The sequence below is a fragment of the Ruditapes philippinarum genome, unplaced genomic scaffold (genome assembly GCF_026571515.1).
Source record: "Ruditapes philippinarum isolate M1 unplaced genomic scaffold, ASM2657151v2 ctg3026_1_1_1_1, whole genome shotgun sequence".
Lineage (NCBI taxonomy): Eukaryota > Metazoa > Mollusca > Bivalvia > Venerida > Veneridae > Ruditapes > Ruditapes philippinarum.
This window is the reverse complement of record NW_026861249.1, coordinates 1-133376: the sequence shown is the minus strand read 5'-3', so window position 1 is coordinate 133376 and position 133376 is coordinate 1. Positions and strand designations below refer to the sequence as shown.

At 32.7% G+C, this 133376-nt stretch overlaps 2 protein-coding genes and 1 long non-coding RNA gene across 3 annotated transcripts; 1 reads left to right on the top strand and 2 right to left on the bottom strand.

Annotated features, from left to right (window-relative positions):
* The first annotated feature begins 49567 nt into the window (after positions 1 to 49567).
* On the top strand, positions 49568 to 87879 carry LOC132715032 (hemicentin-1-like). The gene is made up of 13 exons (XM_060698004.1): positions 49568 to 50496; positions 53981 to 54247; positions 56012 to 56299; positions 56895 to 57170; positions 67997 to 68302; positions 77548 to 77871; positions 80510 to 80821; positions 81016 to 81141; positions 81464 to 81491; positions 81735 to 81784; positions 83217 to 83235; positions 83989 to 84068; positions 84973 to 87879. The coding sequence occupies exons 1-13, from the start codon at positions 50409 to 50411 to the stop codon at positions 85041 to 85043; spliced, it is 2235 nt and encodes a 744-aa protein (XP_060553987.1). The 5' UTR covers positions 49568 to 50408; the 3' UTR covers positions 85044 to 87879.
* Positions 87880 to 100018: 12139 nt separating this feature from the next.
* Positions 100019 to 125346, bottom strand: LOC132715034 (carcinoembryonic antigen-related cell adhesion molecule 5-like). Its single transcript, XM_060698005.1, has 7 exons — positions 125205 to 125346; positions 122226 to 122552; positions 113379 to 113690; positions 109628 to 109894; positions 102996 to 103283; positions 100362 to 100634; positions 100019 to 100152 (listed from the first exon to the last, which is right to left on the bottom strand). Exons 1-7 carry the CDS (start codon positions 125278 to 125280, stop codon positions 100067 to 100069), a joined length of 1629 nt encoding a protein of 542 aa, XP_060553988.1. The 5' UTR covers positions 125281 to 125346; the 3' UTR covers positions 100019 to 100066.
* On the bottom strand, positions 119646 to 122033 carry LOC132715033 (uncharacterized). The gene is made up of 3 exons (XR_009623638.1): positions 120939 to 122033; positions 120293 to 120436; positions 119646 to 119894 (listed from the first exon to the last, which is right to left on the bottom strand). It is a non-coding gene; the product is annotated as an uncharacterized LOC132715033 (long non-coding RNA).
* Positions 125347 to 133376: the final 8030 nt, after the last annotated feature.

Sequence of the window (133376 nt, the reverse complement as noted above, 5' to 3'; positions counted from 1 at the left end):
CCACAAAAACACATTTGAAAAATGGCATTTAAAAAGTGGATTCATTATTATTTAACGCATAAATGTTATAATAAACATCTTTTATAGTAAATATATTTTGATAACAGATATATCAATATGTTTAATCAAGATACTAGTGATGATGTGTAGCTTAAAATTAGACACGATTAATGATTAATTGATATGATTGATTAATATTACATGTTATTTGGGTTTTGGAGTGATATATATGGATATATAAACTACCGAGATTTTACATCACCGGAGCCGTTAGACGAGGGTGATATCTTATATTGGCAGTTAATATATCCACATATATATCACTCCAAAAACCCTTCCCCTGCCGAGTGAGACGGTTTTAAAATGAATCATTGATGTTTCAAATTAAACGTCGAAATATGTTTACCGCATAATGACGACACCGTATTTAATCTAACGAATTAAAAGAATACAGATGAGAATATTCATCATTACTCTATTTTGGCAAATATTTCTACCTACCGGCTTTTTGTTAAAAGCAGTCTTGTAAATCACTTACCGACCGCAAAACAGGTCTACAAATATATACCGACCGGTTTTTGTTCTATTGTTCTCTATACAATAAAAAATATGTGAAGTCGAGAAACTCGTGCATTACAAAATATTCACCGTAAACGCAGAAATTTGGAAAAATAACACTGAATTGTGCAAATTGATATGGAGGTGGGGGTGTGGGGTTGGTGGGGGTTAATGGGACCACTTTTGAATAGGAAAAAGAATGGATATAGATTTTTAAAGTTACACCGAGTTCAATTGTTGCACTATGTTTCCCAGGCGGAGAACACATGAAGAGATCAGTTTTACAGGTGGAAACCCGATACTCTGGTAAGAAAGTTTTCTTCAAATTTCCTTTTGAAAAATGCATATTTCACAAAAACTTTATACCCTATTCTGATCTCGTATGATTACCAGTTTATCCGACAGGCATCTCAAAACTCGCCAAAATCTTTGTTAACTTATTAAATCATTATCGAACAACTGCACAAGAAAAGTCACAAAATTGGTAAAATCGCTCTTTGATAGCCAATAACTTGACATCCAAGCAAACTTCTAAACATTTGTATCGCTCTAAAGGTTCTTTATTAACATATCATCATCCACCAAACGCCTGTTCTATTTCTATTCCGTATTTTTGGAGTATAATATCGTTTAAGCGAATTTTCAAAATGAACGCATGTGCCGAACTTTTCATGTGGTTCTATCGCTACGCTCTCTCGGTCTTCAAATCGCCACCCGGGTCTGTAATTACTATGCAGACCTATTCCTCGTACGGTAACTTTTACTTATTTGACAGTTAAAAAGTGCATGTATATTTGAAATTACACTGCGAACCGTACAAACATCGTCACAGCGCATGTTGTTTACAAGGTGGGGTACCCAAAAGGGAAATGTAAAGTGTATTGTCCAACAGTATTGACCTTGCACTTTATTATCTTTCGAAAAGGTCATTTGAATAAACAACGACCAGTATCTATCGAAAATATCGATATATTTGCTAATAATACTCGTCTGTGAGGTGTGATGTATTGGTATAGATGTCGGACTACCGATCTAAAAGACTCTAGTTCGAATTCTTACCAATACGTTATGCTTGTTTTATTACCTTGCAAGAATTAATTTAAAATCGTTTTACTACACCGTGTTTTAGAATACCTTCGTGGTGTGTTTATATACAATTTATTTTTTCAACGATTCTCTTTGTGACATTATGATATCGTAAAATGCTTTAAAGCATACACGCTTTATTAAAATACTACACATACACGGAACAAAAATAGTTTTACGAAAATGGTAATTTATAAAATAAAATTAAAATCTCTGAAATAAGATTCGGACCTACCAGTTTATGTCTACAGTCTTCAATTGAAACACATTCACCAATTACGATACGAAGGATTTTTTTATTTCACGGCATTTTCACAATTGGATATTTACACTCATATCGATTTACAAGTTGATTGTAACGTTTGACTACTGGGTCAAATGCATGTTTGCCAGGTCAATGTTGTTTGAATACCTGTCTGGATCGGTTATATCAATTTCTTTCGGCGGATCAAGTTTCAATTAAAAAGGGGAAACAATCTGAAAGGGTAATAAGCAAAAATATATGTTTCCTTTTTATTCATTTGAATGGAAAAGATTAAAAATCATTTAATTTCATGAATGCTGGTAAAACCATATACATGGTATTCGTGTCTCGTTACTTTGGGTAAAACTTATAAAATGACAGACTGTTATTACTCAGTGAATTTTTATCTTTATTAAGATACTAATTTATTAATGAACGACATTTTAAAAGATGTGTAAAACATTATTAAATGTTTAATTGGAACAAGCAGGAACGATTCACAGATCTCAAAAATCTGAGAAATTAAACTGGAATCTTTGTGTCCAAAACGCCTTTAAATTGACCTAAAATTTATTGCGTTAATGCGTTTCAGAATGATCGTTTATATCATTTCACTAATTTAAGTTTTAAATTCAAAATGACCAATGGAAATTCTGCTTCTATTAATTTTAACATAAAAAAACAAAAACAACAAAAGCAAGGACATTTCACCATAATTTACCATATACACGTTAAGGCCATTTATGAGAGACGGTCAACGTAAGTCTGGTTAATTTGACGGCCTTGCCCATAGGTTTGTTGCGTCAAAGTATGAGGACAATCAAATGAGAAGAAAATAAAGTACCGACGTTAAAGTCGCCGGACGGCAACTGAATTGACAGAAAGACGGGTTCAATAACATGACAACAGTCCCCGCAAAGATGAGGCAATGCTGGACTTTTTCTTGTTTCTGAAGTTACACACATCAGGGTTAGAATATTTAAGTAAAAGGTGCTTTTTCGAACAATAATTTTCTTTAAAAAATAGTATTAAAATGTCATTTTCTGCCTTGACGTTCTACGCCGATTAAAGGCCCGATATCACTCATAAATTATATCAGTTTTATTTTCTCAAGAAAGTTTTATTGTTGATATTCTTTTACAGTTATCTAGAAAATAATCATTTGCCACAAAGATTAACAATTTCTTCTTATTTCGACTTCCCGCTTGCAATGGGTGTCATCTTAGTGGGTATTTTGTATGGAAGTCCACACACTTCTATATTTACATTTTGCTACATTTATGACACATTTTTGACACATTTATGCACATATCATTCAACGCAACTTTCTGCAGCTTTTAAACATCTAATACGCTCTAAACCCATTATATATAACGACAATATTAATCACATGAAAAACTTTTTTTTTAAGAATTAAAGATTATGGATTTCTGAGGCACGATGTGCCTTTAATCAGCTTGTCACTTTTTGTCAAAGAATGAATAAAATCCATTCATAAAAAAACGTAACACAATTTAAGCATAATTTGTCCTTAAGGTCATAAATGTCGGTTTTGTCATACGTGTTCTTTTGTTCGAATATGAATAAAATCTGTAAATATATATGTATAGACCCTTTCAATTAAGACAGGATTCAAGTTGTCGCCCTTGGATGATGTCATTTGGGGATAGGCGGACATGGGCGATACGATTAAGTACATTAATATGGGGATTTAAAAATCTCAATCATTACTATTGAAGGATCAGTAGATTGAAGTTGCTAAGATCTTGTGTTATGAATGAGATATATCATAAAAAGGATGAAAATATAACATAAAAGGATGGTCAAATGAATAAAAATGTTTACCATAATAAGGTTAACGATTTCTTTCAATACTAGACTGTATGGCTGGGTTACTGATCATGGTAACCATTTTCGTTTGATTCTTAATTAGATGTAGATTACTTTTTTTCTCTGCTGTTACACAGTACCAAAGAGATATTTTAAGTTTAAAAACTGTGAGTATTCTGTAGTTTCGAAAAACGCCTGCATAATAATTAATTGCAAGATACTGGCTGAATAAATATTATTTTGATTTTAAGCATTACTGACACAAAGAAAAACATTGTAACAGTTATAATATGAAGTGCAATTAATTGGCGTGATGTACGATTTTTGGAGAGTGCTTTGTTTTGCCAACACAAATGCATATTATTCATAAAATAAATTTATGTAGTTTTTAAAAAAAATAAGCATAAAATAAACACTTCTTATGAACGTACATGACTGCATACTTCTATATAAAAGCTGGTAAAGTCATATTTACAACTTGATATTCTTATTCAATTTATATTCTGATTATCAAATAATGACAAACATCAAAAAAAGTAAAGTTGTTAAACATGTACATAGTAATTAGTTATTAACTGAATTATGATTTTACGTATTTGTGACTGTACGAGTTGGTAGTCATTCTGGAAGCTCAAATCAGTAAGGCGTGAACAATAAAGTTATTATGATGATCGTTAACCAAAAAAATTCGGATCAAAAATATTTTGACGTAATCTTATGCTATGATATTACTCTAAAGTATGCACTCTGGTGATTAATGATTTCCCTTGCATTAGAGAATAATAATACCTGTCATATTTTGCGGTTCGGATAGGAATATCCGTCCCGAGGTGACCCGCCCATTCGGCGGTAACGAGGCTTGCCGAGTTACCGCCCATGGGCGGTTGACCGAGGGACGGATATTCCGATCCGAACCGCAAACATATATCAGATGTTTTTTTCTTGCATATTCTACCATATTTGATTTATCTTTATTTTCAATGAAAATTTATATTATTACAACCGTAACTACTTTCTTACAACAGCGTATGAATTACAACTTCATTCATAACGCTAAAATGACGTCATCCTAAGCGTGCCATTGTACAGCACGCGACTCATCTGGAACCCCCCATGCCAGATGAAATTTCCGGCATGGGTAAAACTCACGGAAACGCCAGTCTGATATGCAAGAAAATCAAATCCAATAGATTAATTCCCTTTGTAATTCCGCTGTTTTAACCGGTACCAAGTATTAATCTTAGTCGCTGTTTTTGTATTATTTATTTCATTTTCTTGATATTAATTTTTTTATGTACATAAGGCAAATTGTTCATTTTAAAATCGTAATTGAACGATCAGTATTTACGAATTTAACTTTCAATAAGCTAACATTCTATGCGGTTTGTATAGAACAATCCCCCATTTACGTCACATCCGGTAAGGGACGTAACTCTTCCTTGACGCTTATCGCTTGAATGAAAGGGTATATACTAGTAATTATTAAGAATAGGTCTTTATAATAATGGTTTTATTTGTACATATCTCAGACGTCAAAAATGATTTTACTTTAAATGTGTGACAAAATTTTCCCTTAAAGCTAGAGAAATATCTCTTTATATTCTAGCCTTAATTTGCATAAAAATCATTTAAAAATGACTAATGTTAATCAAATTAATTATGCTTCAATCCAATAGCCTAATTTGTCTAGTTTAAATTGCACGATTTAAGTTCTAATATTTGTCTTTATATACTTATTTCTCTCTACGTATTTATAAAGTAATGACATTGTGACTGGATATTTAGTATTTTGATTATCGAATTGTTATTAATATGTAACAAAATTGTCCGTGTTATAATTTGCTCTTTCTTGTAAAGATTTGAACTTCATCTGTTGATAGTCTTAGTAGAGGTCTTTTTATGGTATATCTGTATCTATATCTATAATACTTACAAATTACATTCAAAGTAAGATCTTTGCTTTGTGGTGCACCACCAATCCTTGTTGCTGTACATCTGTATGTTCCAGCATCTGAACTCTGAAGCCTCCCAAGGTTTAATAAAGCTGAGCTACTAACAATTCTTCCTATTTCTGTCTTAGTCCACGTAAAACTGCATGTAGGATAACAGGTTGCTGTACAAGTTACTTGATTAAGACTTTCATTTTCATCTTTCTCATAGCTTGTATCACTTGGACTAAACGCAACATTGTCTGGACCATCTGAAACATATATTTTGTACCAATCACTTCTTCTGAATTGTGCCTAGATGATCTTATATATTTCAATGTTGGTCACTCAAATATTCTAAACGTTTTACCATATCTGACAGATAAGAACTATGTCTTTTTCTATGAAACGTCATGGATACTAATGCTATCATAAGACCAAAAAAAAATATGTCTGGTTCAGGAAACATTGGCCAAAAAACTTAGGAGGGTAGGGATTATTTTTTTTTTTTTGGTTGGTTGAGAGAATGTCTTATTTTCCATATTTAGATGTGTTGCTTGCTTAACATACTTAAACAAAGGTTGTAATCAATCAATTCAAACACCATTTTGTTATAAAATATCATCATGTGATATTGTGTTGTTTACTTTTTGTATGTAGTCATTTAACCATGTAGATCCTGTATTCATACTATTTTGCTTATTATGTACTTTTTCCCTTTGAATCACCCGCTGATCTATGCTTACCTGCATCTGACAGGTGTGACAATTAAAAATCAAGGGTCACCTCTGTGCATAACAAGTTATCAATAATGCTGTATTATACGCTTAAAGCATCTGACATGCACTAATACGGGGACCAAATTAACATAGTTATATATAATTTTAATATTAAACATTTTCAAATGGTCTTCAGGGGGCACAAGTCTATAAATATATGTGCAACTGGTACCAACATCGAATTTTCAAACAGCTAGTTTTTCACTTCAGTCTCAATATGAATTGTATTGGTAAAAATTTAAATAAAAATAATCAATGTCAACAAGTCAAGAAAAAATCTGGATGACACTAGACTATTTATAATAATAAATTAAAAATGATAAAATAATAATAAGTCAATTTTTTTTCAGGCCACAAAGACCGAGTTCCTTAGTTTTATTTCCGGCTTGGGTGATATTTTTCTGGCCCAGACATTTCAAGCATTATTTTATAATAACTCGGTTGAATGTAAAAATGATTGTCTTTCTTTAAATTAGTGTGACTATCATTAGTGTGACCATGATATAGTAACAAAAGAAGATGATGACCAATTGAAAAAACTTAAGCAGGGTAATCTCACAAAGTAGGAGTCCTTGGTCTTCCAAGCACAAAAAGTAGGAGTTCCTAATCACGTTGAATATGTGAAGCCATCTTTGCTGCACTTATGCAGTTGACAAATATGATGTATTAGTATATTAGCAGAGTAAGGGGTTGGGGAGTCGGAGTTTGAACAGAGAAAAAGCTTATTCAGGAAAATGGTTATATGTCCCAAATAGAAAACACTGTACCATAAAGTGATTGAACAGATTTTAAATATAATTTCAAAAACATACATCATCAGACCATTATGCCGTTTTCTTCCAGATTCACTTCACACACCCCCTCCCATAAAATATTCATTGTATGTTACAAAAACATACAGTAGAGCTCTACTGGTAAATACCTCCTACCTCCATCTCAACTAATGTAAACAATATCTTTAGTAAATTTAATTCCTAATCTATATTTTAAGTGTTATTACACACATTTTAACAAAACATATCTTCCTTTTGGTTACGATTTTTTTCAATCATAAAAAGCGCCATCGCGAAAATATGTGACAATTGAAAATGTGTCTGTTTCCTGCAGAATCATTTACAATTATACTTGTTGTTGGTTTTGATCATATAAGATTAAATATTTTTTATTATTTTAAGATTGTTACCCATTGGCTATTTCAAGAGGCATCGTTTTTTCAAATTTGTAATTTACGGCAAAATTTACCGCTGTTGATGAAACTCTTTGAAGACAGAGTTGACTGGTAGACCTATTTAGTTGACATGTACAAAATAGAGTTAAGGTTGGTCAATATCTTTAATAAATTCTTTGCATCACCGGGAACTTATAATCAATCAGGTCATTGATATTTTTAACTTTTTAAAATTATATTCGGCCCAAAAATGTTCGTACCGAAAATCGAAAAAACAGTTTAGGGTCGGCGGTAAAAAAAAGGGTCGGTCGGGTTCCCTGAACCAGACATAATTTTTTTTGGCCTAATCGATAAAGTGGATATAGAGAAAAATGTTAACTTAAAAATATTAAGCACACTAAATGTAAAATGTGACTTATACACAGGTCTAATACAAAAATATATTTGAACGGGTTTCGCAGCTTATGCAATATGGTTTCTCCAGCTGTGTTCTCGTCCAAATTTTATTTCTGAGTTAAACAGTTTAATGTTGAATAAGTTTTTAATATATATCAAACATTTATTTTCATCCAATCACTGCTTTAGAATTTAATAACTATTACTCAACAGGCTAGGCAATCTAGCAGAACATTCCTGCAAAAAGTGTAAAATGCTCTGCTGGAATGCTCAGCTGGCTTGGCAATCTATTAGGGCATTCCTAAATAAAGTATAAAATGCTCTGCTGGAATGCCCAGCTGGCTTGGCAATCTACAGGTATCAGGGTATTCCTAAATATAGTATGAAACGCTCTGCTGGAATGTTCTGTTGGCTTCGCAATCTGGCAGGACATTTTTAAATATGGTATAAAATTGCTCTGCTGGAATGCTCAGCTGGCTTGGCAATCTAGCAGACCATTCCTACATAAAGTGTTAAATACTCTGCTGGAATGTTCAGCTGGCTTATCAAGGTATTCCTAAATATAGATTGATAATGCTCTCCTGGAATGCTCTGCTCGCTTGACAATCTAGCAGGGCATTTTTATTCTATTGTGTGAAACTTCTCTGCTTGAATGATCAGCTGGCTTGGCAATCTAGCAGGGCATTTCTAAATATAGTGTAAAAATGCTCTACTGTTATACTCAGCTGGCTAGGCAATCCAGAAGGGCATTCCTTAATGTAGTGTTGAAATGCCCTGCTGGTATGCTAAGTTGGCTAGGCAATCTAACAGTACATTCCTCAATCATGTGTAAAAATGCTCTATCTAATACTCAGCTGTCTTGACAATCTAGCGGGGCATTCTTAAATACAATATAAAATGGTCTACTGGAGTGCTCAGATGGCTACGCAATCTATCAGGGCATTCCTAAATGGAGTGTAAAAATTATCTGATTGAATACTCAGCTGTCTTGGCTTTCTAGCAGGTAATACCTAAATATAGTGTAAAAATGCTCTGCCTAAGGGATGCTTAGATGGCTTAGGCAATCATCAAGGCATACCTGAAATGCTCTGCTTCTTAGGCACTAGCAGATTTTCAGGAATTTTTGGTGTCAATAGAAATAATGATTTTTTGACTTACATGGACCTTTCAATTTCATTGGCCTTCGATTTAATGTTGAAAACTTGCAGTCTTTCAGGAATTTTGGTGCCAATACAAACAATGACCATTTCATTGGTCTGTGACTAATTCATGGAATTGCAGACTGTCAAGAATGGAAATAAGATTACACTTTAAACATGTATATAGACAAACAAACATCATAAATATTGACATTATAATTACTTGAATTCCTTTTTAATTCATTATGGATTAATTCATGTAATCAGAAACTTATAAATGTTGTTTTATTTCCCATCCAATTAAATTGTATAACATAATCTTTGTGTAGATTATACTTAATTGTTTCTAAATAGAATAAATGATACGGTTTAAATTTATATATATTTGTCAGGGTTTAAATAACATGTGTTAGTTTTTCTGCTGGTCAACTTCTATCCTTCGCCTTAAATCGGGGGAGGAGTTTACTTTCAGTTGGATGCTTAGACTCACTGGCGTAAAATGTGGTATTCAACATCCAGTGAAGTTGGCAGTAGGATGTTCTGATACTGTTTTGTTATTTAAAGAATTATAGATCGCAAATAGTTATAAGTGTAAACTTATTATCATCCACTATGAATGACAGAATGTATTTTATTGTACCTGACACACTCAAACATACTTTATGATATGTGTGGTGTAAATCATGACAATTTTAATATGTTGACTTTTGTTTATAATTTTATCTATACGTGGGTTTAATGAACTTGTAAATTTAATTTATTTGGGTAACCATAATGTCTTACCCTGCAAGTACATATTGTTAAAATCATCGTTTGTAATAAATCAAAGCATATTGTGCTGAAAATAAAGATAAATACCTGAGGACAACCATGTTCTTGAAAAAAGAAAATTAATACAATTGATACTGTGACAATGTTATAAATACATTGCTCTATTGGTATACTTAAGACTGCAGTTATTTTAAGTATATTTATTAATATAACATTAATTTGTTAATCTAGCAGTATGATTTCAATCCATATTTGTATTTATTTTGAAGTTTTGTTAAATTATAATTTGATGTGTATATTGTTTAAGTTTACTTTATTATAAAATGTTCAAACTGTGTTGTTTATTCTTGGCAAACCACACGCTGTTTACGCATACTTATTTAAGTTATCACACTTAACTTAGTTTTGATATCTTTGGATACTCATTTCTAAATGTATAGGGGCAGTATTAAGTAGTTATGGGGAACAAAATATCTGTATACAATGTATTTAGGATTTGTCTTTTGAGTGCTCTGTCATTCCCAATAATAATTCAGACTGTTTGAAAATGTCAATATCGAAGATTTTTACAATTTAGTAATTGATGATAGCAACTTTTTTAGAAACAGAGGAAGGTCTGTTAATTGTGATGAAATATGCAAGGGCAAAACCGATCTGCTCTTTATCTAATGTTACGGAGGGGACATAACCAAAAAAAGAATTCTGGTAAAGGAAAACAGTATCCTACTTTTCGACAAATTCAAGACATAGAGACAAATATATGAGATGAGAAGAAAATAAAATTTATCTAAGATTTACATTCGCACAAAACTGAAAAGTATAAGAAATGCAATAAGGGGTTGCATCACTAACATAGCTACAGAAATACATATGTAGCACAATTCGGATAGATGAGGGGGAAAAACAAGTAATCTTTTTTTTTGTATTTCAGAAAAACTATAATTATGTCCCATCTCTCTAGATTAAATAATTCATACCTACAAAATAATAGATTGGGGTCTTTTATCTATGACCAAAAATCAATGATATGGACCTGAAAATTTACAGAAAATTTATATAGTAATGCTGATGTTATTGGGGAACATATTAATGATTTTTCTGACAATACAAATATATAACAATTATCAGAGAACAATTCAAATAGTCCTAGAAGGACTCCTATCTTCTCGTGAGACATGTCCAAATGCACTTTTAAAAGACGTATATGAATAAATGTACTCAAAAGTCCAGGCTTCAGTCATCGGCGCTTTTTGAGAGAGTATATGATTTTTTATAAAAGTTTTCTTGGTCATACAAATAAATTGGTCCATGTTTGTTTGAGAAGCAATTAATTATGGATTCCTCAGGAACACTGAATAGAATTCATGTCAGGAGAACCGACTGTTCAGAAGCAACAAGTAATTATCTTGCATTCGGGCAAAAGATGAACAAGGTGCCAGATACAATTTGCTTTCTAATATAAAACACTGGCGAGCAAAACTTACCTTCAATGTTCGCTTTATAAAATTAGGCACACAGGATCAAAATTATGCCAATTAGGTTAAAAACAGTTTTAGACTCCATTAATATCTTCTGATTCAAACTGGTTTTATAAAAGGTAGATTTAATTCGCGCTCGCACGCATCAAAATACGTTTATTTGAGAATGACATGTATGAAATCTACAATTAGAAAACACAATAAGATTACTTGTTGAAATGCTATTCGATCGAACCATAGCATTTGTAAAAAGCATATTGAAATCACACACCATTGTCTTTTAAATTTCATAAAAAACACACTCTCTTCTTCAATGTTTGGTCAATGTTTAAACATGGATATCCTCTATTTTATGAAATAATGTAGCACAGCTGACAGTTTAAAATGGATTATCTCATGAATCTTCTTCGAAATAGAGGAATGGGAGGTGTAACACTCGCTCGTATCGAGAAGAGCAACCCCATAACATAGTTCCGTATTTCAAAGGGGTCTCTTTATTTTGTGTGCTGAAGATCACTGCAATTAAGAAACTATAAAAGATATTTAACATGGAATTCAATATTATAATCATGGTGGTACTATCAGAAAGTCTATTGCGAGTTCTAGCTTTGGATGACTACTTATCTCTATGTTTATATTAGATGCGTTCAGATGCTTACTTTGAATAACACGCTTAGAATACACATAACCACCCAAAAGCCTACCAAGGAAACTTGCTATCAGTAGCAATTAGTGGCTACAATCTTTTACGTGGCTTAAGGTAAACCTTAGATAAAATAAGCGGAGTGATTACATGAGTCATAGATGTCAAATATTTGAGCTAAATAAATGGCTATTCTACAAGAGTATATATAGTACTAATAGATCTAGTTGAAAACAGTGGAGAACTAGGAACTGGGGTGGCAAGAGCTTTTTACAATTGCTCGGTATAAATTTTTTAACAGTAAAATTTTCTGTAGATTTAGAAAAATGGTAGATATTACATTTCATCTAGATATAAATTTAGAAATAGAAAATTGGCATAAAGTATTAAACAGGAATAGGAGCGAGTTACTCGCTATTGGTGAGATCTATTACAGTCTAGTATAGATTATAGTCAATTATAAGTACCCACTACTTCTAACACAGTTGTCACTGTCTTCTCAAACCCAAGTACACAAACACATTACTCAAAAGATTATTAATTAAAAATGTTTTATGAATTTGTTTGGGGTGGCCATCAATATACTAAATATTCTAAGTGTTTTAATAAAAAACTACAGGGAAGGTGCGTTTTAAAGTCAAGAGTGATTGATGTATTTGCATTATATGAAAGAAGTTTTGAATTACACTATTGAACGTGGAAATATACGAAAGAGCTTTTGGTTACTGGAAGTGGGTTATAAATGTTTCTCATTTATAAGTAACATTTTTAAATCATAAAGACAAAGTTATCCTAACTGTGGCACACAGTGGTAATGTCAGAGAAACTTGTCTGTACTAAATCCAAAGTTGTACACATTCTTATATTTGATAGAATATGTTCTGAGTCATAGCTTTTATTGCGACTATATAGATATGTGTGAAAATAAAGCAGACTAATAAAGACAAGTTTGTTAACTCGTCCATAGTGGTGTGTACCAATAATAATTAATAAAATTTGTTGACTAGAACTCATGATTCTAAAAGCCTGTTATGTCTAAAGATTCAAACTGTGAATGGAAAGTGAAGTGAAGTTTTGTTGTATCACATAATAGGATTATATTATGGCAAAAATTGGAAATTTCTCGATATGAGTAAAACAGAAATTTTACATGATAGACAAATGGGGTACCAAATATGAAAGTTTTTCTCAGATTCTATTATAGAAGGGTTTGAAAGTGCTAATAGAATGAGTAGCATAAAGTCTCTAAAAATAGAATATTCGTGAATACCAATGTTAATTATTGCCTTCTATTCCCTTTTATATAAAACATAATATTTTTTATGTAGAGTGGAACCTCTACATTTATATTGTACTGTTATGTGATAATTGTCAAATACCTATCATGTATAATCAAAAAACTCGGAATAGCTTATTTTAACTATTGAGACAGTATACTTAGCGAAGTGGAAATACCAGTGTTTGAAATGTGTGCTAATACCTTGATACGATAGTCGAATAGAGTATCTTACCAGACAAATATTCACAATAGTGTCTTTCAAACTGAGAGATCACACAGCAGACATTGAGATACCTTCCTAAGGAACAAACTATTTAATGTCTAAAATTGAAATTAGACACACCCAATACTATTAAATGCTACTTTCTGGCAATAAAAAAATGAGAAACTTTTATTTCATTTATTCTGTGAAGTTTGCTCTCATGCGGTTATAAAAACTTTTTATCTCAGATGTTGTCTATAAAATCATTGCTTAAGATTATATTTCATAGATGTTGAATTGGAGAGGTGTTGGATTTTGTAAAACATTTATTCCTAAGGGTTATAGACCAGGTCGCACTCCAGTGTCATTTAAGTATTTTTGTCTATAAATAATAAATGAAATTATTCTCGAGCTATCATCGATATAGCTTTGAATAGTGTTTAGTATGGTTTTGTACTTTAAGTTTAAATAGGAGTGATACCTTAAATTATTTCTTTTTAACAGGGCGAGGCGTGTATTTCGGGGTTTGTGGGGTATATATAGTATATTTGTCATGATTTTACGGAGCGGGTTTTCTTTCACTCGACGCTTGCATTTGGTGGTACTTCTCCAATATAATAACTTGTGTTCTTAAAATACGCCTGGTTTCCTCAGCACACCCAATCACGCGTACAAGCATTTGGGGCGAGCACCATATCGACAATTGTTACAACACACTACTGCGTATTGTTGTAGTAATGAAAAGTTATTTTAATACACATTCTCGACGTGAAGATATAAGGCTTAATTTGTTTCATTATCTGTTTTCCACAAGTGAACTATGCTTATTCTCCGTCTATGCCTCGACACTCAAAAAATCTCTTTCTTGAATATAACTATTAAAAATTGCATAAATATACATCGGACATTTGAGAGAGAGAGGTTTAATAAATTGTATATCAGATCTACACAATATATTACTGTTTGTAAAGTTTTGGTAACCGTACGTATTCAGATCTGTTTGAGATTTCCGTTTATTAGAGTTTCGGATAACAGTAAGCAACGGCTAAATAGCATATACCCATCTGATGAATCCTAAGATACATAGACCATAACATGATATACAGATGAATATACCACCGATTGATTGTATCTGATGTATAATGTACTAACCAATATTAAGCGTTATTCTATGTATTTGTTGTTGTTTCTTGCTAATAGTAGATAAGAGAATAAATTGATTTAACTCTCGACACTAAGAGAGAGTAAAGATATATATTATTGTGAGAGGGATGGAGATAATACCATGCTTCTCACCAAGAAGTCCATATCGTGTCATTTATTATGTGTCACGCTCTTGTAAAGCTAGCATCTTCAAATAGGTTAGTTATACAAAAGTATAAAGAAAATCTATGTACTCATTAGTTGATATGATAGCAAATAAGATAGAAACTTTTTTTTAATTAATACTTATATATTATCAGTCGTGTATATTATAGGTAATCCAATTTTAGTGGAAATGAAATACTCTGAATCCCCAAGAAGAAGCATTTATCTTTCTTGTGTATTGTATGTATACATAAATAATGTATTGATATAAATGTCGTAATAATGTTTTTTTTGGTAACATTATATATAAATTGCTAAGGTAAAATAGTGGATAGATCCCCGACCCTATTTTACCTATTATGGGGACAATAAACGGAGTTACCTCTTGGGCTTCAAAAAAAAAACAAAAAAAAACAAAAAAACAAAGACTGGAAATAATGATTTTTTTACTTCAAGGGACCTAAGAGAGTCTATTTATATTGGCGTGCGACTTATTGTGAGACACTCGTAGACTTTCAGAAAATTATGCGTTGCCAGGAGAATAAAGGCTATTTTGAGTCCCGATTTCTAGAGAGCTGGAGAGGCACTATAAGGAGTTCATTTCTTTGGCTTGTTGCTCGCACGTAGTAGAGGAAGATCTAGGATCTCTATCGTCACCAGATTTTCTCAGAGATTTTGGTGACCTAATTAGGAAAATAATGATAGTTTTTTTACTATCTCACAAGGTTACGTTAGTGTAGCCCACCCTGAGGGTCCTCACCTAATCTGCTGGTCTGCACGACTGATTCTTTGAGACTCGCAGGCTTTCAGAAATTTATTGGTGCCATTGCAGATAATAAAACGCTTTTTTAATTTTAAAGAACCTTCTTTCAAGTCAATTTTTCAATTCGCAACCCTAGAGAAATTTAAAGTCTCGCTTCATAATATTGTCATCCTCATACTGAGCCATATTCAACCAAGTAAAAATTTCCTGAAAGTACAAATATAATGCAGTCGCAGAAAACACAAAAACTGAAATGGACATCTAGGTGGTAACACAAGTGAATCAAAATGTTCATTATCATCACACAATTGGCACAACAGTTCTGAAAGTCTGCGAGTGTCCCAAAGAGTAAGTCGAAGAACCAAAGAAATGGCGGTATCCTAGAACACTGAAAAATTGTCCATTAATTTGCCCCGGAATTGACTTCTCAATATCAATTTACCTGACAGAGGATCCTTGTCAGGACTGTTCAAAATCTATGTCGCAGGAGCAAACAAAGATCCGACTCAAGAAGGAGTCCTAGAAGTTAGAAATGTCATTATACTGCATTTACAAATCAAATACAAAAAACCTATAAATTCTTGTGGAGAGTTACCTTCTGACAGAGAGCCAGTCGACAGAGACCAACGAAAATGGACTAGAGAGGTTTCACTGAAGTGCAAAAAATGGTTATTATTTTCCATTGACTACGGCTCCAATAAAATGCCTCAGTGGGTGAGTTTCGGAGAGGAACGTAGAAGCAGACGCAATATAAAAATGGACTTCGTGGATGGTGCCCAAAAATTCAGAGAAACACTCAGTCAGTTTATGCTTCTAACGATTATACTCAAGTGCAAAATATTCTGTAACAGTAGCAGTGCGAGAGTTTGGCTCAGAACTTAGATCGTAGACAAAGGAAATTGACACTTGAGGAGCCCCGTTAGAAGTGAAAAAAGAGAATCATATAACGTGATGATCATTGCGCCACTAAACATATTTTCGTTTCGCAAATAGTCTACTCAGATGTGTCAATCAATAATAATCAGATTGCAGACCCACGAAATCAACTACTGATTGGTTTACAATAACCAAAATAGTTATCGAAAGGAATCCATTTGTACGCAAAAATCCTGGAGTACTTCGAGCGCACGATCAGTTCATCATGTCGAGCAAGACCACGAAGAGATGAGTGCATTTAAGATCTTCAACGAGAAAGAGATATTCATAGAGAGCAATTGAAGTATTAACGAGGAGTGATGCATAAGGAGTGAGAAGGTATGATATGATTATATTACTTTCTATTCTTAGTTAATTTCATGAATTGACCTGAGCAGTATTGGCTAGCTAAGAATCAACTATTCCACGCCAGAGCAATTTTTATCCCGGGAATTGGTGCTCAATTATTTCAAACTGCAGCTGCAAGAGGTTGACAAGCCAGCAGAGCAATTTTCAAACTAATAACAATTAGGATTGCCCCTGCTAGACTGGCTAGCTAGCTGAGCGCACACTTTCTAGCGAATTATTATTATACACAATATATTATTTTCTAAAGCACATGCTCTGATCTAGAATTGCCTAGGTTTAGGGGAGTTTTCTTAGAAGAGCATGGTTTCCTATGCAGAAAAGCGGGAATAATTCCAACACCGCACACGATAACTTGCTATCTAAAGAATGCCTATGTTTGGAATTGCGGCGTTGCACCGCCAGCCGGCGGGTCGAGAGCGGGCGCGGGATGTAGATCTGTACACCTTCAAGTCTTCGTTGGTTTCTCGCGTCTCTGTCCGTCAATAACTCGTCAGTTCTTCTTGCTTTGAGAGCCCGTATCTCTCGAGATCACCTCTAACTTCTCGTCTCGTTGTAGGTAACCCCGTCCTTGTATATCAAGACGGGTCACCTGCTTGCCGGTATTTCCGGAGTTCTGTGTCGCTAACCGCGTAACTCAAAAAGTATTTGTGACGCTCACTAAGCAGTGCGTAACTACTTGTATATCACAAAGTGTTGATACAGCGCATGTCGTAAGGTTACTAAATATGTAGCATAACAGCTGGGTAATTAATATTCCTAGAGAATATTTTTTCAGTTATTTAAATAACTTGAGTTCGAGATGTTAGTGCTTATTGCACTCCGAAACTTAGTTAATAATTGGATTTAGCAATGCTTTTACAACTATTGTCTAAGAGCACGAATAAGAGCATCGAATATAGGAGATTAGCTTATCCCTGACGGCTACGAGTCAGTGGGTATCAACTGTGTACATCAAGTGTCACTGTTAAGGAATGATATATGATAGAAAAAGCTCAGTGTTGTAGTTGTGCACCTTTGTGTAAATATCGCTGGGCATTAATAGTTTTTTAGTATGCTTCAGATGTTATTGCTCGGGCCTTAATGAGAACACCAAAACTTAGTTTGTATTGCATCAGATCTTTTATTATCAAAGGCAGCCTGGATTGCTACCTTCAAACTCTCGAGTGTGCGCTACTTGTAACTCAGGTCAGGTCACTGTTCTATAAAGTATATTGACCAGTAAAAGTCAAGATTTTCGTGCAATCACTTTATAACAGTGAGTATAATGGTTCTGATCTCTAGGGCACTATTGTGAGACGACCTTGTGAAACACTTCTGAAAGTTATTTGTGTTTTAGTGGCTGGTAATTATTTTCTAGTATAAGAGTGTTTCCAGAGAGGTTATTCGGCATTGGCTTACCTCTGAGTAAGAGTGATTCTTGTTGGACTAATCATATTAGACGCTTTAGTTAGTTCTGTCACATGTTAAGCTCATAAGAATGTATTTTCATGTTATTGACATATTGAGAGTCACGACTATAGGAGACTACTTTTGAACAGGAATCCGAAATGACTCTTGCTGAAGTGCTGCAGCTCATGTGTTATGTTTTGATGGTCCATCATGGAAACATATCTGTGAGCGAGAGTTTTCGATCGCATGAGGGTTTTTATTTTATCTATTTACAAGAGTTTATTGCAGCATGAACTTTTTAGTCACAAGTTCTCTCGCTATACTATCTTTCCATACACCTTTGTGCATTCGCACGGAACCTCTCAATTGAATCTCTGGTTGAGAACTGGTTCTGATTTGAGTCGCTGAATAACCTGTTTCGTCGCAATTGCGGCCTTCTTTGAGTTTTATCAGGTGCATCAATTGAATTCCTGAAATGGGATTATGCTGAAAGTGTGTTACAGGCTTATACAAAAAAGCTCACTATTCTCTGAAACCTGTTACATAAATGCTCGCATAGAAGGTTTATTAACAGTTATCGAAAAACTTGTTATTTTTTGTTTGCAATAACTTCTTTCAGGAGTGTATGATTGCCAGTCTCTGAAGTTAGGAGAAGGTTCAGTAACATTCAACAGAAAGGTATCACCTTTATTTTCGTTAAACATCCAGACGGAGATTTTAAAGCTCGTTAAACACATGCGACAGGATCTCACATCAAGCATTGTTCAGAGACTGAAGACACTTTGTTCTTCCATACCACATTAACCTATTGTTATGCCAGAAAATATAGAAATATGCGAAAACTCCTAAACAGGAGTTTTGATGTTGGACTCTTTATTGATTTTGAGAGTATTAGGTTTCATGCAAATGCAAATTAATAAAAAGAAGTCTGGGAGGTGATAAATCTGGTAGAATAATTGAATGAATACAAAACTAATTTGTCACTTAGTTATATATGAAAAACCTCTTACATAAACACCCACGTTAGTTTACTACTCCAAAACCGCGACCTGTTCAGAAACAATTATATTTCTTACTACGATATAGCCTTTTCTTAATTTAGTTTCTGGGTAACAATATTCTCTTCTATGGATATTGGGTTGGTTTCCATTCGGAGTTTTCAGGACAATGTATTATTTAAAACACGTCATAATGTAGACTCAAAAAGTCAGACTCATTCATTTCAATTGATGTCACCAATCCATGGCTGATCATCCATATGAGATCCCCTGTATATGCCACGGTCTTGTGTGCAGCATATCCAGATCTCACTAATGTACTTGGCGCATAGCTCAATCACTGGAGACAGCTAGAGATTCCTCCGCTTTCGAGTTAATTCATGATCGCGGCATAAAAAGAGCTTATTAATTTATACTTATGGAGGGCGGGAAGACATGTCGGAAGAGAGCAGATTGTTACGATTGTATGAAACTATATACACACCTATAAGGGTCATGTAGCATGATGTTGACCTTTTTGTAAATATTACAAACTATATGTTTTAGCAATTAGATCACTCACTCTTACTTAACTCATTAAGATATTAATGCTCGTTTTATCATAGAACTTATATTTTAGGGCTTTGGGCAGAAATTATATTATTTGATGCATGCTAGTTAATTGAAAACATTAAAAGTTCGGATTGACTATGCCCTCTGAATCAAGTTCAGCCACTCTTCGTTTAGAGGTCATGATTCCTGGAGGGTTCTAACCAGTACGGTTCTTGTGTTAAGTAAAATCTTGTCCGATCATGACCGTAGATGTAAGGCTACGAACTTCAAAGAACACTAGTTTGAGACCGATTGGTAAGAAACTCGGAAGTTTACGTTACTTCTTCACCATTTAACCATATGATATGGAGTTGCGTACATTCCATTTTTAAGTTAATATATATTCTTAGTTTTTTTATTATTTAAGGTTGGGCTAAAATACTGTTAATGTTTTAGTCAATTCTGAGATTGTCAGCCTGTTGACATAATTGACTAATGGAATAGTGATTACTATTTGGAACAGTTTCACAATATTTTAAAAGTTTGTTTATTTATATCCGCATTAGATTCTTAATAAAATGTTTGCACCTTACTTATTTAATTGTACCTTTACTAAATACCTCAAATTCTAAATAACTCAGTAAGTTATGGAATTAGTCATTGTACCACTCGAGAAGGTTGTTTTACCTTCTGTGAGTTAAGTATTTATAATTAAACCATCTTTAGATAATGGTAACTGTCAACTATTACACACTATAGACAGTAAAGAACCAGCGATAGGTTTAGCCTCAGCTTTATGCGTGTTTCACCTGTTATTTTTTCAGGATACCGTCTTAACTTAACCTGAGTTAGGACTAAGGCATTTGACAATAGAAGTGAAACAATAGTTACCAGTGACTGGAAGCTGATGCATTGTAAAGAATATAGTTACATATCTACAAATTATATATCTTCTATCATTATTATGATTTGTTTTACTTTTAATGGTAGTTACAAATTACTTAGACACATTAAAATTGTCCACCATTTTACTACTTATCACCATACTAAAGCAGTATTATTTTTGTATTCACCTGATATGTTTGACTATAGAGGCATGCGAATTTCCTATGCTATCAAGGTTGGTGAATTTATCCAATGGTTCCATCTCCTTGATAGTACTATGATTCCAAATGGTAAGTAACTGTGCTTACCGTGCATTGATTTGGTCCTTTTTATATCTATATATAATACATATCCATAATTTATTGGTTGATTCTGTTAGGTTGCATCAGTTATCACACCAACAAAAGGTTGAGTGTAACTGTATATCTCAGGGAGAACTTTTGTATATCCTATGTTTACATTGTACACATAGTGTTGAAGGTTAGTCATAACTGTCGTAGTGTGATGTAACCGCAGATTAGTTCGACCTTGGAGCAAGCGCCTTCAATCTGATTATACATTATTCCCTAACCTTTCATTGATCAGCTCATACAATGACAAACTTAGATGGAATCACCATAAGGCTGACGAATCACGCGCGCACGACATCGATTGGTACTCACAACATCGTTCAAAGGTTCTATCTTCAGAGTCCGCTGTATATCCATACATACATTGTGTTCATAGCGGAGTCGAGAAGATTCTTTTACCCCATAAACTCTTTACAGGGTAACTAGTTTTACTCTCTAAAGCTGAGACACGCATTAATTCTATTTGTATATATATTTCATTTGAAATAAAATCTATTGAAAAATGCGTAGATATGGTAATAAGATAAATAATTAAATCATTTTGCAACAAGAACTGATTTAGAGCACACACGATATAATTTATTTTATATATATACTAATTCCATAAAGGGCAGTCTACAGGTTTACATGTATAAATTTTACGCAGATAAGAGTGAGTCAAATACACTCGAATAAAAAATAGACCCTTACTAACTGCACACAAGTAGGATGAGGTAGTTGTGAAATAAAGTGTATAGTATATTGATGGAATGTTGATTCTTTAAGTTTACAATCAAATTATTTCACAGTATGTGCTCATCAATATATCAAATCATGAAACACTCTCCTCATTAAGATTGGTTGATGGAGGTAATTATATTTTGTGGAAACAGAACAAGCTTATTTACTTCATCAAAAGAAAAAAAAGCATTGGAAGTGTGAGCATATCAAGTATTTCTCTAAACAAGTGAATTTCTGTTTTTAACTATAATGGGATCAACTAGGTATTGCTCAGCATATCATTATATCTTTTATAAAACAAAGCATTAGAACGGGTGAGTCACGTTCTCATTTGAGGTTCTTATGGTAAGTTTAACCGGTTGGAATGTCACTTTTATTATTTTTGCTTGAACAATCAAAAGAAGAGAGGTTGGATACATTCTTCTTATATCCATTGGAACTGTTTAATAGTTTAAGTATATTGCCTTATGACGAATGTTTATAATACTATTACAACTCAACACGGCATGTTGTGACGGACTCACATTGGGTGTTATAATCTCGTAATGTTATTCTTAGGTCTGGGCTTATATACGTCAATAAACAAAGAAAGAAATGATTATGACACGATACCCCCTTTGGGATCAGTGTTGTGACTTATAGATTTACTCGGAAGTCAATTTGTAGCTGACACGGCTGGTAACATAACACAAAAGGGATCACTTCCCTTTGGATGTCTATGTGGTAATTCAATATGAATCTTCAAAATGTGTGCGCGGCTTGAAACGTGGTAATTTACAATTATATTGTATGCTAAATAGTATCTCTAAAAGATGAAATGCCTTATCGATTTTTAATATGACGATATTCTGCTTTATTTGTGGAGTTCGTGGAGGAAGGTCTTCGGTACCCCTACTTGAAATTATCTTAGGTACTAGCGCGCATTTAGTATATAATATTTTCTTGGAACTGAGCGTGGCGTTCAAATAGAGGGAAACTCACAGAAGATCCCTGGATTGTGAACTCAGGATTAACGCAATGGCTCAAAAGTCAAACACATTAAAACAGCCTACAGTCGACCATTATTTATCTCTTTTTTTATGTTGCAGGTATGGATAAAGTTTCTTATGTATGGTCTAATATGTGATTAACGCATAATGGTTTGCACCTAAAACGTGTCATTCATACGATTTTTACGAACATAAGAAGTTTCCTGGTAGAAAAGTTACATTCTTTACAAGGATGGTGATTTTATATTCTATGATATTTTTATGGTCAGATTTTAACATTAATTCTAAAATCGTCCATGTTTGGAAAACTCTGCTCCATCCTGCAGTAATCGGGTTTTATAAAACGCTCAATGTAAGCTGTTAATTATAACAGACAAATATCTTCGATATATATATCTACACTAACTGCCATTATGCTCTGTGTAATCCATTCTGTTAAGCTCGACAATGTATAGTTCCGTAGTGCTATGAGCGCAATACTAAATGTCTTATATATATTTATGCTTTTTGGGCTTTGGGAACGAGAATATGCTTATTCCCTTTCCTTTATATTTAATTGGTGTACCTTATAAGTAAGTCCTCATTGTTAGATGCTACGATCTCATAGTATTGTCTAGCATATAGCAATATGTATTTTCATTATTGATATTGTTCTGCTAAAGAAAGAAAACTTAGTGAAGCATATACAACCTGCACTCACAATGTAAAAGTAACGTAGTAACAAAGTAATTGTTATCAGTGTTTTCATCCATACTCGTTTAAAAAAAAATCGTCACACTTTTAATATATTAATTTCAACACCCAAAACTATGAACTATTTTATCCTGCCTCACTCACCAAGTTTTGGCCATTATTATCATTACTATTATATTGATTTATATTATTTTTTATTATTTTTATTATTATTATATATTATTATATTATTATTATATTTGGGATTGTATCTTTTTACACACTAGCCGAGTGTTAATAAAAACGGCACGTAATATGGGAGCGGGCGATTGGGGGTTCGTGACGTCATCCAGTTTTTGGGTTTTGCGGAAAACCCACAACGACTTTTTTGGCCAATAATGAAAACATATAATAGCCTCATAGGAGGGGGAGGATTTTCTCATGGACAATAACTTTCATAGACCTGATGACCATTAAGCAAGAAGCCCATGATATACGAATTAACTAATCTCTACTCAAAGATAGGGTCACGAAGAAAAATTTTACATGTAATAGAGATATTTCAAAATAACTTGGCACAAATATTAACCATTGTAAGTCGGAGTGTCAAGCACTCAATGCAGGTCCCTGAAGCCAAGGTTAAGCTTGCACAAAAAGGTTAAACTTCAGATAAAATATGAAGATGTGTATAAGGACCATTAAATCATCATTTCATGAGGGATGATTGTAACACAAATGGTTATTATCATGACTATTGCAGTAACACATGTATAGCAAAAGTTCAAGCAATGCATAATTAGATTATCTAGATTTGTCTGATCACATTGCCTTATATAGCATGTGGAATACAATTATATTAATAAATATAGATTATTCAAAACGCACCATGAGGGGTTATTTGGCTCTAACCTATGCATGATCAGGTCTCTAGCGCAAAAGCCACGGTCACACATAGGGATTTCAATTTATGTTAGCACAATATTTACCATTTTGAAGTGGAGTGCCAAACGCATAATTCATATATTCAAGATCCCTCACATAAAGGTCAATTTCAGCAATAGAGAAAGATGAACATGTGTATTTGTGAGATTCCTTAGTCTTATATAATATTTGTAAGCATGGCTGCAAGCAAAATGAATCTGAGGTATCAGATATTACACTATAACAAACCCAATGACTACGGGCGTGAAAATATGTATTTAACTTGATATATATTTGCAAGTTCAATGTCACAAAAGACAACCGGAAATGCCTCAGTTTCATTAACTCGAACAAAGATCTTTCTCACCTTGAATGGATAAAGGGTGATTAATAGAATAGTTTATTTTGTATGTATTTCACCCTAGCCACATAAGACGGCCATTTGCTTCTAGAGAATAATTTAAGCGCACGATAAAGAAGACGAGTCAACGATTAAGTAACACTTCAGAGCAGTTGAATAAACGAATTGTCTCGGAGATAAGCGTTCAATGCAAGAGAGAATATTAAATATAACGGCGGCATCAAAACTTTCACACGATGTAAAAGCTAGTAGGATGTCGCACACACATTAATAGGGTACAGCTGCCCAAGGGCAAAGACACACATTGGGATTCAATTCGGAGAAAAAATATGGATATTCTTAATACGGAACCATTCACTCAATCAATTTTACTTGAATTTGGTAAAGCCAATATATTTAATGTACTATGGCTGTTACTAGCCCAGGCTATGGAATTATGAACACGGCAACTCAAACAAAGGTCACGACTGACAAAAAGGCTAAATAACTAGAAGCTTTTCGTAGAGACAAAAGGTGCCAATACAATTAATTAAACTTGGCAATTCTGTTGAGATATAATAACAAAAGTATTGGCTGACACGATCTTAATAACTTATCACTTCTACTAGGAAAATTGTTCTATGGCGGTTTTATTTTTTTTAAAAACTCTATTTGATTTTGTTCATTTATGACTGCGATTACAACACGCATAACATGAATTCCACTATTTATTTAAATAAAAATATAGTATAGTAAATGTTTATTATCAGGTTAGAATAAAGGAATTATAATATGTTTAAATAAACATGAGCACAGGTTAAATAAGGAGGACAAAGAGCATATTTTTCCCCGTATGTGAGAAGTTAGCAGGGATACAAAAAAGCAATTAACTCAAATTTATATTATCTCGGGATAAAGAGAATCCTCCTTAAATGCTCATGGCTAAGCAACAGCGGGGATTTCCTAAAATATAGAGTAAAAGGCTTGTTGGAACGCAACAATCTGGCTAAGCAAATCCTACAGGGCATTCCAAAATATAGATGAAAATGCTCTGTGGCTAACCAATTAGCGGGGGCATTCAAACAAATAAATGAAAAATTGCTATGTTGGGAAGCTTCAGCTGGGTAAGAATCTATACGTGTATTTTCCTCAATATTTGTTGCTCAGTTGCTCTGTTACAGTGCCAACTGAGAGTTCCAGTAGACAGTACTACCGTGGCTTGTTTAAATTCTTATGTTTAAAGTATATAAATTAAAATGTTCAGGCTCTGCTGTAATGTCGAGCAGGCAGAGCAATCTTGCAGGGCATTATTATATATAGTGTTATAAATTTTCTGCTGGATTTCCGAGCTGCCTGGCTATCAAACGGGCTCCTGTTTTTTGTTTGTTTGTTTCATTTACGCCTTTTTTTCCAACAGTATTTTCAGTCATATAGGGGGTGTTTTTCCTACCATCGTTCCTGGAGAGTTACACCAGTACTAGCTATACCTTCCTCCGATAGATTGCTTAACTACCAAAAGCATACTCCCGCGGCTAACTCAAGGGGATCGAAACGGAACCCATGCCAGAGGGTAACGGGATTAAATCATTTACGACATGACGCCTAACCCCTCGACCCTACGGAGGTCGGTTCGGGACCTTCACTAAATAGTATTTAAAATGCTTATGACTGGAATGCTCAGCCAGCAGAGCAATCCAACATATCATTATAAAATACAGATTAAAAATGTTTTTCTAGAATGCTTAGCTGGTAGAGCAATATAGCAAGGCATTATTTAAAATAGTGTGAAATGCTCTGCTGGAATGCTGAGCTAGTAGACCAAGATAGCGGGACATTCTTAAATATCGTATAAAATTGTTCTGCTGCAATGCTGAGCTGGTTAGGCAATCGAGCAGGGAATTCCTAAATATCGTGTAAAAATGCTCTTCAGTCATGCTTAGCTCTCTAAGCAATCTAGCTGAACATTCTAAAGTACTGTACAAAAAGTGCTCTACTGGAATGCTCAGTTGGCAGAGCAATACATCAGATCAGTTTTAAATATAGACTTAAAATGCTCACCTAGAATGCTCAGTTGGCAGAGAAATATAACGGGACTTTACTTCATTACATATTAAAATGCGCTGCTGGAATGCTAACCTGGCTAGGCAATTACACAGGGCATTCCTAATTGTAGTGCAAGAAATGCTTTGCTATATTCTCAACTGGCTAGGTAATCTATCAGGACTTTAAAAATATAGTGTAAAAATATCTGTTTGAATACTCATCTGGCTAGGCAATCTAGTAGGGCATACCTTAATAATGAAATATACAAATACTGTGCTGGAATGCCGAGCCTGCATATCAATCCAGCGGGGCATTAGTGTAAAAATGCTTAGTTGGCTAGGCAGTCTAGCAGAGCATTCTGGAAAGAGTGTATTAATGCTCTGCTGAAATGCTAAGCTAGTAGAGCAATCTAGCAGAGCATTTTGAAATAAAATTTAAAAATGTTCAGAAAAATCGCATGACATACCAAAAATGCTCAGCTGGCTGGTCATTGTTTCAGGACATTTCAAAAAAATATTGTAACTAAATGTGTCCATAGGACCACGGGTTTGCCCCACCGCGCCACTGTTCTGGTCAATCTTTTTAGCTAAGTCAAGGGAAATAACTCTACAATACTGGATAAATCCCAAGCAAAACCCAGGTGCAAATCTAAAATATGGCTGGAGCAACCTGCCATAAGGTTTAATGACTATGTCAAATCCTTTTGAGAAACTTGCAACACAAGTTGAAAATTGCAAAAAATTTTCTAAGTGAAGGGCAATAACTCTAAAAATATTAAAAAAATCCAGACTAAAATACCTGGTGCCACAACTGCACATGCTGATCAATATTCTGTAAAGTCCTACATGACTCTAGGTCAAATACTTTTGATTACGTGCGACACAAGTTGAAAATTGCCAACAAATTTTACTAACTCAGGGCAATAACTCTTGAAAATACTAAAAAAATCCACTCGAAAATACCCAGGTGCACAAAACTACACATGCTGATCAACATTCCTGTAAAAGTTTCATGACTCTAGGTCAAATATTTCTTTTTGAGTTACGTGCGACACAAGTTGAAAATTGCAAAATTTTACTAAACTCAAGGGCAATAACTCTGAAAAAAAATAAAAAATCCACTCGAAAATACACAGGTGCACAACTACACATGCTGATCAACATTCCTGAAATCAAGTTTCATGACTCTAGGTCAAAACTTTTTGAGTTACGTGCACACAAGTTGAAAATTGCAAAATTTTACTAAGTCAAGGGCAATAACTCTTGAAAATAATAAAAAAAAAACACTCGAAAAAATACCCAGGTGCACACACTACACATGCTGATCAACATTCCTGTAAAGTTTCATGACTCTAGGTTCAAATACTTTTTTTTGAGTTACATGAGACACCCCCAACAGTTAAAAATTTGCAAAATTTTTACTAAGTCAAGGGCAATAACTCTGAAAAATACTAAAAATATCCAGACGAAAATACCTAGGTGCACAACTACACATGCTGATCAACATTCCTGTAAAGTTTCATGACTCTAGGTCAAATACTTTTGGAGTTACGTGCGACACAAGTTGAAAATTGCAAAATTTTTTACTAACTCAAGGGCAATAACTCTGAAAATACTAAAAAATCCAGACGAAAATACCCAGTGCCACAACTACACATGCTGATCAACATTTCCTGTAAAGTTTCATGACTCTAGGTCAAATACTTTTTGAGTTACGTGCGACACAAGAGTGGAAAATTGCAAAATTTAACTAAGTCAAGGGCAATAACTCTGAAAATACTAAAAATATCTAGACGAAAATACCCAGGTGCACAACTACACATGCTGATCAACATTCCTGTAAAGTTTCATGACTATAGGTCAAATACTTTTTGAGTTACGTGCGACACAAAAGAGACGGAAACGGACGGACGGACGGACGGACGGACGGAAGGACGGACGGAAGGACGGACGGACGGACAGACGGACGGACAAGGGTAAATCTAAATGCCCGCCACTAACGTGGGGGCACAAAAATAAAACATAGGCATTCTTTAGATGAGTGTGAAATGCCCTACTGGAATGCTCAGCTGGCCTAGCAATCTAGCAGAGCATTCTAAAATATAATGTAAAAAATATCTGCTAGATTGCTCAACTAGCTAGGCCATCTAGCAGGGCAAACCTAAATTATAGTTTGAAAATTGCTCTGCTGGCTTGGCAACCTTGCAGGGCAGTCTGAAATATAGGGTAAAAATGCTCTGCTGGAATGTTGACTAGCAGGCCCTGCGGATCATTAATAAGATAAATTTATTTCTCTTTTACTCCCTTTTGCATCCCCCTGTAAACTAATGCCTCTGAAAATTTTTTTCGTTGGAAAATCTATTCACTATCTGGTCTGCCGCTGTGACTGACATCCTCGAAGACCCTCCAGGATTTTGGTATGGTACAAATGGATTCATTAAACTATTTTGGGTTTTGTAACCATCAGAAGTCTATTTCGTTGGTCTGCAACTGATTATTGGCACTTGTAGACTTTTCAAAAAACATATTTAGTGCCAATGCAGATTAATTGATTTTTTTCACTTCTACGGGACCCTCAAGTGTCAATTTCCTTGGTCTACGACTATTCTGGACAATCGCCATTACTTTCAGAATTTTTTGTGTTAATGTAGAAAATGACGTTTTTTTTTTGAAAAAAATTATAGGGGGGGGGGGGAACCATCCAAGGGCAGGTGGGAAAGGGTGGGGCCATTTTTATATATCTTTGGTCATGCTTCTAAGTCTGGAACCACTCGCCAGGAATTTTACGTTGTCAATGGAAATAATAACATTTTTGACTTCATGAAACCTTCCTGAGTCCATTTCGTTGGTCTGCGAACTGATTCTTTGAGGTACTCGCAGACTTTAAGGTTTTTTAGTGTAAATGCAGATAATGACATTTCTAACTTCTAGGGACCCTTCTGAGTCGATTTTGTTGGTCTGCGACTGATTTTGAGGCACTGACAGACTTTCAGGATTGTTTGGTGTCAAGGCAAATAATGGCAATTTTGATTTCTAGGGATCCGCCATTTCTTTGGTCTTCGACTTACTCTTGGACACTCGCAGACTTTCAGAACTTGTTGGTGCCAATTGAGATAATAACATTTTTGACATCTTGTGACCACCTAGAGTCCATTTCGTTGGTCTGCGACTGATTATTTGACTTTCAGGAATTTTTGGTGGTATTGCAGATAATGACATTTAAGACTTAAATTTCTCTGGTGGAATGAAAATTGACTTGAAAGAAGGTTCTTTAAAATTAAAAAAGCGTTTTATTATCTGCAATGGCACCAATAAATTTCTGAAAGCCTGCGAGTCTCAAAGAATCAGTCGCAAACCAGAGAAATTGACTCGAATGGGTCCCTTGAAGTAAAAAATATCATTATTTCCATTGGCACCTAAATTCCTGAAAATCCTAGAATCAGTCGCAAACCAAAGAAATAGACTCTGGTCGGTCCCTAGAAATCACAAATGCCTTTATCTCCATTGGCACCATAATTTTCTGAAAGTCTACGAGTGTCTCACAATAAGTCGCACGCCAATATAAATAGACTCTCTTAGGTCCATTGAAGTAAAAAAATGTTTTTTTTTGTTTTTTTTTTGAAGCCCAAAGAGGTAACTCCGTTTATTGTCCCCATAATAGGTAAAATAGGGTCGGGGATCTATCCACTATTTTACTTACAATTGTATTAGCATAATGTTTACAAAAAACATATTACGAGCATTTTTATATCATACATTATTTTATTATACATACAATACACAGAAGATAAATGTTCTCTTGGATAGGAGTATTTCATTTCCATAATTGGATATAATATACACAGACTGTAATATATAAGTAGTTAATTAAAAAAAAAGGTTCATCTATTTGCTATCATATCAACTAATGAGTACATAGATTTTAACTTTTGTATAACTAACTATTGAAAGATGCTAGCTTTAAACTTGCAGACAAGGCCTTGTAAAGATGTAATTATCTCCCTCCTCTTGCCACCAATAATATATATCTTACTCTCCTCTTATGTCGAGAGTAAAATCAATTATTCTCTTATCTACTATAGCAAGAAACAACAAACAAATACATAGGAATAACGCTTAATTATTTGGTAGTAACATATTACAAATCAATAGAATCAATCGGTATTATCTGTATCTGTTATGGTCTTGTATTTAGGATTCATCAGATTATAGCTTTGTTACTGTATCCGAAACTCTGAAACGAAACTAAAACAGATCTGAATACGTGTACAAAATATTACAACAGAATAATATTGTGTAATCTGTAAAATATTAAATAACAAGTTATGTTCATTAAAACAAAGAAAATTCATTAAATTATGCAACTTTAATAAGTTATATTTCAAGAAAAGATTTTTTGTGTGTCATGTGAAAAATAATGAAAAAAGCCTAAATATTCAGCAAGAATGTGTATTAAATACTTCATTACAAAAACGTTTTGTTGTAAGAAGGGATGGGGTCGGGTGGGCGTATTTAAACAGGTTATTTAAGTTACCACCAAATGCAAGCGTCGAGTGAAGAAAACCCGCGAAAACACTATATATATACCCCCACTAACCCACGAAATACACGTGCACCGTTAAAAGAAATATTTAAGGTATCACTCCATATTTAACTTAAAGTACAGAAACCATACATAAACACTCATTCAAGCTATATCCGATACGAGAATAATTTCATTTTTTAATTCTAGACAAAAAATATTAAATTGACACTGGTCACCTTTTTGATACCCTAAAATAAATGTTTTACAACCAACCTTCCAATCAACATTATGACATTTTAACAATTGTTGCACATCTGAGATAAAAGTTTTTATAACCGAACAATTCCAGAATAAATGAGATAATGTCTCTTTTTTTATTTGCAGAAAGTGCATTTATGATTGTGTCAATTTCATTTTAGACATTAAATAGTTTGTTCCTAGAATTCTAAGGGTGATTCTAGTTTGAAACCATTGAAGGTAACTATCATTAGTTTCAGTGTGAACCCATTCAAACAGGTATTTCCACTCAGTATCATCAATGTTAAAATAAGCATTCCATTTTGATATACATGTAGGTATTTGACAATTATCAATAAATACAATATAAATGGTAGAGGTTCCACTTCTACATAAAAATATTATTTTTATATAAAAGGAATAGAAGGCAATAATACATTGGTATTAGAATATTCTATTTTAGAGACTTTATGTACATTCTATTAGCACTTTTCAAACCCTCATAAACTAAAAAAATTCATATTTGTACCAATTTTTGTTTCTAAATTTTCTTTACTCACAAAATTTCATTTTTTGCATAATATCTTTGATAAAAAACACTCCATTTTCATACATTGATTTTAACATACACAGCTTTCTATCTATCAAAATATTATTATTGAAAAACAATGGACAGTTAACAAACTGGTCTATATCTGTTATTTTCACAATATCTATATAGTCGATAAAAGCTAACAAAACATATTCTCAAAAGTAAATGTACATTGATTTAGATTCAATTTCTACATAACACTTTCCACAGTTAAAAACTTTGTCATAATTAAAAATGTTACTTATAAATGAGAAACATTTTTACCACTTCCAGTGAGAAGTCTTCTAAACCATGTTAATTTCAAACTTTTCATATATGCAAATACATCAATCATTTTTAAACCACCTTCCCTGTAGTTTTTTATTAAAACACTAGATTTAATTTTTGATGGGCCACCCCAAACAAATTCATAAAACATTTTATTAATATCTTTGAGTATTTGTGTACTTGGGTTTTGGAAGAGACATAAACAACTGTGTTAGAAGTGGTAATATAATTGACTTAACAACTGTAATTCTACCAATAGGAGTTAACTCCCTCCTATTCCAATACTTTATGCAATTTTCTATTTTCTTAAATTTTTCTGTGAAATTAATATCTACCATTTTTTCTAAATCTACATGAAAATTTATACCGAGCAATTTAAAAGCTCTGCCACCCCAGTTTAGTTTCCACTTTGTTTTAATAGATCTAGTACTATATTTGTGTAAGCCTATCCATATAACATGTGTTTTTTCAAAATTTACCTTAAGTCCAGAATATTTAGAAAATGTATGGAGGGTATCTAAGGTGTTATTCAAAGAAGCATCTGAACCATCTAATAAAAGAGAAGTGTCATCAGCGAACTGAGATACTTTATAGTCCACATCATTAATATTGATTCCGTTAATATCTTTAGAGTTTCTTAATTGCTAGTATTTCAGCACACAAAATAAAGATATACGGACTTATGGGGTCTCCTTGACGACAGCCTCTCTCTATTTCGAAGAAGTCAGAGAGAAATCCATTTAACTGTACAGCTGTTTGTACATTTTTCATAAATAGAGATATCCATTGTTTAAACATTGGACCAAAATTGAAGAAAGAGAGTGTGTTTTTTATGAAATTAAAAGACAAGGTATCAAAAGCTTTTTCAAAATCTATCATCAATAGCATTCCAGGAATCTTATGTTTTTCTATGTAGTTCATGACATCATATAATAAACGTATTTTCTCACCAATAAATCTACCTTTTATAAAACCAGTTTGATCAGAAGATATTAATGAGTCTAAAACTGTTTTAACCTATTGGCTATTGATCCTGACGCTAATTTATAAACAACATTTAAAAGGGTAATTGGTCGCCAGTTTTTTAAAAATTGTCTAGGCTTGTTATCTTTTGGAATGCAAGTAATAATTCCTTGCTTCTGAGTCACTGACAATTCTTCATTTCTAAATCCATAATTAATTGCTCTCAAAACAAAATGACCAATTTTTGACCAGAAAACTTTATAAAAATCAGCTGTAAAACCGTCTGAGCCTGGACTTTTGTCATTTTTCATACTTTTTAAAGTGTTTGACAGTTCAGAGAAAGATAGGAGTCCTTCTAGACTATTTGATTGTTCTCTTGATAATTTGTATATATAATTTGTATTGTCAAGAAAATCATTAATATTTTCCCCCAATAACATCAGCATTACTATATAAATTTCTGTAAAATTTTTCAGTCTCATTTAATATTGATTTTTGGTCATAGATAAAAGACCCATCTATATTTTGTAGGTATGGAATTATTTTACTAGCATAATTATATTTTTCTAAATTACAAAAAAAAATTACTTGGTTTTTCCCCCTCATCTATCCATTGTGCTCTTGATCTTATCATATGACCCCTTATTTTCTCAGTTCTTATACTTTTCAGTTTTGAATGTAAATCAGATAAATTATTTTCTTCATCTATATTTGTCTCTATGTCTTGAATTTTCGAGAGGATACTGTTTTCTTCAGAATTTCTTTTTTTTGGTTTTGTAACTAGAAAAAGAGACGGTTTTGCCTCTTATTTCCATTAACAGGGTTTCTAAAAAAGTTGATCATCAATACTAAATTGTAAATCTTCATAATTGACATTTTTCAAACAGTCAATATTATATACAGGCAACAAATATAATCATATGAGATATTTTTCCATAACTACTTTATAACATTTAGAATATCCAGATATCAAAAACAGTTTAAGTGTGATAACGAAATAAGTATGCGTAAACAGTGTGTTGCCAAGAATAAACAACACAGTGAAATTTATAATAAATAAACTAAACAAATACCATCAAATATAATTAAACAAAACTTCAAATAAATACAATATGGATTGAAATCATTACTGCTAAGTACAAATTAATTTGGTATATTAATAATATACTTAAAATAACTGCATGCTTAATATACCAATATGTAGCAATGTATTATAACATTGTCACAGAAATCAATGTATTAATTTTCTTTTTTCCAAGAACATGGTGTCCTCAGGTATTTATCTTTATTTCATCACAATATGCTTTGATTTTTTACAAACGATTGATTTTAACATATGTACTTGCAGGGTAAGACATATGGTACCCAAAAATTAAATACAAGTTCATTAAACCCACGTATAGATAAAATTAAAACAAAAAGTCAACATATAAAATTGTCATGATTTACACACACATATCATAAGATGTTGATGTGTCAGGTACAATAAAATACATTTTAATTCATAGTGGATGATAAATAAGTTTACACTATATAATATTTGGACTATAATCTTAAAATAACAAAACAGTATCAGAAATCCTACTGGCAACTTCACTGGATGTTGAATACCACATTTTACCCAGTGAGTCTAACCATCCAACTGAAAGTAAAACTCCTCCCCGATTAAGGCGAAGGATAGAAGTTGACCAGCAGAAAAACTAAACACATGTTTATATTAAACCCTGACAAATATATATAAATTTAAACCGTATCATTTATTCTTTTAAGAAACAATTAAGTATATCTACACAAAGATATGTTATAACAATTAATTGGATGGGAAATAAAACAACATTTATAAGTTTCTGATTACATGAATTAATCCATAATGAATTAAAAAGGAATTCAAGTAATTATAATGTCAATATTTATGATGTTTGTTTGTCTATATACATGTTTAAAGTGTAATCTTATTTCCATTCTTGACAGTCTGCAATTCCAAGAATTAGTCACAGACCAATGAAATGGTCATTATTTGTATTGGCACCAAAATTCCTGAAAGTCTGCAAGTGTTCAATAATAAATAGAAGGCCAATGAAATTGAAAGGCCCATGTAAGTCAAAAAATCATTATTTCTATTGACACCAAAAATTCCTGAAAATCTGCTAGTGCCTAAGAAGTTTCTAGAAGTCGAAAATGCCAATAAAATTGGCAACAATAAATCCAAAAACTCTGCAAGTGTTCCAGAATCAATCTGCCAGCTGAGCATTCCTGTAGAGCATATTTATATTTAGGTATGCCTTGATGGATTGCCTAGCCATCTAAGCATCCCTAAAGAGCATTTTTACACTATATTTAGGTATTACCTGCTAGAAGGCCAAGACAGCTGAGTATTCCATCAGACAATTTTTACACTCCATTTAGGAATGCCCTGATAGATTGCTTAGCCATCTGAACATTCCAGTAGACCATTTTATATTATATTTAAGAATGCCCCGCTAGATTGTCAAGACAGCTGAGTATTAAATAGAGCATTTTTACACATGATTGAGGAATGCACTGTTAGATTGCCTAGCCAACTTAGCATACCAGCAGGGCATTTCAACACTACATTAAGAGTGCCCTTCTGGATTGCCTAGCCAGCTGAGTATAATAGTAGAGCTTTTTTACACTATATTTAGAAATGCCCTGCTAGATTGCCAAGCCAGCTGAACATTCAAGCAGAGAAGTTTCACACAATAGAATAAAAATGCCCTGCTAGATTGTCAAGCGAGCAGAGCTTTCCAGGAGATCATTATTAATCTATATTTAGGAATACCCTTATAGATTGCTAAGCCAGCTGAACATTCCAGCAGAGTATTTTACACTTTATGTAGGAATGGTCTGCTAGATTTCCAAGCCAGCTGAGCATTCCAGCAGAGCAATTTTACACTATATTCAAAAATTCTAAAGCAGTGATTGGATGAAAATAAATGTTTGATATATATTAACAACTTATTCAATATTAAACTGTTCAACTCAGAAATAATATTTGGACGAGAACACAGCTGGAGAAACCATATTGCATAAGCTGCGAAACCCGTTCGAATATATTTTTGTATTAGACCTGTTTAAGTCACATTGTACATTTAGTTTGCTAAATATTTTTAAATAAACATTTTTCTCTATATCCAATTTATCGATTAGGCCAAAAAAATGTCTGGTTCAGGGAACCCGACCGACCCTATTTTTTACCGCCGACCCTAAACTTTTTTTTCGATTTTCGGTACAACAATTTTTGGGTCCGAATATAATTTCAAAAAGTTAAAAATATCAATGACCTGATTGATAATAAGTTCCCGGTGATGCAAAGAATTTATTAAAGATCTTGACCAACCTTAACTCTATTTTGTACATGTCAAATAAATAGGCCTTCCAGTCAACTCTGTCTTCAAACAGTTTCATCAACAGCGGTAAATTTTGCCGTAAATTACAAATTTGAAAAAAACGATGCCTCTTGAAATAGCCAATGAGTAACAATCTTAAAATAATAAAAAAATATTCTATCTTACATGATCAAAACCAACAACAAGTATAATTGTTAATGTTTCTGCAGGAAACAGACAAATTTTCAATTGTCACATATTTTTGCGATGGCGCTTTTTATAATTAAAAAAATCGTAACCAAAAGGAAGATATGTTTTGTTAAAATAATGTGTAATAACACTTAAAATATAGTTTAGGAATTAAATTTACTAAAGATATTGTTTACATTAGTTGAGATGAAGGTAGGAGGTATTTACCAGTAGAGCTCTACTGTATGTTTTTGTAACATACAATGAATATTTTATGGGAGGGGGTGTGTGGAGTGAATCTAGAAGAAAACAGCATAATGGTCTGGTGATGTATGTTTTTGAAATTATATTTAAAATCTTTTCAATCACTTTATGGTACAGTGTTTTCCATTTGGGACATATAACCATTTTCCTGCATAAGCGTTTTCTCTGTTCAAACTCCGACTCCGAAACCCCTTACTCTGCTAATATACTAGTACATCATATTTGTCAACTGCATAAGTGCAGCAAAGATGGCTTCACATATTCAACGTGATTAGGAACTCCTACTTTTTTGTGCTTGGAAGTCCCAGGACTCCTACTTTGTGAGATTACCCTGCTTAAGTTTTTTCAATTGGTCATCATCTTCTTTTGTTTCTATATGATGGTCACACTAATGATAGTCACACTAATTTAAAGAAAGACAATCATTTTTACATTCAACTGAGTTATTATAAAATAATGCTTGAAATGTCTGGGCCGGAAAATATCACCCAAGCCGGAAATAAAACTAAGGGTCTCGGTCTTTGTGGCTTGAAAAAAAAAATGACTTATTATCATTTTATCATTTTTAATTTATTATTATAAATAGTCTAGTGTCATCCAGATTTTTTCTTGACTTGTTGACATTGATTATTTTTATTTATTTTTTCACCAATACAATTCATATTGAGACTGAAGTGAAAAACTAGCTGTTTGAAATTTCGATGTTGGTACCAGTTGCACATATATTTATAGACTTGTGCCCCCTGAAGACCATTTGAATATGTTTAATATTAAAATTATATATAGCTATGTAAATTTGGTCCCCGGAATAGTGCATGTCAGATGCTTTAAGCGTATAATACAGCATTATTGATAACTTGTTATGTACAGAGGTGACCCTTGATTTTTAATTGTCACACCTGTCAGATGCAGGTAAGCATAGAACAGCGGGTGTTTAAATGACTACATACAAGAAGTAAACAACACAATATCACATGCTAATAGTTTATAACAAAATGGTGTTTGAATTGATTGATTACAATCTTTGTTTAAATTCTGGAAAAAAAGTATGTTAAGCAAGCAACACATCTATATATGGAAAATAAGACATTCTCTCAACCAACCAAAAAAAAAAATAAAATAAAATAAAAATAATCCCTACCCTCCTAAGTTTTTAGGCCAATGTTTCCTGAACCAGACATTTTTTTTGGTCTTATGATAGCATAAGTATCCATGACGTTTCATAGAAAAAGACATAGTTCTTATCTGTCAGATATGGTAAAACGTTTAGAATATTTGAGTGACCAACATTGAAATATATAAGATCATCTAGGCACAATTCAGAAGAAGTGATTTGTACAAAATATATGTTTCAGATGGTCCAGATAATGTTGTGTTTAGTCCAAGTGATACAAGCTATGAGAAAGATGAAAATGAAAGTCTTAATCAAGTAACTTGTGCAGCAACCTGTCATCCTACATGTAGTTTTACGTGGACTAAGACAGAAACAGGAACACTTGTTAGTAGCTCAGCGTTATTAAACCTTGGGAGACTTCAGAGTTCAGATGCTGGAACATACAGATGTACAGCAACAAGACCTGGCGGTGAACCACAAGGCAGAGATTTAACTGTGAATGTAATTTGTAAGTATTATAGATATAGATACAGATATATCATAAAAAAACCTCTACTAAGACTATTAACAGATCAAGTTCAAATCTTTACAAGAAAGAGCAAATTATAACATGGACAATTTTGTAACATATTTATAACAATTCGATAATCAAAATACTAGATATCCAGTCACAATGTCATTACTTTATAAATACATAGAGAGAAATAAGTATATAAAGACAAATATTAGAACTTAAATCGTGCAATTTAAACTAAACAAATTAGGCTGTTGGATTGAACCATAATTAATTTGATTAACATTAGTGAATTAATTGAATGCACTTGATATTATATTAATGTTTTTCTTTGTCTCAGTAATGCTTAAAATCAAAATGATATTTATTCAGTCAGTATCTTGCAATTAATTATTACGCAACCGTTTTTCTAAACTACAGAATACTCACATTTTTGAAACTTAAAATATCTCTTTGGTATTGTGTAATAACAGAGACAAAAAGGTAATCTACATCTAATGCGATAATTTAATTTTCTTTATTAATAATCAAACGAAAATGGTTACCATGATCAGTAACCCAGCCACACGGTCTAGTATTGAAAGAAAAATCGTTAACCTTATTATGGTAATCATTTTTATTCATTTGACCATCCTTTTATGTTATATTTTCATCCTTTTTTATGTAATATCTCATTCATAACACGAGATCTTAGCACATTCGATCTGCTGATCCTTCAAGAGCAATGATTAAGATTTTTATATCCGCCTATCTATGTAATTAATCGTATCGCCAATGTTCACCTATCCCCAAATGACATCATCCAAGGGCGACAATTTGAATCCTGTCTTAATTGAAAGGGTCTATACATGTGTATATTTACAGATTTGATTCATATTCGAACAAAAGAGCACGTATGACAAAACAGACCTTAATGACCTTTACTTTTAAGGACAAATTATGCATAAATTGTGTTACGTTTTTTATGAATGGATTTTATTCGTTCTGGCAAAAAAAGCACTATTTACCAAAGTCACAAGGTGATTAAAGGCACATTGTGCCTCAGAAATCCATAATCTTTAATTCTTAAAAAACGTCTTTCATATGATTTATATTGTCGTTATATATAATGGGTTTAGAGCATATTAGATGTTTAACAACTGCAGAAAGTTGCGTTGAACGATATGTGCATGAATGTGTCATAAATGTAGCAAAATGTAAATATAGAAGTGTGTTGATTTCCATACAAAATACCCACTAAGATGACACCCATTGCAAGCGGGAAGTTGAAATAAGAAGAAATTGTTAATCTTTTTGGCAAATGATTATTTTCTAGATAACTGTAAAAGAATATCAACAATAAAACTTTTTTGAGAAAATAAAACTGATATAATTTATGAGTCATATCGGGCCTTTAATTGGCGTAGAACATCAAGGCCAAAAATGACATTTTAATACTATTTTTTTAAAGAAAATTATTGTTTGCAAAAGCACCGTTTACTAAAATATTCTAACCCTGATGTTCTTAACTTCAGAAACAAGAAAAATTCCAGCATTGCCTCAGCTTTGCGGGGACTCTTGTCATTATTGATCCCGTCTTTCTGTCACTGCAGTTGCCGTCCGGCAACTTTAACGTCGGTACTTTATTTTCTTCTCATTTGATTGTATTCATACTTTGACACAACAAACCTATGGGCAAGGCCGTCAAATTAACCAGACCTACCTTGACCGTCTCTCATAAATGGCCTTGACGTTTATATGGTCAAATATTGTGAAATGTCCTTGCTTTTGTTGTTGTTTTTATTTTTTTTATTTATTTTTTTTTTGTTAAAATGAATAGAAGCAGAATTTCCATTGGTTATTTTGAATTTAAAACTTAAATTAGTGAAATGATATAAACGATCATTCTTAAACGTATTAACGCAATAAATTTTAGGGCAATTTAAAGGCGTTTTGGACACAAAAATTCCAGTTTAATTTCTCAGATTTTTGAGACCTGTGAATCGTTCCTGCTTGTTCCAATTAAACATTATACAATGTTTTACACAGCTTTTGAAATGTCGTTCATTATTAAATAAGTATCTTAATCAAGATAAAAATTCACTGAGTAATAACTGTCATTTTATAAGTTTTATCCAAAATAACGTGACACGAATACCATGTGTATGGTTTTACAAGCATTCATGAAATTAAATGATTATTAATATTTTCCATTCAAATAAATAAAAAAGGAAACATATATTTTTGCTAATTACCCTTTCAGATTGTTTCCCCTTTTTAATTGAAACTTGATCCGCCGAAAGAAATTGATATAACCGATCAAGACAGATATTCAAACAATATTGACCTGGCAAACTTGCATTTGACCGAGTAGTCAAACGTTACGATCAATTTGTAAATCGATATGAGTGTAAATATCCAATTGTTAAAATGCTGTGAAATAAAAAATTCCTTCGTATCGTAATTGGTGAATGTTATTCAATTGAAGACTGTAGACATAAACTGGTGGATCCGAATCCTATTTCAGAGATTTTAATTTTATTTTATAAATTACCATTTTCGTAAAACTATTTTTGTTCTGTGTATTGCACATAAATAAAGCGTGTATGCTCTAAAGCATTTACGATATCACAATGTTACAAAGAGAACCGTTGAAAAAATAAATTGTATATAAACACACCACTTAAAAGGTATTCTAAAACACGGTGTTGTAAAACGAATTTGAATTAATTCTTGCAAGTAAATAAAAAAGCATAACGTATTGATAAGGATTCGAACCAGAGACCTTCAGATCGGTAGTCCGACATCTATACCAATACCCCACACCTCACTGACGAGTGAAATTAGCAAATATATCGATATTTTCGATAGACACTGGTCGTTGTTTATTCAAATGACCTTTACGCAAGATAATAAAGTGCCGGGTCAATATTGTTGGACAATACACTTTACATTTCCCTTTTGGCTATCCCACCTTGTAAACAACATGCGCTGTGACGATGTTTGTACGGTTCGCAGTGTAATTTCCAATATACATGCACTTTTTAACTGTCAAATAAGAAATAGTTACCGTACGAGGAATAGGTCTGCATAGTATTTACAGACCCGGGTGGCGATTTGAAGACCGAGAGAGCGTAGTGATCGAGGTTTTTAAAAGGCCACCGGGTCTGTAATTACTATGCAGACCTATTCCGAGTGCGATAAATTACCTACATGCTCTTTTGTTTTTCAATCTATACATCAGTTTTTTTACTCAGTATTTTTTAATATTACTCACAAGAAACATATTATTTATGTACTTTATCATGTTTAAGAAAGCATTCCAAAGCCGTGCAAAGATAACATCCGCTACGCTCTTGTAATTCATTCATTCACAAATCAGGTATTATTTGAATATTCTCGTGTTTTTCGTGGGGTTTCATTTTGTAATAAGGTCAGGTAATGTACTGATTGAGTTGAGTCACAGAAAATGAAAACAGAACTTGTCGATTAGGCAAAGGTAGGATCATTATTTTGATATATGAATGCATAACATATTAATAATATATACCTTTATTGAGGAAGATTAAAAAGTTTTCTAATCATAAAAACGGAACACTTTATCTCTGCATATAATAAATTTCATGGTAAATAGATGATCAGGCTATTTTTTTTCAAAGGAAAGTAAATGACAGGGTTCTTTGAATAAATATGTAATTGTGGATATAAATACCGAAAACTAGTATCTTATGATGCTATATAGTTCGGCAAATGTGTTAGGTATACCGAAAAGCAAAGGAAAGGCTTAATGTGCGTTGTTATACTCATTCATATCGGCGAAACACAAAACTTCAACGCCAGAACAGAAGCCAGTTCGTTTTTCTCACACATAATCTGGAATACAAGTTATGAGGGTCCTTACAGCCGTATGCGCTAATTTATTTCGATTAATCTTTAAAATATACGACCCTTTTTCCTATTCAAAGTTCTTTTACGGTGAATATAGTGTACTTTAATGCACGAGTTTCTCGACTTCACATATTTTCTATTGTATAGAGAACAATAGAACAATAACCGTCGGTATCTATTTGCAGACCTGTTAACCGATCGGTAAGTGATTTACTAGACTGCTTTTAACAAAGGAGCCGGTAGGTAAGTGCCTTTACATTCGTTAGGTTTGGTGTCGTCATTATGCGGTGAACATATTTCGACGTTTAATTTGAAACAGCAATGGTTCATTTTAAAATCGTCTTACTCGGCAGGGGAAGGGTTTTTGGAGTGACATATATGTGGATATTTTAACTGCCGATATAAGATATCACCCTCGTCTAACGGCTCCAGTGATGTAAAATCTTGGTATTTTATATATCCTTATATATCACTCCGAAACCCAAATAAACATGTAATATCATTCAATCATATCAATTAATCATGAAACGTGTGTAATTTTAAGCTACCAATCATCACTAGTATCTTAATTAAACATATTGATATATCTGTTATCAAAATATATTTAATATAAAAGATGTATATTATAACATTTATTTGTTAAATAATAATGAATCCACTCTTTAATGCTATTTGCAATGCGTTTTTTGTGCCGGAGGCCTTATAATGCCATTAAACGTCGCTGTTGTTGTTTTTGAATTCAAATAACATTGGTCATTCATAAGGTTGCGTTTTGAAATTAATTTTATAAAGTAGAGATTTATTCAAAAATATTATAGGGCATGGTTGCTCAAAACACATATCACAAAGACTTTGAAGATGGAGTTTCATGCTTCATGCATTTGTTGATTTTCAGACAAATTTAAGTATGTCTGACGTCTTTGAATTTTAAGACCAGTTGTGTAGTCTGATGGACGATCTGGGACATTAGTTGTGTAGTTTAATACTTATACTGGGAAATTGGTAAGAAGAGTGTACACTCTTCAGTGTCCAAATCATATATGGAACCGTGTTTCAGGTTCAAAACCTTCTTTGTTGATGAACAATAACATTTAATTTTATGTTTCATGCAATTAACACCTAAAAAGGTTCGATTTATTATTCAAAACTTTAGATTAGTCACATGAAAAATTGCTACTATGACAGACGTTCATTTGACAGGAGCATGATGACTAACATGTTAATAATTGTGTTAATACTGGGAATGCGATGCGTAATAAAATTAAATAATATTACATAATTTTTGAGTTACTTGAGGTATCGTTATTATCTCTTTAAAGATATCATGGACCATATTCTTAATTTGAGTCCAGGTAATGCCTTCTACATAGAATGTCTTAGATTTTACTTTAAAGCTGCATGCCTCCAGATGAGCCAAAATGTTTCAAGAAAATAAAACTTGAGAAAAATATATGAGGTTTTATGAAAAGTAAAAAGACTAAAGATAAAAATAATAATTTCCATGTTATTTGCGATTGATTGCCAATTTTTCAGTAATTTTCTAATTTCTAACGCAGTAAGGGTTAATTTTGCATATTTTGACCTCTTTTTTGTAATTTACATTGGTTGTAAGTGCCGTTTGAAATGTTCATATTATTTTCTCTGTCAGCTTAACAATATTTTACTTTTGAATACATATTTCAAAATTTTCATGAACATTAGCAGAAATATGGAGGCGTAAAGCTTTAATGTCTATATAACAGTATGATTTACAACTGATAATAGAGGCATGCAATAAAGACGAGATAAGAAAACACACTCATAAATCACTGTATTGCTGGGCGTCCGTTATTAATATCATCTTGAGGAGTATTGTACGCAAGAAGAGTGTTAAAGTTAAGCTTGTTAGACAGTTTTGTAAACATATAGTCAGTATATTTGTAAGAAATTGGAGTTTTTTTTATAAATTTTGAGAAATTTCTCTGGAACTGATGATTGTGCTTAATCTTCATCTCCCTAATATTTTCCAATGAATTTATAACTTGATTAAATGATTTACGCTTTTTAACTGTGGACAATATTAAATATGCTACCAATATATCCATGTTACAACATTAGAAAAATTAACTTTCCTTTCCGCCATTAAATAATCACAATTTGATTTACAATAATATTTAATATCATTGTGTTTCCTTTTAAGATCTGTATGTCCACCAATGTTATGCCACAAAAATGTATGTTCAGGCGAGCTATACATAAACATACTTACAACTTGTTTTGATATTTAATTTTTATAAAACTTTTTATTTACAATTAAAAGAAGCAAAGTACACTTGTCTTTCCACGCATGAAAAATATGTTTTGTCCAAAGACTTGTAAGCTAAAGAGGACAAAACTATGAATCATTTACATTTTCTAGTATTAACCATTATTAAAAATATCTGCAGGTTACGAGGAAAGCAATTTATACACTGCCGAAAAAAGAGATCAACCTACTTCAGAGGCTGGGAAATATTTCAAACCTTGAAGTGGTGATAAAAGAAGAATTATGATTAAAGTTCTGTATAAAGTATTAATATAAATATTTTCTGGAACATAAAGATACATTCACGAAAAAAGCAAAGTAAACTATCAAAAGGTAACTTATAATGCTTCATATCATATTATTGAAACTTAAAGCCGTCAGTGATGTCCTTACAATTCTGTAAAGCATATTACATTTTACTTTAATTTTAAAACTTCTAAACACCTGGCAAATAAAAGCAATACTTCATTGAAGATATCAGGATGATTCTGTTCTGATGATTAGCACATGGGTTTCATTTGGGGTACTTCTTAAGAGAATTAGAAAAATAACAATTTAAAAAGTTCAATTTTAATTATGTTTGCTAAGAAAACAAAAACAGACCAGATAATAAAAAATAAAAAAAATATATTGAAATTAAACATAAAAACAAAATTAACAAAACAATATATTGTTACGATAATATGAGCTATCACAAAGGATTATTTTTATGCCCCCGATCATATAGTAATTGAACCGTCCGTCCGTCTGTCCGTCTGTCCATACGAGGTTAACCTAGAACAGCAATTTAGATTTTTCTTAAGTTGTACCTGTAGCAATGGCTTTTTAGTTTACACACTTACTAATCAATACAAAGTATATGATCTGGTCAAGTTACATAACTATGGCTTCTACCAAGTTATTGCCCTTTTCAGCACTTAGAAAATGAATAATGATTAACCTAAAACGGCAAGTTGGAAATATCTTAAGTTCTATCTATACTAATGGCTTCATAATTTCCACACTTACTTATCAATACAAAGTACATGATTTTGCCAAGTTATGTAACTGTGTCATCCATATTTCTTAGTGATTTCCCCTTTTTTACTTTGAAAAAAGGGCCTTGTCTGGTTAACCTATTCCGGCTTAATTTATTTAATGATATCTTGTATATTTGGTAGGTGGATACCTTTAATGGTCCTCTAATTTTTTGTGGAATAAGTGATCTGTAGGGTCAAGGTCACTTGTTTAGAAAATGAATTTAAACATTTTTGCTCATACAACCTTTATTTTTGGTTGATGTCTTTCATGTTTAATACAAACATGCCAAGGGAGGTCCTCCTTCTTTGGGTATAGTAAAGGGTCATTTTGGTCAAGATCAATGTCACCAATGTCAAAGTCACCAATGTTAAAAATAGATTTTTACATTTTTACAGGTGTATTAACCATATTCTATTGACAGATGTCATTTATAATTGATAGGAACATAAATTTTAATGGAGTTAGTGGTCAGTTGGGTCAAGGTCACCAGTGCTAAAATAGATTTTTAACACTTTTGCTCATACAGCCTTTATTTATTGACAGATATATCTCATAATTGGTAGAAAGATAACTTGCATGTTATTCTTACTTTGGATGGAGTTACGGGTCAGTTTGATCAAGGTCACAGGTGCTAAAAATAGATTTTTACACTTTTGCCCACACAGCCTGTATTTATTGACAGATTTATTTCATATTTGGTTGAAGATAAGTTGCATGGTATTCTTCCTTTGGACGGAGTTAGGGGTCAGTTTGATCAAGGTCATCAATGCTCAAAATAGATTTTAACATTTTTGCCCCAATAGCCTTTTTATGACAGTTGCATTTCATATTTGGTAGGAAGATAACTTGCATGATATTCTATAGGAATCAGTGGGTCAAGATCAAGGGTGTCAAGTATAGATTTCGTACATTTTTATATATTTGATAAAATTGAATATTTATCACTTCACAAGTCATAGCAATGGCTTTGCAACTTATATATTTCACAATTACAAAATGCCATGACTCTGTCAAGCTATATAACTTGTGTTTACAATTTTTTGGCAATGTTTCTGTCCATAACTGAATGAATGGGTAAACAATTTTTGAAATATTGCTACTGACAAGAATCGGAGCCGGGAGCATTTGTGTTTAACAAGCACGTTCTTGTTCAGTAAATTAAGATGTTTTGCAAACTTGGTCTATTCGTCATTTACAAAAGTAAATTCAATAAAGAGTGTAAAAAATAGAAGTTCCTAAAAGTAAAATAAACTGAACACCAGAACTTAAAACTTTTTATTTATTTTCCTTCTATCAATGAAATATTGAATAGATTTGAATACAGCCAGATTTTTCTTTCGTTTCTACTTTCAGAAGTCGAATTAAGGTCCTCCTTAAGAACTAATATTTTTGTCTCCCCCCTCCCCCCTCATCTTCCATTCGAAGTTGAATTTCCCCATGCGGGCGTGTAAGTTTTCTTTATTGTATATTTTCTTAATTGTATGTGGAGTCAAAATTGGAGTATTAACAATAACCCTGTTCTTCCACAGAAATATTCCTGTCAAATTTAGCATCCTCTGTACCACGATAGCCATAGCTTTAGCAGAAGCGGTAGATTCGTCGCAGCGGCGGTGGAGTATTCGTCGCTGAAGCGGTGGATATACCAATGAAAAAAAAATGGAACATATGAGGGCTCCGGTATCTCTAGGTGTTCCCCGTAATATGAAAACGTAAAACAAAATTCAGTCATAAACATACGGACAACAGCAAACGTCCATATTTTATCTACCGTTCTGCGACGAATACTTTACCGCCTTTACAATGGTTCCACCACTTTTGGCGAAAGTTATAGCCAGTGTGGTACTAGAATAAAGTTGGTTATAAAATTAACCTTCAAAATATATATCTTTTCAGTGTATAATCACAGGAACTTGTAATTCTATCAATGTTAATGATAATATCCAAAATATACCCCCTATACAGTATAAATAAACACAAGGAATGAAACGCCTTTTCCCCACCCCAACATAATTTACGCCGAACAAATCAACAAAACAACGGATCAAAATAATCTATCGGGCCATTTCGATAAACAATACATAAATGCATCAAATATCACCGATAACTTTTTTTATCGCGTAGCTATGTAGGAATAATTCAACATTTTCTGATTATTTCCCGCGATCTGAGTTAGGAGAAGAACCTAGCTGAACTGTGTCAAATTTGCTGGGCTCCTGGTTAAAAATTATGAAATCTGTACGGAAAAATGTTCAAAAAGTGTCCGGTTGATGGTCCCCGACCAGGAGGTATTTTAACATAACGATTTAATAGATTTATTTTAACATTGAATTATTTGAATAATTTTAAGTAAGATAATCTTATAGAAATACTTTGAACAAAAGTTGCTTACTTCGGAACTTACGCATTTCTGTAGCAAACGCTCAGAATTTGTTGAATAATTTGTTTGTAGAAACGTTGATGATTTAGTTTGGTTAACATAATAACTTACGCCAATATTAATTTAGATCGCTTCAAAATATTTCATCAGTAAATTGTTGTGTTATTCTCCTTTAAACACTGTTTTGCCAGCGACACCTCATATTTGTTCGAGAATTTTCATGATGAATACCTTTAATCTTACACAAGAAGAGAATGTTGATTACCTGTTAATTATTACAATATTTATATGCTAATGATAAAATGTGCATAATTGAATACCTCCAATAAAATTCGTTAAAGTGTTAATCTTAGTTTATTATTGATCAGATTCTAGTTTAAAAGGCTTATAACTCCCTCATAATTATAAGTCCACTTGTCTTTGCTGCGGGGTCAAACTATATAAGTTATTGTTCGCCACAAGTCCGGATGAAAGCATAAGTCCCTGATCAAGAGTAAGCCTGATTTCCGTGTCCTAGAAGGCCAGCACGTAACATTTGTCTACTGGAATTGAATTATATTGTCAAAAGAAAGTTTAATATACTATGAAATCCTATAAAATAAAACATGTGTTTTTTTCATAATGGTCAGATGTCAACCTAGGGAGAGTGGGTTTCCTCATTTGAAACAAGTAAGGTGCCACAATAATGCGTCAGATAAGCCACACGTTTCTTTCCACACTCAAGCTTTAATAAATACATGTAGTTAATAGCTCAATTTTAATGCTTGACTATTCAATAAATATTTTATTAAACTTTAAGAGATTCATGTAAGATATTAACATTTCTCACGTATTATATACGATCGTTTTGGACGAGGAGCACACATTTGTTGTATATATTTTTTAGTTTTTTTTTTAATCTTGAATGAGTCCTATATTTGACGATTTATCAATCGCCCGTGAACTGAGGCATTTCATAACATAACCAAAGCTGTGCGCAAGGATGGCGCATACGATTACACATTTATAAAGCTTACTCATGAAATAATCATTTTTTACTTAAATTACCATTGTTTCCCGTAACTTCAGCAGATTTTCTGCAAAATGGCGGGCGGGCCTGTGTGTACGTTCGAAATACTTAATGATTTATACTGACATTAACTATATCTGTCAATAAGCAGTTGAGTAGGCATGAGCAGTAGACAGTTAACATGTAGTTGATCAAAAGGCAGTGAGCAATAGGCAGTGAAACAGGCAGTGAACAGTAATAGTAACAGTAGAGAGTGAAAACAGGCAGTGAACACTAGGAGGTGATTAATAGGCAGTGAACAGACAGTGAACACTAGGTTGTTTACAGTAGGCAGTGAACAGGCAGTAAACAGTAGGAAGTGCGCAGTAGGCAGTGAACAGTAGGTATTGAGCAGTAGGCAGTGAAAAGTGGATAGTGAACAGTAGGAAGTGAACAGTTGGTAGTAAAATGTGGGTAGTGAAAAGTAGAAAATGAACAGTTGGCAGTGAAATGTGGGTAGTGAACAGTAGGTATTGAGCAGTAGGCAGTGAGCTGTAGACTGTCGTTTATCTCGTGTATTGTGCACAGTGTAATACTGATTTAAACATAAAATAGTATGACAAAACAAATAACAAAAAGTAGTTTTACCTCATTCGAGATACTTCTTGTTCTATAAGTGACAGCAACTTTGTTATATATTAATGTTTTGTCTTCATACTTGGACACAGCTTTCCTTTGAACAAGACTTTCAAGCGTGACTTTAACTCAGTGACATTGAAGGTCAAATAATTGAATTTGTTATAACTTGCTATGACTTTGGTATTTATGAAAGGCTTAGCTTCATACTTAAGCAGATCTTCCTTGAGAGCAATGCATTAAAGAATATTAAACTCAATTTGACCTTAATCCATAGATTATCGTTGGAATGTCAAGTTATTGCAACCTGCAAAAATTCCACAAATTAATATAATTGCATGTATATTTACAGATGGACCGAGGAATATTTTTTTTAATCCAAATGATGTGTCATATCGACATGATGAAAACTTTAACCTCGCACCAATCACATGTGGAGCTGATTGCTGGGAATGTAACTACAGTTGGTCTGGACCAAATTCATTTAGTGTTCCTGGAGTAGTGCTTGATCTGGATCCATTAACAAAGTCAATGGCTGGAACATATACATGTACTGCTAGAAACGTTAAACTGTCTCAACAAACACTGCAAACAAAACAGTTGCTACTTGAAGTTAGATGTAAGTTGATATTTTTATTTATTGAACACAAAAAATTCTGATGTAAAAACAACAACTAAACAACAACAACATAAAATGTGTGACAGTATGGGATGAATATCCGTGTTCTTTCCGTAAAGTATTGGAGGGTTTTGATTAAAATTTTGCACATCATAGGTTTCTAGTAAAAATGTAGTGCCTTGTCAATTTACCATAATATAATTCTATCTTGCTTAATTTGATAAGTATCTCCCATAATAATACGTGAACATGTTGACTAATCTTTGTCCGTAATATACCTTCATATCTATGATATCAAACTGAATGATATCTTACTGAAATGCCACTTAGTAGTAAGAAAAATGTCGAAAAATCATTAACTTACATTACTTAGATATTTCAATCATCTAATAAAGTAGATAATAGTATGTTGTGAAAATACAGTGTACAGTAGTTATATGTGATACTCTATAACAGTTAGGATAATTTTAATAGGGGCGTCAGTTGCCGAGTAATAAAACAATTTACTTCAAATCACTTTCCCTTCACCACTGTAGGTTCGAATCCCGCCTTGTTTTTTTAAGGAATCTTTCTAGTTAGCTTACGGATCGTCTAAGTTCAAACTAGGTGTTCGCTCGTGCCTGAAATAATGCACTGAGCGAACCTAAGATTGTCAAACAAAAGTTAAGCTGAAAATTCGCAATATGTTGGTGTCCAACATAAAACATAAATAGATAAATAGATAAAATAAATATTGCTCTTGGTCTGATGCAAAGAAGGTCACAGACGCAAAGAATATTTATTAAATCCTGAATTTTATTTATTCCAATGCACTTTAGCTTCTCAAAGTGAATTTATATTTTATATAACTTTATTTAATCATGCATATGATAAACATCATTTCTTTTTAATATTGGCAGAAAGTATGTCAGTAATTATAAAGCTCACTAATGAATGGTCATGTTGTGGTCCTCTACGGATGGTAAATAGTTCCAGTCTGATGCATAAGTAGATCATAGACGTTTTTGTTTTAGAAACATTGTCCAGAAAGTGCAATGCTCAGAGTTTAGATGATTCCGCATTTAACTTCCTTTGTGATCACCTAAAAACGTTACAAATATCATGCCCACTGGGTCAAAATTGGCACTGCTAAGGAGTATCTAGTTTATTTAGAATTATTTTAGAAATACATATAAATCTTCTTAATTTTGTAAAACCCAGAGCTTAATTTTTTTTTCAAATATTTAAAAACGTTATACAACTTGGATAGAATGACAAAGCTAGTGAGTCTTGACACGCCGCAGGCCTAAGATTTGGTTAGTATGTTGAACCTGTCTAAGATATGTATATCAATTAATTTTAAATGAAAATTACACACATGCATTTGACTTATGACCCCTTATGAAAACCAGTAAAATGGGCAATCATCTGTGGACTATGCATAATCATTTGCATAACTTTTGCTACCCCTCCAATAAAAATCCCGCATGTAATTTAGGAAAGTTCTACTTTATGTACAAATGACATCGAGCTTTACAAAAAGGACTTAATGCTCCCTATTTATATATTGTTGCATTTATTTCATCATACGTGGTTCCCTTTATGAACTTAAAAATACATGTAGTTATTTTTAACCTATTTGTCAAGTTGGTATCTAAAGTTCTAATAAGCTTCATACTGTGTATTGGCAATTTGATTATTCTTATATTTCTTTTATTCGCATTTCAAACAATTTCCCTATTCGGCAGGTTAAATTATCTTCCACAATACATATATTTGTATTATTGTTATTTGTAACAGTGATTTTATACTTGTCTACGTTATTACATTGCACATGCCGCATACATGTGGAATTCATTTCCGTCCAGTTATCCTTCTTTTATGCATATGAAAGTAGGTAAAATGTGTATTTTATTGTTTTCAGGATGTTTGCTATTATTATCTTTTACTTTTATCTTGCTTAAGTAGTTTGTAAGCACTCATTGAAAAGTACTAACATTCTGAATTTGCCCAGCTATAAATTGTATCATGTTCCTTTTTACGTAATATGCCCTTCTTGAGTGTACTGAGTGAATCTGTTAATAATATTGTTTGGGTTAATACATTTTTCAGCCCTTGGAAATAGCAGAAACAAATAAAGTCATGACTGTGTAATTGGCATAAAATGTGAACAACAGTTTCGGAGTTTTCTCCAATTTCTTTATAAAGAGACTATGTTTTCTTTGTATTTCATCTTATTATTTTTTCCTGGTATTTATATGTGACATTTTATGAATTAGATAATCAGAACAATAGGTCCTGAATAGGTACTTAAACTTTTATAAATATATTCAAAGGTTATGAAATCAGTAAATGATCATACAGTACTAGTATCTGGATGACAATGACGACCAGTGTTGTGTTTCTATGGGCTTCTACATTTGTGTTCCCTTATTTTATACATGTATAGTGAGACTTTTGGAGAAATTAAAAACATTATTAATTATACTGGTTTATTTTGCAATCTTTTATTGTATTGCTACGCTCATCGTGTAAAGAGATGTTTTTGTAACAATGATTAAATTAATATTTAATGTGAACTTTTGACTTTAACCCTTTAAAAATTGCATTTTATCCAGTTATTTATATACATGTATAATATAGGGTTAACGCACGTTTTTTTCCGTGTTATAACGCGTTGACGTTATTATAGCATACACATTTAAAAAGATTCATGGTGTATTTTTAAATACAAAACACATACATTAAATATTTGTGCTTGGACGGTATTTGTCAAATTCTACATGTTTTTCGTATGCGTTTTATTTTTTCCAGGGCCAAAAACTTGGAAAATACAAATGCTTAGAACCGAACGAAATTTTGAATTTTAATTGATTCAAGAAAGCTTACCATTTGAGATTTGAGATTTATTAACAAAAAGAAAATAAAAACATAAATTACTCTACGTAAGACAAAACATGACCCTCAGAATCGTTCTTTTTTCAAGCACACAATTTAATAAAAAATCAGACACGAAACATTATTCTCTCAAAGAAATATAAAAAAAAACATTTATCAATATCAACATTAAAACAACATTTTCTCATATTCAGTTTGTGCTATCTTGTTTTTTAAGTCAATCGGAGGGTTAAATTGAATGACATATATTTGCTTACATTGACACTGTTCGTTTCTTAGAAAGATCGACAATCAAGATTAGCGGTGATGTCTATACGCCGTATTTCCGACATAGAAACTTGAAGGCTGCTCGCTGTTATGCGATTGAGGCCCTCGAATCAATAATTTCAATATAACAAGAGCGCATGACTCTTTGGCAAACAGGCTAAATCGTCATTTTTTTGTTTGCTTACTGGGCCCTGTATGTATTGTGCATAGGTAAAACCGGGCTACAACAAGAGCGCGTGAAATTGTTAACAAATTGTTAATTGTCCGTTATAACATGGGCAAAAGAGGGAAAAATAGCCGAATTTATGCTATACACTTGTAATTAATTTATATTTTACAGTTGGTCCTGATTCTATAAAAGTAACAAATGAGACATCTGTATATACATTAGATGAGGGAACAAGATTTAACGATATAAAATGCGAGGCTGACTGTTTTCCAGCATGCACATATAAATGGACCAAATATGGTCAAAATATTGGCAATACACATACTCTGTCTTTGGGACAATTAAATAAATCATCTGCTGGAAATTATACATGCAGGGCTACTAATGGAGACATACAGACTAGATGGAAGGAAAAGAAGGTTACTATTTACGTTAGATGTAAGTACTGATCATATTTATTTGAGAATCAATAATTTTGATAATACATGTTTATCTGTATTTTGATACTTGTTATATCACAGCATTGAATACATTTATGTTTATGATAAATTGATTTAAAATAATCCCATTTGTATCCAAATTCCATTCATTTATAATATTTTTGTCAAGTTTTAGTGCATGAATTAACAACATTAGCATTTTGATTAAATCCTAATTTTATTTTTAAATGTTCCGGTGTATTTTTTTAAAATTTAATTAGTTTGCTTAGTCCTATTGACACCAATCATGGTGTATTGGTAGTTTATATCAAGATGCAACTTGGGATTGCTACCTAGGTGCCTGTGATTAAGGTCAAGGTCACTGTTTCTAAAATAAGAAATTCAGTTCTCGCTCAATAACTTGAGTTTGCTAAGGCTTATTTACAACAAACTTGGTGTAGGAGTAAGTTAACTTATATCAAGAGGCAGCTTGGGGTTTCTTTTCAGATGTGTTTCAGATGTTGATTAAATTATAAATCAGGTTTCCGCTCAATTACTTCAGTTTGCTTTGACTTATTGACACAAAACTTAGTATGTGGGTAGCTTATATCAAGACACTACTTGGGCGGGCGGCGTCAACTGTAAATAACTAACCTAAAATCTAAAAATAGCAATTAAGTCTCTGCACAATAACTTGAGTTTGCTTAGACCTATTGAAACTATATGAAGTATTTGGGTAGCTTATATCAAGAGACAGCTTGGGATTGCTACCCAGGTGTTTGGACAAGGTCAAGGTCACTGTTCCTTAAAAATGAAATTAAGTTTCCAGGTAATAACTTTAGTTTGCTGTAGACTTGCTGTGTGGGCAGCTTTCATTAAGATGCAGCTAAGGGTTGCTACTTAGATATATGGGAGAATGGTAAAGGTCAATAGTTTACAGTAGAATTTTCAGCTTCTACTCAATAACTTCAGTACACTTTGACCTTTGATACTTAAATTGTTATTTGTGAAACTAACATTAAAATACAGCCTGACATTGATACTCAGGTATCTGGTTTATTTTATTTTCAACTAAGGAAACCAATTTTCTGTGTAAGTAAAAAAAAACAAACAACATCATTTTCTCTTCTCTGCAATAAGTTATTCCTAATTCCTGTCTCATCAATATTTTTCGTCGCATTGCGGCGCTTCCTGTTTTAGTTTATTTTCATATCTTATCAACAACAACTACATTTTACTTCACACGTGTCTATAAAATCATAATAGGATATCACTGTCAAAGCTCTATAACTCCCATAAACCTTGACTAAACAAGATATGTTTGTATGCCCCCTATCGGCAGCCAATTAGTCATGAGATCAGGTTATTAGGCATGACTTATGACCTAGTGAACAAATAATCAATAAAGGTTATCTTCTGGTCATGACTAGTCAGAAGGTAATAATTATTGTGACTGCATAGGTTGTGTGCAGCAATTTCAGTTATTACAAATCTTACCAAATAATATATGTCTTATTGTCAAGTCAAAGATTGAGGGCCAGCAGCTATAGGATTGTCAAGTTAATGATCGTCAACCGTTTTTACCAACAAGATAAATATGACCTTGACTTTTGACCCTTTGACCCCAAAATCAATAGGGGTCATCTACTGACCATGAGAAATAATCATACCAAGATTGAAGTTCCTAGGCCAAACAGTTATAAGTTATTGATAGGAAACTGTTTTTATGTACAATGTCATCTTGTTATTGTGAGTAATGGAGAGCTTAACTTATTTATTTAAGATGGACCGTACCAGTCATCAACTAAAATATCACCATCAACACAAAATTACACCAAAAATGAGGGACAGAGTTTAAATGATATCACGTGTTCTGCTGATTGCTATCCTGATTGCACATACACCTGGAGAAAGACAAGACATGGGCAGACAACTACAGTCAGTAGTATAAGTGTTTTATCTGTAGGGGAACTACACCGTGAAAATGCTGCATTGTACACTTGTATAGCAAAAAATCCTGAAAAGATTTCATCTTCAACAACAACAAAACAAACCCTTGTCAATGTTAGATGTAAGTAGTTTTATGTCTTATTTTTTTCTTGTCACAATTAGGCTTTGATGTTATGTCTCCAAAGCAACATTATTATGCCGTCCCTTTACAAATATTATAAAGAGTGTAGACAGAGGAAATTAGCTTTTTTGTTTGCCTGGATTATTTGTCAGGGACATGCATAGAACACAAGAAGGCATAATTACATCATAACCTTATAGAATACCAACACTAGTCTAAAATCACGAACATTGGTTTAAAATTGTCTTTGTGTTATTGTGTCAGATTGTTTTGAACGACACTACTAGCATTTCATTTTTTAATGATGGCAGGTGGGTGTGCATGCTAAATTCAATCTGTTAGCAGATACTTAAATCGTATTTGTTAAATAACTTTTGTCATCAAGTTGACTGATGTGTGATGTTGGGGTTTTGTAATCTGTTTATTTTTGAATGAAAACTATAGACACGATTAAGGAATATCAGCCAAATCTCGTATTTTATTTTTTGATATAGAAGTTATTATTTATATATTTAATTAATTTCTATATTCAACATTTTTCAAAATTATTTTTTCTCTATATTTCAATATATGATGATTAACATTTTCTTTGCAGATGGACCCGATTCAGCAGTTCTCAGCAAAACATCACCTCGCACTATAACAGAAGGGGATAAAGATGAAAAAATTGAATGTACTTCAGATTGCTATCCAGGTTGTTCTTATAAATGGACAAAAAATACAAGTTCGTCTGCTATTACGTCTTCACGTGTACTTCAACTTAACACTGTGTTAAGAGAGAATGCTGGAGATTACAAATGCATTAGTACCAATACAGCAACATCACAGTTCTCAAAATCTGCAGAGTCAACTATAAAAATCATTGTTCAATGTAAGTTGTTTAGCACACCTAAACTGGACCAGGCTGATCTTTCAGGATCGTTAAATGGCCATCCTCAATTTTTTGTCGTCCGTCGGCCGTCCTCATTAAGTTTGTTAGTACTCCAGTGGTTACATGGTTAGGCTGTTTTTCCCAGAAACTGTTTGGACAAGTTTAAACATGGGTCATCTGGGATATAAAGCTAGGCCCCAGAAACCGAACATAAAGACTATTGTTAACAGTTGTTAACACTAATATTTCAGTCCAAGTATCCTGGTAATTTGTCAGAAAGGTCGTTATATAATATAAATATAATAAACAAGATCAATAAGGAAATATAGGTTATCTTGGATCACATAGCCAAAATATGGAGGGAGAAACTTGTAAACACTCTAGAGACTACTATCTCTTTTCCAAATATCCTTGAAATTAACCATGAACGGTACTGGAAAGTGCAAGTCCTGGTACCGGCTTAGGCAGTATTAAACATTTAATATGAACTGGTTAAATTTTGAATTTTCAAACATTCCATTACCGTCCATGAACACAAGATCAATCAAACAGAGCCTGCAACATTTTCAATTTTGTCGTTTTGTACTTTCTTTAGGGATTTTTTATTTTTCTCTATTTTATAATATTTTTATTAATTATTAAAGGTAACACATAACATTAAATCCAGGTATATAATAATGTCACAATTTAGTCTGTCCCCACTCGAAATGAAAATGCGCTTTTGTCTGCTATGAAATAATAAAAAACGAGGTTGAATTATTAATATACCATTTCTTGTAAACAAAAGCATAAAAAACAGTCACACTCAAGTTTTCTTAGGATTCTGGGTGCCTTCTGGGTGCCCTGCTTTGGTGAATCGGAGGCTGCGTCCTGTGAACGTTGCCTTTACCTTGTTGATCTTAATCCTTGTTTTATTTAGATCAATTCTCTACCTCTCTTGTAAAAGGAAAATGTTGATTATTCCTTTACGAAGCGTAACAAATTGATCAATTTTAGGTAAAAGAGCTGTCATTTTAGTAATTTCAAATAATAATAAACAAGATATGTAAACTCGAAGTCTTCGCAAGTGAGTAACATCAAAGAATTGGCCGCTAGGTTTTATAAGAATGACCCGAAATGAATGAATAATTGATTTTTATTGCGCTTTTAAAGCTGATAAAATTAAATACTTATTTGTAATCTCAAACTATAACGAACCCTTATATATTATATATATATATATATATATATATATATATATATATATATATATATATATATATATATATATATATATATTATATATAGCACACGGGTGCTGTCATTTGCGAGGGAACTAGTAAAAATAGACCCCGTGAATACAGGCACACCAATGACGCAGAAGTGGGATCTGTTTGCTATGTTCATCTTCCTTGCTAGATTTGCACGATTATTTATTTATCATGTATTTATTTTTGTTTGATTTATAACGTCAGATGAGGTGTTGTAAAAGTTGAAACGCAGCAATTGTTTTACTGGATGAACATTGCGTCCGATTTAGGAAGGGTAGGGTACTTTATTGTATCCTATTGGCAAAAGAGATGATACGATGCGACGCATTCTCAAAATTCTGATACCGCGAACACTTTATTAACCGGTACTTGGAAGAAAAAATGGTCATGTATAAAAACCTATTTCTTTTGCAAAGAAGATGTCCTTACTTCAAGTTTAAATTATCCAAATACCTTGACACAACTCTTCCTTTTCTCGACAGTATTTTGCGTTAAATGCGATTTTGGATTCTAGAAACTGCGTACACCTGGCGTTTAAATGTTACGATAAATAAGAAAATGTCGATTAAACTGATAGTTTTCAACCATCTGGAAGTTAATAAATTTTCAATAATGTATTTTCAATCTTTGTTCTTTATCGTTTGTACGAAGTATTTACAGAAAATATAAATTATGATACTGCGTACACACTTAAAAAATCTAGATTCTGCGTACACTTTCTCCGAGACAGTCTGTGCTTCTTAATTGGATAAACTGGTCGCATACTCGAACTTAAAAAAGATACAACTTTTTTTTAATACAAATTGATTATACATTTTTGAAAGATTCGAGGTGATTTACTTTTTTTCATAGATGCAAATTTATTTATGAAACTCGAACATGAACGTACGCCGATTTGGCGTTGAATTCTTCATCCAAACAATAATTATGATGGACGACATCGGCATGATGACCCTTAACGACATATGTAGTAAATTGGCTTTTTTTCTGAGTATCATCACAAACACATTAATTTTAAGCCACACTATTCTGAACGAAAAATATGAATGCTGTAGTGGATAATCGTTTAAAATTTCACATGATTTGAAACACAACGTACACAAAGAAAGTGCTAAACGTATTTCATTCAGGTATTAAAGTGACTGTTACAGAAACAAATCATTTAAAATAATTATCATGTTGATATATGGTTAAAGTTGCACGCCAGATAAGAAAACATATTTTGATAAAATCAAACCTGGGAAAAATGTACTAAGATTTTAGGAAAGGTATAAAGATTCAAAATTTTTAGTAAAAATTCCATGTTATGTGGGATTAATGACTGACTAACGCAGCAATGGCTATTTTTGCATATTGTGACCTCTTTATAGTAATTTATCTAGGTTGTAAGTGCCATTGATAATGTGTAAAATTGCATTCTTTTGGTAACTTTACAATTATATACTGTTACATACATTTTCAAAATTTCAAGAAAATTAACATGAATCTGGAGGTGTGCTGCTTTAAAGGTATAGAATTGAAAACAAATAAATAACATGGAAACATCTCATCATAATCGTATTTCCGTTCCTATACCATTGACAAATGCATTAAATCTAAATTTCTACATTTGGCTCTTTTGTAATACATACAAACTTGTCAACGAAGACATTCATACTTGCGTGCAGAGGTATGACGCTTGTACAAGTATATGAAAAGAGCCACATGCCTACAGAGGTCACATTTGTAAAGGTAATCTTGACGATTTCGTCCTTCATGTTGTCTGAGAGAGTTTTCACTCAAAAATCGGCATACATTTAATTTCTTAAATGAGATATCAATTTTACCATATGAATATATACCGGTAAACAGTAATTGGGCCGTCCGTCCGTACAAGGTTAACCTTAAACGACAAGTTGGGAGTTTTCTTAAGTTCTATCTGCAAAAATGGCTTCGTAATTTACACCTTAATTTCTCAATACAAAGTATATGGTCTTGGCAAGTAAGATTACTATTGCTTTCCTGTTTTTTAAGTTATTGACATTTTCAGCACTTTGAAAATAGATATGGTTAACCTTAATCGACAAGTTGGGTATATCTTAAGTTCTGTTTATAGTATTGCCTTCATAATTTCCACACTTATTTATCTTTACAAAGTTCAGGATATTGCCTAGTTATATACTTGCGCCATCTATTTTTTCCATTAATTTGCCTTTTGATCACTTTTAAAATAGGGCATCGTATTGTTAACCTATTTGGTAAGTTGGATTAATCTTTAATGTTTCCTAGTAACTGCGTTTATTTAATGATATTTTCTATATTTGGTAGATGGATACCTTCAATGGTCCTCTAGCTTTTGTGGATTAAGGGGTCACTATGGTCAAGGTCAATGCCATTGTAGTAAACAAATAATGTTAATAAACATAAAGCTCATACAGCCTTTTTATGCTCCCCAAAGAGTGAGCATATAGTCGCCTCTTTGTCCGTCCGTCCGCTGTTCTTATCCAGGACATAACTTTGAAACAATAAGCGATATCAACATGGAACTTTGAAGATAGACCTCATTGTGTAAAAGTGCATTGCTAAAGAACTATAACTCTGTCTTGCCTAATTTTTGAGTTATTGCCCTTTGTTTATTTTTACAGTTTGAACTTTGTCCGGGACATAACTCTTAAATTATAAGAGTTAGCAACATGATACTTTGTAGGTAGATAGGTCTCATTGGGTGTTAGTTATGTGCAAAAGAACCATAACTCTATCTAATCTAATTTTGGAGTTATTGTCCTTTGTTTATTATTAAACTTTGAACTTTGTCCGGGACATTACTCTAAATTTATAAGATATATCAACATGAAACTGTGTAGGTAGATAGATCTTATTGGGTAGTTGTGAAGTGCAAAAGAACCTCAATCTTGGCTTGCCTAATTCTGGAGTCATTGTCCTTTGTGCATTTGTACACTTTGAACATTGTCCCGGACATAACTTTAAACTATAAGAGATATCAACATGAAACGTTGTAGGTAGACTGATTATTTTGGGAAGAAGTGCAGGGCAAAACATTCATAACTCCATCTTGCCTCATTTTGGAGTTATTGCGCTTTATTTATTTTTACACTTTGAACTATAAGAGATATCAAAATGAAACTTTATAGGTAGATAGAACTAATTGAATAGAAGTGCAGTGCAAAAAGAGCCATAAGTCTACCTTGCCTAATTTTGGATTTATTGCCCTTTGGTAATTTTTTGACTTAGAATTTTTGTCCGAGACCTAGGTCTGAAACCACAAGAGGTTTGAAGGTAGATTGATCTCATTGAATAGAAGTACATCGCAAAGGAATCTTAACTCTGCCTTGCTCAATTTGGAGTTATGCCCTTTGTTCATTTTTACACTTTGAACAGGAAATAACTCTGAAACAAAGAGCTATACTTTTTGGTGTCCAAAACCTACTCGGGGAACATCATTCGGTTCAGCCGGTTGTTGTTTGATTTATGTTTTTCCCAGAAACTGTTTGGACAAGTTTAAACATGGGTCATCTGGGATATAAAGCTAGGCCCAAGAAACCGAACATAAAGACTATTGTTAACAGTTGTTAACACTAATATTTCAGTCCAAGTATCCTGGTAATTTGTCAGAAAGGTCGTTATATAATATAAATATAATAAACAAGATCAATAAGGAAATATAGGTTATCTTGGATCAAACGCTAGGTCACACAGCCAAAATATGGAGGGAGAAACTTGTAAACACTCTAGAGACTACTATCTCTTTCCAAATATCCTTGAAATTAATCATGAACGGTACTGGAAAGTGCAAGTCCTGGTACCGGCTTAGGCAGTATTAAACATTTAATATGAACTGGTTAAATTTTGAATTTTCAAACATTCCATTACCGTCCATGAACAAGATCAATCAAACAGAGCCTGCAACATTTTCAATTTTGTCGTTTTGTACTTTCTTTAGGGATTTTTTATTTTTCTCTATTTTATAATATTTTTATTAATTATTAAAGGTAACACATAACATTAAATCCAGGTATATAATAATGTCACAATTTAGTCTGTCCCACTCGAAATGAAAATGCGCTTTTGTCTGCTATGAAATAATAAAACGAGGTTGAATTATTAATATACCATTTCTTGTAAACAAAAGCATAAAAAATAGTCACACTCAAGTTTTCTTAGGATTCTGGGTGCCTTCTGGGTGCCCTGCTTTGGTGAATCGGAGGCTGCGTCCTGTGAACGTTGCCTTTACCTTGTTGATCTTAATCCTTGTTTTATTTAGATCAATTCTCTACCTCTCTTGTAAAAGGAAAATGTTGATTATTCCTTTACGAAGCGTAACAAATTGATCAATTTTAGGTAAAAGAGCTGTCATTTTAGTAATTTCAAATAATAATAAACAAGATATGTAAACTCGAAGTCTTCGCAAGTGAGTAACATCAAAGAATTGGCCGCTAGGTTTTATAAGAATGACCCGAAATGAATGAATAATTGATTTTTATTGCGCTTTTAAAGCTGATAAAATTAAATACTTATTTGTAATCTCAAACTATAACGAACCCTTATATATATATATATATATATATATATATATATATATATATATATATATATATATATATATATATATATATATATATATATATATATATATATATATATATAGCACACGGGTGCTGTCATTTGCGAGGGAATTAGTAAACATAGACCCCGTGAATACAGGCACACGAATGACGCAGAAGTGGATCTGTTTGCTATGTTCATCTTCCTTGCTAGATTTGCACGATTATTTATTTATCATGTATTTATTTTTGTTCGATTTATAACGTCAGATGAGGTGTTGTAAAAGTTGAAACGCACAATTGTTTTACTGGATGAACATTGCGTCCGATTTAGGAAGGGTAGGGTACTTTATTGTATCCTATTGGCAAAAGAGATGATACGATGCGACGCATTCTCAAAATTCTGATACCGCGAACACTTTATTAACCGGTACTTGGAAGAAAAAATGGTCATGTATAAAACCTATTTCTTTTGCAAAGAAGATGTCCTTACTTCAAGTTTAAATTATCCAAATACCTTGACACAACTCTTCCTTTTCTCGACAGTATTTTGCGTTAAATGCGATTTTGGATTCTAGAAACTGCGTACACCTGGCGTTTAAATGTTACGATAAATAAGAAAATGTCGATTAAACTGATAGTTTCAACCATCTGGAAGTTAATAAATTTCAATAATGTATTTTCAATCTTTGTTCTTTATCGTTTGTACGAAGTATTTACAGAAAATATAAATTATGATACTGCGTACACACTTAAAAAATCTAGATTCTGCGTACACTTTCTCCGAGACAGTCTGTGCTTCTTAATTGGATAAACTGGTCGCATACTCGAACTTAAAAAAGATACAACTTTTTTTAATACAAATTGATTATACATTTTTGAAAGATTCGAGGTGATTTACTTTTTTTCATAGATGCAAATTTATTTATGAAACTCGAACATGAACGTACGCCGATTTGGCGTTGAATTCTTCATCCAAACAATAATTATGATGGACGACATCGGCATGATGACCCTTAACGACATATGTAGTAAATTGGCTTTTTTTCTGAGTATCATCACAAACACATTAATTTAAGCCACACTATTCTGAACGAAAATATGAATGCTGTAGTGGATAATCGTTTAAAATTTCACATGATTTGAAACACAACGTACACAAAGAAAGTGCTAAACGTATTTCATTCAGGTATTAAAGTGACTGTTACAGAAACAAATCATTTAAAATAATTATCATGTTGATATATGGTTAAAGTTGCACGCCAGATAAGAAAACATATTTTGATAAAATCAAACCTGGGAAAAATGTACTAAGATTTTAGGAAAGGTATAAAGATTCAAAATTTTAGTAAAAATTTCATGTTATGTGGGATTAATGACTGACTAACGCAGCAATGGCTATTTTTGCATATTGTGACCTCTTTATAGTAATTTATCTAGGTTGTAAGTGCCATTGATAATGTGTAAATTGCATTCTTTTGGTAACTTTACAATTATATACTGTTACATACATTTTCAAAATTTCAAGAAAATTAACATGAATCTGGAGGTGTGCTGCTTTAAAGGTATAGGATTGAAAACAAATAAATAACATGGAAACATCTCATCATAATCGTATTTCCGTTCCTATACCATTGACAAATGCATTAAATATAAATTTCTACATTTGGCTCTTTTGTAATACATACAAACTTGTCAACGAAGACATTCATACTTGCGTGCAGAGGTATGACGCTTGTACAAGTATATGAAAAGAGCCACATGCCTACAGAGGTCACATTTGTAAAGGTAATCTTGACGATTTCGTCCTTCATGTTGTCTGAGAGAGTTTTCACTCAAAAATCGGCATACATTTAATTTCTTAAATGAGATATCAATTTTACCATATGAATATATACCGGTAAACAGTAATTGGGCCGTCCGTCCGTACAAGGTTAACCTAAAACGACAAGTTGGGAGTTTTCTTAAGTTCTATCTGCAAAAATGGCTTCGTAATTTACACCTTAATTTCTCAATACAAAGTATATGGTCTTGGCAAGTAAGATTACTATTGCTTTCCTGTTTTTTAAGTTATTGACATTTTCAGCACTTTGAAAATAGATATGGTTAACCTTAATCGACAAGTTGGGTATATCTTAAGTTCTGTTTATAGTATTGCCTTCATAATTTCCACACTTATTTATCTTTACAAAGTTCAGGATATTGCCTAGTTATATACTTGCGCCATCTATTTTTTCCATTAATTTGCCTTTTGATCACTTTTAAAATAGGGCATTGTATTGTTAACCTATTTGGTAAGTTGGATTAATCTTTAATGTTTCCTAGTAACTGCGTTTATTTAATGATATTTTCTATATTTGGTAGATGGATACCTTCAATGGTCCTCTAGCTTTTGTGGATTAAGGGGTCACTAGGGTCAAGGTCAATGCCATTGTAGTAAACAAATAATGTTAATAAACATAAAGCTCATACAGCCTTTTTATGCTCCCCAAAGAGTGAGCATATAGTCGCCTCTTTGTCCGTCCGTCCGCTGTTCTTATCCAGGACATAACTTTGAAACAATAAGCGATATCAACATGGAACTTTGAAGATAGACCTCATTGTGTAAAAGTGCATTGCTAAAGAACTATAACTCTGTCTTGCCTAATTTTTGAGTTATTGCCCTTTGTTTATTTTTACAGTTTGAACTTTGTCCGGGACATAACTCTTAAATTATAAGAGTTATCAACATGATACTTTGTAGGTAGATAGGTCTCATTGGGTGTTAGTTATGTGCAAAAGAACCATAACTCTATCTAATCTAATTTTGGAGTTATTGTCCTTTGTTTATTATTAAACTTTGAACTTTGTCCGGGACATTACTCTAAATTTATAAGATATATCAACATGAAACTGTGTAGGTAGATAGATCTTATTGGGTAGTTGTGAAGTGCAAAAGAACCTCAATCTTGGCTTGCCTAATTCTGGAGTCATTGTCCTTTGTGCATTTGTACACTTTGAACATTGTCCCGGACATAACTTTAAACTATAAGAGATATCAACATGAAACGTTGTAGGTAGACTGATTATTTTGGGAAGAAGTGCAGGGCAAAACATTCATAACTCCATCTTGCCTCATTTTGGAGTTATTGCGCTTTATTTATTTTACACTTTGAACTATAAGAGATATCAAAATGAAACTTTATAGGTAGATAGAACTAATTGAATAGACGTGCAGTGCAAAAGAGCCATAAGTCTACCTTGCCTAATTTTGGAGTTATTGCCCTTTGGTAATTTTTTGACTTAGAATTTTTGTCCGAGACCTAGGTCTGAAACCACAAGAGGTTTGAAGGTAGATTGATCTCATTGAATAGAAGTACATCGCAAAGGAATCTTAACTCTGCCTTGCTCAATTTGGAGTTATGCCCTTTGTTCATTTTTACACTTTGAACAGGACATAACTCTGAAACAAAGAGCTATACTTTTTGGTGTCCAAAACCTACTCGGGGAACATCATTCGGTTCAGCCGGTTGTTGTTTGATTTATGTCTTTCATGTCTAATACGGACAGTTGGCTAATCTTTCATTTGATTTAGTTAGGGGTCATTTAGGTCAATGTTAAGGTAAATAATGTTAAAATGTATTTTTAAATTTTTCCATGTGCTACCTTGATCTATTAAATAATATCTTAAATTTAGTAGGAACATAAAAAGAAAAATTACCTTTCTTTAGTTGGATAGAGTTTGGTTCAGCTGGATTAGGGTCATCAGTACTAAAAATAGATTTCTACACTGTAGGGGTCGTGGACGGTAGTTTGCACTTACCAGTACCGTCCATGAATAGGCTCAATCAAACCGAGCCTGCAACATTTTCAATTCTGCTGTGTTTGGCTTTCTTTTGGGATCCTTATTTCTCACTTTCTATGTTACTACTTATTCGGGAATACATATATAATACCGGAACCAATATATTTTACTGTTGATAAAGTTTATAAAAATAGTTCATAAGATATAGATTTATACCCTTAAATGTAACGGTTAAAGTGAGTAAATTACGAGTATGACAGGACAATGCGCCTAAAATGAAGCTTTCTATTTATTATAGCTATACATGCTAAATAACGAAATGATTGTTGGGCCTTAAAGTGTTCGACGATAAACAATGTGATACTCACCCCTTTCTCCGACTTGACGTAATTCCTATCTATCATGTGAGGATGTAACCAAACTAGCTTGCATACGACTAGTGCCTTTACTCAAGTGCCGACATGTGGTAAGAAAAGCACTAAATAACCTCTAAAACTTTTTAAGTCGTTTTATGACCGTTACATACACTGTCAATGTGTCATAAGTGGAGAGATGAGACAAGTCATAAAATAAAATATATATGGTTAAGTGTTTGTCAATTAAGTGCATTTATAGATGAAAACGTAGGAACACCTTTCTTATTTGAGCACTAAACTTTGTTAATAACAGTCTCCAATAAGAATAATAGTTTTGGTTTTACAATATTAGCTCTGCGAAATAATTGAAACGCGTGTCTAAAATATATGTGGCAGTAGGACAATTTGTAGGTGAAGGTGTCATAATTCATTGTAGATTCGATATGTCGAGGATTAAAATATTTAAATATGTCGAATAGAATGAAAATGCAAAGAACTTCAAAAATGAATGAAAAACATAAAAAAATATTCCATTCACAGAAATCTATCTAATTAGTTGTTTTGTATTTAAACGTTAAATACATATAAGCCAATGAAAACTTGTTTTGTTTGGAGTCCTCCTGGGCTCCTTGCCGCTGGCTCTAGTTGCTGGATCGTGTTTGGGTTGCGTTCATTGAACGCCGCCTTTCCTTGTTGATCTTGTTTATCATATTTTGTTATTTGTCCTTTCACACAAAGGTTTGCCTTCATTTATTTCATCTATCATGAAATCTACTAATTAAAAAGTATAATGATACTTACTCTAAAAAAGGATGATGATACTAATTCGACTGATATAGACTGATAGGCGTAAAGGTACTAAATTTCACACTGTCACCGAGTGTCTTTCTTTCAGATGCCCCTGATGTAAATATAAGTCTGTCAACGACAAGTGTAAAAGAACGAGAAAGTCTTACATTATTATGTAATGGACATGGTGTACCATCTAGTTACATCTACACAAGCTTAATTCAAAGCTCGAACAATGTTGTTATACCAAATAACAATACAGCAGTAGAAAATACAAAGAAGAATAGCTCTCTTTATTTTAAATCACTCCGACTTGACGATACAGGGACATACACATGTACATTAAACAATGGAATATATAACCTATCAGGAATACTTGACCAAAGTGGCAGGAGAGCAATCATTGTTCAAGGTAAATTCAAGATATTTTAACGTCAATAAATTAAAAACTCCTTTAATTTATTCAGTAAACATACTAACTCCCCATATCATAGTGTGTGTATGTGTGCACGTGCATGCACGCATGTTTGTACACGGACGAGTGTGTAGGGCAGTAGGAGGGTGAACAGGTGTCACGCTATCCCTCCTTATCAAAGTCTGTTTATACATGTACTGTGTTTATTGCACATTTGTGTTTCGGAAATGTTTGCCATGGAAAGACGCTGGTTGCTTTTGAGAGTCCCTGGTTGCTAAAGAGGTCTATATTTGCCATGTAAAGTCAATAGTTCCTATGTAAGTCACTAATCGAGGTTAGATAATCTTGGACAGTTGATTTGTTCTTTCTGTATATAAAATGTAAGAATTTTCGTAAAAAAACAACAAAAAACAAAAACCAGAATATTTACGAGACAACCGTGGCGAAACCATTTGCATGATGTACGAGTTTGGAGGGTCTTCTTTTCAGTAATATAATGCTTTAAGGCATAACCAATGGAAAACGTCCAGGAGATTTCTGAGTAACATTGTCGTTTTCTTGTTCTTTCTGTTAATAAACTGTAACAATTACAAGTTAGTTTAGGTTAGTTGATATCAAATTCATAGCTGTTCATAAACTGAAGAAAAAAGTACGTCACTCAGTCAAAATCTATGTCAGCTAATATCAAAGTTCAATTTGACATCTAAAACTGTAAACATCGTCCACATTTCATAGGTTTACATTAAACGACAAGAAATAAGGTCACTAAGTGAAAATCTATGTTGGCTTAAATCAAAGTTTAATTAACATCTTAATCTAAAATACATAGTTCAAAGGACAAGAATGTAGGTCACATCATCGAAATAAAAGTCATCTGGTATCAAAGTTCATTTTAACATCTTTATTCCATGTATTCCAGTGTTTTACTGTTATATAATGATATTCTGATAAACCACTAGTCAAAATTATAAAATATAATTTTTACTGTAGCTTGACTATATCTGAATGCGGATAAAAGAATATCGTAACAAAATAGCATAACAGGCAAAAATGCCATCATACGTAATTTTGAATTGTTACAAATAAGATAAATTTAACATAAGTATATTTCAAAATTGATGATGTGACGTCATGATGTGACGACGTCATAAAAGAGAGTGTGCGATGTTGACTTAATCACTAAAAAATACAAAAAAAATCACTTCAAAAATGAAATAGAAAGAAACTTCATTTTTTTCTCTTGAATACAAGCTTTTGTATTTTAAAATATTGCATATCTCAGTGAAATATGTTTTAATCTTACATGTAAAACAAATAAATATCCTCTATTAAACTGTGCAAATAGTCTTATTTTTTATGCTCCCCAAAAAATTTCGGGGGAACATATAGTCGCTGCAGTCCGTCAGTCCGTCCGTACTTACGTACGTACGTTCCAAATTCATGTCGGCCCATTATATCGTTTCCTGAAGTCGGATTTTACAAAAATTGCGCAGAAATCATCACCATAATAAGACGACATGAAGCGCGCAACATTTTGGTCGCTACCTTGAAGGTCAAGGTCACAGCATGACCTTGCAGCAAAATCGTATCCAGCCCATAATTTCGTTATTTGTAGTCGGATTTTGCAACTATTTCTCAGAAATGAACAACCTATTGAAACGACGTGTCACGCGCAAATTTGGGGCGCTTCCTTGAAGGTCAAGGTAACAGCATGACCTTTAAGTAAATTCCTGTCCGGCCCATAACTTCGTTATTTAAAGTCGGATTTTTTTAACTATGTCACATAAATGACCACCATATTAAGACGACATGTCGCGCGCATCATTTGGGTCGCTACCTTGAAGGTCAAGGTCACAGCCTGACTTTGCAGCAAAATCGTGTCCGGCCCATAACATCGTTATATGAAGTCGGATTTTACAACAATTTCACTGAAATGATCACCATATTGACTAACACGCGCAACATTTGGTTCGCTACTTTGAAGGTCAAGGTCACACCATGACCTTGCAGCAAAATCGTGTCCAGCCCATAACTTTGTTATTTGAAGTCGGATTTTACAACTATTTCACAAAATTGATCACCATATTGAGATGACGTGTCGCGCGCAACATTTTGGTTGATTTTTCACTTTGAACTTGTCTGTGACACTACAAGAGGTATACCTCCATGTGTCAAAAACCTATTCGGGGAACATCAACCGGTTGAACCGGCTCTTGTTTTGATTTATATCTAAAACTATGCACATGCTCTAAATTTCATGGCTATTTATCGAAGGACAAGAAGTAGGTCACACCTTTGGTAAAGGACCTGTAGATGATATTATATACTAAAAAGCAAATCGCGTGCCCCTTCAGACAAGAAAATTATAAAAGTTTTTACTATATGTCTATAATGAATATTAATGACTCATCCCTTTTATGCGGGCAAGGAGACATTTTGAACCTAGTGCTATAATTTTAACAACTTTGAGAGATGTCTACAACACAATGTTTTATTCTAATTATCTAACTTCTAGTCTTTGTCAATTTAGAGTAGAAGATTTTTTTAAAGTTTAAACTGTATACATACCAGTAAAAATATAAACACCAGGGTTAAGCCAATTTTATAGGGTATATTTTGTCTCCGGTCCATAACTTTTTCATAGATAAAATGATTTTGAAAATATTTGGCACAAAAAGTCACTATTATAATACAATGTGTCATGCACAACACCTGCATCCCTACCCAAATGCAAAGGTCACACTTAGAGGTCAAAAATTAACATAGTCTGTAATAGGATATATTTTGTGTCTGAACAGTGATTCATAATTTTTTCATAGATCAAAGGATTTTGAAATACTTGGCACAAATAGTCACTATATTAAGACGATGTATCATCCACAAAACCTGCACCCCTACCTCCACGCTTAGAGTTAAAAAATTAACATAGTTTGTTATAGGGTATATTTTGTGTCAGATCTGGAACTTCTTCATAGTTCAAGGGATTCTAAAATGACTTGGCACAAATAGTCACAGTAATATGACAATATGTCAAATACAACATCTGCGCCCCTTTCTCTAAGGTCAAGGTCATACTCGGAGGTCAAAGTTTGATATGATAGATTTTTAAATTTCGTCAAATGTTAACAGAGTCTGTTATATTGTATATCTTTGTCCCGTCCATGACTTCTTCATAGATCAAGGGATTTTGAAGATACTTGGCACATATAGTAACCATGATAAGATAATATGTCATGCGTAACACCTGTCTCCCTACCCACAATGTCAAAGTCACACTTAAAGATTTACATAGTCTGTAATATGATATATTTTGTGTCCACTCCATAACTTTTTCAAATATCAAGTGATTTTAAAAATACTTTGCACAAATAATCACAATAATAAGACGATATGTCAAGCACAAGGTCACACTTACAGGTCAAAGATTAACATAGGCTCTTATAGAGTATATTTTGTGTCCAAACTATAACTAATTTTAGTTAAAGGGATTTTGAAAATACTTGGCACAAATAGTAACAATAATAAGACGATGTGCCATGCATAACACCTGCACCCCTACCTCAAAGGTCAAGGTCATACTCGGAGGTCTAAGTTTAATGTGATAGATTTTTAAATTTCGTGTATCATTTTATTTCTATAATAAATTTATTCTTGTATGTGAAGATCTAGCATTGATCATAATTTTGGACTGAAAGTCCTGAGATCCCTACCTCAATCTTTTTAAATAGCAAAATTCTATGCTTCATATAAAGCTTCCCTGAGGAGGAGACGTTGGTTATTCTGTGACAAATTCTTCTTATGCCATTTCTTGGTTTACTTTACCTTTAAGTGACCGTATGTCCATCTTTGTGTAATAGTGATATCATAGGTTTTTAAAAAAAAATTACATTTCCCCTTTGTTGTTTTAATTTAATTTTATTTATTTTTTTATATTGTATTTTTACTTTGCAAAATAATATTTTACCCTCGTAACGCATGAAGCATTCTATGTTCAATTGAATAAAAGTTCAAAGTTCAAATCTTTTTTTGCAAATCGGCAAATCCTTGCCTTTGGCAATACATACAAAACATATACATACATAGATCTTGAAATATAGCACACATAACTACAAGATACATTTATAAACATTTCAAATATCAGTATTTGTTTTTAAATTAACAAATAACAAAGTAGTTTTAATAATATGTCATTAATTTCGTCTATTTATCATTTGTTCCATGGCATTAGATCGTAAATCAAAAGCTTTGTCCAAGAACTTACTTATCAGTAATAATCTATGTTAATTATTAGATGACATTATATAATAAAATTTATTCAGTGTAGGAAAAGATGCATTACGAATAAAAAGTTTTCTTAGTTCTGAATAAAATGGACAACAAAGCAGGAAGTGATATTCTGATTCTATCATGTTTTGAGTACAAAGTTTACATATTCTCTCATTTCTGTTTAAACCTATATATCTGCCAGTTTCAATTTCTTAAGAATGGGAACCAAGTCTGAAACATGTCAAATGTTTTCTTAACTTGTCATTTTGGATTACATTTAGATATTCCTCAAATCAAAAATTTGACTTGAAATTCCTAAAATAAAAGAGTTTTGGCATGTTATTTATTTGCTCGTGCCAATTATGTATAAATTGATCTCTAAGGCGTTGTTTAAAAATTAAGCTAAAATCAGAAATAACATCATAGTTATCTAACAAATATGAAAATCCTAATTCATTGATAATAGTATGAGCTTGCCTAGCAGCATTTATTATTTCCATTAACACATTGATCTTAATACATGCTATACATACGCGAATGCTGATTATTAACAATTTTATTCCAAAACTTTAAAGATCTTTCATTACATAAAATTGACAAAGGAAATTTACCAAGTTCTCCGTAGACAGCACAATTAGGAGTTTGTTTTTTCACACCAAGTACATATTTATAAAATTTTATTTGCAGTTTATCAATATCTTTATATTTGTAAATTCCCCATACATCTGAACCATATAACAGAATTGGAGTTATCAGACTATCAAAAAGGTGCAGTTTAGTTTTAACATATAGCTTTATCCTGTCAAAAATACCCAATAGACTGTTATAAGCTCTAAGGCCTTGCTATGCAAGAGTCTTAGTTGCTTCAGAAAAGCTACCCGTATAAGAAAATTTTACACCTAAATATGAAAAATTTTCAACAATATCTACAAACTGACCCTCAATGTTTATACTAAAATTATGTACAGATTTCCTTCTTTCAAAAACACAAGCTTTAGTTTTATTTACATTAATTTTAAGCCCCCATTTAGACGAATAACTATATACATTATCAACTTGAGCTTGCAAGCTCTCTGGACTTGTAGTGAAAAGCACAATATCGTCTGCAAAAAGTAGCAGATATTTAGACAAGAGTTCTAGGTCGCTATTCGAAATTTTGTTAATATCTATATATTTTTCAATATCATTTAAAAAAGAATAAATAGCAGGGGAGATTATGGCTCTCCTTGCTTTAATCCAAGAGTTACGTCGAAAAATTCGGACATATTCATAAAAGCATTAATTTTTACACATGCCACTACAGACGAATAAATTGCCTTTAGCATATTTATCATTTTACAACTAATGCCAGTATCTAACAACTTAATCCATAACGCATCTCTTATAACTGTGTCAAAAGCTTTTTCATAATCAATGAAAATACAGTAGAGTTTAGAATATTTTGCTAAAACTTTCTGAATTATGGAATGAAGAATAAAAATAGCATCAGAGGTTGATCTCGAATCTCTAAAACCAAACTGAATATCGCTGAAAATTCTTTCTGATTCACACCATTTATTAATTCTATTGCGCAATATTAACGAGAAAATTTTTGCCATACAATTTACCAAAGTGATGCCCCTGTAGTTCGAGGGATTATCATGATCACCTTTTTTATGTATCAATTATCCCCTTACACCATGAATCAGGATAAACACCTGTTTCGAATATTTTATTAAAGATAACACAAAGATATTTATTTATAAACTAATTAGCATCAATGAAAAAATCCGCCACTATATTTTGATAATCCGCACTTTTATTTCTATTCAACGATGAAATTGTTTTAGATATAATACCACTTACTATAAATGAACATATACGTTGCGTACATCTATTGTTAAATTTGCCTCATTAAATATATATGTACATATGTCATATTCATAAATAAAGTTAACTTGTTTGTTTTAAAGATCAATTGGGTTAATTTGGTTAATTTTGTTTATGACATGTTTTTCTAGTAGACAATGACATTATATTTTGATTTTATAATTGAATAATAATAATGTTCATAGTAGCCGGACTACTTTTTTTGGGGCGTCCGTGGCCGAGTGGTTAAGGTCGTTGACTTCAAACCACTTACCCCTCACCGCTGTGGGTTCAAATCCCGACAGGGACTTTGGATTCTTTCATGTGAGGAAGCTATCCAGCTAGCTTACGCAACGTCGGTGGTTCTACTCGGGTGCCCGTTCGTGCCTGAAATAATGCACGGAAGGGCACCTGAGGTCTTCCTCCACCAGTAAAGCTGGAACGTCGCGATATGACCTATACTGTGTCGATGTGACGTTAAACTCAAAACAAACGGACTACTTTTAAATGCAGATGAAAAGATAGCATTATGAAATATGGTCAGAAATACATTCTGTCATAAAATCAAATGTGTTTGATTACAAGAAGCACATGGAAACCAGCACACATCATTTTATAAGTGTTATAGAATTCGTGAAGTTTAAAAGAATTATTTTTCAACAAGAGCAACGTGACGTCATTATTTCATGACATCATATATAAGTGCGCATGTCGTTATGCCTAAACATATGTAAAAATCGCGGAAAACCACCAAAAACCACGGAATAGATATAAAAAATATGTCCCTTTGGAAAATGAAACTGTTCCATTTGATAATCACTCAGTGAAAGATATTTCGGTCTTACTTAATAAACATATACGTATCCTCTATGTAATTGATTTCTACACGGAGAAGCGATACAACTTAATATTATATAGCGCAGAGCCTGTATGTTGACTTTTAAAGCAAAAATAAAAAAGGATTTTATTCATATTTTCAATTCTTATAATGTTTTATTTTTATGCAATACCGAAATAATATCTCACATACAGTAACGCCACAGATTTGATCATTATCATTTATAAATATTTTGACAAAACGGCGCCAATCCGTTATAAGCGTAATGACGTCATCCTAAGTATACAACTCATTCATAAACGCTAACGTCATTTTAAACAAATTGCGCACTTATATATAAACACAATACAATCCATTCTTAGACGTTAGTTTTTATTGATAAGATAACCTTTTTTCTTATTTTTTTCTTTTGTTTAAGAATTTATATATCTTAGCAACAATGGGTGCCAAATCAAACAGCGTTATACGAAAGTCGGCAACGTAAGATATTTCCGCTTGAAAAAAAATAACACAAGTTATTGTCTTTATTTTATCCTGTTAGAATCGAAATAATGTCGGTCTGAGCGGTGTTTACCGTCTATTTAATACCGGGTTCGTCGTTTTGATGCGAAAAAATAACCAGTCAGGCCTACGACCTTCGTGGTCAATTCCTACGCATCAAAACTCCAACTGGTGTTAAATAAGTCGATAAACACCCCTAAGACCGATATTATTTTTTAAATAAATCACAACTACAATTATCATAATAAGGAAGTAGAATTCCGCTGAGCGACCTTTGATTATCAACACCCGCTAGTCATATAGCAATTGCTTTGCTTGGTACATTTGCACAGTCCGAGTTTGTGATGTGTTTAAAATTTGATTTAACAATTAAAAAACGTTTTGTACTTGAATATGTCTTGTGTAGGTCATGAACCTGACGTCCAAGAAATCGTCTATGAATGCAAATTCCATAAAAAAAAACTACATTTGCGATAATTTAATAAAATTAACGTTTAATATGCCCTACCTTTTCTTTACAAGTTTATATGTTATTATCATGTGTTCTTACTCATCAATGATTTTTTCTTGATGTCCTTCTGCATATTTTTTCGTTACTGGAAGTACTTGCAAATAATGCGTCTTATAATTATTGTATTTATGGATGATTTTGATGCAATACTTTCTTAGTACTATTTCTTTAAATTACAACATTATTTAACATTATAGACAGTTAAAATATAAAACATGCAAAGAAAATATATACAAATCACCAAGTCCGGACTATAGAACATGAATTAAATAATAAAGACTAGATTTAGTACATCATTATCATTTATAATCTTTACCCAGCAGTAATAATATACGGAAGCGTCCTGTTGCCATTTCATATTAATCTAGGACTTTTAAACCCCTACATAGGTGATTAAAAAAACATAACTCCTACGCAAGACTTCAAAACTCCAACGTAGGATTTTGAAAAATCCTGCGTAGGAGATGAAAAATCCTAATTAGGAATTTTAAATTCCTACGAAGGACTAAATAACTCCTACGTGGAACTTTGAAACTGCTGCTTCATTATATAAGGGGCACTACTCGGTGCGATGACCGATGTTTCTACGTTCGAGTTGTAAATTCCTAATTAAGTTTTAAATCTCCTACGTAGAAGTTTTCAAAGTCCTACGTAGCAATTTCAAACTCCTAATTAATTAGGACTTCTTATCTTCTACGTTGGAGTTTAAAGTCCTGCGTAGATGGTTGTGGTGTTGGTATTGGTAGTTTTCACTCCGGATGACGGCAGTTAGCTTCTTGAATTAACCAGAGCACAGTTCAGACACCGCACATTTCCTGGATAAGCTGTCAATCTGTTTGCAAGTATGTTTGGCTTCAATTTTGCAAGGAACTGAAACGTCTCATGCAAGGCCAGAGGTCCAATCGAATGACCGTAGACAAGATTTCATGATCAATCACAACGAAAGTGACCTGCACCGTCCGGGAATCGAACTCCGGTCGCCCGATTCAAAAACCAGCGCTCTACCTATTGAGCTAACACGTAGAAGTTTAAAACTCTCTAATTTGGCTTTTTATCTCCTACCTAGGAATGACAAAATTCTGTGTAGGAGTTTTAAAATCCTAATTAGGCTTTTGCATGTCCATCATAGGAGTTATAAACTCCTGATTTTGATTTATTTTTAAAGAACATTATGAATTGGCACTTGGGCGCTTCCGTAATAATATGCATTGACGGGAATGTAAATTAAAATACCAATTTTAACAGTAAATTTGTTTATCATTATAATTTGACTTACAGTTTCCCCGAAGATACTTAGAGATGATCTTCGATTTACTGGTTCAACGGGAGACGCAATAAATATTGAAATCCCAATTTACAGTAATCCTGTATTTGACACTATAGAAATAATAAGATATGATGGTCAGTCTATTTCTAGTGATATGTATACTGTCATGGATGAGTCTGTAGGGACACAATTTTATGGAAAAGATGTAACACTGCAAGGGAATGTAATTTATCTCACGTTGAATGATGCAAGGGAAGAAGATTTCGGAAATTATTCATTCAAAATCACAAATGTTATTGATACAACACAGACGTTTGTTAATGTGATAGCAGAAGGTAAGCAGAAATGATTCATTTACAAACATTATCACTCACCTTTATGGCCTGATTAATTATTGTATATATTGCATGTATTACATTGTATTTCTAAACCACCTTTATATTCCAATCAATAAGATTATAATACTGTATTCCTAGAAAAGATTTCGCGCATTTTAAGTTAGCGCTTTTCGCGGTAGGCATAATTACGCGAATCTTTATAGCCGCGAGTATGTCACTTATAACAAATCCGCGAACATTTCTAGCTTCAACGAAATAAAAACAAAAATGTTCTTATATTTATTTAATTATAATCTACTTACACAATAACATATAAACACAGGTGCTATAGAAATTAATATGTAAAGTTCATCACCTTACTAAACCACCACATGTTTTAGCTTGTAATCCATATTTACATTTCAATATAGCTATAATGCACATAACAAAACAAAAAAAAAACATGTCAATTATCAGTAATTATCACGCTTATTCACATTATTTGCTAGGCACAGTGTATACAAAGCATTTACAGTTTGCGTACATTAAATGACTTGGATCTTATTTGCTTGGAGAAGTTGTAATCCTTTGTTTAAAGTACAATAGCTACATTGATAAACAGATGTTATGTTGTTACAATGAAAGCGATGTACAGTCCAATACTGTTAAAGTAGCACAACATAACCGTTATATAAATCCAGACGTCTGGACTTGGGGAAAAAACAAAAAAACAAAACCGGGAAATTTCCTGCTACCTTTGAGTAATACACTTGTTCTAGTTTATAGACTTTAAGGTCAATCATGAATTGCTGAATTATTTATGTGACATTCATAAATGGAAAATCAAATACATGTAGGTTTATACTGTAGCCTAAAAAAGCTGTAATTTAGGCCGTAGCGACTTAATATTCGCTGAATTCGCGGTTACTACAAATTCGCGAAAGTTTGTCTCCGCGAAAATGCCGACGTTGTGAAAAACGCGAAAGATTGTATCCGCGAACATTTCTAGGAATACAGTATTATTGATTGTTGTTGGTATGCAAACTTTGTTGTAATTAATGCTTAGGGGTACCAAACAGGGGCGTAACTGGGCGTTCTCCTGTACGCCCGTGCGTACAAATCAATCCTGTATTCCGAAAAATCACATGCGCTAAAAGTTCTAAAAAAGTGATAAAAACAGAGGGGGTAGAGTGGTCTGGGCAGCATATATTCATATAGGCCTACTAATTTTTCTATCATTATATAAAAAAATCATATTAACATTTTAGTGGTCATGTCTTTTCGGAAACAACTGAACTAAAACGTCAGAAGTACGTACTATAGACACTGAGCGTATGTCTTGCCTAGGTCTCATAAATGTTTAAAAAGGGCGAGTAGACAACTTTGCATACCAACAAAACAGACGTCTAGTGTTTGTTTTTGTTTGTTTGTTTATTGTTTTAGTTTAAAATTTATTGAATACGGGAGATTTGTTCCTATAACATCAGTTTGAAGGTTGCAAAATAACAAATTTGTGCTGCAAAAATATCAATTATAATATAAGAAAAGTTTTATGGTATAAATACGTACTTGTTCATTTTACATATTTTAAAATAAATAAAAAGAGTTTGAAATCATCACCAATATGTTGTCAATATAGCCTCTAGATAGTCATGAAATGCCAGGATATCGCTTCTCTTTTCAAAAATTTTCTCGGGCAGCATGCCCCCGAACCCCCCCCCCCCCCTAGTTAAGGAGAACATTTCAAAATAGCTCAGTTACGCCCCTGCCAAAATATCCAAATTTTGTATACTTACAATACTTTATGTAAATGTCTGTGTGTGTCCGACTAAAATATATGAAAAAGACAAGATTCTGCAATGATGGCACATGTTAATTGATACATCGACAAGCCTCTTTACCGCAAAACGGTTCCCCTGTGGAATGTCGGGGCGGCTATTCCGAGCTGAAATGCAACACATGACTGATGTTATTATTTACATGACTGGATTACAATAAATAAGCATATCCATTTTTTGAAGTTTTCCTGTTTTCGAAATCGTGAATTAATTTCAGTGTATTGAACGTGTGAAACATATTTAACGCTTCTATCACGAGACATTGTAAAAGCAGGTACTTCTTTAAATTTACAAATTTACACATGAACAAGATTTTCAATTACGAGAAATGAGATTTGTTTACCAATGTAGGAGTTGAAAAGCATCATTAGTCAGTTTTATTATAAATGTTGAACTTATCTCTATTTGCATCAGGATTTTCATTTAGAAGAAATTAAAGATATCCTATGTAGGAGATTTCAACTCCTTATAAGGCTTTTGTATCTCCTACGTAGGAATAATAAACTCCTAATCAGGTTTTTTTGTAGAGCATTATGTATTGGAACAAGGATGCTTCTATACAGTAACAATAGCAACTCTGTCGCTAAATGCAGCTGTTTGTCACCTTTTGCTTAAATACGCAACACTTCTTCCTTCGCTTTAATTATTTACCTGACATTTTCAAAAAACGTCTTATCGAATCAAAACAAAAAGGATTGTATCATAGGTATGCATCAGTTTGAAAGATTTACAATTACACGAATTCTCGGCTTTGCTTACATTTATATTATGAAAGTGTGATAGTTATAATGCCAATTGATATTTTTTCAAATTTCCAGGTCCACCTTTGCCACCTAAATTCTTACAGTTACTGTCAGAAAAAAACGTACTAAAATTTGTGTGGCAAAAAGACTTTAATGGAGGACTTCAACAATATTTTATCATACAAACCTCGATTGTGGGTACAGAAACATGGACAAATCTGTTAAATGTTAGCGAGGTGGACAGTAAATATAAACTAAACAGTACTTTCTATACCGCAAATATAACGGGTCTTTCACCAGAAAAATATAATGCTCGAATTGTTTCTATCAATGCGATAGGGAGTTTAGGATACACAGAGTTAGCAACAACATTTGTTATAGAAAGAGGTAAGTTTTTTTCAAAGCTTCGGTACAGTTTAATGGAAGCCAGTAAGAACTGGTTGGCCTGGTAACTATGGGGTATAAATGATTATTTAGATACAGTATTAAATTGTTATAAAACATTTTTTATTAATAACATATACAGAAAGTATGAATTCAATATGCCACTGCAAAAATGTCAGTAAAACATGGTGTTCTAGAGTTTCAGGCTACAAATCGCTTTCACAGAACTGGAACTTTTGTCGCTGTCATTATAACTGTAGTACTTATTGCTGCCGCTATTTGCATCGGGCTTTTCATATGGAAGAAAAGAAAATCGGCGAAAGGTATGCTTAACTTGTATGGTTATTTATATGTACAAGTGAATTCGATCTGGTAAATTTGTGACATATTTCAATGCAAGTTTTTTCCCGTTGTAAGAAAAAGAATTTTGTGGTGATTTAATCGTTAAGAATATTAATGCCTATTTATTAAACTTTAACATAATGCATTTGTGACTAAAAATGAAACATTTTGTTATGGTGTAAACATTCTTTTAACCATGTTTTGTAGATCGGTATATAAGCACCTAAATAAATTGAGCAAAAAAAAATAAATACGGTAGATGTTATAAAAGCATTTATATGTTTTATATATTTTTCCAAATAGAGCAAGCTAATGGAAATATATATGAATCGTAAGTATTTTTATTTCACAAATTAAAAACGTTTTAATATGTATTTTCACTATCATAGTGTAGAAGACGAAAAGTGAATGTGAACACTTACTTTTGGCTATAAATGGGGAGTCTTGTGTTTAATTTTAAGAACGTTTATCTTACCCTTTACGATACTATTTGCTTTCTTATTCAATTGACCAAATCATACTAGTATAGAAGTAAATAATTTAGTAACTGTTGTAATTCAATTATATTTTGTAGAACATCACGGTCTGATACAACATCCCAAGAACCGTATGAAGTCTTACACGGTAAGAATCAGACATGAATAAATAATCATTTTCTTTTAGTTTCCTGACTCTTCAAAACCTTTAAATAATTATGTTAACTTAAGCAGCATAGTACCATCTACGTTATTGGACTTACTTTAATTTAATAAATTGCTAAGTCTTGCAATACAAAATACTCAATGGGCTTCAAAATATTTTACTAGTAATTAGTACACCATTGTTGAGCAAACATGCAAAAAACAGCAATATATCATATAATTTGATTTTACCGAACAAATGATAAGATTACATGATATCGCAATGCGGCCGGCACTTCTTTATGTGATATTATGTTAATGTGTTTCCTTTTCAATTTATCACCTGTGTGAAGGATATTCTTTTAATGTCAAGCCACCTACTTATAAGAAACATACATATATTGTCTTTTGAAATTCTAAGCACACTCAATTTTCAACTGTGTAAATTTCTGAGATACTGAGAACGTTTTGATGTCTGTCTTCATTAACGATGTTTCCAATTCCACCCACTGTTCATGATCCTTTGACTTTTGGAATCGCATTTTTGCTATTTTTTCTCAATACAATCATGTAACATATCTCCTATGACACTTGTATAACAACAACAGAATATTTTGGTACTTTTCCCCAGTGTCAAACTTTATTATCTGGATTAATACTGTCATGCAGCATTAAAATGCAGATATTAATACCCATCTACGGGTCGTGTCAACGTCAAACCTTGCATTTTTTGTTATGTTTATATTACACCGTGTATACCAAGTAACGCCTGAACGTGAAAATAACGCACGATTCGTGCAAAACGTAACGCAGAATTATGCAATAAATGGTGGATACCTGACAGCCAATATATGTTTTATTTTACCGGACTAAAAAAAGAATACCCGCTTCGGCTGCGAAGACATTACTCTTTATCCCTCATCAAGATTAATTCCATCGTTATAACATTACATGTGTTACAGCACAAGGTCTAAAATGATCAAAATCTGCATAAGTAGGGTAGTATAGTTGATACGTTACAAGTATTTATATTTCTTTCCGGCACGTTAAGCTTGATTTTATTTTGATAATTAACACTCCTAGAATTATATTTTCTCCTGAATAATCAAAAAGAATAACTATCCATTGTAATAATAAAAACAAAATCTACTTAACACAAAAGTAAAAACCTCAAAATGTGAACGCCTTGAACAACCTATAATAACCAGGGTTCTTAGGATCGTGATATGATCAACATAGCTGGACGCTTTACTGTTTTAAAGTTGGTTGAACACGGAAATAACCTCAGTTTAAATCTTGAAATGAAGCAAAACACCAGTAGTTAATATTGAACAAATCTATCAAATACTGAAAAGCAACAACATTAAATAAAATAGTTTTAAACATATCATTTACATTGCTGTAGAAATCTTTCAATTATTTTTTTCATTACACAGGTTTCAGAGATTCCAACACGTAAGCTATACTTTTTTATTATATATGTTATTAATATTATATATGTTATTAATATAATAATTTCTTTAAGGATTATGCAAATTTTACCTCAGCATCGGCCTTACTTAACAAGATTTTATAAAATTGTAGACAAATTAATCTTTTCTTTAGTCGTTTTAAAAGTATAAATATTAAATTTCGTATGAATGCAAACGCCTGTACTGTAATGCTGAAAAGAAATATACATAATACTTGCCATGTAATACACGTATGTATCCAAGTTATATTTGTTTATTGATTCATACTAAAATTAGAATATCTATATAGATATATAAAACCCCGGAAAAGATAAGAAAGGGCCAAGTCATGTACATGGTGTAGATTTCCATGGAAAATATCAATATTTTAGTTTAACATTATCGCAAACAAGAACATCACAAATATATTGCTGGATGTTCATTAATATAAAGTTTATTCACATTTCAATTCGTAGTATGATTACAACAAGCAGTATTAATTTTTTCAATAGTTTGTCTTAGTATGTAAAAATAACGCAGTAATCGTTATTAACTCATTGCGACCTGAAGATAATGATTAATTTTAGAATGCAGACTCCGGGTAAGATCAAATGGGCGTGAAACTTAATTACAGACTAATAATATAATATTTAAATCCAAGATTTTAATAACAAAATGTATACCATTTAGTATTAAATAAATAAGGTATAGTTACGTCATGTTTTAACGAGAAGTATATCATACAAATATTTCACAGGTCAGACACCTATGACAGTCTAAATACCAAACAAAAAGATGCTCGAATTAATCCGTTTCCAAATGGAAGAGATGATATAGGTAAGTACGATTTGTTTCAAATTCAAACAAATACAATGGACATTTACCTAGTATATTTTACTCAAAATACGGTTCCGATATGTTGAGCACATGGAAACAGCTCCCAGTATTATTGTATTATGCAATACATGTATAGAAAGATAATGCGTTATACAGAAATAAGAGATTAATACAAAGTCATAATAAGCCTGTAAAATGAATACCGAGGGTTTCAGCCCGAGGGCATTATTCATTTCAGAGCTGATTATCACCTTCTGGCCAATCTATGACGTGTATTAATGTCATCAATATACTTGATAGATCTAAAATTTACTTTGAAATTTCGTTAATTTAAATTGCGATGCTGTAGTTTTCAACTGTACTTTCTGCTGTAATTTCTCCAGAGTTGCTTTCCTTATGTGAATGTAACCGAATCAAGAAGCTCTAATTATGTTCACGGAATGAAATTGTATCTAGTATTTTTTTTTTAAAATTCATTAAAGCTGTGTTTGTAGAAAAAACGCTATGTTCTCATTATAAAATAAAGCTATTCGTGCTTCAATCCTATTTTCACATTTACAGGTAGCTTTTTTGATGACAAAAAATATGACGTTATTGTTTCAGTTTGTGCACGTATTCATGTTCAGTTGGCCGATTATGATTATCAGTTATCGGCCCCGGGTCACTGACTGAAAATCGGTCTGTTTGCACTCATAATCTGTTGAAATCATAGGCATAGTAGCAAGTGTATTTAACATAGTTATACACATTTTTTTGTTATTGTCTAAACACTTTGCAACGATATGAGTTTTAGTTTTGACAAGATGCGCATTGAGGCAAAATTGTCATAACAAAATCTGATAATTGTTTAACTTTTGTAAACGTTTCACCTTATATACAAATAAATCTACTATTTTTTTTCCAGCTCTTCAAACCCACGATACCACTGACAATGTAAATATGTACGAAAACCTAAAATGTGGAGGCTTCAAATAAAGAACCATTGGCGGAGAAATATTCATTAGGAAAAGATTTCAACGTGAAAAGTGACAATGTCTCTAGATTGTTTATATCATGGAATTTTCTTCACAAAAATGTGTTGATACGAAATATTACTTTGTTATTAGTTTTAGCAGATTTTAATTAAGATCGGTACAAAATAAAGAATGTTCTCTATTTATGTTATTTAGAGTATAATACAATGACAGTGAAAAAAATGAACTAGAGTCTATATGATAGACGAACAATGACATTGCTTAATTATTCTTTTTTTACATGTTCGTTAATATTAATTCTTTATTCATTTCTAACTTTTTTTGTAACAAAGATTCAAAAGTTTTTTTTTTAATTTCACCTTATATTATTTACTTTCACACTAACTTGCAAACAGCGAAAACAGTAGAAGCAAATATTTAGACTGCAAATGATAGCTAGTTATTTAGAAAGCAGTTATCAAAAAAAACCTAATTTATCTATCTAGATTCTTTCTGTTACTAGCGTATACATTCTTACCATATGATTTGAAAAAATACTTGTTATTGCTTTACACAATATGTTTCTTTCAACGAAGACACAACATTTTTTTTAAGTTTCATTATTTTGAGTTAAACATAGAAGCTGTATCAGGTATACATCAGAAGAAGATTATCTTTCTCTTGCAACGTTTCAATGAAAATTATATTTTCCTTTTAACTACCTAAATAACAACAAAAACTCAGATATATGATCAACTGGACACATTTAAGAAAAGAACGCTGATAAATGTCAGAAAATAAAATAAGATCTTGCTAATACGTTTATTTGATCCATTTATATATGTTGGTCAAAGAAAAAAAGAGGGATATAGAAATTGGCTCCGTCCGTCTGTCCGTCCGTCTGTCCGGGCGCACGAATGGACACTTGTTGGGTACCTTGAACACACGAATGGACACTTGTTGGGTAATTCTATTCATTCCGTCAGTATTGTTCGGTACTTTTGTTGTCTTATTGGGTACTTTTAAACAAAAGAAATACCCAATAAATGCCCATTCGTAGGAACGTCCGTCCGTCTGTCCATCCGTCTGTCCGTCCGTAACACTTTCATGTCCGGTCCATTACTTTGTCATTTATCAAAGGAATCTGAAATAACTTAACACAAATGTTTGTTATAATAAGACGATGTGTCCTGCACAAAAACCAGACCCCTATCTCCAAGGTCAAGGTCGCACTTGCTCATTCAAGGTCAACATTGTCTATTTGAGGGTATATGTCGTGTCCGGTCTATAACTTCTTTATTGTTGAAGGGATTTTGTAAATACTTGCCACAATTGTTCATAATAATAAGACAATGTGTCATGCGCAACAACCGGTCACCTACCTCCAAGGTCAAGGTCACACTTGGAGGTCAAAGATTAACACAGTCTGTTATTGTGTATATTTTTGTGTCCAGTCCGTAACGTTTTCATAGATCGAAAGAGTTTGTAAATACTTGCCACAAATAGCCACTATAAGAAGACAATGTGTCATACACAACACCTGCATCCCTACCTTCAAGTTCAAGGTCACACTTTGTGGTCAAAAATTAACATAGTCTGTTTTAGGGTATATTTTCTGTCCGATCAAGAACTTCTTCAGGATTTTAAAATAACAAGGCACACATATTCACAATAAGAAGACTATATGTCAAGTACAACACCTCAATAATATTCTTAGAGCTTTTAAGAATTAATAAATGACTGTAAAGAAATGTTCCATGTAATAGAGGATAAAGTAATAGAGAGCGAACAATATTTAATTTATTAAATTAAAACAGACAATTCAAGCTCATCATCTTTTATCAAATGGCTTATTACCGGTCATAGTTGTGACGGCACTGGCAGGCGACGTTTCGATAAGGAAGTCAGGACCCGGATTCACAACAATATCGATTGTAACGATATTAAGTCATAAACCTACACATCTTGTGACTTTTGCCTAACAAATCTTTTATTATCTCATTACGCGTATAATGCTCAAAGCTTAACTTGAGTCTTCTAATTTGAGATACCTTTAACGTTCAAAGTACGACTGACATTTTAGATTTATAAATTTACCCGGAGACGTCAACACTATAAACTAATACTATATCACTTCAAGTAATTGATTTGTGTTCATAAAAGTAGCTCAAACGTCCACCTGACAAAGACAATGCGCAGCACGAAGTCACCATTATTTAAAATTTTAGTAATCTCATGTTTGCCCTTTGTTTAAGAAGGAAATATCAACTCTTTGCTGATGTATAATGTGCCTTAAATTTTGTTTACGTTGGTAAAAAATTGTGTATCGTAAAGTAAATGACATAATATGATAAAAAAAGTGCGGACAGGCAATATGATTGATCATGGAAATGGCAGTGTGAAGGTGCCATTTTAGTATCTCAGTGAGATGAACCTCATATTAAATCAAATTTTCCAATGAAATTATCTTTAAATTTCAAATGTATGTTCAATGGAATAAAAAGAATGAATACGTTATACATGTTGTAGTAACAAGTGAAAGCTTTTGGAAAAAATGCTTGAATTTAAATCATCCAGGACCTTATTATATTAAGCGGAAGAGGAACAAGTGTATGCATCAAACTATGCCATTTTCTTATAAGATTTATGCAGAGACTTTGTCGCATTTTAACACAGTCGCCTAATGTTCACGGGGGTATTGACAGAAATAGCATAAAATGTGATATTCAACATTTCTTTCCTTCAAATGAAATATCGTTGGCCATAAATTGATAAATCTTTTTATTTTACTCCCATATTAAACGTACACTAATGGAATTAGACGTTATTAGCCTTTGTTACCAGCCAAGAGCTTAACCACCGTCCAAATGTATAAAGATCCAGGCAAGATTTATATTCCTGCAGTATGATCATGCTCTTAACTGCTGACTGACTAATGTCTTCATTACAGAATCCTTAATCGAAGGGCAACGAATAACATACACAAATAACACAAACAAACAACAAGAAACAAGACAGTTAAACGTCCCATACTTAGTCTTTAAAGTTTTATTTTTAAATAAAAAAGATCATTTCCTCGACATGCGCACAGTAACAATTTTTTTGACACTTATTCAAAGAAATCTCAATATTTCTTATGTAAAAGAAAACAAATAATTCAATCCACAAATTTCGTGTCTAACATTTTACCTGTTATTAGACTCATATGTAACATGATAAGATTCTGGTACGCTGCTCTCAAAACAACGATCACCAATGCTACAGTACAATAACAATGCCTCATAATCATTAAGGTTTCTGCATTAGAAACAATTTAGACGTGAAAAAAATGCTGATGGGATATACATCAGAATATATCAAAATGATATGTCCCGGGGTACAATATTTTTATTATTGATTATACATTCTAGTTACTTTCTATGACGATTGATAATTAGGAAAGTAACGATACCTAAATATCAATTATATCATTTTAAATTTCTAAAATGGTGCATCAAATAGTCTTACTTTCAAGTATTTACGGTATCAAATATTCAATTGGTTATTATCCCCCGCCGAAAAATTTCGGCGGAGGATATAGAAATAGTCTCCGTCCGTCCGACCTTCCGTCCGTCCGTCCTTCCGTCCGTCCGTCCGTCCTTCCGTCCGACATTTTTGTCCGGAGCATATCTCTAAAAGTATTTGAGTTATCAACTTGAAACTTCATAGGTGGATAGACCTCATTGAGGAGGAGTGCAGTGCACAAGAATGCTAACTCTACCTTGCATGATTTTTGACTTATTGCCCTTTGTTATTTTTCAAAATTGATTTTTGTCCAGAGCATAACTCCAAAAGCCTATGAGATATTAACATGAAACTTCATAGGTGCATAGATCTCACTCAGGAGGTGTGCAGTGCACAAGAATGATAACTCTACCTTTCATAATTTTTGAGTTATTGCCCTTTGTTATTTTTCATACCTAATTTTTCACCTGAGTGGAGCATAACTCAAAAAGTGTTTGAGATATCAACATGAAATGTCATAGGTGGATAGATCTTATTGAGGAGGAATGTTGTGCGCAAGACTGATAACTCTTCCCTATACAATTTTTGAGTTATTGCCCTTTGTTTTTTTTCATGCTATTTTGTCCAGAGCTTATCTCAAAAAGTATTTGAGGTATCAACTTGAAACTTCATAGGTGGATGGATCTCATTGAGGAGGAGTGCATTGCATAAGAATGATAACTCTACCCTGCATTATTTTTGAGTTATTGCCCTTTGTTATTTTTCAAAATTAATTTTTGTCCAGAGCATAACTCAAAAAGCCTTTGAGATATCAAAATGAAACTTCATAGGTGCATAGATCTTACTCAGGAGGTGTGCACTGCACAAGAATGATAACTCTACCTTTAATAATTTTTGAGTTATTGCCCTTTGATCTTTTTCATACTTAACTTTTCAATTCAATTTTTTTCTCAAAAAGTATTTGAGGTATCAACTTGAAACTTCATAGGTGGATAGATTTTACTGAGGAGGGATGCAGCACACAAGAATGATAACCTACCCTGCATTATTTTTCAGTAATTGCCCTTTGTTATTTTCAGCCATCAGTATTCACATAGGTTTCAAATCTGTAATCACTATAGCCATCAGTTTTCATTACCAAAAGACCTCTTAAAATGGAATTATTTTGCTCTACTACATATACATTCTTCCAATGAGCAAACACATTCGGCGGGGGATGGCCATGTTGACATGGCTCTTGTTGTAAGTTGAATAAATGATAAGTTCAGTGATAATGGAATTGTTATGTTTCAATCCATTACTAAAATGGTAGCATTCATACTAATAAATCATCGGAACGACTCTCATTGTTCTTCATATAAAAACACCTTTGTTTTATTGTTGATCTTTTTTTCCATTACAATAACTACAAATTTAAAACATATAAGCTTGCATAATATTTTTTCTGTTTCTTTTTTAAAGCCGGTTTTAACACATTTTAGTCATACATCGACGGTCAATCCTTATAACCGACTTATCCGGATAATTCACTAGAAATAACCAATTTCTGGGCAAGTGACCCATGATTTTTGAATCTGTGGTAAGAGACAATTAATCAAAATATAAGTCCGAAATCAATTTACACTCAGTCTGAGAATTTTCGCCTCGCCCGAGGATTGAACAAGCGACATTTGAATTAGCATGACGATTGGGCTCAGCAGGCGGGAGATATAAATAATAATCGCAATCATTCCATCTAGTGTATAGATATAAATAATGACTTTTTGTTTTTTATAAACACTTTGTTTTATTATAATACTACAATTTCCATTATCATTTTTATGAAAAACTATAAGCATTATTATTAGTGCGCTATGTTAGACGTAGTTAAACTAAAAATCACAACTCATGACTTGCGACTTTTTAAAAGCAACGGATTTAGTCAAAATATAAGATGAAAATATAAGAAAAGTCATTTATTGTTGTCAATTTGAGCTGAATTATCCACTATTTGTGTTATAATGTATCACAGCACGTCTGTGTTAAATATTTCCAAATATACAAAACAAGAGGGCCATGATGGCCCTTAGTCGCTCACCAGGAACAACTGTTTTTTAATGTTAGAAAGCTCAACTTTAACTTGCCCATGTAGCTATATACTTTACAGCATTGATTGTTTTTTTCCTTCATAATAAACCATATGGCCAAGATGACCGTAGATCATTCATATGGCCCACCATTCATTGTCCACTTTATAAACTGAAAATATTTTCTAATATTTTGGAAAGGCTTTATCAAAAATATTTATGTTGCAAGTGTATTCCTATGAGACTATGTAGAATAAATGCAGAATAATTGACCAATAGAGCAGGGGTAATTTTGATAGGACTTTTTTTCTTAACTTTTATGAATGAATACACAAAATGACACATGGAAAATATGTAAGGTGAAGATGTTTGAAGTAACAATGTTTTTATACATTCTATATGTTAATATAACTGTACCTAAGAATGACAATAGGTAAAACAATGTAAATATATCAAAAGAAGGTCAGCAAAAGAAATTCAATTCAGCATCACAAATTACATCCCTTATCCAAATAACAAGTCTGTATGTCAATAAACAAGAAAGTAGGTCAAATGATATCAAAGAAATCAAAGCAGGTCAGCTGATATGAAAATTCAATTCAGCATCAGAAATTACAACCCTTGTCCAAACATAAAGTCTATACATAAAAAAATCACATAAGTGATATCTGATATCTCAACTGACATCAACTTTCAACTATGGACATGAAACAAGGTTCAACAATGTCTTCCGAAATTAATTGAAATGTGCTTTCTCCAAGTTTGAATCCAATTCAATAAAGATTATAAAAAAAACAATTTTAACAGAATTTAATATAAAAAAATGAGCATACAAACTCATCTTTGTTATTAAAGTGCAGAAAATAAAATCTTTCTTTTGGCCTAATTTTATTTCCTGGAGAAAAATTCTGTTCACTGACCTACCAATGACCCTATAGATAGTTTTTGATGTAATCAGTGTATCCAAATTCTATGGCAGATTTTATGCTTAACAAGATTGCATTTGTAAAAAAAATCAGAACTTTATTTTTTCTATACCATTGAACTTTGCCATAGTGCATGTCTAGTGAGTTTTAGGATCAGGGTTTTATTTTAGCATGTCAAATGAAAAACTATGTGCAGATATGTTTACAGTTCAGATACAAAGCATAATAATTGATTAAATGTGAAAGTATTCAAACTTGAAAAAAAACATTTACTGTATAATATAGCTGTATACTACCTTGCCAATTAAGTATTACCTATTTCTGAAAACATTTAAGATAAATCATCACTATAAAGTGTGTTGTTTATCATTATGTTCAAGTGATTTTGTAAATATCAACTTTTCTCTCCCCGTTGGTCATGACCTCAAATAATTTCATCAGCAAACAGGTCATTACTCCCAGCTTAGAATAATTGCGTAACAGATCACATTTATGAAAGACATTCTAACATAGGTTGTTTCCCTTTCATCAAATTTCATATTTGATCATACTTATAATTACTATACAGTCTCTTTGTAAATATAAAATAAACATGTTTCAACTTCACACAAAGCTGTGTTTTAAATTCTACAAACTAAAGGAGGTTACAATATAAATATAAAGTGTCATTAAAAAACAGGCACTTATTTTTTAAGAAAAGACCAATTTTACTAGACCCGTAATAAGGCACACAGCTTCCAATGGATAATTATACATTCTTTAATATATTTTTCTATTTTTATCTTAAGTTGCCCCTAAAAGGGGCCAATCAAATTTATATGAGCAAACTTGATAAAGGACTACCCAAGAATGCTACAGAAAAAGTTTGGTGATCATCTATCCATTAGTTCTGTAGAAAGAGACGTTTAAAGGTATTTCTATTTTTAGCTTTAGCAGCCCATAAAAGGGGCCAATCAAATTAATATGAGCAAACTTGATAAAAGACTACCCAAGAATGCTACAGACAAAGTTTGGTGATCATCAATCCATTAGTTCTGTAGAAGAAGATGTTTAAAGGTTTTTCTATTTTTAGCCCTAGAGACCCTTAAAAGGGGCCAATCAAATTAATATGAGCAAACTTGATAAAACACTACTCAAGAATGCTACAGAAAAAGTTTGTTGATCATCCATTCATTAGTTCTGTAGAAAGAGACGTTTAAAGGTATTTCTATTTTTAGCTTTAGCAGCCCATAAAAGGGGCCAAACAAATTAATATGAGCAAACTTGATATAACACTACTCAAGAATGCTACAGACAAAGTTTGGTGATCATCCATCCATTAGTTCTGTAGAAGAAGATGTTTAAAGGTTTTCTATTTTTAGCTCTGCTGACCCCTAAAAGGAGCCAATTGAAATGACATGAGCAAACTTGATAAAAGACTACCTAAGAATGCTACAGACAAAGTTTGGTGATCATTCATCCATTAGTTCTGTAGAAAGAGACGTTTAATGGTATTTCTATTTTTAGCTTTAGTGGCCCCTAAAAGGGGCCAATCAAATTCATATGAGCAAACTTGATAAAAGACTACCCAAGAATGCTACAGACCAAATTTGGTGATAATCCATTTGTTGGTTCTGTAGAAGAAGTTGTTTAAAGGTTTTTCTATTTTTAGCCCTAGAGACCCCTAAAAGGGGCCAATCAAATTAATATGACCAAACTTGATATAACACTACTCAAGAATGCTACAGACAAAGTTTGGTGATCATCAATCCATTAGTTCTGTAGAATAAGATGTTTAAAGGTTTTTCTATTTTTAGCTCTGCTGACCCCTTAAAGGGGCCAATTGAAATGACATGAGCAAATTCAAGTGTGACTGTCACAAGGATGCTACAGACCAAATTTGAAGTAAATCTGCCCAGCAGTTTCAGAGAAGAGGACGATTGTTGACGCATGACGACGGTCGACGGACGCCGGAGTATCCACCTTTGATACTAATAGCTCGCTCTGGTGAGCTAAAAAAAAACAACAAAAAAACAAAAAAAAACAAAAAAAAAAACAAAAAAACAATGCATAGTCTATGCATATAAATGCAATGTTAACAGTTACGCTTTATATAGTAATGTTATCAATTTCTTTTGGTTTAAACATATTTGTATTCAACGTAATATATACATGTTAATAATTTTACAATTTAAGCAGAAAGGAATTGGACCGAGAGCTACAATAGCTCATGGTAGTCATCTCCCTTAATTAATTATCAATTTCTTTTGATAGCATTCATACACATTATTTCCTTTATCCCATGAAAAGTCATCCAGATCTGTATACAATGTTTTACTTGGATCGTCTTCAAAAGTAGCTTTACTTTCAACGCGTTGCTGTACGTCTTGGTCGTTTGATGAACTGTTAATATTGACGTATGTTCTAGAAAATGAAAAATATGCCGGAAAATATTTGTCTACAGGAAGGGGGCATATATAAGTTAAGAACACAAAACAAATACAACAAAAGGTGCATATTATTAAATCATTTCAAAACTAAAGTGTAATAGTTTTAATCAATCAAATGATTTATTTGGTATAAACATTTAAAGAATTGTCTTCTATGTATTATGAAAAAGGCATGTATCTTATTCGTTATCGTTATTATACAATGTTTTACATTTCAATTATCAATCTATAGTACATAAGCTAAGCTTTCTCACCAAAGTAATAGAAAAATAAATAAATTATTAAAATAATAAATAAATAAATAAATAAATAAAATAAAATTAAATAAATAAAGAAGAAAAACAACAAAAAAACTACTTACGTTTGTCCCTGTAATTCATTGCCTCTGTCTATGCCTTAAATACAAAACAATTTCTATAAAACATATTTTGCAAAAAGTGCTATTACGGTTATGTTCTATAATTTCAACATATTTGAAATGTTACTCATATTCATCTAATAGATATAAAATGCACCTCTTGTTTGAGCACTTGTTATAGTAAACACTAATTACTAAAAAGAGATCTTACAAAAGCAAAAGCGATTAGCGATAGATATATCGACAAATGTTATGCATAATAAAAGGGCGATGTTTTTGTCGAGCATTATCATTTGCAGATGCACGAGGACGTGCTTAAAGAACGGGACGAACGACGGACTTCATAGACCCGAGGGCTTCTGCAAATGTAAATGCCCAAACAAAAAAAGATCAAACAAAGTATGCGCTCCGCGTTTCGTTCTCTACTTTTCATTTTCAGTGTCGGTTTTCAAGTTCCAGTGAGATGCCATGTCGCATTTTCTTTTGATAATTTGGTACCAGGCAAACCGTTGCAGTCAGATGTTTTACATGGCGACCTGAGTCACAATTTTAGTAACGTGCAACAACGACTCTTCCAACAACGAATTTATCCAACATAATTCACAACAGAATTATACAAAGCTATTGAAACTAGGACTATCACTAAATGTGATTAATACCCCCGCAAGACTGCTTCGGAAATGAGGTTACTAGAAACAAAACACCTTGTAAAAAATAATGATTGAGTTATGGTTGTTACCATTAATTTTCAAGGTATGCATTGGGCAATAAAAAGTAACAAAGGGCAAACACTCTTAAATATGTCAAGAAAGAGTTATGGTTTCTGTGCACTGCGCTTCATCTCAATATACTTGACCAGTGTATGAAATTGTATTAAATTCCAACCAGTAGTTTTCAAGTTATGCTCTGGACAAGAAAAAAGCAATGGAAAAGTAGCAAAAGGCATTTCCTTTGCACTGTACTTCTTCTTACTATGCTTGACCATTGTATGAAGTTGTTTTGAATTCCATACAATACTTTTCAGGTAATACTCCGGACAAGTAACAAAGGACAATAACTGTGTAATGAGTCAAGATGGAGTTATGATTCCAGTGTACTGCACATCCTCTCAATGTGCTTGATCATTATATGAAGTTGTTTTGAATTCCAAATATGAGTCTTTAAGTTATGCTTCGAACAAAAAAGCAATGGAACAAATATCAAAGGGCAGTAACTCTGTAATTAGTCAAAATTGAGTTATGGTTCTTGTTCACTTCACTCACTTTCTCTTAATGTTCTTCACCCTTGTATGAAGTTAAATTGAATTCCAAACATTAGTCTTCAAGTTATGGTCCGAACAAATGAAAGCAATGGAAAAATTACAAAGGGCACCAACTCTTTAATTACTTTAGATAGAATTATGGTTTTTGTGCACTGCACTTTTCCTTTATGTGTCTGACCATTATATGAAGTTGTTTTCAATTCCTACCAGTAGTTTACAAGCTATGCTCCGGACAATGAAAAGTAACAAAGGACAATAACTCTGTAATTAGTGAAGAGTTATGTTTCTTGTGCACTGCATTTCCTCTTAATGTTCTTGACCATTGTTTGAAGTTGTATTGAATTTCAACTTTTAGACTTTAAGTTATGCTCCGGACAAGGAAAATGCAACGAACCGCTGGACCGACCGACCAACCACCGGGTGACTCCTATATACCCAGGGGTATAAAAAGTAGCGTTTTTAAGTTTTATCATATAGTTTCATCTATCAGCTATATATAGTGGATATTGAATGAATGTAGATTTTATACTAAATTTATTGAAGGAGTTGAATAAAATCATAGTATGCGAGCCTCTGGCGAGCATAATATTGTTTATTCAACGAATTCAATAAATTAAGTATTAAACCTACACGAATATACTATGCTATTTGTCACGGTTCAGAACTGTTCACTATTTAGGGGAGAAGATGTGTAAGCGGCAAGATAGCTCAGTCGGTAGAGCCTCGGTACGGTATTCCGAGGGTCCCGGGTTCGAGTCCCGGTCAGGCTGCACATTTTTCTCACCCTGTGACATTTGGCGCCCAACTTGGGCCGTGACTGATATAGCTCAGAGTTTCATTTACATTGATCTGTAACTCTGTGAAATTCGAGGACGAATTTCAATATAGCAGGGGAGTATGTCACGGACTGTTCACTATTTAGGGGAGAAGATGTGTAAGCAGCCGGATAGCTCAGTCGGTAGAGCCGCGGTACGGTATTCCGAGGGTCCCGGGTTCGAGTCCCAGTCAGGCTGCACATATCACATAATATATAAAATAAGAATGCTAAATTGCTAAAAAAGTGTATTTTTTCAATGACATGCCTAAAGTGTAACAGTAGCATTTGCAATTTTACAATTTTGCCGTGTTGGGCTTTCTTTAGGGATTCTGTTTATCACTATTTTAACGCTATGTATATGACATCACGTCATACTGGTGAAATAAAAAATTCGTATTTTCATATTCCGTATTTGATTGTAAAATCATATTTTATGTATTCTCACTGGTGTCTTGCCGGACTACTTTTTCTAAATTCAGCCAATACACAAAATGTAAGGGGAATACTTTCATAGTGTAATATCAAATAGAATTATGTATATTATAAACAGAATTTCTTTTTTCTCTGAATACAAGATTTATGTTCAACTTGTCATAACGCCACTCATGAAATATTTATTTTCATACCACTCGACGAAAATAAATCATGTATTTTATAGGAAAAACTGGAATATTATCTATATATATATTGTAAATGTTCAATTAATACCGCATAGTTATTTGTTTATACATGTTGCTTACCTATATTTTTCCATCATCAAAGTGCTACTTCGATTTTTACTGAAGGAGACATTCCGTTTCCATAGAACGGTTATTGAAGTTGCGTAAATTGTGAGGATGAGAGAAAACTGTTCCTAAAACTATACCAATTGTCAGTGTATTACATCTTTACAATCCTCTTTTCTTACTTGTTGTGAAGCCGGTTCTGCAATGGTTAAGTACGTTTGTAAATTACGTTTGGACAACAGATTATTACATACTGAACGAGTTAAAACCGTAATTATGATTTCCAGTGTGTTTGTAGCTGTTTTTTTTTGTATTTGTCTTGTCATTGACACGTGTGTAATAGCTTAACTTCTTAATATCGATAATCTTTCGTCAATGTTAAACTATAGTGATACTGGTTTCAGTTCTCATTTTATATCGATCTACATTTTATGATCTTATTTTTAATATTTTTCATTTGCAACATATCAATTTCAGACTTAGACGTATTTTCCAGAAACAGTTTTTCTATTCATTGCATTTATTTGCATTTATTTATTGATTGCTTCACCAATTGTATTTACTTTATATGAATCTGCAGTGTCGTCTTTGTAAACAGTCTTCAAACATTCATACATGTATGTGTTACTCTATGTTTCGACACATTTTAGATTTTCTATGTAAATGGTAAAAAATATGGCAGTAAGCATATATTGTTGTTAATTATAATATTGTTTTTCAATAAAATCCATTTTATTTTGATGTATCTATCTATATCATTTAAATTGCTAGGACATACGATTTGAATATAAATAAGCAGTGTCGATGTTGCCTGCTCAAACATTTTTTTTCAAAATATTATCAGTGTTTTCTAAAAAACTTACCTTGTTTGTAAGAGAGAAAAAATACTGATTATAAGTCCCAATACTGTTTATTGTAGTAACACGATATTGTCCGTAATCATTCTGGAGAAACGCTAAATATTGTGAGATTGGTCTCCTAACCCCGAAAACGAAATTTTGAAAATCTTCATTTGTTAAAAATTTGTAACCATCTAGTTTTCTCTAAAATTGGACAAAGCAAACCCTTTTGGACCAGGCTCTGGATGCGCAAGAGCCTCAATGTAATGTAAAAGGTGGTGGGGAAAAGGTAATTTTTTGGGTTTTGTTGGGGTTAAATTATTTTTTAAAAAAAATTGTTGAAATGTTTCAAAATTTAAAAAGTTGTTAAAAAAGGGAAAAGTAAAAGGGTAATGGAGGGGGGGTAGAATAGGTTTAAAAAAACGTAAAGTAGTTTTTTTTGTTTACTTTGTTTTTCAAAATGCCCCCGGAAAAGTTAAAAAAAAAAAAAAAGGGGGTTTTAAATTAATTTGTTTTTTTTTAACCCCTATTTAAAAAATTTTAAATATTTAAAAAAAGGGTTAATTAAAAAATGGAAATGGGATTCTTTTAAATCAGTAATTTTTTGTGTTTTTCCCCTTATTGTTTTTGATGTTTTTTTTGTTTCGGGTTTGTTAAACAAAAATTCACGGGGAAAAAAAGCGGAGGACCCAAAAAAAACGGGGCAGAGTTGGGGGTAAATGTTTCCCCCGGGGGCTAAAAATTTTTATTAAAAGGCGCCCCGGTGAAAAAAGTTTTTTGGTTTTAAAAAAAATGAATATAATTTCTGGTTAATACAAACATAAAGTTAAAAAGCAAAATTTGTTAAAAATTTAAAAAATACCCCCGCCGATTTTTTACAAAAAAAACTGAAAACCAAGGTTTTTTATTTTATATGGGGAAAAATTTTCTTTTTTTAAAAATTGGCAAAAAAAAACCCTTTTAAATTAAATCGGTGTTAAATAGTAATACCCGGGAAAGACTATGAGGTGTAAAAATTTCCTTTTGTATCTTGGTTTCCCCTAAAATTTTTTTTGAAAACAATACAGCGTTGCAAAGAAATTTTGCAAAAGTTTCTATATGCAATACATGCTTAATTTTAATGCCATAAATCCAAAAGAAAAAGGGTTTATCTGCGGTAACTTGAACATTTCTTGATAATGGGTTCCCTAAAATTGATTGAATTCAAACCAGTGTTGAGAGTAGTAGCGTGGAAAAAATTATTTTTATATGCTGTGTAAAAAAATCAAAGCCTAATTATTTGTGTTGCCCGGAAACCGGGGATGAAATGCGTTCCTTTGGTATTTTTGGGATAAAATGTCGTTGAATTCCCCCCGCAGAACTAGGCGTAAAAAAATTTTTTTAGATACTGCATAATAAACCCAAGCCAAAAAAGTTTTGAGGAAAAATGATTGGATCTCTTCTTGGGAATGTATTTAAAAGGTTTATAAAACTTTATTAGCAAATGTTTAGAGAAATTGACGGAAACGATTTTTGCTATATTGTATGCATAACTCTGACTTAAAAGGGCTGAGAACAAGCCCCGGGTATGGAATTATCATTCCCCCTAAATTTTATTGAATCCACCCGTAGTTCAGAGAAGTAGCGCCCAAAAAAAATTTGACGTACGGATGAAGGAAGGACGGACGGGCGGACAACGCCAAAACAATTTACCCCTCCCGATTCCATCGGCGGGGGATAATTAGAAAAAAATGTTAAAATCAAAAAGTAAAATTTCGTTTCTTATAAAATCAAAATGCATAGTCTCAATTTAAACAGATTAAATCAAGTGCCATAAACTAATGACGTAACAATGTTTATACATATGTTTATTTAAAGAAATTATTTCAATTCATTTGACATTATACCAATACATCTATTAAATATAGATTACAGTTAACAAACATTGATACATTTCCGCTTGATGTATTCGTGTTCCTATTTCTCATTCAACATTTATATTCACCGCTATATCATAACAATTAACTGTCTTGTGGATAAATTTTCAAAGAGCTGGCATTTTTGTTTCTCTATGTAAGATTTGTCCATGATGAGTTATTTTGATGTTTCAGCAGGATCCCCACTGACTGTACATGTAAATATTATGCTAAACTTCCAGCTCGTCCACCGGTAACAACTGTCGTATTGATATAACTTCCAATGTAGAAATATTTCAAAAACGTTTGTTCTAAAATCAATTGACAAAATTGAATTATCTTAACATTTCCATATTTCTTAATATATATCATTATCACATCTAATGTTTAAAAAGAATCTGTTATGCAATTGTTTATGTTGTTTAACTGTTTTAACCATTTTACACGTGTTAATTAAATGAGTTTATACCTTAATAATTACATTAAAAGTATCAGGGAAACCTAAACATAATAAATTTACCTTTAATATTAATTGTTACAACAATATCTGCAGATTTCACATAGATTGAAGCATTATTTCTAGCTTCGCATTTATAATCTCCTGTCATATACTTGTTTACTGTTCCGATATACATTACAGCACCTGTTGTATTCATCATTAAACCACTTGTAACATTAACCCATGTGTAGGAGCATCCAGGATAACATTCTGCCGTACATTGTATTATCAGAGATTTTCCTTCTAACACATCATATGGTGATGTTACGTTTAAGCTGACTGTATTTGGTCCATCTAAAAGCATTAAATACTTAACTCTCGTAACTGTATAAAACTATTTAACAAGTTTATTAATTATTTAAAAGTTATATTAATTAATCTGATAGAAATCCGAAATTGTATATCGAATTCTGTTACAAATGATCGCTCGTTTTACAAATAATGCAAAAAAATTACGATGAATCATATTTGTGTTCAATGATTACCGAGGTCTTCAGTTCTTTTTGCCATTAAGGAAGAGATGCATAAAATCCTTTAAGAAAGTCCAAAACAGCAAAATTGATAACGTTGCAGGCTCGGTTTGATCGAGCTTCTGTTCATGGAAAGTACTTGAGAAACATGTTACCATCCGCGTTTCCTAGCACCGACCAATTTAGTATTCAACATTTGTGTATCTCATGGTGCAATTCTGTTTATTTTTGGACCCTTATTCAACATCAATCCCATTACCGAAGCTGTCGTTTTTATATGCTTTCTTTCGGGCATATTATATTATACCCACTGGCGTCCGTCCGTCCGTCTGTCTGTCTGTCCGGGCGAACATGCAATGGTATATGATCTTCATTCCGTCCATAATTTTAGTTAAAAAGGAAATCCCATAAACCGACTGGTTTATGTGGTAATTTTACTGGTTTATGGGGAAAATGCCACGTAAAGATCAAAGAAAAAGCACATAAACCCTAATTGTTGGCACGTCTGTCCGCTCTCACTGACATGACGGTGTGGGGTGAATATCCTTGTTTAATCCGTACAGAAGGTACTTGTGGGGAAAAAGGTTGCTTATGGGGTGCAAATACGTTGCTTATGGGGTTTTAGAGATCAAAGGAGACCAGAGAAAAAAAACCTATAATGTCAACTCAGTAGGAACGTCCGTCCGTCCGCCTGTTTGTCCGTCCGGTATTAATTTGGTTTCCGGAGCATACTTATGTTTCATTCGGCACACAATATTCAAACTTCATAGGATGAGTGTCCATATTAGGTAGAAGATACCTATTTATTTTGGGGTCAAAAGGTCAAAGGTCAGGATCACTATTACCTTAAAACTGAAAACAGTTTCCGGAAAGTAACTTTTTAAGTTCCATTTTGCCCACAATATTTAAACTTCATAGGATGATTGTAGATTTTGGATAGAAGACTCCTATTGATTTTGAGGTCATAAAGTCAAAGGTCAGGATCACTATTACATGTATTACCTTAAAACTGAAAACAGTTTCCAGAGCATAACTTAAGTTTCATTTGGTCCACAATATTCAAACTTCATAGAATGATTGCAGATTTTGGGTAGAAGACTCATATTGATTTTGGGGTCAAAAGGTCAAAGGTCAGGATTACAATGATCGTTACATTGTGGTTTCTGGAGCATAATTTAAGTTCCATTTGGCACACAGTGTTCAAACTTCAAAGGATGATTGTCAATATTGCGTAAAAGACCCCTATTACTTTTTGGGTCACAAGATCAAGGTCATTATTACCTTAAAACTAGGGGCGTCCGTGGCCGAGTGGTCAAGGCCATTGATTTCAAACCAATTGCCCCTCACCGCTGTGGGTTCGAATCCCCACAGAGACTTTGGATTCTTTCAAGTGAGGAAGCTACTCAGCTTGCTGACGGAACGTCGGTGCTTCTACTCAGATGCCCATTCGTGCCTGAAATAATGCACGGAATGGCATCTCAGGTCTTCCTCCACCAGTTAAGCTGGAACGTCGCTATATGACCTATGATGTGTCGGTGTGACATAAAACCCAATTAAACAAAAAAAAACTTAAAACTGAAAAGGTTTTTTACTCAATAACTTAAGTATTAATCAACCTTCAACTGTAATTTTTTTAGGAACAGCCGTGTCCAATACATGACCCCTATTGATTTTAGGCTCATAAGATCAAAGGTCAGGGTCACAATGACCTTAACACTGGAAGTTGTGCTTTCCGGAGCATAACAAAAGTTCCATTTGGCTTACAGTGTTCAAACTTCATAGGATGATTGCCTTTATTGAATAAAAGATCCATATCTTTATTGGGGTTACAAGGTCAAATGTCAATATCAAATGACCTTAATATTGTTAAAAGTTTTATAACTGTGGAACTTCATAGGATGATCACATATATTGAGTACATTAATTATATGCCCTTAATTTGCTTATATTATGTTATGTCCCTGGCCTCATTCTGTCCATCCATCGTAGTAAAATTATTTAATTCCCATGTCTTACAAATGCTTCATCCTTTCTAAAAAAACCCTTTCGGTCATATAATGGTCCGCTTAGCGGCGCTCTTGTTCAATCAATCTCCTTTTGACACATTTTAATCTAGACAAGAAAGTATTTCCACTATATACTCAGAAATAATTTATAGAAACAATCATGTTGATAATATACTTACATCTAACGTTGACAAGAGTTTGAATTGTTGTTGTTGGAGATGAAATTTTTTCAGGATTTTTTGCTATACAAGTGTACAATCCTGCATCTTCACGGTGTAGTTCCCCTATAGATAAAACACTTGTACTACTGACTGTAGTTGTCTGCTCTTGTCTTGTCTTTCTCCAAGTGTATGTGCAATCAGGATAGCAGTTAGCAGAACACGTTATATCATTTAGACTCTGTCCCTCATTTTTGGTGTAATTTTGTGTTGTTGGTGATAATTTAGTTGATGACTGGTATGGTCCATCTTAAAAACAAATATTCAAGAACTATATCAACATGACATTGATTCAGGACATACGTTATTTGAGAATATTTATTTGCTTAAATGTTCCCATTTAAAAATGTGTACAATTTTAAATGAGTATTTAATTGAATAAGTATGTAAATTGTAAAGAGAACATAGAACACAATAATACTTTGTCAAAAATAGAAAACATGGCGATCTGATGTATAGTGAGAATCAAATGTTTAGTGCTTTGTTTTAATTGTTGTTGTTTCTGTTAAATGTTTATATCCCTTTTACTCTTTCAAAAATATTGAAATAAAAATATATTTTGAAATGCTCGAAACTGAAAATAATAATGTTTTTATTAGTTAACTTGAATACATTTGATACTAGTTTTCCTACTTAATTAAACTATTAAGCAGACATTTTATCCCTATGCAAAGCAAAACTGTTGTTACAAAGCACATGCTCAGCAAGATTGTAATTCAAAATTATGTTCTGTAAACGTTATTTAATGCAATTAATATATGCAAGGTTTTACCAAATATAACAAATCATTGACTAAACTTATTTATTTATTTTTTTTTATATTGCAAGCATCAGGAATTTTCAAACTTTAGTTGTGCCATTCGGATATACGTAGTCCCGCTTCAAAGCACGGTACATCTAAAACGAACTTTGTTTGACACACATTATTACAATTGTGAGAACTTTTTTTGAAAAAAATAGATATAATATATAGACAATGTTTAGGGGATTCTTAAGCGGAGCATTGCCTCATTACTATTCACGTGAAAGAATAGATATTTTAAAATTTCGTTAAAAAACCAGTGTATTTTTATATAATGTCTGGATAAAAATCAAGCATAAGAATCTGACAAAAAACATCGTTTGGGCGTCCTTGGAGTTTCCTTTTATATATATATATATATTTAAAATAGTCAACATCAAACAAGTAGGTTGTGTATTACATGTAGTAATGGGAATCAAGCCAAATCGTACAGAAATATATCAAATGGGGAACATCCTCGTTTTGAAATTTTGTATGCTGATACGAAGTATTTATATAAAATAAAGACAGGAGTATTTTTATTGTGACCCATACTCTGTATTCTGACTGAGAAATATACATTTGAATTCCGATTTCAATTGCAACATAAACTCATTCATGTACAATGCTGTGAAAAGTTTATAAGTTTTTTTTAAGTTGAGAGAAATCGCATGTTGTGTAGAACGCCTAAGCTAGAAATAATACACACTTAATTATGCGAAGATTATTATTCTGTTGTATGCACAAAGTTATATTTCAAATAGAGACGTTTTTTTGTTATAATGAATGCAAACACCAATAAAGATATGTCTTTGCTTGCAGTTATACATTAAATGTGTCCCATGATATGGAAAAAGAACTGGCAGTTGGTTTGCTTTTACACTTCCTAATGCCCGTTTAAAATAAGACGTTGGCTATATCCAATACTAATTTGTTGGGTTTATACAATCTCCAACATGTCTATTTTGATGCAATTTAAATGTATTATTATGATATTTGTTACATTTCCAAACGATTTATTTAATGCTAGTAATAAATGTTTATTTCGGAAACAATGTGGCACTGTCTAAGCACCCGTCTGTCTCGTATTCTGAACATGGAATCAATTGTTTCATTCAGCCACTGTCGGCTACGGAGTGTGTTGTGAATGTCAGTTGGTATGCCATATAAATAATAGGATAATGACGATTCTGCCTACGTTGTAAATGAATGTCACCGACCATAGTGAGAGAGTTACCAGTTAACATTGTAAAAAGTGGGAATCATACATTATATGTGAAGACCATACGCACGTACTTATACTCTCATCCAAATATAAGTAGGAAGCAGCTGCGATTTATGTTGTCAAAGGTCAATGTTACAGTGACACTTATTGTGAAATCATTGTCAAATCAATAACTTAAGAATAAAATAGTAATAAATGGGGTATATGTCATTGTCAATGATGACATGTAAATATTTTAAAAGAGTATTATGTTTGTTTACAGGCGACGCTTACTTATAACTGGACAAATCGTGTCGAACACTGTAATAAGTAGCCATATAATGAGTTGGTACAAATGAGTTTGTTAAATCTTAGAAGTCAAGTTTACTCCCTTTAAGTATTCGATCAATGTCTTGTTTAATTTGGCACATTCTTCTACCAATCTCAAAAAGAACAAGCGAACAAAAAGACAAGACAATCTAAATAAGATTTATTATCAAACTATAACACCAGCTGGTGCGTTTGTAAAATCTGTATAAAAGTAGATCCCTCCAGACGAATGTAAACAAAGCCAGTAATATTTAAGTAATAAAATCGGTCTCAGCTTTGTTTATCGGGTATTTAACACCGGTTTGTTGTTTTGATGCGTAGGAATTGACCACAAAGGCCGTAGGCCTGAGTGGTTAATTTTTCGCATGAAAACGACTAAACCGGTGTTAAATAGACGATAAAGACGCTGAGGCCGATATTATTTTCCGATTCTAACAAGATAAAATACGGAAGATCACTTCTTTTATTTTTTTCAATCTGAAATAACTTCCGGTGCAGATTTTTGTAAAACGCTGTTTGATTTCGTATCCTACTGTTGCTAAGATATAGTAATTATCAAACAAAAGAAATAATAAGAAAAAAAGTTATTTTAACAAGTTTTCAACAATAAAAACTTTCGTCTTAGAGTGGATTGTATTGCGTTTACATCAGTACCCAATTTATCATGTATGTATGCTTTGAATGACGTTAGCGTTTATGAAAGAGTTGTACGTATATTTAGGATGACGTCATTACGCTGCTTACGGCGCCGTTTTTTCTAAATATTTATTAATATTTATTCAATAAGCCGTTGTTTTTTTCAAAATATTTATCATTATTTTTTGATATGGATCAAATATGTGGTGTTAGTGTATGTGAGATATCATTTCGAGATTGTATGAAAAGAAAACATTATAAGAACTGAAAATATAAATTTTTACATTTTGTAAAAAAGCTTATTGTTGCTTTAAAAGGCTTTGTAAACTATATAATCGAGGGAGATAACATAACAGCCTCATATACAAGTAGTCCTTAACCAGTGTTTATTGGCACTTGAACACCTTTTTTCTTCTTATAATGACAAACCCACGAGGAGTGTTAGAATTAATGCTTATCTAACAACATTAACGCAAATGAAATTGTAACAAATTTTTTTTTGTCTTATTACTACTATACCATCGCACCAACCGTAAATAGTGCAGATAGGCAGCGTTAGGTTAGGGTTCTGTTAACGTTGATTTATATATTTTATTTAATTACGTTCTCCGTAATTATGTTCACTTAAGTTTGTTTTGATGCAATTTTTTCCAGTATTTTATTTAGTAAAATGTATTATTTTTGCCCTATATTTGTTTATTGACGAGGTTTGTGTGCTGCTCTTGGGATATCAGTAGAAATACTTCACCATAACATTTTACTGTATAGATAGATAGATTTATTTCAGTATTCAGCAATAGCATGGTAAAAACATATTCAATACATGATAAAACAATAAAAACAAATATCAATGTAAAAGAAATGCACCATATCAAAAACATCATACCAAGGATAACACAAGAAAGAGATCTTAATCTCTTAAACTGTAATGTTTGTAAACCATGTCGATATTCTAATAATCCATAAATATTTCAAAATTTCAAAATATTTCCAGTATAACACAGTTATGATTTTGTTCATCACAAACAATTTCATTTTGCCTTCTTTATTCATCACAAATGAGATTATAACATTCACACTTGCAATTTTAATTATAGTAAGATTATTATAATAAATTGTGCCTTGATATATATACATAACAGATATCGTATATTTTGTAAATGATTAGTTATTATTGTTTGTTTTCAAGTTTAAGTATAACAAAAATTAGTGTACTGTTGTTCAATCAAAGTCATCATTATACTAAAACGTCACATATCTGACATAATTCTTTCTAACTTATTATTGATTTATATGTGTATTATGGATATTGTTACCTGTTCTTGAAGTAGAGACCCACACAGGATCATATAAATAATAGGTTTAGAAATACTTAATAATTCATATGAATACAATAAACATCAGTAAAAGTACGCGTTATTATTTTCATGCCATTGCTACCTTTTAAATTTGAATCAATTTATGCATTATATAATTTGGTTAAGCTGTTGTGTTATCTGCTATCATTATAAGGCTAATATGATATCGATTTTTCAGGCAAATTGGAATGAATTACTTTGTTCTACGTAATAAAAATATCATCGAAACACGAGGCTTTCTGAGGTGTACGAGAGGGTGAAGCCCCGATAATTATTCATATTGCTGAGTATACTGACGTTTTTTCTCTTTTCTATCATAAGCAAACATATAAATCATTAACCCTATCGACAAATTATATAAACCCAACAAGGATATCCCTTTCCCTGTCGTCACAATAATTAACCACGTAAAACTGTAACCAGTACACAAGCATGCTCTGTTTATCGCCGATGGACAGTGTGTTTTTCTGAATTGCAGGTAACCTGCACTTCAGTTAACGTATTGTGCATTTATGGGTATACGATTTAAGAAATAATATATCCCAAACAGTGATTTTATCGCTCAATAACATCACTGTTTGGAGTTCGGATGCGACGAATTATGTCACGAGGGCGTAGCCCAAGTGATATAATGATGCGCATCTGAACGACAAACAGTGCTGTTATCAAGCGATAAAATCACCGATTTGGACATGTTATTTCGATTCTAACACGACATCAACAAATAAATGCTGCTGTACCTGATATTAAGCCAAATTGCGCCTGATTTGTTTCCGTACTTATTTTCAGCGCGTCACATTTTAGTGGTTACGTCACGTGTATAATGATTACGTCTCATATCTAAATATAGAACGTCAAACAGTGACTTTATAGCTTAATAACACACACTTTCGGTTCTTCTATGTTTAATAGGGAAAAATACGGGTCGTGTTAGAATAAAAAATAACACATTTTCAATGAAAAGATGTCAAAACTATAATTACAAGTATTGTTGTATCATTTATAACACTTAATTTTGTTAATGAGAAAATATGTTTAATGTTAATACCCCTTATGTTGTTCTGTGTTCTCGTTTTCTATACAAAAAGCGTTTAGATGATAACATATTCGAGTAGAATAGTACCAATTCTGAAACTATCCCTTAGTAGAAATAAAGAGTTGTCTCATAAACTGTTGATACAAATGTTATCAAAATGATTAATGATTTTTAAGGTAGACCACCTGTAATATACACTATAAGGAACTGTTACATTGACAGCATAAGACAGTTATATGCCTTAAAAGTCACATGTATGCAAATTTAAACAAATTTTACCGTGTGGTTTATGAGTGGTGGACATTTTGTGTACTAAAACTTTGCTATTAGTAGGCCTCTTTTTTCAGAAATAAGGAAACTCTAAATAATCTATAATATCATTATTTTGAATAATGTTTCCTATTGCTCATTGTTAAGAAGAAACAAATAACAAATTACACGAGCAAAATATTTGTTTCTAAACTTTATTTTTTTATGTTTAAGAAATGTTACTCAGCCCCACCCACTTTAAACACTTGTTTGACCATTTCCCTAGTATGTAAAAAGCCTTATTCAAAATATCCATTAAATATACCACAATATGATTTTCCTATTTTTTTTAAAGTATATTGGTTCATTTCAAAATATAAAATACTTTAACCATGTGGTTTTTATTTAATTAAACTTTGAAAATATCTGGTTTTATATTTGCTATTGAATATGGCATTGTTTAGCAAATAAATACTTAGATAATTATATTATTAAAATCAAACACTTTTTATTTTCCATAAGGGATCAGAGAGATATGTAAATAGTGTTAAAAGAAAAGCAAAAAGAAAAAAATGTTGGCCTATCTTAGGTTTGAACCCACACACCTCAGTTTCAATACAGTGACTCTAGCCTATTTGAATACTCTTCAAAGTGGAGGTAATGCATTATAGGTGGTCTAACTAAAATAATAAATAAGATTAATTGTCGCATCCAGTACATTTTTAAAGTCAGAAATTAGTCCTAAATGTTTCAATATTCACACAGACGAAGCATTATAGCCAACAAATGTCTTATAAAGACAAACATTGTGATAAATATGTTATTAACTTCTCAATATTTATGTTATGAAATATGTTTTCACCAAACGTTAAGCTCTATTCAAATATACGTTATTTCATTGTTTTAGTCACTCATTTGTTTAACATTGTCGACTCATTAAACTACAATTAGTTAAACACAATCGACATAAAATTATCATTTAGCTATATATATACTTACAAATTACATCCACAGTTAAATCTTTGCTTTGTGATGAACCACCAGTGCGTGTTGCAGTACATCTGTATGTTCCAACATCTGAACTCTGAAGACTCCCAAGGTTTAATAAAGCTGAGTTACTGACAACTCTTCCTGTTTCTGTCTTAGTCCACGTAAAACTACATGTAGGATAACAGGTTGCTGTACAAGTTACTTGATTAAGACTTTCATTTTCATCTTTCTCATAGCTTGTATTACTTGGACTAAACACAACATTATCTGGACCATCTGAAGACACATTACAATTTATTTACACATTATTGTAAACTTATTAGTATCTTAGGAGTATTTGTTATATTTATAATAATTGATTACAATGACAACAAATAATACAAACAACATTATTTGAATCTGTTCTTGTTAGGATTCTAGAGAAAAAACTGACTATAAATAACAAATTGTTCATATCAAATTACCTTTAATGAATCGTATTACTTACATGTCAAATATATACGTCATGTTTAAGGCGCTTTAGATTAAATTCATAGAATTATAAGTACAAAGCATCACTTTGCGTATTATTCTTCTATAAAAGCGGATGAATGAAATATATCCCATGCCTTTTTATCAAAATACATGGTTAATCCCCATAGGGAAGTCGTCAATATGATGAAGTAAACCATTCTCATTTAAAGTGTATTGATTATGAATAGCTTCAATGCTTTGCGTAGAAAACAAAATATTATGAATTCCAGCATTAATTGATCACTTATTGTCGAATGTCGAATGGTATTAATTTGCTGAAAATATAACAATCTATTTGCTTTAATTAACAATTTATATATATATATATATATTTTATTTATTTTTTTTTTTTTTTTTTTTTTTTTTGGGGGGGGGGGTCTCATTATGACACGTCTTCTTGTTTCATGAAGACGGTTTGACTAATGTTTATTACAAATGTGGTCTTACTGAATGGATAAGTTCCTAGAATTTGTTACCAGAAACGTTTTGAAATCATTTCGTTCTTTTAACAGTGACTAGCAATATTTGCGTTCTAAACTTAAGTCCCTCCCCGCTTCTTTAAAGAGGTTGTTAAACTATGCGCTGTATAGTTTAAGGAACGTATATGTCACACGTGTTGGACATATTCGGCCGAATTAATAAGAGCTGTTTATTTGCCATATACGTTTGTGCAATTGGTAGTAAATTCCTGACCGTATATGTCACACATTTGACACATAATACTAACAATATCATCGCAATTTTACCTACCTTCAAAAGATTTTAATAATACATCATCATCATCAGCAGCATCAACAACAACAACAACAACATCATTTTCATCAATGATACATTATCATCGTCATTGAAAATCAATTATATATTTGGTTTAAGTCCACGGCGCCTTGCTTATCATTTTACCAATACGATTACACTCAATACACAGTGACTGACTGTCGAAAATATGTGCTTCATATTTTGGACATTAATATTATCTGAAATATTACATGAATGTTAGCCAGTATAATGTTATTGTGCATCTGGCATTTCGCTTGTCGATTCGGGCAGTCATGCCAGAGCTGTTGCCCTTGATTAAGTCAAATAGAAATTAGTCGACTTGTGTCGCGTGTAGCATCAACATTATTTTAACTAGGGACATGGTCATGAAACTTGTAAGTTTATCTTACACGCACAAAGCGTGATTTGTTATGTTCTTTTTAAGTGGCATTGTACCACTAAATAGAATTAATCATTTTACGCCATGACTTAGATATGTGCAAAATCAAAACTGTTTTAATCATGATGAAACGATTTTTTAACATTTTCATAAATCATTTTCTTCACGCTGAAAACCAGATGTATAATTTACCTGTGGTGCGCATGAGAGGAGATAGTATGAATGGCATTCTGTTCACTCCGCATTTATAACATGCTCCTTAAACGTTATGTTATGTGTAAAACCATCATGAACATTTCAAAATGACGGTTGAACGCGTTGAAGTTGTTTTAAACAAATTTTTGACATACTTTTAATTAATATACAATCTAAGTTTTTCTTTTTGCATGGTTACAGCATATATGGCATTCAAGCTCTAGCATGATGTGGCTTTTACCTGATGAATCACAAACTATGGATGATACAACGATAAGGGGTAGTGGTGACCTTATGCCTAAGATGTTTGCCTCTTAATCCCTGGATTGTTGGTTAAATACAAACTCGGGTCATGACTGTGTTTCCTCATTTGATACCAGTACTCGTTAGTTCCAGGAAGCAGAGTCTGAAGTTATTAACTTAAGTTGAAAGAACGTGTTTCGCAATCGAGAATATATAAATATGTTTATACCAATAGCTTGTAGATTTAATAAAGGCCCTGGAATCACTTTGTTCAAGTGATAGAAACGTATATATAAACATAATTTATTGCAAGACGAATATAATATGTAGTTGTTTATAGGGACATTGCAGTACGATACTAACGAAATATGTTTTGCGCTTATATGGTGAAATATTTGTTTATTATTCACTTGTGATCATGATATTGATGATAAAAATGCTGCTTCTGCTGATTAAGATGATGAAGATGGTGGTTGTCGTATTTACGATTCCGTCATTAGGCTATAATTTTTAATAAACGGTATTGTGCAAAACAGACTTATTGACGAAAAATCCAAATGTGACATATACGTTCGTATTTTCATTTTTATGTACATTTTTGGTAAGTGACAAATACGTTTTGGTGAAAATAGAAAAACTCAATCCAACCGAATAGGGCACATTCTATGTTGTATTTTCGGCTGATGAGTATGCTATATTCGACCAAATATGTCACACGTTTGACAAATTCGAACCGAATATTTCACACGTGTGCCATATTCGGTCCGTGACATGTACGGTCCGACAATGCGCACTTATATAGAAGTTAAATAGAATATAATCTGACAGAATTCCATTAAAATGTGTGTTCCGTTGTCAAGTTTCAGTCAGTCATGAAACTGAATATTATTTGATAATATTGAGTGATTTGTTAAGAAAATGGGCAAGCTTAAAAACAACACGTACACAAGAACTATCTCGTAACTTTACAAAAAATGTTTTACAAAAATATAAAAACAAGTTTTTTGTTTCTTTAATTATATTGTAAGACTGCATCCATGCACAAATGAGAAACAGAGAAAAAAGAAAATGTATTGACAATCCTAGCTCAGTTTAATATAATAAAATCAAAATATCTAGTATCAATGATTGCAAAACAAATGATGAATGAATATTCCATCACAAACTTTTAAACTTACAATCAACATCAAAATGAGAATGTATCACTTCTGTTTGTTGTATAGTACAAGTGACATAAGATATACTTACAATAGATATCAAATGAGAATGAATCACTTCTGTTTGTTGTATTGTTTAAGTAACATACGATATATTAACAATAGGCATGAAATGAGCATGTATCACTTCTGTTTGTTGCATAGTTTAAGTGACATAGGATATACTTGCAATAGACATCAACTTCTGTTTGTTGCTCAGTATAGTATAAGCGACATAGGATATTCTTACAATAGATATCAAATGATAATGTATCACTTCTTTTTATTGTATAATAGAAGTGACATAAGATAAACTTACAATAAACATCAAATGAGAATGTATCACTTCTGTTTGTTGTATTGTTTAAGTAACATAAGATATACTAACAATAGGCATGAAATGAGCATGTATCACTTCTTTTTATTGAATAGTATAAGTGACATAAGATATACTTACAATAAACATCAAATGAGAGTGTATCACTTCTACTAGATGTATATCCACCAGTGACAACTTCTGTAGCTGTACATGTAAACTGTTTATTGGCATCTTCCTTTACAATTTTGGATACAGTAAGTTTATCCTTTCTAGAAGTGTATGTATATTTCGTGCCACCTGGATTGCCTGTGTTGTCTACTCTCCAGGAGTATGTCAGACTGAGACTATGATTACTTGGTGTGGTTGTTGATGTACTGCTACATGTTAATGTTACACTCTCTCCTACTGATGGAGTTTTATTAACTGTTACTGTGGGCTTTCTTGGTGTTCCTGAAATTAATATGGTTCCCATATAAAAACTATGTACTCTATGAGAATCATTTAAAAATAAGTCAGAAATATATCTTACATTAAGGTATAACTATTGATAAACAATTGATAAGTTAAATAATCAAAGCATTATTTTAGTTCTGGCCTTAAGTTTAAAGCATCACGCCTCAACATTCATGCTAATTTTCATGAAAATTTTGAAATGTATTTGAATGTATAATATTGTGAAATAACCAACATGAAGCAATTTACACATTATCTATCAATGGCACTTACAAGCCATGTGAATAACCAAAAAGTGGTCACATATGCATAAATAGCCCTTACTGCGTTACTAACGCAGTAGAAATATAGTTGTAAATACTAAGAAATCAGTCATTAACCGCACATAACATGTAAAATATTACTTGAATCTTGAACCATTTTACGTTTCCTAAAATCGTAGTACATGAACTTATTTTTCAAGTTTGATTTTATTGAATTATTTTGACTCGTTTTTTTAAGACCTACACTTACAATTACAAAAGATAAAGCGTATGAAATACGATCGATATTGTATATTAAATGTTGCTGAACATATCTTTATATAATATCTTAGGATGAAGTATTATTACACTATGCCCAACTTGATATAAGTGAAAGTCTGAGAGAAATAAGGATACCTCATTTCTTGTGTTTTTAAAAATTAACTTTCATGTTTTAAATGAGTACAAACAACTGCAAACAAAAGATTGTATTTCTCCTCTTGTATTTTTTTAAAATTAAGATCATAATTCATACATTTAAACTAAACAAAGCTTTGTAATACAAGCTATGAATGGATCAATTTTAAATAATTGTATTCCAGATATATACAAAGAACCCGGAGAATGTTTCAACTTGATATGAATTATGGGACTACATGTAAATAAATAAATTTCGGTATAAGATAATATAGTGGAAAATCGAAAGATCACTCAAGAGCTATGAAAAAGATTATTAAGTTGAAAATTATGCTAACCAGTTAAACGTTCACATGTAAAGCAGAATATGTTGACCAGTTACGCGTACAGTGAAAACTGCTGACCAATTAGATATATAGAGAAATATGTATTTTTGTCATGAATTTCTTGTTTCGTTCATTGAACGCCACCTTTCCTTGTTGATCTTGTTTATCATATTTTCTTATTTATATAGTTATTGGGAGAGGAACAGTTACACGAAGGATTTGGTTCTTATGATAGCTTGTCAGGAGTCCTTGTGATAACTGTCAAGGAGTTCGTCGGAAAATTTAGTCGAAAGTCCTGAAATATTTATTTTCAAACCACTCAATAAACAAAACCCTGTATTTCTAGACAAAACTAAAATATCCTCTATGTACTATTGACTAATTAAATATTTTCTGCATCTTTTAAATGTCAACATAACATTGTTTTTATCTGAAATCTGTCGACTTCTTTTAAAGTTTTACACAGTTTATTTTATTTTCCGTGTATGATATAATTATATAACTCTAAACTATTTCCAATTTCTTTTCATTTAAAATATTTCTTTTTATTAATCTATTATTTTATTTAGACGTTTTCAGTATACAAAAAATAAAAATAAACCAAAAACAAACAAAAGGAAGAAGAACGAAATTTATTGACAAAAAAATTAAAACTATTTTCCCATATTCTATCATGTATAACACTACATATCGCACATTACGTCTTGTCGCCCTCTAGATTATAAAATATTACTACGATGGCCCTAACAGTATTCCGTAACCTTGACGAATGCCTGTTTAGTTGCAATTAAAGGGGAAGCGTTACGACTCGAAAATTCCATTACGTCTGTACTGGTAGGTACTCCTTTTTATACAGTGACAGGACGTGTACGCTTCAGTCAAGGTCGTTGTGTGTCAGGAATCCACACCATATGTATTATTTATATAAAGACAGTGTTGCTCGTAATGATTTATCATAATGACCAACAATAAAACATCAAATTTGAGCATAAACATAGTATATAAGATATTAAAGGCATCGAACCCGTTACCAAATCTAACCAAAATAAAACAGCACAGTGCAACCTCGCATTACTATAAAATAGGCGGCTATTTAAGTTTTGAAGCCAGAACGAACTTTGTCCGCACAGCACAATTCAAATCAACTCCAAAGAAAAATACAAAACTTTTAAAGATTTTTTTTCAAAACGAACTTGTTTTTTTAGATTTTAATAGTCAGCAAATAGATATTATGAAAAATTAAGATGTTTTGCAACAGTGCAAGGCAACAACTATATAACAGATCCTTTTTGTCCTATTTACAACAAATCCCTTTAGGTGGAGACAACGTGCAAAAAAAGCCAGAAATTTAAATTGGTCATAAAGTGTAAAGCTGATGTATATGAATGTTTAATGTACTTGTAGTTTTGTTGACGGCTCGCAAAAAACATCGTGTCATTGCATAAATGATGTGGTTATTCCAAATTATATTATACTCGGCTGCTTTGCAGCCGAATAACAAATTCAGACTTTTCTGGAGACTGTTCTGATACAGAGCAGGATCACAATACAAACTAAATAAGAAGTGAACGAATTTGAAACCATATTGAGGACAAATTTCATTTTGTGTATGTATGACTTACTTTTTTTAAAAATCGTCATATGTTTCTAAATAAGTTTATTGAACTGTTTAGATTGTAATAATCACAACAATGTGTGTAGACTGTCTATTTCTATCTCAATATCTCTGAAAATAAGAAACAATCACATTACTGTCGGTGTTTAATAATATCATATGTTGTATTGTATGTAATATATACATAGTATTTGCAAATTTCATTTCATGTGTACGTACTGTTTTCATATGACTTGTTTAGTGTTGTTTATTTTTCCGTCTTATTATATAGCTTCCCATTTTCATCTGCATGCGTTTGTATGTATCATATTTCCATGTGTGATGATTAATCTATAAATGCTGAAGTCAATTGAATATTCTGTCCTGTTCATATTATTTCAGTTTAGTTCATGAGCGATTATAATTGTGATTTCACAAGTGTTCAACATATATCTTTATGATAACAGAATGTTACAGAAAACGAGCTATTGGAAGAAAACCCCGGGAACTGACATAAAACAGTAAACAAAAGTGTTTGCAATACGCAAGTTACACAATCACGACGATTCAATATATTTTTTAACATATTGTAAATGATTGATGCATGGAAAGATAAATATGTATTAGTGTTAAAAATGTGTCCTATGGTATATTAAGTATACTTTGTATAAGTTATTTCTTAATTGTTCTTCTTTACTCAAGTAAGTATTACAAACTGACGCTAAAATGTATGGATTTTGTATTGTAACGATCAGGCCCATCATTTTACGTCCGAAAATAAACCCGTATCCGGAAACTACTCAAGTACTAAAGTAATTAACTGTACTTCATGACATCAACTTTTAATCATCAAAACATACACTGCATGTACAGATAACTTCATCCTTTTTAGTATTTACGATGGTTATATTACTTAAAATAACCTTATTTTCTACGTTGTAGCCGTTTTAATGTTCAATTAGCCACACCTGCCAATTTTAAACATGGCAGCTGGTACTGGCTAAATTTCTGCCCGCGCGAGCTAGGCAGTTGACGTCATCGGAGATGAATGACGATACTGCCAAGCTAGGCACCCTAGCCAAGCTAGCCACCCAGCGTCCCAGACTATAAATAGCAGCCCGAATCTGCCAAAATCGGTCAGTACCTTGGTAGATAGCCACCAGACCACACCTATACTATATTGAATATGGATGTATCTCCAGCCACCAGAAAGGTATAGAATACTTTGTGCCAGTAATAGTTCATATAGAAGCTTTAAATATTAAATCATCTACATTGTAGTTTGGCAGTTTTGGCAATTATTTTACCATTTATGATAGATCCTGACTGAAGACCAAGTTTCCATAGCCATAATTCCCATATTTTATAGTGATACCCATATACCAGGGTAGAAACACCACTGTATTTTGTAGTTACCATTTTAGATACCCCATCAACCTTATAGCATTTCAATGGTAAATCCTACCATAGAATTCGTACCAGACCACAGGCAAGACGTGACACCGTATTTGTCAGCCTTTCATTACATCTTATATTATACATTATTCTAGACGCAACAGAAAGAATATTCCTGACCTAAGACGAGGAGCCCAAGCCAGAGCCATCCATAGAAGATACTATATACCAAAATTTTATTGTTTTGTGAAAATGTATATTTAATAAATAAGTTGTGTTAATTTCTTATTTCAAGGTGTCCGTATCTTTTTAGTCCTTGTTGTCCCTTATTTTTCCCTTTTATCCATTTTACGTGTGTTTGAGAAGAACCCACGTGTCGATATTGAAAGTGGTGTCCCGGGCTAGCCAAGACCCCGGGTACGTTTCAACTTGGTGTTCCAGAAGTGGGATTCCAAAATGATTTTATGGGAGATTTTCACAGATTGATCCCATCATCAACCATTAAAACAGTTGTCTGGCTTTAACCATTACAGGGAAATAACCAAAGGAGACCCAAAGAGAAGAAACATTTTTATTATTTTATGTATCATAGTATTCAATTTCATTTTGCTGATCCAAAGATTTTTTGGGATCTCCAAGGGTGCTGACCATTCAATCAAACACGTTTACTTGTTGGTTGGATGCATGATTACAGCCTTATTTGAATGCCCATTGCTGACCTGCATTCCTTGTCTGGCCAACCTGAAAGCAGAAAGGAAAGACATTTTACATTATACCTAGTTTTATTATTTTTTTATACATAGTACGTAAGAATAATTATAACCCAAACCTGACATTGCTATTCGTTACCAGATGGCACAAAATTCAAAAATTGATGTGGACATTGGGATGTTTATGTAGACCATACAAATACAGATAGAGAAGATCCTTTATCTCAAAGACTCAGACTAATTCAAGGACCCCAGCCTCTTATGGCACAAGACAATATTACCCAATCTGAAGCTAAAATGCTTGAGATTGCCCTACACAAATTTAAAAAATGCTCTCACTTCAATGGAGAAAGCTGTAGAACCAGAGAAACTTAAAACCCTAGAAAGAAGACAAGATATATATGAAAATAGAAATACAAATTCTACTGAACATACCTAGTAGTAAAATTTATCTTATGATGACCAGACCTCTTCATATAGAATGTCAAATACAAACACTATCAAAACGTGAAACCTCCAACTTTGATGGTACTGAAGACTTGAATGAATTTTTTAATATCATCCAAATTTGTAGTGATTTAAATAATTGGAACATTAGATCCAAAGGATTATGCCTAGCTAGTTGTTTTTTAAAGGGTGATGCCCGATCTGAAATTGATACAAGAGACCATTGTTGACTATAAAACTGCTAGTTGACCTACTTAACCAACGTTATGGTCCAGCCAATAGAACAGACATTTTATAAAGCCAAACTTAAAACCAGAGTAAAACAAAAAGGGGAGACAATTTCTCAATTGTCACAAGATATATATAGACTAACCAGAAACACTTATGCCAGTGCTTCTAAAGAAGTAATTGAGGCAATAGCCTTAGATCACTTTATTGATGCTATTACAGACTAAAGGAAATATCACCAAAAAACCTTATTAGAAGCCGAACAAGCGGCTATTAGATTAGAGGCTTTCCGTACAGCAGATAAACAAAGAAATAAATTAGTAGCATCAGTCCCCTGACCCAGAACAGGAAAGAAAAGACCTCAAACTTGATACCATTTGCAAATCATTAGAGTCAATTAATAGAGATTTAACTGACCTTAAAAGAGATCAATCTAACAGATACATGACAAGCAGACCTAGACAGTTAAAAATTCTTATAATAATAAGAGGAAGTTTAAACCAACTAGTTTTTTGTTGTTTTATGATCCTAAATGAAGTGATATTTTAAATAAAATAATGTAATACCTATTCTTACCAAATCCAGCTGATGAATATTTAACAAAAATGAAGACATGGAATTCCAAATACACCGCTCCTTGTTACAAATCAACCCTTTACATTGATGAGTTTCAGGTGGACCCCCTTCCTGCTCCCATTTGAAAAGCTGTTTACTCAACTGCCTGTTCATCTGGTGGACACTTTAACCCGCTCCCTGTTGTTCAAAAATATTGACTTCAGGTGGACACCATCGTTCCTCTGCTTGCACATCAGAGTGGTCCTTTTCCCCGTAATATGACAAACCTGGAGAATAACAAAACTCGAACCTGGAGAACGTTACTCTAAATGAAGAAATCAAATAGAATAAAAGACATTATACCATTACCATCAAAATTAGCCTGAAACATTATGACCTAAAAGTTATTTAATGGACAGCTAATTACCATTTAGAGTGATGACATTGAAATTCTAAATGATTAAACAAAACAGTGCAATGTTTTGTATTCCACTTATAAAGAAGTGATGCCACTTTTGAAATCAAAGAGTGAAGTTTTATTATTGGTATACCTTGGGGGGTACCAAATATTGGCCATATATGTTATAATATTTAATTACTATGATGATATATTGTCTATATGATTTGCCGGCCTATGTGCTTAATTAGCCAAGTGATAATTTATTATGGATATTATTAAATGTACCAGCCATGATTGTACAGTGTCCCACTGTAAGGAGTGTATTTTAGGCTGAGGATGTAATGAAGTATACTTCTGTTTAGATGAGCAGTTGGTTATAACCGCTTCTCCAGGTGACCAACTAACCAATACACCCAAGCTCTCTATTCACTGTAAATATTAAATACATGTATTTATTTATGAATGTAATTAAAGAGCGCTCTATATTTGAATGCGATATTTTAATGTTTGACTGTGCGGAGTGAATGATACCTGTATACATGACCCTTTATATGATTCATTTGTTTATGCCATATAATTGAAGTTGTAATTTTACAACATCCATAAATTATATTGTCAATTCCGACAATACGTACATGTATGTTCCTACATGGAAAAATTTGCAAATATTTAGCAAATTTTAAATTGTAAACTATCGCATGTATTAATAATTAATATATGGCATTAAATATGGATGTGTCTATGACTTAAACTGTTACCTACCAAGTTTGACAAATAATTAAGTCAAACTCCTCTGTCTAAATAGTGTAATAACCAAAATTATCAAATGATAATTACCCGATAATTAATATAATTATTTCACATAATGTTGTGTTACCAATGACATTATTTAGGTAAAATGATCAACCTTCCGGACTGTAAATATACTTACCTTCCTACTATTCAGGGGCTGAATCCATGTGAGCGGGGTGCAATGTAACGATCAGGCCCATCATTTTACGTCCGAAAATAAACCCGTATCCGCAAACTACTCAAGTACTAAAGTAATTAACTGTACTTCATGACATCAACTTTTAATCATCAAAACATACACTGCATGTACAGATAACTTCATCCTTTTTTAGTATTTACGATGGTTATATTACTTAAAATACCTTATTTTCTACGTTGTAGCCGTTTTAATGTTCAATTAGCCACACGCTGCCAATTTAAACATGGCAGCTGGTACTGGCTAAATTTCTGCCCGCGCGAGCTAGGCAGTGACGTCATCGGAGATGATGACGATACTGCCAAGCTAGGCACCCTAGCCAAGCTAGCCACCCAGCGTCCCAGACTATAAATAGCAGCCCGAATCTGCCAAAATCGTCAGTACCTTGGTAGATAGCCACCAGACCACACCTATACTATATTGAATATGGATGTATCTCCAGCCACCAGAAAGGTATAGAATACTTTGTGCCAGTAATAGTTCATATAGAAGCTTTATATTAAATCATCTACATTGTAGTTTGGCAGTTTGGCATTATTTACCATTTATGATAGATCCTGACTGAAGACCAAGTTTCCATAGCCATAATCCCATATTTTATAGTGATACCCATATACCAGGGTAGAACACCACTGTATTTTGTAGTTACCATTTTAGATACCCCATCAACCTTATAGCATTTCATGGTAAATCCTACCATAGAATTCGTACCAGACCACAGGCAAGACGTGACACCGTATTTGTCAAGCCTTTCATTACATCTTATATTATACATTATTCTAGACGCAACAGAAGAATATTCCTGACCTAAGACGAGGAGCCCAAGCCAGAGCCATCCATAGAAGATACTATATACCAATTTTATTGTTTGTGAAATGTATATTTAATAAATAGTTGTGTTAATCTTATTTCAGGTGTCCGTATCTTTTAGTCCTTGTGTCCCTATTTTCCCTTATCCATTTACGTGTGTTTGAGAAGAACCCACGTGTCGATATTGAAGTGTGTCCGGGCTAGCAGACCCCGGGTACGTTTCAGTATGTAGAGATTAACAATGAAAATATGTCTTTGCATTACCCTTTTACTAGTTAGCATAGTGCTACAAAAGAAACGTAAAATAGATAATATGAATACTTTTTATTCGCTCCGACACATTTAAGGTTGCAAAGAGGTTCTAAAATTTAAACGTTGAAAACACAAACGAGATAAAAAATTCTTTATTTTTGTACCTACTTAGTATATACAGACAGTTACATTTTGTAGGAAATCCTGCAACGGTCATTGTGTAAATTCCAGCATTGCTTTGTTGTACATTAGCCAGTGTAACAACAACATTTCCATCAGAACCTCCTGTTATACTGAAACCTGGTAACGCTTCAGGTGTTGAAGTCTTGTCTGTATTGTATGTTATACGAGCCTTGGTACTACCATCATAAAATTTGATCTCAAACTTTCTCGGTGAATTTAGATTTGTCAGGTCAGCAGAAAACTGAAGAACCGCATCAGAGTCTACATGACTGTATGCTTTTGAGATTGGTAATGCACATGGCCATGATTTAACTGAAAATGTCAGATTATTTATATCTTTAAAAGATAAAAACAATTGTAATTAAAAATAACATTGAAAATAAGACCGGTTAAAATCTTATAATTACCTTGAAAGAATAAGCATTTATCAAATATAATTTATTTAAAATACAGATATTTTAGATGTTTACATACATGATTATACGTTCATACTTTTTTGAAATCAAGCAATCGGTGAATGTTTTGCCGTTCGTCAAAAAGAAATCATTTAATAAAGCTGATAATCAACACAGTTATTTAAACTGTCCTGACATTAAAAAAAAAAATGTAAATAACACTTGTCGGGTGAAGGATTGATTTTCAAATAAACGTTTGTAATGTGATCAACAATGCATTTTCAATAATTTTACTTTAATTTAAATGCAATAAGAGCTATTTTCTTTGTTATTTTGGGGTTGTTATATACAGAGAAATATTTTATAGCAACCTCTCCCCAATTAGAGCATTATATAAATATAAATATATAAATGTTCATAACATAATGTTGCATGGGCTGAGACTGTCTCTTAGTACTGTCAAAGAAAAAAAATATAAATTTAATTATTTTCCTTGTTAGTTTGTATAAAAATTATATAGTAATAGTAATTTTAGACATAGATGAAAGAGTATTTAGGAAACGGTCATTTCAAATCTTTTTTTATATGACACAGTGACCCAGCTAACACAAACACTCGTGCTTAATTTGGGCTATGAAGTAGTTTTGCCTATTGTTATCAAGCAAGGAAGACAACACTGCATATTGAATTTTAGAGAATACTTGTATAATATTTATCCCTTTTATTCATTTCATATATCTACAAAAAGAATGTGTAAATGATTCAATTTAAACCCCTGTCATACTAGGACGCGTTCTCATGGCGTCCAAAGAAAATTCAGAACGCCGAGGTGAGCGCAGTAAGATCGCAAACATCGTGACAGCATCGTAGTGGCGTCGCATAGAACGCCAACCGACAGCGCGCATTTTGAACATGCCAAAAACAAACGCCATCACTCGGCGTTCTAAAATGAGCGCAGCTGGTTCGCAGTAAGGGCACCGTAACAACTCAGTAGCATCTCATACAACGCAACAGGAACGCCGAATGAACATCGTTGTTATCCACGGCGCTTGTACGGAGGTTGTGCGGCGTCTATACCGCGCTTATACTGCGTGTACACGGCGCTTTTACGGAATTAATGTTTTTAATCAATAGGTGAATTACGTAAATGAAACAAGACGTATGAAAATTTAATCTTTTATGTTAAATATCTTCATACTTATGTACTAACTAGCATTAAATACTATAACATCAGTTTATTGTAATATTTGAAAGTTATAATATAATAGTTTAAACATGTTTATACATAATAAATCAAAAGGAGTCGTCATGAAATATATATACCTTGATAATTTTATCCACAAATAAGACCACACGCAAGTCCAGTCCCTTTGGTGGTCTTAATAGAGGGTTTTTACTGTATATAATATATAAAACGTAAGTAAATGCTCTTTAAACCATTGATGATGAACGGCAGCAAACTGGACTAATGCTTGCTTGCATGGAGGTGCAGTAGGTACACGTTTTTTCAGACATGAATCGTTGGTATATGACGCACGATTTCAGCACAGTGTGAGCAACGCGAGAGCGCCGTGTGAGCACCGTGAAAGCGCAAAGAACGCAGTAGAAGACCAGTCCGAACGCAGACAATCGCCAATTAAAACGCCGTAAGAACGCACTAAAGCTCCGTAGCAACGCCATGGTCGCCTTGAGGACGCCGTAAAGATGCTGTGAAGGCTCCTTGGCATAAAAATTGTCAGGTTTTTCTTGCGACCTCGCGGCGCTTGTGGCAGCCGTAAAATGTTGCCCCGTACTTCACTTCAGTGTTGTTATATTTTCTGGTCCTTCGGGATCATTGATACCAACACTATAAAGTGTTGAGAATTGAGTACCGCTCTGAGAATTGAGTACCGCTCAAGCCGGTGCTAGGGGGCGTGAGGGATGTTGCACTTATTCATTATCCCTCATGTACAGACTCAATCAAACCAAGTCTGCAATTCTTATGTTATTTTGTTGTGATAAATGCTTCCGAGGGATCACTTTGTTTCCAGAATTTTGTTAGATTTAATTACGCCGTGCAAGCACAGTTTAAGAGCGCAGTCTAGTGTTACAGGGCCTTTACATAGGGAACATTTTTAATTTTTAGTATTATAGAAACATTTAAGATCGTAAACTATATTCAAATATCAGTGTTCTGTTTTCATCACAATTCATATAACAGCAGGTAACGAACATTTTTCCTGCATGTTTATAATGAGTCTACTTATTATTTATAGACCACAATGAAAATAGATATCATAGCAATGAGCATATTTTTTCTCTCAGCTCACCGTCTTTTCAAAAGAAATACTATATCTAACAGACGTACAATGCGCAGGTGAATTGAAAAGTAATAGATAAAGTGCGTCTGTCGCTATCACAAATAATTTATCTAATTACATTTCCAAAATGATACATACACTTTATATATCAATATGTAACACAAAAAAAAATTGATATAAAGCGTATCAGTTGACATTTTACAAACATATACATGCATATAATTACAAAAGATGAACGTTTATTATATAGAACAGTTTAAAGGACTTACCAGAAATGATAATTTCCATTATAATTAAAGCAGATATCAACATTTTTGTACGCTTTGTATTGTATAATTCAAACATTTCGAACGCAAGAATGAAGTGAATATATGATAAGTAGGATCACTTTTTACTGCGTGAATGAGGAAGTACTAGACTTGATACGTGTAATGACTTCCTGATTTACTGATATAATGTAAACACGTTTTTATCAGTAGTGTAAACAAGTTGGAAAAAATTAAAGATCTTATTAACATTTAAAAGGCATGTGCATTTAAAGATGAATGTCTACAGTTATAAATATTTAGTAGTGTATACTCTCAGTATATACTCTGACCACAGAGAGCTCAAAACGAATTTGAATTTAATATAAAATTATGTTTGTCAGTCCCGGCACATGCACTTATCATGTTCATCAAAGAAACTTAATACAAACTATTCAAAAAACATATTTCAACGTCTATAATAATGATAATAATAATAATAATAATAATAATAATAATAATAATGAATAAACAAGATAAAAATGTTCGCCGGAAAAAAATCCGCACATCTGCACTCAACATCACCACACCATGTATTTTGTTCCAATTCTACTATTTTCATATATGCCTTTTTTCTACCAACACAGATATTATTCTCCACGATGACGGTCAATTTTAAACTTCAACATTATTATTCATAACTCAACAGGCGAACTAATCATCAAAATTATCACCGTTTTACTCAATTTACAAAATATTTCGACGAATTAAAAATTGGCTCCCAGCTTTGCCGTATTCAAATGCGACGCGATTTGAAAGTTAGAACCAGTCTGGCTATAGTCGCAGGCATTCGGTAATATGTTGGTTCCCATATTCTAAGCGCGGTGCATTTGATGACTTCAAAGCTGGGTTCCATTTGTTGATTTGTAAGTACACCCCAAGTGTCAATCGGCACATCCTAGGCTATTATCTATAATAACCTGGGAAACAATACGGATTGAAAGTAGTTCTACCACGTGGTTTCAGATGTAAACAGAAATGTAAAACGAATGTATATATTTGACGTCCCAAGGAAATTAAAGTCTGTTTCGTTACAGTTATGATTGAAAAGATGTCCGACAACCATTTTTGATTTAGATATGTCCACTGATGTAAATTTTAAAAAAAATCAGAATATATGTCAACAGGTTGTCATTGTTTACTTTCGGTTTCTACCTAAAAGAATAAATATATAAATAATTCATTGTTTGCTTTTTTATCTATGAATTCACTTATTTAAGGTAGACTTTACTTGATATGTTGGTAAAACTTGCCGACAACACCAATCATTAAATTACTATTTGTAAACATGTTCAGTTTCTTAACGTAGGTTATACCAAAATACCGTATCCGTTCTGTGTATTCATCAATTGTGTTCGTTGTCCTTATCCATAGTCTGACGGAAAGGGCCGAAAAGTTGTGATTGCCCAAGTGTATGTGACTCCTACTTAAGAACTTACAAGTTGAATCTTTCATCATTCCTAATAAAATATGATAAGCAAGATCAACAAGGAAAGGCGGCGTTCAATGAACGCAACCCCCATATATGACCCAGCAACAAGAACCAATGGCAAGGAGCCCAGGCGGACCCAAAACAAAAGCAGGACAGGGCAAAGACAGAGCACGGACAGGTTAATCACCAAACGACAAATAATTTGTAACTGATTAGGAATTCAAGGAAAACAACAACAGGCCCACAAAGGGGAAGGGGACAGGAGACCGGGGGAAGGGGGGGGGGTTAATAAAAGAAATAAAAAAAACTAGAGGCAATGGGGAAGACACTTACCGCAGACGAGAAAACAACAAGGGACACAAGCAAAAGTGTCACCAAAACAGTATGAAACAACACAGACACACATCTGAGGAACACAGTGAGGCGCCGCCTTGGAACGGTCAGCAGCATACTAATGACTGCTGGGGAGTTTAAACCGGTTAATGGTGCACCAAACCTCGCTCTTAGCCCCACCAAGTTCCTATAAACGAGACAGTGTAAATAAAATGAATCCCCGCCAAGTGAAATTCTAACAGTTGTCATGGTTACAAAAGGTTAAATAAGTAAAACACTAAAATGATCATGTAGAAACATATAAAAGTAAACACAATGACCATAACGAAAGTACTCAATGTCCTAAAGGAAGACAGAGCAACAAGAAAATCACCTACAAGGGCCCGACGAAGCAAGACAGAAGACGAACATTAAGACAATTCAGTCCCAAAGGGCTTTATGAACTATCCATCATAGAGTCTCCCACTTGGTCCGTCAGATGCAATCAAAAGAGGAAAGCGTAGTGTCCAACTGTAAAAGGGTTGAACACTAAACATGCAGTATGTCTTAAAATAGTAGGGTCATAACCTCTTTTAATAAAACGTTTAATGATTTTAGTAAAAACAGCAGAAAAATTACCATGATCCAAAATCTTACGAAGTTTGTAAATCACATCGCCATAAAAACCAGGCTGGCTAATCCCTTGTCGCAGAAGAGTTTTTAAATCACTATTGAATTTAGAAATTAAATCAAAGTTACGATTGTAAAATTTAGTAAAATATTTCCGTAATTTATGATAGCGGTAGCCCTGTTTTAGAAGCTTGCTGGTTATAAAAATATTCCGGTCGTTGAAATCCTTTACGTTGCTACAAGCTCTAGCGAATCTAATTAACTGAGAAACATAAACCCCGTAAGATGTTGCATGGGGTACGTCTCCATCTAAATGTGGATAATTAACTATACAAAAGTCAAAGTCATCTCTTTTATCATAGATTTTCGTGTGAATAGAATTGTTGTTTATAGCAACACGAAGATCCAAAAATGATGTACTAAAATTTCAAGAGTTCGTTTTTATTAAGTTGTAGTTCATGCGGATAAATGTCAGACACCATTTGATCTAAATAAGGATTATCTAAATTAAAAATATCATCAAGGTATCTGGAAGTATAACTATAACATCTTGTTGTTTATCTTCAGAGAGACTCAACATAAAATCTCTTTCATAGCAGTACAAAAACAAATCGTTGACCAGGGGTGCAAAATTAGTACCCATAGGGATTCCCATGATCTGTTTAAATAGGATATTACCAAACCTGACACAAATGTTGTCTAAAAGAAAAGAGAGTGCTCTACAAACTTCGTCACAGGTCCACATAGTATAATGTTTAACAATACCGTTAGTAATAAAAAAGCTTTGTTAGAGTTACATGCTATAAAGGAAACTTTTTCCCGTGTAAAAGTTTTTTGAATTAGGGAAATTAGTTTATCATTGATTAATTTATGTGGTAAAGTTGTATAAAGTGTAGAAAAATCGTATGTACTGACAGTTGAAGCTTGAAAGTTCTTAATTTTGAATTTATCCAAGATTTCACCAGAATTTTTAATTGACCAAAAGAGATGTTTGCCTGTGTTTTCATATACTTTATCACAATATCTAATTACATGTGTTTTAATGGCAGTCAAACAAGACGTCAATGAAATAGAAAGTTTACTTATAGTGCAAGATGTAGAATTAGCAATGAATCTGGCTTTGTAAGGTTTTTTTATTGCACTTTTAATCAATATAACATGTTGTGGATAATTGTATATGTACACGTAACAGTGCAATGTGCAACTCCCTAACCAGATAATTTATGTACCCAGTACTAGGTTAAGCCTGTACACGAAAGAGAACTACTGTAATGCTATGTTTTTGCCATAAACACAAAATGTTGAAAACAGTGGCTGGATTTCATCAAATAATCAATAACTGGCAATATTATCTTTTTTTTTCTTTTCTTTTTTATTGAAGCATATTTATTCGTAATATTCTGAATGCACTGTCTTGAATACAAATTACGAGGGACGGTCAGAAAATATCCGGACTTTTCATGCTCCTCTCTTTCTACGTGCAGCTATATACACATAATATATATTGGTGAAAACTACATTCATTCTACAATAACGTGGTCAGTTTCTTTTCAATGATAGTTGTGTATACACAGTATTTTGCCCTATGATATATGACAGGTGTTTCGTCTATCATGGACTCTTTGTTAGAGGAACAACGCTCTGTAATAAAGTTTCTGGTTGCAGAAGGAGAAAAGGCCTGCCACATCTTTCAGAGGCTTAAAAAAGATTTTCTGATAAATGTGTATCACGTTCAACCTTCTACAACTGGGTTTCTCAGTTTCGTGAAGGCAGAATAAGTCTTTGTGACAGGCCTAGGACTGGGCGGCCAGCTGAGAAAAATGTCTTGCTTCTTCACGATAACGCCCCATCCCATACCGCCGCAGCTACAGTGGAAGTTAAGAACTCTTGCAAATGACAATTGTTGTCTCACCCTCCTTATAGCCCAAATCTAGCCCCCTGTGACTTTTATTTGTTTCCAGAACTGAAAAGAATGCTTGCTGGAAAGAAATATAAGACCAGGCGGCTTTGATATCTGTTGTTAAACAGTAACTAAAACATAGGTCTACGTCATGGTTCACAGCGGGAATATAAAAGCTCCCACGAAGATGGCAAAAGTGCGTAGACGTAGGTGGAGAATATTTTGAAAAAGAGTAGAAAGATTTTTTTTAAAATGTTGAATGGTTTTCGAGAACGAGTCAAAAGTCCGGATATTTCCTGACTTCCCCTCGTATTGTGTAATATTTTTGAGAAGCTAAGGATAACATTTATCACAACACGCATTCTTTCCAAAGAATGACGTTTTATGAACTTTATAACAGTAATTTGTTATAAAAACTGTTGATTAAAACAAAATGAAACATGTGAAAGATCGGAATCATAAAAACACGAAGGGACGAAGACGAAAAGGCGAGAACACGAACACACGAACGTGAGGTATAATATAAGAAATAGGACACAGTAATTCGGACCTCATAGCATTTGAAGTGACCTCCCAGTCAGATTAAAACATTGAACGGACCTCAGCCTTCTACAGTGTTCCGTTAGGGTCTATGAATGAGAGTATGAATTCTAGACGTGAAAGTCGAAACCACGACCGGGACGAAAACACTGAAAGGCGACAAATTCAAGTCTATAATTTTGCGTTTTCGTCATCATATCTTCACATGTTTTCTCGGTTTTGTTATTTCCTGTTTTTATTTTTTTTGTGTATTTCCGCCTTCCACCGCGCATGTGCAGAACAGAAGATTTGTTTAACACATGTACGAATTTATAAAAAGGGAATCTCAGACAAGTAATGCTTTTAATAAATTTTATAAAATACATGTTTCATTTTAATATTAAATTGTTATAGGTATAAAACGACGTTTATCAAACTGATTTTGTTTATTGTAAAATTGCGAGTATACTAGTGTAAGAGATTGCATATTCAACGACCAAATTGATGTGTGAAATTTAATTGTCTATTCGAACATTTTATTTTTATAATCATATTGGTTTTCATTAACATAATATCAAGTGATGTTTAAAAAAAAGCTTTTTAATTTTATCTCATCTCAAATTATTCACTAAGGTATTCCAAAGAAAAAAATACATGCGTTTAAAATTTATGTGAAATATAGACATGTGTAGAATTTAAAGTGTTGTAGTAACAAATCTAGAACATATTTCTTTTCTCTTTATATAATTTGTTATATATATGCGTGGAATTGTGTCTTGAATTAAATCTGAAAAAGGCGCATTAACAAGAACGTGCAGTAATTATTAAATGCAGACGATTCTGTTAGATGCCTTCATCAGTTCAAAATATAATAAAATAGATAAATACAGAATCCCTAAAGAAAGCCCAACACGGCAAAATTGAAAATGTTGCAGGCTCGGTTTGATTGAGCCTGTTCATGGACACTAATGGAAGCGACGTCATAACGGAAAGTGTGAAAATAATTAGAAACACAAATTTATGATATAAATATTAGGTACATGAATAAAAATAGTGACACAGAGTAAGATGTCTTTTAGACAGTGTGACTTAATAAAGATAATAGACAAACATCTCAATATAAATGGAACACATTTAATTTCTATGCGGGTTTGACTTTACAAGGTTCGATTGCAGTCGACAAATTGCCTAACACATTATTAGTCTTTAACGGTAAATATATACATTATGACGTAATCAATTATTAACATGATATTGTAAAGCGAAATATAATCCACACCATTTTAACGCACTAAGTAGAACCAAGAATCTTCCATTATGTATTTACTATGTTTACTAAAACCTCTTAACACATAACGGCCTTTAAAATGAAGTGGTTTATTTAACAGTTGTAAGAACATCGTAATCTGACATTGCGGACAAAGAAATAACAAACTTTAAGCCATCTTTGTATAAAATTATGTTTTTTTCCAGCTTTTGGCATCCTTCGTGAAGATTATGATCTTTTAAACATATAATACGGGAATGAATGGATGGAGTAAGGGAACGAATCAATGTAAAAAAAGAAAATATATTATCGTCTATATAATCAGCAATCAAATTGATAGGCTAGGGTTTCGTATAAGAGGGGATCGAATGGGTTAACAAGAATGAAAATAGGGAATCGTTAAAGTAAAAACCGAAAATACACTATTAATATGAAATAGATGATCAAAATCGATAATATACTATCAAACATATAAAAAGGGATCAAAGTGATGAACTAGGGGATCGTAAAGACGTACATCAGATAATATATACCATCAAAATATAATAGGGGATCAAATGGATAGACTAGGGGATCATATAAATGTACAACAGAGAACATCATGTCAAACATATAAGAGGAGGAACAATTGATGGACTAGGGAATCATAAAGATGTACAAAAGAGAATACACTATCAAACATATCAGAGGGGGTCAAATGGATTGACTAGGGGATTATATAAATGTACAACATAGACATCATGTCAAACCTATAGGAGGGGATCAAAGGATCGTAAAAATGTACAACAGAGAATACTATCACATATATATGAGGTGATCAAATAGATGGACTAGGGGATCATACAGTTGTACAACAGAGAATTTATTATCATACATATCAGAAGGGATCAAAAGGATGTACTAGGGGATCATACACATTAACAACAGATTATATTATCAAACATATCAGAAGGGATCAAATGCATGTACTAGGGGATCATACAGATGTACAACAGAGAGCTTATTGTCAAACATATCATGTCAAACATATAGGAAGGGATCAAAGGATTGTAAAGATGTACAACAGAGAATACTATCACAGATATATGAGGGGGTCAAATGGGTGTACTATGGGATAATACAGATGTACAACAGGAAACATCTTATCAAACATACAAACGGGGATCAAATCGATGTACAAGGGGATCGTATAGATGTACAACAGATACATATCAGAGGGGAACAAATAGATGGACTAGGGGATAATATAGATGTACAGCAGAGAAACACACTTGGAAATAAGTAAAGCACATCCGGCATTTTGCCTCAATTTTGACATGAGCACAATTAAAATTTTAAATTTACGAACCACCTGTACCAAAAATGGCAAAATTAATCTCAAAATCGCATTAGACGGCATACTGGTAGTACGAGAAGGGTTGAGACCGTCATCAGGGCACGTGGCAGTTACACACGTTATTAAAAATTTGGCTTTATAATATCATTGTACGTTATGTAATCGTTAACATTTACCAAAAATATCCCTGTTAATGTTTTGTAAACGCGCCAACACCATACTTATAAGCATTTACAGGTTTTGGTAAAAAACAACACATTTGCTTCTCCTTCAATATTTTGGTTAATAACTCATAAATTTACTGGTTTATGATTACTAAATTGGTATCACTTCTTATCAAATTACTATCTCTTAGCTCAATTAAGTCGTCATCTCATCACAGTGCTTCATAACTAATTTTAAATAACCCAGGGTGTGCTTAACATATTTTTCCGGTTGTATATTATCTAAATAATATAAGGGATAAATAAAAGGACTAGGGGAATCATATAGATGTTAACAACCAGAAAAAACATTTTACTATCAATCATTCAGGAGGGATTCAAAAATGGGTGTAGGTAGAAGGGGAACATACCCAAATGTACAACAGAGAATTACAGTTATCGAACATGGGACCAGAGGGGGATCTTTAATAGAAATGGGACTAGGGTTCATATAGAATGTACAACAGAAACATTCTATCAAACATACAGGAGGGGGAAACAAATGGATGTACTAAAGGGGATTTTTATTTGGGTCTA

What these genes read in the sequence shown, in the direction of transcription:
- LOC132715034 (XM_060698005.1), bottom strand. Translation starts at nt 125,280, where the DNA reads ATGTTTGAATTATACAATACAAAGCGTACAAAAATGTTGATATCTGCT. An exon ending in ACTCTCATTTGATGTTTATT is followed by an intron (nt 109,895 to 113,378) that starts GTAAGTATATCT and finishes ATGTGTCTTCAG; the next exon opens with ATGGTCCAGATAATGTTGTG. An exon ending in TTTAACTGTGGATGTAATTT is followed by an intron (nt 103,284 to 109,627) that starts GTAAGTATATAT and finishes TTTGTTTTTAAG; the next exon opens with ATGGACCATACCAGTCATCA.
- LOC132715032 (XM_060698004.1), top strand. Translation starts at nt 50,409, where the DNA reads ATGGCTGGAACATATACATGTACTGCTAGAAACGTTAAACTGTCTCAA. An exon ending in AATGGAAATATATATGAATC is followed by an intron (nt 81,492 to 81,734) that starts GTAAGTATTTTT and finishes TATATTTTGTAG; the next exon opens with AACATCACGGTCTGATACAA. An exon ending in AAATGGAAGAGATGATATAG is followed by an intron (nt 84,069 to 84,972) that starts GTAAGTACGATT and finishes TTTTTTTTCCAG; the next exon opens with CTCTTCAAACCCACGATACC.